At 40.3% G+C, this 121,896-nt stretch overlaps 8 protein-coding genes and 1 pseudogene across 9 annotated transcripts in view; 3 read left to right on the top strand and 6 right to left on the bottom strand.

Annotated features, from left to right (window-relative positions):
* The first annotated feature begins 824 nt into the window (after positions 1-824).
* Positions 825-6,074, top strand: LOC115360437 (high choriolytic enzyme 2-like; annotated as a pseudogene).
* Positions 6,075-12,166: 6,092 nt separating this feature from the next.
* LOC115360647 (high choriolytic enzyme 1-like) lies at positions 12,167-17,711 on the bottom strand. Its single transcript, XM_030053687.1, has 7 exons — positions 17,643-17,711; positions 17,430-17,469; positions 16,836-16,988; positions 16,274-16,391; positions 14,807-14,985; positions 13,768-13,849; positions 12,167-12,296 (listed from the first exon to the last, which is right to left on the bottom strand). The coding sequence occupies exons 1-7, from the start codon at positions 17,709-17,711 to the stop codon at positions 12,167-12,169; spliced, it is 771 nt and encodes a 256-aa protein (XP_029909547.1).
* Positions 17,712-24,838: 7,127 nt separating this feature from the next.
* Positions 24,839-27,285, bottom strand: LOC115360584 (high choriolytic enzyme 1-like). The gene is made up of 7 exons (XM_030053563.1): positions 27,217-27,285; positions 26,604-26,649; positions 26,283-26,435; positions 25,930-26,047; positions 25,627-25,805; positions 25,339-25,420; positions 24,839-24,965 (listed from the first exon to the last, which is right to left on the bottom strand). The coding sequence occupies exons 1-7, from the start codon at positions 27,283-27,285 to the stop codon at positions 24,839-24,841; spliced, it is 774 nt and encodes a 257-aa protein (XP_029909423.1).
* Positions 27,286-29,542: 2,257 nt separating this feature from the next.
* LOC115360583 (high choriolytic enzyme 1-like) lies at positions 29,543-33,378 on the bottom strand. The gene is made up of 7 exons (XM_030053561.1): positions 33,313-33,378; positions 32,460-32,505; positions 31,977-32,129; positions 31,166-31,283; positions 30,528-30,706; positions 30,273-30,354; positions 29,543-29,669 (listed from the first exon to the last, which is right to left on the bottom strand). The coding sequence occupies exons 1-7, from the start codon at positions 33,376-33,378 to the stop codon at positions 29,543-29,545; spliced, it is 771 nt and encodes a 256-aa protein (XP_029909421.1).
* A 3,603-nt stretch (positions 33,379-36,981) lies between these two features.
* Positions 36,982-61,662, top strand: nup160 (nucleoporin 160). Its single transcript, XM_030053560.1, has 34 exons — positions 36,982-37,119; positions 38,071-38,179; positions 39,810-40,020; positions 40,649-40,874; positions 41,496-41,686; positions 41,906-42,142; positions 42,747-42,844; positions 43,153-43,237; positions 43,676-43,744; positions 44,511-44,594; positions 44,986-45,156; positions 45,402-45,501; positions 46,659-46,824; positions 48,255-48,388; positions 48,780-48,940; positions 49,934-50,070; positions 50,548-50,618; positions 50,877-51,039; positions 51,389-51,458; positions 51,762-51,860; positions 52,315-52,434; positions 53,363-53,458; positions 53,812-53,906; positions 54,167-54,263; positions 55,234-55,339; positions 55,689-55,849; positions 56,310-56,370; positions 57,057-57,167; positions 58,103-58,226; positions 58,610-58,711; positions 59,320-59,461; positions 59,554-59,679; positions 59,791-59,886; positions 61,157-61,662. Exons 1-34 carry the CDS (start codon positions 37,029-37,031, stop codon positions 61,238-61,240), a joined length of 4,194 nt encoding a protein of 1,397 aa, XP_029909420.1. The 5' UTR covers positions 36,982-37,028; the 3' UTR covers positions 61,241-61,662.
* Positions 61,663-63,528: 1,866 nt separating this feature from the next.
* On the bottom strand, positions 63,529-71,259 carry LOC115360593 (fibroblast growth factor receptor substrate 2). The gene is made up of 7 exons (XM_030053584.1): positions 70,809-71,259; positions 69,948-70,036; positions 69,744-69,835; positions 68,983-69,169; positions 67,253-67,396; positions 66,526-66,689; positions 63,529-65,183 (listed from the first exon to the last, which is right to left on the bottom strand). Exons 3-7 carry the CDS (start codon positions 69,807-69,809, stop codon positions 64,056-64,058), a joined length of 1,689 nt encoding a protein of 562 aa, XP_029909444.1. The 5' UTR covers positions 69,810-69,835; positions 69,948-70,036; positions 70,809-71,259; the 3' UTR covers positions 63,529-64,055.
* A 331-nt stretch (positions 71,260-71,590) lies between these two features.
* On the bottom strand, positions 71,591-103,132 carry ptprbl (protein tyrosine phosphatase receptor type B, like). 2 transcript variants are annotated; one of them, XM_030053582.1, is made up of 32 exons: positions 102,943-103,132; positions 99,850-100,126; positions 96,661-96,972; positions 94,829-95,092; positions 93,124-93,387; positions 91,981-92,250; positions 91,009-91,275; positions 90,580-90,846; positions 88,857-89,120; positions 87,899-88,162; positions 87,455-87,718; positions 87,084-87,347; positions 85,919-86,188; positions 85,508-85,771; positions 84,439-84,705; positions 83,490-83,780; positions 82,412-82,690; positions 82,172-82,321; positions 81,473-81,749; positions 80,601-80,707; positions 79,694-79,799; positions 78,755-78,835; positions 77,767-77,784; positions 77,573-77,654; positions 76,904-76,994; positions 76,654-76,730; positions 75,882-76,016; positions 75,641-75,763; positions 74,837-75,000; positions 73,830-73,965; positions 72,602-72,722; positions 71,591-72,453 (listed from the first exon to the last, which is right to left on the bottom strand). In XM_030053582.1, the coding sequence occupies exons 1-32, from the start codon at positions 103,078-103,080 to the stop codon at positions 72,431-72,433; spliced, it is 6,177 nt and encodes a 2,058-aa protein (XP_029909442.1). In that variant the 5' UTR covers positions 103,081-103,132; the 3' UTR covers positions 71,591-72,430. The 2 variants fall into 2 exon arrangements, with proteins under 2 accessions (XP_029909442.1, XP_029909443.1); XM_030053583.1 differs by lacking the exon at positions 102,943-103,132 and adding an exon at positions 100,228-100,713.
* Positions 103,080-108,809, bottom strand: LOC115360434 (mucin-2-like). Its single transcript, XM_030053353.1, has 4 exons — positions 108,728-108,809; positions 106,146-106,547; positions 103,225-104,675; positions 103,080-103,100 (listed from the first exon to the last, which is right to left on the bottom strand). The coding sequence occupies exons 1-4, from the start codon at positions 108,798-108,800 to the stop codon at positions 103,080-103,082; spliced, it is 1,947 nt and encodes a 648-aa protein (XP_029909213.1). The 5' UTR covers positions 108,801-108,809.
* Positions 108,810-118,432: 9,623 nt separating this feature from the next.
* june (JunE proto-oncogene, AP-1 transcription factor subunit) overlaps positions 118,433-121,896 on the top strand; it is a 5,504-nt gene continuing 2,040 nt past the window's right edge. Inside the window, exons 1-2 of the mRNA XM_030053751.1 lie at positions 118,433-118,573; positions 120,106-121,896. The exon at positions 120,106-121,896 is cut by the window's right edge and continues 2,040 nt beyond it. Coding sequence (XP_029909611.1) covers positions 120,296-121,321 — 1,026 coding nt within the window. The 5' untranslated portion in view covers positions 118,433-118,573; positions 120,106-120,295 and the 3' untranslated portion in view covers positions 121,322-121,896. The remainder of the gene's footprint in view (positions 118,574-120,105) is intronic.

Genomic DNA, 121,896 nt, shown 5'->3' with positions numbered 1-121,896 from the left:
CTTCACAAAATAGAAAAAAAATACAAAGATGAAACAAACATCACACAAAACAAAACAAGGACAGACAAATTCAAGATTGTACAAGCAACAGCAACCATAAGAAATCCAATGCATAAAACTTTAAATAATATAAAATACACTGTCAGCAACTTTCAAGGACCTTTGCATCATGAAACATTCAACATTTCAGTTTGTATAAGAAAATCCTTAAATTTCAGTGTTGGGTTCAATAATTTCACAACAGCAGAAAAAATACTCCACCCTCACTTTGATCTGCAATTTATATTCTGTGGAATATTTTCTTGATTGAGCGAGTGTGACTGATCTCTCAGATATGAGACTGTCAGCAAAGTGACATGTCGACTTAGAATACATTCACCTTTATCTTGCGCTGTATTCTTTAGTTTAATCATTGTAACATTTGTGCTGACTTCTTATCTTACCTAACCTCACCTTACCTTTGGTTTCTTTACCTAGTATTGAGTTAACATGGCCAACATGGACACTTTTAAACCCCCAGGAAATGATTTGGCCACCTTTCAGTCACCAGCCAGCCAATCTGAACTCACCTGAGCCAGAGCAAGGGCTCAGGTGAGTTCAAGAGCAAATAGCATATGAAAACAATTCCCCTACATTTCCAGTGAAACACTTAAGTGAAAGTAGTTCAAACAGATAATCAAGATCAATAGGTTACTAATGTCAAACACACCCTGTTTATATGCTAGGTACAAGGTAAATAGTATCTGTATTTGTTGGATTAGAGCAATGATAACCTGCATACTGTTTACAGAAGGTGGACCTTATAGCAAGTGTTGCTATAGAAGATGATGGCCTGTGCCCTAGCAGAACATCACATTTCCTACCCTCTTACCTTAAGTGAAGAAGCTAAGGTAAGCAATTAAAACTGCCTGGGGCAATCAGGTTAGGGGTTGATTGATAGGGGATTTTTTTTAGTAGCTGCCAGGACCTAATGCTCTGTGCTGAGGTTAAGGATTCTTAAATTTGACCAATTTTATCCCTCTGAAAGAGCATTTAGACCCAAGTTCAGGACCTTGACCAAAGGTAACTTGAGCATAGGTTAAGAGAAGGGATAGCACATATTGTCCCAGCCAGTCTGGGGATTTGAAGTAGCAGTTGTGGTACTAGTAGATGTGGCAATCGTGCATCATTTTGATAACAATCCTGCATCCGACCTTCTTAAATATCATTGATGCAAAACATTTTTATCAGATGCCATGAGGCCAACTTCTCCTGTGGCTGCTCAGTAATGCAGCAGAAATGGCGTCTTCTCCCTTTCACAGGTTGTTAAGAAACCAAATGCAGAAAATGATGACAAGGATGATGGAGATGAGAGAGAAATGACTGTATCAGAGCTGCTGGATAGAGCCAACAGCCATGTTGGTCAGACCAGTGAGTGACCACACCAGCTGTGGCTCAAATAGCATGCAAATAATTCTTGTGTTTGTGTTTGTTTCAGTGCACCTTTAGTACCAGATAGGCGAGCTTGAAAGCATCAGAAACCAGTTTCTGGAGCTTGATTTGCCTTATAGATCAAACCGTGCCAACCTGGCACCCAAGCAGAACAAACCACTGAACCATTTTAGAACACTATTTGGGCCGTGATTGGACCATACACTATATAATTACTTTTTAATGTAATCTGCACTTATGTATTTTAGCTGATGCTGTTATTCGGAGTGACTTACAATGAGTGTGAAGGTAGAGAGTACAATGTCTTGCTCAAGGACACTTTGTCAGGCCAATTGGCTGTTGATAAACACCGTTTGGTGGTCAAGTTCTTCAAACTCATAACTTCTTAGCCACAGTGTCTAAGTGTAACATGATTTTTGATAGGCCTCATTCTCACTTCAGTGCCCTCTCCTCATGCTCTCTGCAGAGTGTAGCTGAGATGGCCCTCTGGTGGAAGGTGACATCGCTGTGCCTTGCCTGCCCACTCTGAGAAATGCCGACCCTTGTGTCCTGCGTGGCTGCATGTGGCCTAAGGCTAGAGACAGCAAGGTCTGCATTCCCTATACAATTGCTAACCAATACTGTAAGCGTCATGATATCTTCTTGTCCGGCTGCCTGTATGTTATAAGCATATGTAAGCTTATACTGGCAAAAATCACCGTCATTTTTTAAAATCCGATTAAAAACAAATTTCTACCCCCTGTGTTCATAATTTGCATTCACCCCTTGTATTCCTGCCACATTGCTGTTTAATCCTCTGGGTAATCTCATTTTCTATTCATGCATAGCATTTTTATTGATTACTTTATGTTGTAAAATTTTGTATATATAAATTATTAGGAAATGAATAATAAATAACAGAATGTTCAGCAAATCATACAAAAACACACACTCTATCATATTAATAAATATTAAACCCAAAATCAATATTGCCATCCCATTGAGATTCAACATGCTTATGTGGGTGCAAAGGTCTTCTTGATACTTTCTGTTTTACAAATAACAGCAACATACAGAGAACTGAACTAACTTTAGATATACAGTTTGAGAGAGGATGTTGATTATTATTAAGGATTACCTTTGCTTTATATTGACTTCCATGTCTAAGGACGGAATTTAGATCTGGTTCAAGATAGATTTTATTGGCCTTAATCTATTTTAATACTGATTGTAAAAAACTTTTGTCAGACATTTTTTATTTTAAATAAACAATGTGATGTAGTAGTAGTAGCAGGAGTAGAAGCAGCAACAGCAACAGCAGGAGTTGCAACAGTGGCAGAAGCTGCCAGGGGCGGCGTATATGGGGGAAAAGTTAGGACAATTCCAAGGGCTCTTGCCTGACAGGGGCCCCGAAAATATGTAAAAACTAATCTAAAATTATAAAACTATCATCGAGTAAATATATATATATTTTTTTTCATGGGGCCCAAAATTCCTGGCGGTGCCCCTGGCAGCTGCTTCTACTCCAGCATAAGTAGCAGCAATAGTAGTGGTAGAAGTACCAGATTTTCTTGCAATGCTTGTTTGTCCTTAAAAGTAATGTTGAATATAATTTTAACTAAATGAAAAGGTTAAGGCCTCTGCTGATGAAGCTCATTGTTTTTTTTGGTGACTTTTAAAATGTCATTTAAACTGTCTCGGTCCTTGCTCTCTGCTGTTTACCTCCAGCCCGCCAGGAGCTGAATATCACCAACAGAGCCTTCAACTCCTTCGCCTACTACACCTGCATTCGCTTTGTCCCCCACACCAGCCAGAGGGGATACCTCTACATCCAGTCTCTTCAAGGGTATTTAACTAATCAACAATCAATCACAAAACAATATCCTGCAATTAGTGTGCAAACAAAGTAAAACATATGGGAACCAAACAAAGCATAAGCTCCTGAGGCTAAAGTGGTGTGGCATACAAAGACGTGTGCAGACATTATGAGCAGTGCAAGTTTCTGCAACCGACACTAGGTAATAATAAAAAGGACAAGCTACAAAGATACAGTGATGTGGCTCTAGTGAGATCCTAGCGTGGGCAAACAGAGCCAGGTTATAATTACAGGGTGAAAAACAGGAATGGTGGTGCAGTGTGCTGTCAGTTCTATATGGATAAGGCTTTAACTTGAACAGTGTGGAGCCAATATTTGCCTCAAGAACAGACATATCAGCGTACCGTAAACACTTGAGTGTATGAAATAGTGCTGATGAAGAAATTATACATGCACATATTATATATCTATATTATATACCAAAAATGTTCACAAACACATCATATACCAAAAATGTTCACAAACACATCATATACCAAAAATGTTCTGTCTTTTCATCTAAATCTGATGGTTGAGGCAGCTGAAGCAATCTGATGTCTGCTTCTGACACAACCCTCAGAAGCCAGACATGGCACAGAATGTATCACTAATACCAATGTTAATTCCACTACTCCTGCTTTTACAACTACAACTAATATTATGCTGGTACTACTACTGCTGCTACTGTTAGTATTACTAGTATTACTAATGCTATTAGTCCTACTACTACCAATTCTACAACTACTACTAATGCTTCTACTACTATTACTATCACATTCACTGCTAATGCTACTCCATCTACTAATGCTACCACTACTACCACTACTTCTACTACTAGTGCTACTGCTAACAACTTCCACTATCTTTACATTTTAGGCATTTGCACAAACTCTTCAGTAGGATACATGGCTGTTAATGGGTCCACTCAAGCTGCTGTGGGATTTGATAGCCTTTTGGTTACAGCATTGTTCTTCAAATCCCTAGGCCTCCCTGCCGCCTACAAAGGCTACAGTAATTGACTGTATTGTGTTATCCAATATCAGATGCTACTCCTACGTGGGTCGCCAGGGTAATAGCCAGACGGTGTTTCTGAGCCGTCAGGGCTGCATCTACTGTGGAACCATCCAACACGAGCTGCTCCACGCCCTTGGCTTCAACCATGAACAGTGTCACTCTGACAGGGATCAGCACATCCGGGTCCAGCTGCAGAATGTCTCTGGTAGGCTGCAACGAGAAGGACGAGAGCAGACACACTGAAAAACATCAACACTCTGCAGACAAAAACATCCAGCAGGCAGAGATAAGGATATACTCACATGCAAAGACTCAAAGAGAAAGAGAAAAAGACATACATGAATAGGACTGAGTGATATGGGCCAAAATTATTATCATGGATTATTCAGGAGAAATTATTTCAACATTATCTGCAAACACATGTCACTAATCAAAATTGCGGTCCATTGCACTGAACTGCATGATAACTTTAAGTACAATCAAATTGTAATTTAAAAAGGATTATTCCCTAATCTGTTTCATTCATGATTCTTCCTCAGTCCTTAATATACACGTACAACAAAATCCACATCTACTGCTTGACTTTCTCAGCTCTGATCAATCAAATCTACCAGTGCTAAGAGAAGGTTTGATCAGTGTGTTTCCTTTGTGTCCTTTAGGTCGGGAACACAACTTTAGGAAGATCAACACTCTGAACCAGGGGACTCCCTATGACTACAGCTCTGTCATGCACCACGGCAGGTCAGTGCACCTGAGACAGCCACGTGATCATCTCCATACTTCATTTAACACATTTGAGCTGATAGTCTCATCTAGAGAGTCTTGACATGGAATGCTTAGGTAGAATCCAGATATTAAATCTAATCAGTATTACTGTCTCTCTAAAATTGGCATAGAAGTGCCAAGGAAATGAGAACCAAGACCAAAACAGCCCTGTTCATGCTTTGTTTTAAGATCAGTCTCAGGTGATGCAATCACAAGTACACAACTGTAAATTCAGGTGTGAACAGGGCTCAATGTGCCATGGAGATGCACTGTGATCTGATCATTCAAACCACCTTCAGGTGTTAAGAGATGCGTTAGGCCACACCGTTTTTTGTTTTTTTTTTTAATGTGAATGCTAATGCATCCTGATGTATCCGGACAGCATAAGAAGACCACCTAGCCTCTTTTAGTGGAAGGAAAGAGCATTTGATCTTGTCTGATGACCTGAAATTCAAATCCGAGTGTTTGTTATGGTGGTGAGAGGGTGGCCTCTTTGTCAGGTATGCCAGAAAAACAGGTCACTTTGTGAAGAGATGGGGCACAGGATGGGTGGGGAATATTGGGACAAAAGTGACAGCATGTAATTCTGTGTGTAGACTCAATTAAAAAAAAATCTTGTCAGAGCTCACTGAAGATGCTCTTGAGATGCATAATGATGCCAGGTGTGAACAAAGCCTCAGATGTTTTTTTTGTCTCCTTTAAGGATTAGCACTGTTCTCCATCTGATAAGGGCTGATCCAGGTTTTTAGAAAGCAACGCAAAAGTATTTAATAATCAAATTACTTTATAGAGAATAATTAGTGAAGTAATGTGATTACAATTTGTAAAACAGTAATGAGTAACTTTACTTGATTTTGACCTTTTTGGAGTAACTTGAGTAACCCAACACTGGTTGTGAGCATGGTTTTGTCTTTGCTCTTTCCAGGCTGGCTTTCCCCAAGGACAACTACCAGCCCACCTGCCAAGTGGCACTGCCAAGCAGATGAGTCAGAGCGACATCAACCGCATCAACCTGCTGTACCAGTGCTAAACATGCCAGCCAGTCAGGTCAGTGTTAGTATGACTGAAGTGAAGCTGTTCTGAGTAATATTCAGATTCAGATTCAGAATACATCACCAATACATCATTTGCCAATAGTGCCAATAGTGCTGTTAGGCAAATAGAGGAAATGCAGGTCCATGACAGTTGACTTAAAATATTAAACTGTGCTTACAAATTGTTTTACTTGTGAAAAAAAGGAAATGTTGGACAAGAAGACAGTGAAGGATCTTCTTGTTTGGTCTAAGGTGGTGGAAATTGCTTTTCCAGCTTTTTCACTGCATTTTCAATTCAAGAATACATAAACTTCTGTATTATAAAATGTTTTCTCATTATTATCTAATTATCTCATAATCACCTGTGTGGTACACTATACATGTACACCATTATGTGGCTGGCCAGCCAGCCAGCACAGTGATGTATAGGCCCCTGCTTCACAGTGGGGCAAAAATATAATGCCCTTTGAGAACAAAGTCCAAAGATTTAAGTCAGAATTTTGAGAATCAAGACCTATGTTTTTAGAATAAATTCAAAGTAACAAAGGCATTTGAGAACTGAATGTTTGAGGCAAAGGGGTACTTTATTCTCAAACTGTTATATGTTCATTCTCAATTTTGACTTTATTCTCAAAACATTTCTGCTCTGGTGGGACACAGAGGCCTATGTCTCACTGTGTTGGTCTGTCCAGAATTAGCTGCAGATTCACCATGAAACTTGGTAGATGATGTACACTTGCCAGCTTTGCTGACACCATGACCTTTCCTCTAGCACCACCAGTAGGCTCAGTGGAGTCCTGCACTGGAAACAACACTCTTGTTTTTTTGTTGTTTGTTTATTTGTTCCTAGTTTTCTTTTGCTGACACTGTCATCCAGAGCAGTTTACAGTGGGGTTTAAATACCACAACACTTGTGTCACAAGCACCACTTGAAGTAACTTTTTTACTCATTCAGATTTATGGATTGCCCAATTACATTTTATTATTTATTTACTTATTTATTTAAGTTTTTTTTTTTTTTTTTTTTTTTTGACATTTCTGCTTTACTTGATAGTGGCAGTATCAGTAGAATCAAATGGGTTTTGCCAAAATAAATAAATAAATAAAAATAAAGAACTAATGCCCTTTGTGGAATAAAACTATCACAAACAGGAAATGGATTGTGAGATGAAAAAACAGACCATTATATATATATATATATATATATATATAAAATATATTTTATCATGAAATTTTATTGAAGCCATCAATCACTGATCAAAATGCATTTCAGAGCAGCACCTTGATGTGGAGGCACAGTGATATCTGGATTGTTTTGTTCCTTCATCTGAAAAACAAAATTCAAATTACTAACAGTGTTCTAATTATTGTTATTCCTATCATTATCAGTCCTAGTATTATTATTAGTCCTTTTATCATCTAACTCCTGCTCTCTCTCTTTTTCTCTCTCAACCCAGCTGGTGGACGCAGATGGCCGCCCACACAGATCCGGGTTCTACTCGAGGTTTTTTGCCCATTAAAACATTTTTTTTTTTCCCTCGGCTACTGTTGCACTGATGAGCAGGATTTTCGTTAATGGGAAAGAAAAAGCGCCCTGAAATCAATTATGATTTGCCATTATACAAATAAAATTATCCTGAATTGAACTGAGTGTGCAAATGCATGTATGCATGTGAGTGGATGTATGCGTGTGCTTACCAGTCTGATTTAGCATCCGGGTGGCTTTCCCGAACTCAACGCTGGGGTCGGGAACAGCCACCATGGTGGGCTGGTTGGTCTTGGAGAAAGCAAACCTGCATTCAAATAGGTTTGTAAGTGGCAGCTCAGTAGATTGGGAACCTAAGGTGCATGTTGTATATTTGTAATGTTGTGGGTTTGACTCTGACTCATAAAATCCTGTTGTGTAACATCCATGGGAGGATGTTGTTTGTCTAAAGCTGTACAGGGCAAGATTTTTCAGAAAGTGGGGCTGCAGTAAATAAAAGCATCCCAGCCCCTCTTCTTGAGATGGCATAGATTCACCCAAATTAAATTAGCAAAAAACAGCATTTTGATGGTGGCTTGTTTCTTTAATTGGCATATTCCTAGTTTGGATGTGATGTTATGCAAGGAGGGGCAATTCATTTTTTTCAAAAAATGTTCACGTTTGAAAACAATCATCTGATTAAAAAATCTGGGATGGTGTTGTTGCTTGGAATTTTTATCTTGTCTACTGTTTTGCCCTGAGGTAAAATGTGCAACTGCCTAAAAACAAAAAAGGGGAATTTTGTTATAAATATTAAAGAAAATCAAAATTAAAGAAAATAAAAACAGTCTTCAGTGATTATACTCAGAAAAGACAGAGCTGTAGTCATGGGAGGTTCAGAGTGTTGATATTGTCAAAGGCCTGAGATGAAAGACGGACGTTAAATTGGTTTTGAAGCTATTAATTGGCAAATGTTGTTTCCTCATTAATATGCAAATGTATGTATATCATGCCTATTGTGTATTGTAATTTTATTGAGTTAGTACATTAGATACAATTTGCCTCGGCACAGACAAACAGAACGACCTCATGATGATGACATGATTCCATGGACCATGGTGGTAAATGTTTGATAGTCCCAAAATGAAATCAATAATCACACTTAGATCACCAAAGTGATAATACAACAGTGGATGACAGATAAGAATTTTTTCACTAATAATGTATTATTTTGGATTCATGCTTCAGTTAGGTATTGCTATACTGGAGTTTAAGCCTGGATGCTGAAATGATGTACAATAAATAGCGGACATGGAAAGTTGAGGATGTATTTATAGTTTCTGTTTTTAGGATGTGGACGTAGTCTCTTTCCTCGGTGCGAGGCACAAAGCGGATGCAGGAAACACTATGGAAGGACTGCAAGCTTTGTTTGATTATGGCCCGCTCCCTAGAGCCTGGGAATGCAAAGGCCACTTATTAACACACTCACTGTGAAATAATCCAGGGGAGGATGGTATGATTTACTCATGATTACACAACTGGTCAAAGACCTGCAACCATGCTGATAATCCCCACAGAGCAGTGCTCCTCACGCTTCAGCCATCATAACACATCATAGCACAACACAGGAGCATCAGCATCCAGATTCAAGGGGTTTGTTCAATCATTTCCTAGTCAGTCAGTCATTTGAACTCAACTATTCTATTAGATGGATTTACCCTTACTATCGCCTTAACTTCTCCCACATTTCAGCTGGCATCCTGTATGCAGATGAGAGTTGTCTGTTGTCTTTCACTAACAAGTTTTCCCCCGCATAGTAAAACTAAACAGGGTTCTATGTGGGGCTGATAAATATAAAATAACTCACTGTAGTGGTTTGCAGTGATGTATGTGACGACCCCTCCCTCTCTCACTCTATCCACACCGTCTGAGGGGACGCCACGGCGCGGCTGCGCTCTCCGTTTTCTCTTTTGTTTTACACATTCACTCACACACATGCATCCATACACGCCTACATCACTGATTACTGACACTGATCTTTTGTCTTTACTTTTGAATGTAGTAATAAATATGTTTGTTCGTGCGAACCTCGTCTTCCCTCCCGTTCCTGGTTGCAGTCCCCGAGCCGGGCTGTAACATGTAGGGCACGTTAGCCAGGCCGTCACTGGCTTGTTCCCACTTGCAGTCGTGGGCGGTGCAGGGGTCAGCGTTCCTCTCAGCCTCAGGGTCACAGGCTACATCATCCTCCACACAGAGCCCAGCAGGAGCACCAGCTGCTTTAAAGCAGGACAAGACAAACACAAGTCAGTGCCAGGTCAGTTTTAGATTTCTGGAAAAGTGCTTGCCACAGAATAATACACATGGATACAGAAAAAAACATAATAAAACACATCATAAAATGCATGAGCCTAATAAGTGTGCTATTTATTTATATCATGTTTACCATTGTATGAGATTTAATGCAATGACTATAACGCATCTCACCAAGATGCCTGTTGACTTCCTCAATCTTGTCAGAGATGGAAAAAAATAAAGAAAGAAATTAAAGAAATAAACTACACAAGTACAAATAGGTCATTTTCTAATTCTCTAATATCTAAAAAAATGTTTGTTTGTTTTTTTGAGACCATGAGGCAACTTAATATTTTGTGTATTCAGTGTGTTTATACTGTTTTTTTTTTGTTTTTTTTTGCACATTTGAACCATATTTGAACCATATTTTGGGTGACAGTGATGTTGGCCATGTGCTATATCAATGAACTTTGGATTGGTGTTGATTTTAATACACTCCAATACTCACCTCCTTCTCTTCAGCCCCAATGGAAACTACAATCAGAGCCAGAGGGCAGTCCACTTCAAACCAGCCGTGTCAACGTAACATCCAAACTCCAAACACAACGAATCAAAAAAAAAAAAAAAAAAAAAAAAAAAAATCATGAATGACCTCAAGTCTTAAATGACATACAGAATACCAGACTTAAATGATAAATGATCCTAACACCACTAATCTCACGTAGAAAGTGAGGTCAGTTTTTTGTGCGGCTTTATAAAAGGTAATCTAGACTGGATAAGGCACAGTGTTTGAATACTGGATGGGAAAAAAATGATGGAAGATATATATATATTTTTTTAAAAAGGCTGCTGGAACTGATAAGGTTGTTTCACCTTGATGCCACATTGCTAATTCCCATAACACAGTTTCCGAGGCTGAAATAGCTCACACCTCCACAGAAAGCAAAAGTCCACCATGAACTGTCTGCACACTCCAGTTATACTGCCACTTAGTGTATTGAATCATAAAAAAAAAACACTCAGTGTTGTTGCTAATGTATTTTGTAAACAAAAGTCATTAATAACCCATAATCCACTTTACTTTCATACCAGCAATCATAAAACAAAATGTATTTCATCCATTGAGATGATATTTTATTTAATGTCAAATTCCTACACACTGTCTGTTTTTAAGCTTTGCATGTAAGAAACTGTGATGTGTCTGGATTTAGGGGTTGACATCAGAGGGCAGATCTCAAATACTTTTGTTTCACTCTCCTAAATCTGAGAACTGCTTCAATAACCTTAAAAAGTCAAACTTATTTCCAAACCTTCCTGTGAACATAGTCGGTTAAAACACTGTTGGCTGTGGCATTCATTATTATTTTTCATGTATTCATGACTTAATAATTACAGGCAAATGTTACAGATGGTTTTAGGTTGACCGAACATAAAAGCGCCTGTTTCTCTGATTGGTATGAGATAAAGTTTGATTCATTATAAGTTTGTTGTTAGTTAATATTGATACTTGTAGCGATACTTTTAATTAAATTGTTCCACTGAACTGTAATTAATTTCCTAAAATGACTAAATCACCCTGTCAAACTAATCAAATTGTTCTTTTGAGTTATTAATTGGGTCCTCAAATTAAATGTGTTGTTCAATGGAATTACAAAGTCATGCCCTCTGCTCCCATGTCTAAGCTGCTCCCACTGGCACTCTGAATTTGCTTTTGTGCCCCTCAGTTTCTGTGAGGCCCTCTGAGAAAACTCTGTTAAATTCACTCACACCAGAGCAGCCAAGTTGACAAAATCTACAAATATGAGCCTGCTTCTGCAAAACAAAAGCTTACTGCATACATAAGAAGAAATCTATTTGCAACAAACTGTTCAACCATGTGACAGGTGACATGAAAAAACACACGACCACTGGGACACATTTTGCGTTTAGTTTTTATTACGACCACTCCAAATATCAGTCGTTGTCCAGCCTAATTGCCGTAGAAGTCCCGTGTCTCAGGAAGTCTCTGGAAAGTCTCCTCCATCTGTTTGAAATAAGAATTAATGAATAACAAAATATCGTAAATATGTAGTTATTGCCAAAATAGCAGGTATATTCTTCATTAACAATGTTACAACCCTCCGATGTGGTATAAAGACTAAACTGGTAGATAAAAGCTTGGTTTCCACAGTCACAGCTTACATTAAAATAATAACATTAACAACAAGGTGAGGAAGGATAAACAGAAAATAGATACATTTATTTTATTATTTAGCCATTCTGTAAGCTGTATAAATGTCATAGTCTTCGCACTGTGCCTGTGTGTGTGTGTTACGTACCGAGCGGTCTGGTTTATCTGCACTTGTAGAGCCTGTTGAGCCTGGTGATGTCGTTCTGGCTCATCTGGGTGGCTTTGCCGAACTCAGTGTTGGGGTTGGGGACGGCCACCATGGTGGGCTGGTTGTTCTTGGAGAAGGCATACCTGGAATTAAAAAGTAAAGAAAGGGAGATAATAAGCTAAAAGGTAGAATTCAGTTAACTACTAATGGACAACTGGAAAGATTCTCCAGCTCTTATGAATGCCCTATGCAATATTTGACATTAAAATAATTATCTGTGGTCCTGTGCATTTATGCGTAAATCTTCTAGTTTGCCCAAATTAGGCACTGTTTCAAGGTATTCAGCTCATCTTTGACTTTGGCCAATTAAAGGAGAGGACAGTGACGATACACTTCCTGTCTTCAGACAAAAAGTCATGTATTGTGAGTTTAAATGTATGGGCTGAGATGTTTTGGAGCGATGTTATACCTTCAAAAATAAGTAGCCCATACATCATGTGTTGTTCACCATACAGTGGATTTTACGATTCTAACAGTAAAAATGCCATTGACCACCTTGGTATATGTAAATCCCTGCACACCTTTATTTTTAATTTAGCTGCCATTTTCATTGTAAAAATGTACTTTGGAATGGAATCTGTTCTTCTACAGCCCAAACACACTCAACACTATGCATGCTCTGATATGTGAAGCGTGTTTCTTACCAAAGCTGAGTAAATATGCATCAGTGATTTTGATGGGGGAGAGAAATCATAATAGCAACAGTCATTTTTTGTAGTGCACTACAAAAACTCAAAATCTTACCAAGATTATTTGTCTTATTTCAAGTCAAAAATGTCTTATTTCTAGTCAAAATATCTCATTACACTTAAAATAAGACATGATCACCTCAGAAGTAACTTGTTTTTAGACAATTGTCTCTTGTTTCAAGTGAAAATTTGCTTGAAACAAGTGAAAATTTGCTTGTTTCATTGGCAAAATTTGTTTCTTGTTTCTAGCTAATTTTCACTTGTTTCAAGTGACTTTTCACTTTTTCCACTGGCAAATTTTGCCAATGAAACAAGTAAATTTTCACTTGTTTCAAGCAAATTTTCACTTGAAACAAGTGAAAATAATCTAAAAACAATTTACTTCTGAGGTGATCATGTCTTATTTTAAGTGTAATGAGATATTTTGACTAGAAATAAGACATTTTTGACTTGAAATAAGACAAATAATCTTGGTAAGATTTTGCGTTTTTGCAGTGTGGACACTCTTCTCGTGATAAAGGAGGTCAAAAGTCAGAGCCAAAATGTCCTGAATAGACTGAACAAATAATGACCTTAAAATAATCATGGAATATGGATAAATGCTATGTGAAAAAACAGAAGCAAACTCATGCACAGGGGGAAGATAGCGGTAGGGTTTTCTCCAATTATTAAAATAGATGTTCACAAATACATGGTTAGGTGCCCTGCTGTTTGTTTATAACAGAAGAGATGCTTTGTAAAGATATTTGTGAATCACTTTTGTATAAGAGTGCCAGCTTAATGCACAAACCTATATAACCAAATGGATAAATAAAGGTTATAATAAAAGTCTGAGGAGGAGCAGTGTTACAGCAGCGTTACCAACCTGTCGTAGTGCATGACAGAGTTGTAGTCATATGGGGTTCCCTGGTTCAGAGTGTTGACCTTGTTAAAGGCGTACTCAAAACCTGGAAATAAAACAGGCAAACAAAGATCAGTTTTACAAAAGAGTGCCTCTCTCTCCACATAACATTGTATGCCACATCACCTTTGTGCATGTGACATGCTTGTACGTCTTCACGCTGCTTGACAACCATGTGATTAGTGTTTTTGCTGTACCTTGGCCCAGTTTGCTCACCAGTACAGTAAGTAATAGCCAAACACACCACAGGCCATGTTTAATGTTGTTAGAAAGGAGGTTATTGCCCCAGTGATTATGGTGGCTGTGTCTAGCACACATCAAATTCATTAAGGACGCATCATTTCCACTTTAACCTCTTCAACTCCAATGGGGATTCCGATGTCCTCATGGTGAACATGTTGCTTTTCCAAGGCTGTAGCGGGTTCAGTTTTAAAGTTAGAGTGAAGACACTGGTATCTTGTGAAAATAGACGAGATCGGGAATCCACTGATACCATGCATGTCATGGAAGCTAGTCAACAAGGGGGAAAATATCTGGTTCCAGATTTGTGCAAAATTTTGGTGAGAGTACGCTAATCCCATGCAGTTTGGGTCAAAAACCATGCAGTTTTTTGCATGCAGCACAAAATGTGTTATTTTCACCCATTCTTAAATGGTGTATTTGTACATACTGGGGTCTAAACAGTCTTGCAGTTGCATTAACTGGGTTTGATTGGAAAGCTGAGACTCTTGTGGATTCACTGAGCCAAATTCGATTCTTGTGTGATGATTTTAGCCCTCATAGTAGCCATTTCGTTGTAGTGAGACCATTTTTTCAAAGTTGATGTCACTGTATAAAATGACCTGTAGTGACCTCTGGGATAATCACAGCTTCATGAAACCCTACAACCACAAACCAGAGAGTGCAGGCAGCAAACAATGATAGGACACAATGTCCACAAATGGATCAAATGAGGAGTATTACACATAATGCAACTGACAATGACAGTATTTGTGTGACCCACCTGGAGTGACGTTCTCCAGCAGGATGCGGATGTGCTGGTCCCTGTCAGAGCGGGACTGTTCGTGGTGGAAGCCCAGAGCGTGCAGCAGCTCGTGCTGGACAGCGTTGTGGTAGAGGCAGCCATTGCGATTCAGCGACAGAGTCTGGCCATTGAGGTGGCGACCCACGAAGGAATAGCACCTAAGATTCAGTTTGGAAGAAGATTCAAAATAACTGGTTTTCAAAGTGGGGTCCAGATACCCACAGGGGTTCTTGAGGGACTTTCAGAGGCTCCTCAGCAAAATGAGAAATAGTTGAATTTCACTGTGATTTAATTCACTGGAAAATGATGAAAAAGTATGACTATTAAAATATTGTGTTTTAATCTGGATCACATATGACTTCTAAATAATTTAATACTGAACACAAACCAAAATATTGTCTCATATCCTGAGGCAAAATCACTTCAAACATGGGTCCATGGCTCCTCTTCAACACCCCCTGTCCCATCGGTGGGCTTGTCACTGCTGTGCGGCAAGCTTTGTTCAAACCCACAGAGCTTAATTTTAAATTCTAGTTTAGATCCCAAGGTTTCCAGAGATACCAAATAAGTCCTACTGAATTACAGGGAAATGTATAAAGGAGACATGACATCTAGATATTTTCTATTTGATGTAATGCCATCACTCTGAAACACAAAACTGGTCTGTGCGGCTCTGGGAGCTAAAAGCTGAACTGGAGTCGGATGGGGATTCCCAAGTTCAAACTGCGGCGAATTCAACTCAGGTGCAAGTGATCAGCCATGTGGGGGCGCTACATCGTGCTCAAACTCCTCAGTGCTTGGACCCCCTAATTAATCTGTACTTTTGAGTTGTTTTTATTTTTTTATCTCTGTATTTTCCAGTATTTTGTTGCTGTTTATTTGCTCTACCATGTAATGTGCATTGTATAGTATTGTAGTCTTCTGTGTTCTTATGTAATGTAATGTACTATATAAATAAATTTTGATTGATTGATACAGATGTTATAAATAACACCTCCAAAAGTGCAGATGATCACCTGTTCTATAGGCTAATGGACAAACGCAGCAGCCACACACAGAGGAGCACTGGGCTGGCAGTGGCTGGTGATTTCTCACTCTGGCTGAATCAAATGATAATCTCACAGCTGTCCAGTCCTGCGTCTGCAAGGTGTGAGCACTGCCCTCTCTGTGTTCTCTCATCCTCCTGTTATGTCTGCTTTGGGTCTGCTGCACCATTAGCGGCTTTTCTATGACAGTGACAATTTCTGTCAGTTGAAACTGATCTTGGTGTATCATAATGTGTCAATTTCTTATGTGGTGCTAATCGAGAAAACAAACATTTGTTTTCTGACTTTGAAGCTACTTAAGGGGAAATTTAAGGGAGAGTCAACATTCAAGGGGATAATGAAAGTCAAAAAAGTTAAAAAATGAAATAAATATATGACAAAAACAACTCGTAGGACCAACCCTTCCAGGGACTGGATGTGAATGTAGTCTCTTTGATTGGTGTGAGGCACAAAGCGGATGCAGGAAACACTGTGGAAGGACTGCAAGCCTCGTTCGATGATGGCCCGCTCGCTAGAGGCTGAAAATGTTAAAGGCAAGAGAAGACACAGATTTAAGATCAAATTCATGAGTATACATACCTGTGCCCAAATGCAAAACAACACATATGGCCTCAAATGACCATAATCCCCACAGAGGCTGACTCATATTGCAAATTTTGAGAAAATATATTCATGCATAACACATCCTGGCAAGCCATTTCAGAATATCAGAATCAATATTTCAGTACTTTTATCTACAACATCATGCATGCAGCGTAGCAAAGGCTCATCATTCAAAATGTCAGTCTTAGACACTATGCCCTGGGATAAGAGATCCTTAAATGATTTTAAAGTCAAACTTTAGCCAACAGCTTATGCACAAAGGTTTGACAGTGTATTTCATCAGAACATGTCATATAGAAATAAAGTACTCTGTATAAGTGCTGACATCATTATTTTCATTAGAATTATTCTTAACTCACTGTAGTGGTTTGCAATGATGAAGGGCACGTAGACCAGGCCGTCACTGGCTTGTTCCCACTTGCAGTCACGGGCGGTGCAGGGGTCAGCGTTCCTCTCAGCCTCAGAGTCATAAGCTATATCATCCTCCACATAGAGCCCAGCAGGAGAACTAGCTGCTTTAAAGCATGTATGACAAATTAATCACATGGAAGGGCACACATCCTGTAGTTATGATTGTTTTTTTTTGTTTTTTTTTGGCTACAGCAAGAGGTTACTATCTGAATATTTATCTTTATCTATCTTTAATACCAAGAAATCCTGTAATACATCATCAGTGAACTGGACTCAGCATGTTTACCGATCAATCTGTGATACTCAAAGCAGGATACCACATGGGCATGAAACACAAAAAATCTGATGTCGGTGTGTCCAGTGTTTTTGGACGGTATGATGGATTTCATAATAATGTTCTTCTCATGGGCAGACAAATTTGCTGTCAGGGAACTTGTCTTAAATAAAAGAATAAAAGAAATAATAAATGAAAAAAGAAAAAAGAAAAGAAAGAGAAATATCTTTGCAGTTAAGGTGAATCTGTGGTATGTAAGTTGTCTCACCAATGTTGCTGTTAGCTTTCCCAATCCTTTCAGACACAGACTTGATGAGAGACACAGAAAAACATGGAGAAATATACAATAAATAGATATTACAAATAATATCAAGAGGTTGTATTAAAAAGGGAGTGTTCACTGAAGTACACAATCATGTGAACTTCACTGAGATGGAAAGATCACAATATACAGCAGGAGAGAACAGGCACTAAAACTCACCTCCTCTTTTGCCCAGGTGGAAACTACAATCAGGGACAAAAGACCCAGAGTCCACTTGAAAACAGCCATGCCAACCAAGAACCTGTTCAACAAGACATCCAAGCTCAGACAAGTGATAAACAGTTCATGAATGAATTCAAAAGTTATTTGGATACCAGCCCTGAAAATGCTAAGTGATACATACAACACCTGTCTTCTGAGAAAGTTACAAAGTGCGGTCTCTACTGGAGTGGGGTCTACTTTTGGACACTAATAAATAAATAAATAAATAAATAAATAAATAAAAAGAGAGTGTTTGATAAGAATGTTTCACCTTGATGCCACCTTGCATATTCTCATGACCAGTTAAAATTGGGGCAGAGAGGGGGGATGACATGAAGGAAAAGACCCAGACCAAATCAGACCTTAGCCACTGAGACAAGCACTAGCTTTATCAGTATGTGGTATAAGCTGTATCAGGATTTTTTTTTTTTTTTTTTACAAAAATGACCATCTGAATTTATGTACTCTGATTATAGTGAATGGTAAACTTAAAGTCTGACTAGAATATTTTGGTGAGCACTTGTGCTCTTCAGGGACACTAGTAAGTACTTTGCATATGCTGTTGCAGCCAGCAAGTGTATAGCAAGTTAATTCAATAAGATCATTACGCAGTGAGCTGAAATTTGAAAAATGAACACTGCAAAATGTAAAATAAGACAGCTTGAATCATACTGATCTCTGAGGGGAAATTCGGTCATTGCAGTGGCAAACGTCAGTCAACGTATTCTCATGAAACGGTTCGTATGATATCGTACGAAAAATAATGCACAAATTTCCGTGCATATTCCTACGAATTTCCAGCAGCACGAGCGATCAGCGCGCCTGCGCGAGCCCCGAAGCGAGAGCCTTAAGAAAAATGGCGGACATTCCTTTTATTCTCAGTGGAAAATGCAATATTTTAAGAGAGCTTATGCATTCAAATGCGTTTTGATAACATTTCTAGCGGGAAATGTGCATTTTATTTCCAAAATCTTCGTTCAGTTAGTGTATATAATGTTTACTTTGTTAGTTATTACGAAGATTCTTTCAGGTTTCTATCGTTGCTATGGCTGTTGCTATGGACGCTGCTACCACTGTCGCTGATGTAGCTTCCGCTCGGAAGTCCCTTCCTCACTGACTGTCACCGTGGAAATCTGGGGAGGGAGGCGTGGGGTTAACCTGCTCTCACAGAAATCCGTGAAATGAGCATGACCTCCTAATAACGCATTGCGTGCTCCTCGCATGTAACCTGTTTTAATCGATTTCTATGGTTTTAATTCCGTGTGATCACCACACAAACGGTGTTCACTGGAAGTCGGCGAGATTCCGTGACGTCACGCTGTGGGTGGTGGTTCATAGATCCCGGAAGTGCAAATTTAATCGATATTCCGGAAAAAGGTCTGATTATTAGCCATAACGTTGTAACCATCCAAGGCAGACTTACCACGAGCTATGAGGATGTGTAACGATGGCATGTGCTTCAGCCGAGTCCACAAGTCCCGTATAATATCAACTTTATTTTAAGAAAACACGTTTTATTTGCGATGTCATATCACGGAGAAGCACTACATTACCCATAATCCTAGTGTTTATCAGCGACGTGTCTGATTTTACTTTCATCAATAAAGTCAATAAAGTGTAATAAAGTGCATGAAAGTTGATAATATGCTGATATGTTACGCCATTGAACACAACCCTTTCAGTCAGCGAAACAGAGCGGGTGGAAAAACCACGGAAACACGTCAAATATATTCGTGATATAAACATAGGCTACATGTTAAGGTTATAGTTTTGGTGTTGAAAAACTACCGTATGTATGGTTTTTAAACCTAAATTCACAATGTTTATCCTAACCCGGAAGAGGCGTACCAGAACTACAATCTGCGCGGAGTTGCAACACACAGAGGTGTCCTGCGCCATAGATTTTGTAGTTCTAATATGTTATGTCTATTATGTGATGTTGTGATCACTAATTTTTCAATCTTTATTAAAGTTTTTGGGTGTGGGAAGAACGCCTGTTTGGTCAGATTTTATTTATTTTTTTCTTAAGATAGTGAAATCATGTTTTTTCCATGTTTTGACACTAGTCAGTGGCGCCCCCTATTGGTTTGCCATCGGGCATGATAGTAGAGGTCAAGAGCTTTCCAAAAATGTTGACCCCATGTCTGTGCCATTTTTTGTTGCTGCACTGTAAGCCTTTAAAAGTGTCTCAGGTGCAAGGTTCAAAGGGCATTCCTGAGGAGCAGGAACTGCCCACTGGTCTCACACTGAGATATGTTACTCCATAGGTCAAGACCTTTCAAACGATGTCTTCATGTCTTCACCACCGTTTGTGTGGTGATCACACGGAATTAAAACCATAGAAATCGATTAAAACAGGTTACATGCGAGGAGCACGCAATGCGTTATTAGGAGGTCATGCTCATTTCACGGATTTCTGTGAGAGCAGGTTAACCCCACGCCTCCCTCCCCAGATTTCCACGGTGACAGTCAGTGAGGAAGGGACTTCCGAGCGGAAGCTACATCAGCGACAGTGGTAGCAGCGTCCATAGCAACAGCCATAGCAACGATAGAAACCTGAAAGAATCTTCGTAATAACTAACAAAGTAAACATTATATACACTAACTGAACGAAGATTTTGGAAATAAAATGCACATTTCCCGCTAGAAATGTTATCAAAACGCATTTGAATGCATAAGCTCTCTTAAAATATTGCATTTTCCACTGAGAATAAAAGGAATGTCCGCCATTTTTCTTAAGGCTCTCGCTTCGGGGCTCGCGCAGGCGCGCTGATCGCTCGTGCTGCTGGAAATTCGTAGGAATATGCACGGAAATTTGTGCATTATTTTTCGTAGGAATTCCTACGAACGTTTCATGAGAACAGCCTGCGTCAGTGATGTACAAAGCTTAAAAAGAACTACATCTTTTACTGTAACATCTGTGGAATTATTTCGATAGGCTGTGTACTGGTTATAAATTAATCTGCCATAACAACACTCTGTATGTCTGTGATATCTTTTTGTGAATTCTTACCTCCAGTATCCTTTTTGTTATTCCTAACTTTGTTTGATGGTTTCTTTTTTGTTGCCCTTCTCTTTTGTTCTTCAGAGATATATGTGGAGTCAAGGTCCAGGTATGCACTTGGCCAGTAAGGTTGATTCAAAATCTGAATTTAAATTTAAATTGAACCAACATGTTCTCACACCCAATGTGTCAACAGCCTGACGAATGGTCAGGGTCTCTACAAAGAGTTAGTTGACGCCCCAAATGCTTCCCGTGGTGTCTATTTTAGACATTGTGGGAGTTCTATGTAAGTCTGTCGGGTTACCCAACTTGTTGAAAACTGACGAGAAACGGGTGCCTAATGAGTCGGCATGACACTAAGGGACGCTGACCATTCGTCAGGCTGTTGATGCATTGGGAGTGAGAATGTGTTGCAACAACAAAAGTGATGATAGCTATATGACAATAGTTACTATTACCTCATATTACCATTATATTCAATGATGCACAACTACTAATCTGATTATTTCCTTTTGGTATTAATTCATTTTATGCTTCATGTTGTTTGTTGCTATTTGGTGCTCCATAAATAGTTTCTTATTCTTAATCTTATTCTTATTATCATTCTATATTTTATGTCACTAATAAATATCTGGTGACTTTGCACTGTAAACCACTCTGAATAAGAACATCTGCTAAATGCCTAAACTGAAATTGTGAAATGATCAGTTTTTATGTCATGGCATGACAGGCAGACCTGTGACCGCAGTCCTCACTGTCTCATGTCCTGCTGGATCAGGGTTAAATCCCACCAGAGCTTTCTTTCTCATGACCCTTGTGTTGTGGCCTTAAATTCCCTCTGATGTCACATTCATACTCAACTTTAGGCATCACTTGGAGTATAACTGACAAAGCATTTCATTTACTGAATGAGACACATTTTGGAAGGAGACTGAATTTTTAAATGCAAGTTTATTATGCTGATTACAACATAAATGAGAAAATTGGTTCTTTCAGCATCATCTTGGTAACCTGTGTGGAAAAGAGAATGTTAAAGGCTTATAGCACCCATTTCATAAATCTGGATTTTTGTGTGATAAAATTTTATATTGATTGTATTAACCTAACTTTTATTCAAAACCTTTTTCACCAGTACAGATTGAGGGATATTATATTGGAAAGTTACATAGAATAGTAAAGAGAACCTAGTAAGTAGGGAGGAAATCTTTTTTTTCTCTCCATTCTATACAATTAAATCCCCCCAAATCAATGCAAAACAATGTACAATACCAGTCAAAAGTTTGGACACACCTTCTGATTCAATGTTTTTTCTTTATTTTTACTATTTTCTACACTGTACATACATACTGAAGACATTAAATATATGAAGCAAGATATATGGAATTATGTAGCAAAGAAAAAATTGTTCATTAACTCTAAATATATTTTATATGTTAGATTCCTCAAAGTAGCCACCCTTTGCTTTGTTGACAGCGCTGCAAACCCTTGGCCTTCTCTCAATGAGCTTCATGATGTAGTCACCTGAAATGGTTTTCACTTCACAGGTGTGCCTTGTCAGGGTTCATTTGTGGAATTTCTTGCTTTCTTAATGGGGTTGGGACCATCAGTTGTGTTGTGCAGAAGTCAGGTTGGTACACAGCTGACAGCCCTGTTTGACAACTGTTAGAATTCATATTATAGCTAGAACCAATCAGTTAAGTAAAGAGAAACAACAGTCCATCATTACTTTAAGAACTGAAGGTCAGTCAGTCCGGAAAATTGCAAAAACTTTAAATATGTCCCCAAGTGCAATCGAAAAAAACATCAAGCGCTACGACAAAACTCGCTCACATGAGGACCGACCCAGGAAAGGAAGACCAAGAGTCACCTCTGCTTCTGAGGACAAGTTCATCCGAGTCACCAGCCTCAGAAATCTCAAGTTAAAAGCAGCTCAGATCACAGACCAGATAAATGCCACACAGAGTTCTAGCAGCAGACCCATCTCTAGAACAACTGTTAAGAGGAGACTGCGCCAATCAGGCCTTTATGGTCAAATAGCTGCTAAGAAACCACTACAAAGGAAAAGCAACAAGCAGAAGAGATTTGTTTAGACCAAGAAACACAAGGAATGGACATTAGACCAGTGGAAATCTGTGCTTTGGTCTGATGAGTCCAAATTTGAGATCTTTGGTTCCAACCGCCGTGTCTTTGTGAGACACAGAAAAGGTGAACGGATGGATTCCACATGCCTGGTTCCCACTGTGAAGCATGGAGGAGGAGGTGTGATGGTGTGGGGGTGTTTTGCTGGTGACACTGTTGGGGATTTATTCAAAATTGAAGGCACACTGAACCAGCATGTCTACCACAGCATCCTGCAGCGACATGCCATCCCATCCGGTTTGCGTTTAGTTGGACCATCATTTATTTTTCAACAGGACAATGAGCCCAAACACACCTCCAGGCTGTGTAAGGGCTATTTGACCAAGAAGGAGAGTGATGGAGTGCTGTGCCAGATGACCTGGCCTCCACAGTCACCTGACCTAAACCTAATCGAGATGGTTTGGGATGAGATGGACCGCAGAGTGAAGGCAAAAGGACCAACAAGTGCTAAACACCTCTCGGAACTCCTTCAAGACTGTTGGAAAACCATTTCAGGTGACTACCTCTTGAAGCTCATCGAGAGAATGCCAAGAGTGTGCAAAGCAGTAATCAAAGCAAAGGGTGGCTATTTTGAAGAATCTAAAATATAAAACATGTTTTGAGTTATTTCACACTTTTTTGTTTACTACATAATTCCATATGTGTTCATTCATAGTTTTGATGCCTTCAGTGAAAATCTACAATGTAAATAGTCATGAAAATAAAGAAAAAACATTAAATGAGAAGGTGTGTCCAAACTTTTGACTGGTAGTGTAGTATGTCATAAAATTTAATAATCAAACAGAAATCACTTTCCCATTTCTTTACTAACATGTGATGAAAATGAATATGAAAAATGTTTCTCTGGTTGTCAAGATCTGCTGTGATAGTTGCATTTACCCACAGTTGCTTAACACTGATACGGCCTGTTGAAACGGGTGCCTAATGACTCGGCATGTGATGCTAAGGGACCCTGACTATTCGTCAGGCTGTTGATGCATTGGGAGTGAGAATGTGTTGCAACAACAAAAGTGATAATAGCTATATGACAATAGTTACTATTACCTCATATTACCATTATATTCAATGATACACAACTACTAATCTGATTATTTCCTTTTGGTATTGATTCATTTTATGCTTCATGTTGTTTGTTGCTATATATTGGTGCTACATAAATAGTTTCTTATTCTTAATCTTATTCTTATTATCATTCTATATTTTAAGTCACTAATAAATATCTGGTGACTTTGCACTGTAAACCACTCTGAATAAGAACATCTGCTAAATGCCTAAACTGAAATTGTGAAATGATCAATTTTTATGTCATGGCATGACAGCCAGACCTGTGACCGCAGTCCTCACTGTCTCATGTCCTGCTGGATCAGGGTTAAATCCCACCAGAGCTTTCTTTCTCATGACCCTTGTGTTGTGGCCTTAAATTCCCTCTGATGTCACATTCATACTCAACTTTAGGCATCACTTGGAGTATAACTGACAAAGCATTTCATTTACTGAATGAGACACATTTTGGAAGAAAACTGAATTTTTAAATGCGAGTTTATTAATGCTGATTACAACATAAGTGAGAAAATTGGTGATTCTTCTCTTTTGAAATTGGTTCTTTCAGCATCATCTTGGTAACCTGTGTGGAAAAGAGAATGTTAAAGGCTTATAGCACCCATTTCATAAATCTGGGTTTTTGTGTGATCATATTTTATATTGATTGTATTAACTTAACTTTTATTCAAAACCTTTTTCACCAGTACAGATTGAGGGATATTATATTGGAAAGTTACATGAGAATAGTAAAGATAACTTAGTAAGTAGGGAGGAAATCTTTTTTTTCTCCCCATACTATACAATTAAATGCCCTCAAATCAATGCAAAACTATGTAGTATGTCATGAAATTTAATAATCAAACAGAAATCACTTTCCCATTTCTTTACTGACATGTGACCAAAATGAATATGAAAAATGTTGCTCTGGTTGACAAGATCTGCTGTGATAGTTGCATTTACCCACAGTTGCTTAACACTGATACAGCCTGTTGAGCCTGACGATGTCATTGCGGCTCATCTCAGTGGCCGTACCAAACTCAACGTTGGGGTTGGGGATGGCCTCGATGGTGGGCTGACCGTTGCTGGAGAAGGCATACCTGAAACCACAAAAAACAATTGGAGGTGTTTGTTGCTAAAAAGAGGCAGGTAACAGCTATAAAGACTGAATGATTGCCAGATGGCTTTTGCACACACACACAAAAAAACCCACTAAAACTAAAACAAAACCAATTAAAAAACTAGCACCAGGTTGTGAAGAGCAAATGTATATTCACTGAGGAACTTAATCTGGATAGAAAAGTATGTGGGAGAGAAAGGGCATCCTTGTCTTTTACATAATTCATAATAAGATGTATTTCCAACCTTTACATTCAATCAAATTTCCAGGCACTTAAAACACTTGTTGTCAAACATTTCTTTTCTCAGGCTGTCCACCACAGATGTAGCAGCCATCTTTGTTTTTACACCAACCTTGAGTAATGCATAACAGAGCCGTAGTCATAGGAGGTGCCCTGGTTCAGAGTAGAAATTTTGTCAAAGTTGTGCTCCTTTCCTAAAGGCAGAAGAAGAGGGTAAGTTAGGTTGCAGATCTAGGAACTGAAGTTTATTGCATTGTTGCATCAACTGTAAGTTACTCCAGTTGATAGCACCAGCCAAATTCTTAAAGTGCAAGTATAAATGCTGTATTTGTACACTTGTAATGGTTATTGAAGTATTACAGATGTAGTAATTAGAAAGGTTAGTTGTATACAGACGAACCAGGGGAGATGTTTCCTCTCAAGATGCGAACGTATTGATCACGGTCAGAACGTTTGTGCTCATGATGGAAGCCCAGGGCGTGGAGTAATTCATGCTGGACAGTGTCGTGGTAAACACAGCCTGAACGCTGCAGAGACAGATTCTGTCCATTGCCACGGCGACCAATGTAGGAGTAGCACCTGCAAGAATCCAATATGATACAAAAGAACTAAGAAGCTTATAAAAATCGTAAAAGTATCTTACAAGAAAATCAACTAACTAAAACAAAAAAAAGATGAAAGACTGAATGAAATATAGCTTTACCCATTGAGGGACTGGATGTTCAGATAGTCTCTCTGGTTGGAGCGTTTGACAAAGCGGATGCAGGAGACACTGTGGAAGGAGAACAGACCACGCTCGATGATGGACACCTCACGAGCGGCTGGGAAAATAGTAGATAAATAATAGAGGAACCATAAGAAAATCAGAAACACTTTAATTGCCAGGTGCCATACATGTACAAGCATTTGTCTTGGTGACATTTGCTTTACAGCCCATACTGTGACACACAAATACAGATATGGATACATTAAGCGTTTGAATAGGATTTTAATGCATAATTAAGAGCAATACAAAAACATTGCAGTTAAAGTGAAAACATGCTATTTACTGCTTACAGAACTGGCTGGAAATGACGAAGGGCACATGGACCTTGCCATCAGCAGACTTTGGCCACATGCAGCTATAACTGGTGCAGGGGTCCGCATTTCTCTCAGCATCCGAATCATAGGCAACATCATCCTCTATGTAGGGCTCATCAGCAGTGCGAACTGTATCAAAGGTGATGATTAACATGAGAATGTTCCTCTCTCACTGGGTTTATGCATGCTCCAATAAGATCGGCTAAGTTTTTTTTGCAGTTGTGTTATGGAGAAAGAGGCAGGGAACAGTGGAGAAAACTACAAACTACATTTTCTTATAACTCTAAAATGCCTTACCAATATCTCTGTTGACCCTGTGAATCCGCTCAGAGGCAGGCAGAGCCTTGACAGCCTACAGGAAGGAATGATTGAACACCATGATTATGCTTTAATTTGTAATGTATGTGCAGTATAATGTGGCAAATTGTGCGCAATCTGAGTTATGGCTTCTCAGCAGTTAGCCCCAACAAAACACTAATCTCTGTTTAAGTCTGAAGAAAGCATTGGACACCATACCTAAAGATTTGATTTACCTAAAGAATTGATTTTTATGTAAGAGAATATTGGCAAAATATACTTACTTCATATCATCACATTCTCTATTTTAGTTATGGTGTATAACATAATTATTATATAAATTAAATGACAATATTCTAATGTATATATTTTTTTAGCTTCACTAACAATTTACACCAGTGCTTCTTTAAATATGTTTATGATGATATGGTGCATTTTAAGTTCAGGTCAGTATGAAACACTGTACAAGGCAATAGGAAACATTGTAAACTTACAGAATTGGGAGGTCATCAGTCATCATACATAGAAAAAGGAAGGAGTAAAAACCAGTTAACAGTGTTTTCTCTCTGAAACAATGTACATGTGATGCATCAACAATCAGACCAAGCCTCACCTCCTGCTCAGCCCAAGCAGAGACCACCAGCAGGGCCACAAGACCCAGACAGCACTTCAGCACAGCCATGACAACCTGCAGCAAGACACCAACAACAAATCTTAACACCAGAGGAGCATGACAGCGGCTAAAAGAACAAGGTTTGGACCTGAAGATTACCAGACCAGCTGGGGAGATCTGGGTGCAGGGATGTGTATAAGTAACACTCTCCACTTCCACAACAAATATTGCCCAAGTGCCCTTGAGCAAGAAGCTGAACCTTCAGCTACATCAGTCAAGCTGCCGAATGCCCAACAATAAAAGTCTGTTTGTACTCAGCAGTTCCCAGGTATGTGTATATTTTTAACCTTTGCTTTCCCGACACTTTCTCCCTATATTTTTCTGTAAATACAAATATGCTCTTAATAAACCTGTTGATTAAATAAAGCAGCCGTTAAACAGAGCAAAGATCAGAATACATACCTCTATCCCTCAGGGGAAAGAAACATCGCAGGTGGTGCACAACATAGCATTATAAAGCATCATCTGGGCCGGATAACTAGCCTTTTAAGGATATTTAGGAGTGTGAAATGGAATTGTAAAAAAAAAAAAAAAAAAAAAAAAAGGAACTGATTAGAGCATTTCACCACGTTGCATATTCCCATGTACCGAGTCAATAAAAATGGAATGAAAGCATTTCTAATCTTGTGTGAATGTGTGATATTGGACCAGATGCTTGGCTTCAAATCTTCTCTGTCAACAGTGAGCTGCCTAGACAAGATCCAACTTAAACAGGGGATTTCTCTTGCATAATTCAATTTTATTTAATTAAATCACACACACAATCGCACTGTGTAATAGTAGTGCATAGCGATTTTCTGTTTCCTAGTTGTGTACTATTCACCCACATGGACCTGGTCCTGAACACACCTTTTCTGTCTGGTTTACTGAAGGATACAAGGTGAGGGCGGTTATTTATTCTGTGTGCATCATTTATGTGGAATCGGCCACAGATATTTTGAAAAGTTTGACGGAAAACAAGACAACTTCATCGGTTCACAATGAAATCAAATAAGAGGCTGACAAGATATTAACCATATCTGCTTGCTCCTGTGATCTAACCCTAATGATGTACCTAATGAAGTACAAATCATCAGTGAGAAGTGAAAAACAGACTGGCATGGAACAATCTGAACCTGAACGGGTTTTGTTCGCTGATTCTGGTCAGAATATTAAGTTTTCATTGTATCTACATGAAGAGTGAATGAATGAAGATTTTTCTCCAGGGATCACTAAAATATTACTTCAAATGGTTATTCTCATATTAGAAACAAACACATTTTCTCCATCAATAATCCCAAACTTTTCTTTCCTCAAACAAGCCAAATTTCTATGTAGCCGGTCACCTTAAACTTCATAAGGGATTATTGCATCAAATCCTGTGCTTCGGTAATCTTAAAAGTGTACTGCTGTTTGACAACAAAATAAATAATGTGGTTTTGTAACTATTACTGTTTCCACATGACAGATTACATTCAAATTCATACAGCTCAACACTCACATCCAAGTGTTCCTCTTGCTATCATAGAATATTCAAAATCTAAAGCAGTTTCAGTAACAACTGGAGATGTAGAGAAAAATATGTATGTGAACAAACAACAAGCAAGGCATAGAGGACCGTATGAGTGTAGGTTTATTGGTGGTAGTCACAATACAGTGTTAAACCTCATTAAAGAAAGAAAAACAGCCTCTGAATTTAAAGCAGTCAGGGGATCTTCTTCCTGAAGCGGAGCTGTACTGCCACTTTGATCACCTGTTGGAAAACCAAATTCAGACATGAAAGGCACATCCTACATATCAGGGTGTCGAGAGAAAATCTGTCAATGCTGCATTTTTGGTAGTTATCAGGTTTTCAGTGAGATCAAAAATGCACGAACAAGCATGAACTCCTGCTTAGCCCCCAACTTTGTATTTTTAGCTCCTGAATAGCTGACACGTTAGAGATCAAAAGGCTTTCACCAAACACGTCATTTAGTCACTCAGTGTTGCAAATCCTAAACCAGGTTGTGAGCTGATCTGCCTTATCCTGCCTTCTTTCAACATATTTATACTTGTTCCCAGGAAAAAAAATCCTAAAACAAGTGAAACAAATAAGGTTATTTTATTCTGCTGGCAGATTTTTTTTTTTTACTTGTTTTAAGGAAAGCAAGATCTTACAATCAAATGTGAGACCAAATGACTTAATAACCTTAATACTGGCAGTGTTTGTACCTCACACTGTAAGATATATTCATTTTTCTGCAGAAGTTCACTTGAAATTCCAATGCTGTGCCATTCCCCTTACTGTTCAGCACTTGTAGAGCCTGTTGAGCCTGGTGATGTCGTTCTGGCTCATCTGGGTGGCTTTGCCGATCTCAACGTTCTGGTTGGGGATGGGCACCATGGTGGGCTGGTTGTTCTTGGAGAAGGCATACCTGGAATACAAATACACTTATGTTGGCTTTCAGGCTTGCAGGTTCCTAGCTTCTTATTTGGGCAGCAGTGGCAATAAGCAGGGTATTGCGCTTCAAAATGTCGTTACTAGAAATTCAAAACACATCTGAAATAGCCAATTGCTGACATACTTATTTACTTTTGTTGACCTGTCAACAAAAGTAGCTCTAACAGGTGCCAAAAGTAGGGCCAAATCGATATCAGGTCAGAACTGAATATTAGATATTGGCCAGTAATACTGGTCACCACTTGCTCACAATAACTACCTGAAAATAGTCTGTAAAACCTGAAATTTTATTTTGCTTGCAATTTTTATTTATTGGTTATGTCTTTTGTAAATTGATTGTTCCCTGAAAAGCATTGGTGTGGTGGGTCACCTTGCCTTAAAGAGCTGCAAACCCAAAGTCTGGGTTTAAGTTAAGGACAGTTTTAGTCACCCATAATGGTCTAAATGCTGTTTCAGAGGCTTTTCTCTCATCCAAGAATTACATTTTGGAGAAAATAAAGAATCCTTGCATCCTTGATGATAAAATCAGTCACTGTTTCTCTGAATAAAGAGATGTTAATATGAGGGGGTCCCCAACCTGTGGTACTGCATGACAGAGTTGTAGTCGTAGGGGGTTCCCTGGTTCAGAGTGTTGATCTTGTTGAAGTTGTGTTCCATGCCTGCAGGATAACCCAGGGGAAAAATATGATTAACTTTTTGTGTTTGTGTTTGTGTTTGTGTTTGTGTTTGTGTGTGTGTGTGTGTGTGTGTGTGTGTGTGTGTGTGTGTGTGTGTGTGTGTGTGTGTGTGTGTGTGTGTGTGCGAGTGGGTGTGTGAAGAGCCAGATGCTGACCAGACTGGACGTTCTGCAGCAGGACTCTGATGTGGTTGTCCCTGTCGGAGCGGGTCTGCTCGTGGTTGAAGCCGAGGGCGTGCAGCAGCTCGTGCTGGACCGTGTTGTGGTAGATGCAGCCCTGGCGGCTCAGAGACACCGTCTGGGAGTAACCACGGCGGCCCACGTAGGAGTAGCACCTGCAGCCAGACAGCAAGTTAAGGATCATAGCGAGGAAGAGAACTGACAAGCTGAAGAGATGCAAGATACATTGAGTCCATTTGGAAAAATGGAATCACCACCTGAAGTTCACAGTTAGTTATCTCTATAATAGCATTAACATTGACAACAGCAACATTTCTTGTGTTAATTTCTGGAAATCAGGCTCTTAAAAAAAAAAAAAAAAAAAAAAAATAGTGAACTCTCTGCTTTACAATTTTACAATGAAACTGTGGAAATGGTTTCGAGCTTATAATAAGTTCCACTCCAAGGCAATTTTTAATCAAGATAGGTCAGAGGCTGTAAAAATGAGGATTTTATCTTTGATAGGTCATGTCTTACTACAAAACATAAGTTTGACTCAGTGATAGTCAACCTATCTACACACACACACACACACACACACACACACACACACACACACACACACAGCTTGTTACCCGTTGAGGGACTGGATGTTCAGGTAGTCTCTCTGGTTGCTGCGTCTGACGAAGCGGATGCAGGAGAAGCTGGAGAAGGACTGCAGACCACGCTCGATGATGGACAGCTCACGAGAGGCTGAGAGGACACACGTCGATTAGACAGGAGGTACATGAAGGCTACGTGTATTGGAAGAGATTTATAATCCTGTTGAGAAAACCTGGGTGAAACAGGTTACATGAAATAAAATGAGAAAATAAGGAAATCTGATGGTAGGAGGAAAAAGTAATAAGCCACTACATATTATCATTATTCAGTTCTTTTACAAATACTACTAATACTACTAATGATAATAATGAAGACGACAATATGTGGTAATATTTAAACTAAACAAAGGAATAAAGCAGGTAACACATACAGTAAATGGAGAAACAAATTCAGAGGCATTTTTTTAAAAAAAACTATGTTTGTGTGCTTTTACCTGAACAACAAAAAATAATTGCACTGAAATTAAAAAAAAAAAACCTGAAATGAAAAATTTCATGTCAAACCCATGCTTTTCTAATTTTGCTGGTTTTAGCAAAAGAAACAGAAAATGTTCAGTGAGAGAAGTGATGTATAATGTTTCAATCAAAAATACGATCCCATCTTGTAAAAAAGGTTCCATTCTGTAGACAAGGGCTTGAGCTAAGTGAAAAACAGGATGATGTTACCCAGCATTTCACTTCCAAGCTTGCAATCACTGTGTGTGATTAGGATGGTGATTATCTGTTTTATAGAAGATGTAAATATTAATATCAAAAAGGTTCAAGTGATTAAAGCTGTACTCACAGAAGTGGTTGGCAATGACATAGGGCACGTAGACCCTGCCGTCGCTGGACTTGCCCCACATGCAGCCGCGGGAGGTGCAGGGATCAGCGTTCCTCTCGTTTTCATTGTCATAAGCAATGTCATCCAGCACATAGGGCTCATCCTCTGTATGCACTGTTGGATTGAGGACGGGCCATTAAAATACATGCAGCCTGCACTAACGTCTTTCTCTTTCTGTGATTTTCTCCATAAGATAATACCTAACACTGTCATTGGACAAATGAAAGATAACAAAACCTTACAGGTGTCCAGGCATTAGGAGTTAGACTGCTTAATTTCGCACTGATGCTCACGTGTTTTAGATCAATTTCTGTGAGATTTTCATAGATGATGAACACACTTGCAGCAAATTAAAAACCATGTAAACTTACAGTATCAGCGAGACAGAAAATGGTGTTATTGTGTTTTTTTTCCCCAACAGAAGCAATATGCATTATGTCTTACCAACATCCTTGTTGGCCTTCCACAGGAGCTCAGAGACAGGCAGATCCTGAGGAAACTGAATTGAGGAAATGACATTGTTTATTTATAAAGACCCCGCTAGAATGTTAAATGTACTTATGTATAATGTACCGTATAGTTTACTGCCCATAAAGAGTCATATATTTAGTCCACTGGCAAATGTGCTGCACTTTCCCCTTGCATTGTGCTGTATGGGAGGTCCTGTTGCCCTTGTAATATGTGTGTCAGCATGTGCTGTGAAACTCTGTTCGCCGTCAATTTATCTCTGCACCAATATCAACGAGATATTCTGTACATGGCTATTATAGTGATTATAGTGATATATTGACTATTATAGTGATTCTGGTGCGGATGTGTAACTTTTACTTGTCTAGCATGATTATTCAACCAACAAGCAGCGTCTGATTGTGTGTTTAAGCAGTTGAAATGTGTTTATACTCACAGAATTTTCCAGGTGTCACAGCAAAAATGGGAGAAACAAATAGAGAAGAGGCGTGTTACCAGTGTCCAATGTGTTACTAAATATTGCAAATCAAATAATCTAAATATAGACCATCTGGTATCAATCGCACAATTCAACAACCTAATCTCAGAGCTTGTTGATCTTGATTTTTTTTTTTTTTTAACAAATTAATTGTAAGGAGTGTTTTATCCTTATAATGTATCTTTGTTTCTTTATTTTTATTATTTTATTATTATTATTCTGTGTTTTAAATGGCCTAATACTGTTGTATTGTGTTTTATCTGCACTAAACAGTGTTGCAAATGAGGAGTTTCAAATTTAAACTACATAACTGTTCGCATTATTTTCATGTTAAGTCTTAAAAATCCTCACCTCCTCGGCCCAGGCAGAGACCACAAAGAGGGCCAGAAGACCCAGAATGCACTTCAAGGCAGCCATGTTAATAACCTGCAAGTGTACAGTGTCACTGCCTGGACCTCAATGCAGCCTCCATTTATAGTCCAAACTGTTCTGCTCCTGAAAAGCACCTTCCTTGTGCCCACTGATAAGATGTGCATTGCCTTGAAAACATGCTGTCAATTCCCACCTGAGCCCTGAAAAAAATCTGCTTTTAGTAGCAGTATTTTTTTTTTCATTCCTGGAAAATGTTTAAGTTAACCTGTGTGAATGTATACTGTTGGAACAGCTGCTGGTTGCATATGGATACATGGGACTGGTTTCAATGGTTTTTATTTTGTTATTGTTGCTTGCAACCCATAAAATAGTAATAAATGCCTGTGCTCCAGTGCCTTCTTTTGGGTCCGATGTAGTTACTTGACATGACCCAGAGTGCCAATTCTGCCTTGGTTGAATTTTGCTATTAAATTAAGTGAACCAATAATAAAAATGATAAGATGTAGACATTTTAAGGCCAGTTATCACAGATTTTGAAATGCATGTTGTTTTGACTGAGAAGACCTTGTAACGGAGCTATAAATTCTGTGTTTGTGATAAAGTTAAATCAGAGGTCTGAGAAAAGACATGTGCATGTGATTGGTTGTCTGAGGCAGGTGTTACAGCTCTCAGGTCAGAAATCCACCAGTTCTGTAGAAAAACTGAGTAGGACTAGGAGTTCTTACTTTGGCACAAAAATGTTGGTACAAACATACATCAATGCCACGCCTGACCCAAGGTCAACCTTGAGCAAAGATGTAGGGGAGCGCGGGGTAGAAACTAACGCGGGGTAAGTTGTAACACGGACTTTTAAGGTAGGTGCACAAGGTCAACCGGCAAGTGCTTCTGGTTAGTTTGTCACATGATCGTAAGAGAGCCCAGCGCGAATTTTGGGGGGAATTGGCTGCATTTTTGAGGAGATACATGTAAAAGTGTGTTTTACCACCAAGTAAGTGAATTTCTTTACCTTTCTAATTTTTTGACTACTGAACTGTGTGTGTGCGTTACCGAATCCAATCTTACATCAACGTATTAAGCATCATGTTGCCTAAAACATAGCACTGATTCAAAACATTTAGCTAACTCATAGTGAGTGCTAGTCAGGTTTGAGACCAGTGACTACACAGTGGGGTTGGTTGTAACGCAGTGTTACAACTAAGCCACAATAAAAACAACTGCATATTTATCACTAACATAAGAGTAATGTTAGCTACATAGTGTAGCTGTGCGTGTGTGTGTGTGTGTATATATGTGTGTGTGTGCGTGCATGCGTGTGTGCACGCGTGCATGCACAAGGTGGAGCATGTGTGTGTGGATATAGCATGTGATCCCCTGTCATCATGGGACTTCTACTGTATTCTTTCTAGTAGCTAGTGTATATTGAAACAGATACTCCAACTAGTGTATTAACAGATTTTTTTCTTCTGTGAGGCTTACAAGCCAGAGTTATGATTTATGTGGTGTCAGAATAACCCCATGTTTGATGGGTTGATTGTCTTTATTCATTCATTCATTCATTCATCCACAGAATGTTATTACCCCTGCAGTCCGCACAACACTGCACATCTGCATGGGTTTTTACTATTATTATAGGCCTATTTTTTTTATTTCCTATGGTAGGCGTATAGTATTCTCGTAATATCCTAAATGGGACTCATAGAGTACTTGTGGTACTGTAGGCCTGCGTTTATATTATTGGCCACAAGACTTTTATGGCAATATTGCTATAGTGTCCCTATAATATTCCTATAATATTAAAGTATTAAACTGTGTTAAACCAAACCTTTCTATAAGTGTTACAACTAAGACTCCCTTCGCATTTCTCTTCTTCCACTTAGGGTGAAATTCCACGGAAATGGTAGGTTCTAGAAACAAAGTTAAAGTGTTCATTTGTAGCAGAGATGTGTATGTTGCTTGTATTAAAAATGAGTTCTCTAACTCCTACATATCCGACATTTTTTTGCCTTTGGACTGAAATGTTAGGTTCTACCCCTCGCTCCCCTATCAACAAAACATAAAAAGCAGTCATGTTATTTTGTTCATAGGGTGCAGGCACACCTACAGTTTCTCTTTGTTGTGATTGTTGCTGGCTTGTTGCAGTTTTGCATGTGGTTAGTTTAGGCTCACACTGATTAGTTATATCAAGCGATCCAGGGCTTGTAACAAAGCGCACATGGACTCATAAGTAGCTTCAGGACACTTGAAAAAATAGCTGATTATGAACAATGCTCCTCACTGCAGTTTGTCTCCCTCTTCAGTTTGTTATTAACCCCTCAAATCTGTCTCCTTACACTCAAAACTGTGTAGAATGGAGTAACGATGGAACATTGAAAAATACTTTTATAAATACAGCATGCAGGTTTTGGGGTAATTGTCAGGAGTGTTTTTTAATATATAAACCTGTGCAACACTCAAACAGAAAATTACCATGAGTGTAGTGCAGTGCATATTGCTCCATTCACACATTCTGGTCTCGCTGTAGGCAAAGATGTGTAATTAATATATGTAATTGCCATGACAAACTGAAATTGAGTTACAGCCCCTCTGGCCACCACCACAAGTCGAGGAAGGAAGTATAGGAGGCACTTTAAGTCGTTACTAGAATTGAAAAGTCAAATTTAGTAATAGTAGATAATGAAGTGAATATTAGGCTTTGGATACAGTGCAGCTGGTTGGCTTCAGAACATTTAGTTTACGCTGTTTGTGTTAATTTATGGTCATGCTTGTCCCTTTTGAGCTTTACGAACACCTGTCATTGTAGTTACACCAGCAGATTTACTGTGTGTGATGCTGACATGCAAACTTCACCAGTGTTTCAGCTGGCATGTGGATGAACAGATGAGAAAATGATTGATACAGCTTTAAATTTTTGGGTGAACTCATCTTTTAAGCACATTGCTCAATATCCTAAAGACAGAGAGGTGGACATGTGCACTATCTCTTCACACATATTAAAAACTCTAATATAGTCTATGCTCTTATGCTTTTTTTTTTTTAATGGATTTTGCCTGCACAGCCTGATGAACATCAAAATGAAAAAAGAAAAGAAAAAAGGAAACCAGAAAAGGAAAAAAGAAAAAAGAATTGCACCGACTATGAAAGGCCATCAGATAGCGCCTTATAAAACCTCTAACAATATGTAGAGAAGACAGAAAAATATATAAAGAAACTAAAGACAACCCTCCAGACGGGGTTTTGCAGACAGTGTGGGTGTGTGTGTGAATGTGTATCTGTTCACATGCTGCTCTCTGCGGTGCTGAATAAGCACATTGCCAGGATCAACATGAACATATAGAATAGCCCAGCACCACTGGGTCATCATAAAAAGGACTGCACCAACAACCTCAGCCTCTTGTGTATCATTTCATTTCAATACCTTTTACATAAACATTATGCCAGACAAAGCACAGGGTTTGAATTGCTGTAATATTTGAACATTATAACAATCAGATATTAACTTATATATACTGTAAAATTATATATATGTATATTGTGTGTGTGCGTGTGTGTGTGTGTGTGTGTGTGTGTGTGTGTGTGTGTGTGTGTGTGTGTGTGTGTGTGTGCGCATGCGCCTGTCAAAAAGCGTCCTACACCTTTAAGCGTTTGAAAGGCCAGCACGCGGCCGCTCTGCTATCCCACAGTTCCATGAGGTGAAGATGGCGGCGGTGTTGGAGCGGAGCTACATAGAAATATGTGGTTTTGAGAGGGAAACTCTACAGAGATACCGAGAAATAACAGTAAACCTCGGTAATACTTTACGCATACCACCAAAGCTCTAGATACCATATTACCGGCTTTGTAGAAGTGTGTCTAGTGACAAGTAATGAGTTGGCAACACATGTTAGCGTATCTAGCATAGCTAACACGCTAGCTAGCTAATAGCGGTACAGCGGGGCCTCATCAGGTGTTTTGTGGCTGTGTTGTTAGTCCGAAACGATATTTCTGGCCACGAAAAGCAAATTCGTCACCTCAGCCTTTAAATTCACCATTGTTAGTTCCTGTATGGCTAATACTAATAGCTAATGTTTGACATGGCTTTAAAATAATAAAAAGTTCTTAGCATGTTTGACGAGACCTGGTTTCAGATGACAGCTAGCGGGTAGCCGCTTCTTACTTACCTGTCAAACAGAAAAGCACACTACGTTATCTGGCTTGCAAAACATGTACTATTAGTTACATTGTGACAACGTTTACCCACCTCCCATGGCTCACATACTGCCTTGTAAATTTGTTACGAAGCATCATGCAAAACTCAGACATTTGTTTTTGCTTATCGACAACTGTGCTTTCAGTTCAGATTTACAAGCTAAGTAAAAGGCTCACACATCCCTCCACCAAGCGTCAATGAGCTCAGTAAAAATGATAAATTTCAGTGTTCGTTAAAATGCGACGTAGAGGTCGTTAGCGAGCAGTGTGAACTACTTGCAAAAGCTGATGTTACTGAAATAATGCACCGCTTGGTGGATCGTTTGTATGCACAATCTACCAGAGAGCTCATATCTGTTTGCTGAAGGTCACGAGCCATATTCTGCTTGGTGTGTATGTTTGCCAGAGAGAAGAAACATTACATTGCAACATTTTTTAATCCCTTTTGGTGTGCATTTCATACCAGAGAGAACATAATGCATCAGGAATGTAGGCCCCCCATACCCAGTTATGTGATTACACTGATAAATAAGAGTTGATTCTGATCCACAGGTCTTAGTGCACTTCCTGGTGGGGTAAAATTCCCTGACAGCGCTGGAGGTTTCCACTATGCGGAGAGTGGGAAATTGTTGTCCATCACCAGCAACAGATTCATACACTGGTGAGTGGCAGCGGCATTCTTCTGATATTCACTGCTGTGCTACAGCAAATGCACAAGTAGCCCTGCTTTCTGCCTCTGTTGTTGTCTCTTTTAAGTCACTATGAAGCACATTTTGAGGGCATCTTGCCGCCTTAATGTGATGTATTTCCTGTTGAAACGGGACATCGGGTCAGCACATGAAGTGGGCAGGGAGCATTCCAATATTCAGACCCTTTGAGATATTAGTTTGGGAAAGAAAGGTAGAGTTATTTGATGGAATTGGTGGGATTGCTAGAAATATGTGATGATTTTATTGGTTGGATAATTTCACGTTTGTCTCCTGGTATTCAGTAAGGTTATCACTTAAGATTATCTCCTCTGGAAGTAAGTAATGTGATTTTGGTATAATCATTATTATCAGTGTTGTTAAGTTGTATTAGTAGCAGTATTAGGCAGTAGTAAGTTGTAGGGATGCACGATAATGGATTTTGTGCTAATATCCAATATGGTGATATTTTCCAACTTTTTTGGCTGATACCAGTATTGATATATACACACATCTTTTCCACTTAATTGCAGAGAACATCAAGTCTCTCCTGCAGTGGGATTAACAGGCCATATTTATTAACGTTTTCTTTCAAACAGAAGTATAAAATTCATCCTATGGAAACAGGCTTTGATGATGCTCTGCCTGAGAAAATCGGGACAACAGCCATAACCAGGGCAGATTTGATTTATTTCATATATCAGCAGAAGTCTTCATTTCAGGCCGATACCAATGTTTCATTTCTAAAGCCATGCCAAGCCATGCGATGTCATGCCAATATTATCATACATGTCTAATAAATTGTATGTTACAATAGTTAGAATGACGTAAGAAGGGGAAGAATTTTTTTTTTTTCACATCAATGTGACATTAATTAAGAGGGTTTCCTTGCCTAGTGGCAAACATGCACACTCTTCGGAGCATAATCAAAGGCCTTTTTCAAATTATTAGCTTCCACTCTTCATTCACATTTAATGTACCAATTAAAAAAACATCTGTAAACCTTTAGAAAAAGTTTGCATTGTTTTCTGCCTCATTCCATGGAGTTTTTTAGTGCAGGAAGACAGGAATAACTGTTGAAACATTATAGAAGTTTAGATACTTGGTAGACAGTTCAATTTAGTGTATTGTCACCCTCAGTACATTTTCACCACCAGAAATATGTACCTGCATGCTCTGACAGGAGTCCCAGAACTCTCACAAACTTTTAGGTTTTGGTTTTAGGTCTGCCCTCAGAAAAGTTGACTGTTTATGTCACAGCTATCAGGAAAACACCGCATTCTAGAGGAAAATTTGTTGTTTATTATTGAAAAATGAAAATGGCTAAAAAAACCATTATCATTATTCGAGTATGGTATCAATAAACTTTATCCAAAGTGTTAATTATACTTTGGCCAGCAGAACAAATGACTGCTACTGGTACTAATCCGCCCATCAGTTCACCAGTCTGTCAAAGCATCCTGCATTGTATTATCATTCAGTCCATTTGTTATTCAAATGTTGAATGACTTCTGGTCTTTGTCAAACCAGCATAGCCTGAGGATGTGAATGAGGTGTAAGTAAATTAGACTGCACCAAATTTTCCAATCTTTATGCTGTGTCCAGGTCCACATCAGGGGACACGGTGCAGCTTTTGGAGCAGTCTCTGGATACCAACCTGCTCAACAACGCCGTCAAACTCAAGTTCACCCACTGTACCGTGCTGCCTGGGGGAGTGAGCATTCAGGAGACCCTCAACAATGTCATCGTCCTCATTGCCACCAACCAGAGTGTGCACCGCATTGTGCTGCTGCACCCCACACGCATGTACCGCAGTGTGAGTGACCCTGTTACTGGACTGATACACTCATGGAAAGCTATTTTATTACAGGACTCTTACACGGATGTGGACAGTTTGGAAATTGAAGTGTAGAGATTTACCAGAGAAAGAAAAATACTAGATGCTCACTGCTTAACTCCTTAAAATAGAATTGTAAAAGAGACTACATAAAATAGTGAATGAAAAAAATGTTCCAGGTACTGAAAACAAGTAAAAAGCGATGTCTCTCTAGTTCATTGCAAATAGTAGAGATTATACACCTTTTTATGTTGGGGATTAGATGCATTTTGATTGGTTACTTAGCTTATTTATGGAACAGATGTGTCATTATGATTATACCCTGATATTGACCAGGTGCGGTCAAAGCATCTTGGCTTTTTAGTTAGTTGTTAATGAAGGCGACGTCGCTTTTTACATGTTTGGAGTGCCTGGAACTTGCACTTTATGCAAATATGGTGTTAAAGATTCAATTAAAGTTCACTGTTAACTCTGAATTGGGTCTTAAGCAGCAGAGGATTTTAATAGGATATTAATAATTATGGAACAAGTAATTAGGATAATTTGCATAATATAATTGCAACCAAGCAGCTTCCAGCCTTTATCTATCTGTCCTTCCATCTCATAGGAGCTGGTGACGGAGTTCCAGATGCAGTCCATCTTTGCTGACATGGGAAAGCTCAGCCTGCAGGATCCTACCCACAGTGCCATCATCCCCATGACAACAGTGGGGCAGACAGCTGGCCCAAGTGCTGCCACAGCCTGGCTCAGCCACCGGGGAGAAGCCCACTACGCCCTGGCCTTACCTGCTGGTGGCATCATGGTCGTCACCTTTCCACCGCACAACACACAGGGTGAGATGTGGGGCTGCATCAGAAAACAATACACAACACATTGATGCCTGTTTTTGGTCTTAATACTCATTTTCAGTGAGCAACATATTCGTTTGTTGAGTGAATTCAAATGTTCTTCCAGTTTATGGGTATTTTTATTCCGGAAATCGGTTGATTTTGGCCTGATGGCATGTTGGGTCTTTTCTGTAAGATCTTTTGACCTTTCACCTTTTATTTGTCCAGTGAAGATTGACTGAGAATGAATGACCCAAGTGCCCTTGTATTGCTCTTGGGTCATGGTTGTATGGCAGTATTATTGCTTCATTGTTAGCTGTTATGTTTTCTGTTTGTGCTTTTATGAACAAACCATGCTAGACGGCTTTTTACCACATGGTAAAAGATTGGTAGGATACTAACTAGTGGTCTATATGTGTAAGACTTCATGTAGTGGCACTGTCGGTCCAGCATGATCTGACTGGTGTTGAGTCATTACGGATTCTGGAGGTTATGTTGAGTTTTCTGGAGGTGTTAGGAACCAGATATTTGAGGATGTGAGGTTCCTTTCTAGAAATGTGGAATTAACTTTCATATCCAATACAGTTTTCATTAAAAGTGTAAAAAGAATGTGTGTTCTCACCGCAGGGAGTGTGACGGCGGTGGAGCTAAAGAGGAGCTCAATGATGCAGCGGCTGGCTGGCTGGATGCCTTCTGCCATCCGGGGGGAGCAGAGTCCTGGGGACCTGGCCCTCAGCCTGGCAGTCAGAGAGCTGGAGGATGACTCCTTCATCTTTGCCATCTGCCAGGATCACAAACTACGCATGTGGTCCTTCAGGGTCAGTCACTGACTTAGACAATAAAGAACAATGCCCATCTAATTTTGAGTTACAACATAGTTCATTTTCACTTTTTGTTTTTGTTTTTTAAATTTATAAACATTTCAATGCCAAGCCAATCTTGAATTTAAGCACTGTCTCAAGTAACAATTCTGACATAAATAAAAATGATAGATATGACCGTAACATACACCTCTGCCCCCCCCCCCCCCCCCACAGGACCAGACCTGTCTGCTGGAGGCTGACATGTTGGAGTACATGCCCGCCTGTAAAGGCGTGAAGCGGGTGGCAGGTCAGGGCCATCGGCTGCGCCTGGCCTTTTCCTCCACCACAGGCCTGTGTCTGGCCGTCTACATGGCCGTCCCGCAGAGAGGACAATTCACTGTCCTGCAACTGGTCGCCACTGACAGCAATCGCTACAGCCTTGACCACATCTCCTCGCTCTTCTCTACACAGGTGAGCAAATTTGTTTAACAGCCACAGCAGCTGGTAAATCCCTGGCTGTTTAATTTTCCTAAACTAACTAGCATGGTTGAACATACAAAGGAAAGATTGACACCGACAAATAGTAAGACTTCATCATCAGGGCGTCCAAAGAATAATATGTCATTCTATTGGCCACACTGTTTGACAGGTGATTTCATTGTCGTTCAACCATTTCATATGGAAGTTTACATTAAGGAACACTGTGACAGCTGAGTCAAGACTGAAAGGGCAACTACTTCCACTTCTGCTCCTCTGAGTTTTCGTCTCCAAGATAAAACTTTCAGCCAATACCTAACCACTTTTGCGCTGATGTTAAGATCCAATTGATGTGAATCACACACATGTCAAGCCAACAAATAAACCAAAGCCATGAACAGCCTGAGCCTTGGAGCATCCTGAGATTCTTGGTGAAAGGTCCTGTAGCCATTGCAAATTTGAAATCAATAGAAATGGTGCTTTTGCTATTTGAGCTCTTGTCTGTGAAAATTATATTTGGCTTTGTAGTGCCAGCCAACAGTCCATAATGGGAAAAGATCAAATGATTGCCCATCTGTCTGTCTGTCTTTCTGAACAGGAGACACTGGTGGATTTTGCCCTGACCTCTACTGACATCTGGGGCCTCTGGGTGGATGACTCCAACAGTACCATCATCAAATACATCAACTTTGAACAGTAAGTAGGATCTCCCCAGCGGAAATATGTAATAAAATATTAACAGCAACACACTAATTGTGTATTAACAGCAGCGAGCTTTTGCACATTAGACATTAGAGCTTTTGCTTCTCTCATCCCTTTGGTATCCTTTGATATAATGTTGTCAAAGACCATCTGGGATGGTGAACATATTGTGTGTGTGTGTGTGTGTGTGTGTGTGTGTGTGTGTGTGTGTGTGTGTGTGTGTGTGTGTGTGTGTGTGTGTGTGTGTGTGTGTGTGTGTGTGTGTGTGTGTGTGTGTGTGTGTGTGTGTGTGTGTTTCTCAGCAACACAGCAGGCCAGTGGAACCAGGTGTTTGTTCAGCCGCCACCAGAGGAGGAGGTCCACATAGGAGTGGACCAGGACCCCAGGGTAAGACCAGCCAGGTACCATCAGCCCACCGCTGACCTCCAGGGCTGCTGCTCTGTAGATGATCCTCACCTCTGTTTTCTTTAGGGGAGCAGCACAAAAAGATGGATTTCTGTTTTGGCGGTCAATGGAGTATCCATCAAATTTCTAATGTCGAACTAATTTCATTATATCTGTTGGAAAATGATGTATGTTCATTAAGGCTGCACAAGTAATTGTATAAATGCACATGATGTGTAAAGTGTCGATGATTAGTAATCAGTAATAGCATATTAGCAGTACTGTCACCGAAATAAGATGCCAAAAGTGCAATAAGACATGTTTTATTATTGAGATTATTGAGGTAATATATGTGTGATAAATAATCATGATGAGAATATCAAATCAAATGATGAAAAGTCATATTAATAATTCTGTTGGACATGTGGTGTATATTAACAGGAGACCTACCTGGAAGTACTCTTCTCCCCTCTGCGCTTCACTGCTTCAGCCATAGTTAAAGCTCTACAGGTGAGGGAGCTCCTGATGTCCTCTATGGATTTTTTTTTTGTTTTTCATATGTGATAGAAATGGTTAAAAGACAGCAACAGGCAAGCAAATTCTAGTATGGATAGAGAAAACTAAATTAATAACTAAATATAATATGTAATACAACAATTGTGTTTTGTTAATAGGTCTTTTTTTCCTCCATGGCCCATGTTTTATATTTGTTACATTTTTAATTTACATTTCTTAACATTCAGTATATTTAAATCTGCTGTTACTTGTCCCTGATGTGTCATTATGTGTCATTTTGGTGAATTAGGAATGAAAGTGACCACTGCACTCAGAAGTCACTCTTAATAATAGTGCCAGCCAAATACTTACAATGTAATGATATGTGATCCTGCACAAGATACTGAGTCTCTACCTGCTCAGTCAGCCACTGTAGGTTGCTCCAGAAACTGCTAAAATGAAAACATCAGATTTAGGCCACATTACATTAACCTCTAATATAAGATTTAATCTGTACTAAAGATATCCCCCCCAAATAAAAATAACTTGGTTCATTCTCGTCATGTGGTTTTGACATGTGGGGAATGGGCTAAAGACTGTCATGTGACGGATGCCTAAAGCTTAAAACTACCTTGCGCACCGCACCGTAAAAATGCTATGCAGCAATAATAGCATATTAAGGTTATTAAGATTTCCCTTTTAACCCCAACTGTTTGGACCAAGGCTTTGTGTGTTTGTTTGCTGGTGCATATTAAAGTTGTGTGTGTTTTGTGTCCTTCAGATCTACAGGAGAGGATCAGAGAGGATTGTTGACTTACCCTGGGAGACTCTGAAAAAAGAGGTGACAGTGGCTGTGGAGAATGAGGTACCTAAACACCCCCATGGCCAACACAATACAGTACATGACATTTTGGCTGATGTCATGGATAGACAATATTTTGCAGCAATACATAACATCTTTGTCATGCCAGAAAAAAATTAGAAGTCTTAAGTTTATCCCCCAAAATTGAATTCCTATCAGGACATATAAACAATGTTTGGATCATGCAATACTAAAGAACTCCACTGAAACCCATATTGTTGAAATTGTTTTGGGTTGGTAAACTGCTCTTTACGCCAGTGGACATTGCAACTACTCGGTAACAGGGATATATTAAATTTAAGATTGTCCCATCTCCCTTGCTCATTCTCAGTAGGAAGCAAAACTGTTACTAACCCTCCTCTTCTATCTCGCTCTGCCTCCCTCACTCCTCCAGCTGCAGAGCAGTGTGACAGAGTTTGAGTTTTCTCAGGAGGAATATCGGCAGCTGCAGGTCGAGTTTTGGTCCAAGTTCTACGCCTGCTGCCTGCAGTACCAGGAGGCCCAGGCAATGCCTCTGGGTCTGACCATCAGCCCACACACTGCCATGGTGTGCCTGTTCAAGAGGGTAAGGAGGCACAAATGTTTAACGTAGTGTTCATATCATTAAAGCAAGAGAAGATGTATGATGCACAAGGCATACATATCAGAATTATTTATCAGAAAATGTTGATAGTGTTGGGCATGAGGACGAGAACAACGAGAGCTGTGCGCAAGAAGTTCTGTTGGTGTTAACAACCATTTTGGTGTTAACCACAAAGGTCACAGAATACCTTATTACACTTTAATTGAAATCAACTGGCTTTTCTCCAGGGTTTTGTGTCCTTCCTCCTCCCCTGCTTTGCGGTGGACCACCTGTACCTCTCCTATGATGAGTACCTCTTTTCAGAGGAGGAGACACCTATAGCTGAAGGTAACAAGACGTTTTGTAACCTATTAACCACTTGCCAACAGCAAGACATTTGCAAGTTAGGTGCTGTCCAGTGGCTAAGACAGACATTGAGCACTGTATGTTAAGACTGTAATCATTCTTAAATTTCAAATGCAAGAAAAAAAAGTTCAAACTTCTGCTTTGAATATTCTTCTGTTTATTCCACTTAGGCTAAATGTACACTGGGGAAAAGGCAAATATAACTTGTATTTGCATTTGAGTGTTAATTAATGAATGCCTAAGTGGTTAGATTTGGGGTAATTATTAACAAATTCAACCATTTCCTGAAGCAAAATCCAAGCCTTTCAGGTGGAGAATGTCTTGGAGTTATAAAGGAGCTAGAAAGCTGACTTTTGAACAAGCCCAAAGCAGAAAGCCGAAAGCAAACTTGTGTAAACCCTGGGCTTTGCTGTTTGCAGACAGTAGCCTAAGCACTGCCTGGTGCCACACCTGTATTTGACGTGAATATTGTTGGTCTGCTTATCGCCCATCTGTTCACTACAGTATGTAGTCCCACCAGCGAGTTTGACCTTGAATGTTTTATTTAGTTAAATTCCTGAATGTATCATTGATCTTTCAACCCCACATGAGCCAGAGCCTGAGATCCCCACAAAAGGCCTTTATAGTCATTTCATTTGCTTTATTAAAATCAGCGTCTTCATATTTCATTGGAAGACAGGTTTTACCTGACCACCCCAAGGATATCAGGCCAGCGAAATCACTTTACTATTTCTTTACTATAACTGAGCAGTTGTCAAGCAATACTTTAATCAGCTTACTTTGTAAATGGCTCCCCTGTGATATGTTGCACAATTGTTCCACTTTTTTCAGCTAATATTTATACACCTGTATATTTTTGTACATAAATTGTCAATGAATATCAACAAATCAGTGAATATCAAAAGTTTGTACACCTTTTCTAATTTTTGTTGATGCCTGAAATGAAAACTCATTATCTCTTTTATTTGTATGGTAACCAGCAAATTCAAGGCTAGTAATTTATCACACCATTTCAAGACAGTAGAACCTAGACAATGTGAAAAGCTGTGCAGACTTTTGATATCCACTGTATATCTGTATGTACACCTAATTTTTGTATGTACATATTGTTAGTGTTATTTTTATTGTCCCACACCTAGACCCTGAGGTGGGCCGGGACATTCTTCAGCTGGTTCAGTGTTTGCGGCTGGTGAGTGACGCTGTGTCGGGCGAAATGGCCTATGAGATGGAGAAAGCCCTGGAACATTTACAGTCACCTGAGAGAGCTGCGGAGCTGGTCCTGGAAAACATGCTGGCCAATGACAAGTCAGTACACACCAACTGACACACACACTGACCAGTAGGGTCAATGACCATGTTTACATGCACACCATATTCCTGTATTATTCGGAATATCCTCAATATTCCGGTTGCGCACGAGTCATGTAAACACGCACCGAACCCGGTTAAGGATATATTCTCCGGTTGGAGAATATTCCGAATCAGACCCCTGGCATATGCTTGTTTTAACCAGAATATTGTGCCATGTAAACACCTTAATCAGAAAATGCCCCATACCGGAATATTCAGTAACGTCTGCACATGCTCGATTCGCAAGGAATCCTGGGGCGTCTTTGTTGTTATGGTTACTGCAAGCGAGGAGAACGACATGGCGAACAGCAGCAAGAGCCAGCATTTTTGGAGTGAGGAGGAGACTGCAGTCTGCCTTCAGCTAATGAGAGACTTAAATATCATGGAGTATATCGATGGGAGAAAACACAGAAAAAAAAAAAATAATAAATTGTTCTTCTTCCTCTTCTCTATTTCCGGCAGACCAGACGCCTATAGGCGTATTGCTGCCCCCCGCAGGTTGAGTGTTGCATTAAATAAGAGCGTGGAATACACCGAAACACAGGAATATGCCAAGTAATATGTAAACGGAATATTCCAGTTGCTGCAGCGCATATAAACACTTTATTAGGAATATTACCTTAACCAGAATATTGACCCGAATCGGAATATGGTGTGCATGTAAATGTACTCAATGTTGTAGGTTGATTTGGGTTGAGTTGGTTTTATGTTGTGTGTTGTTGAGTGAGAATCAGTTGTCTTTATAAAATGAGATAAGGTGTGCTGGGTTCTTATACCCTGAAAAGTGTGAGAAATCATTTTATCATTTGCAAAGCCCATAAACCTGAAAAGAAGTTGTAAAAGGCTTACGTTTGCTAAAAGTATGGAAATTTGAAATGGAAAATGTGGTAGAAACGAAACTTAGATTTATTGGAAGGATGCTTCCAGTAGAGGCATATTGATGCTCGCTTGAACCTATGAACTACAAACTCAAAGTGATGATCATAACTGCAGTGGGAAAACAAACCCCAGTCTAAAATAAAATAGGTACTTTTGTATCCGTGTTATCTTTGAATATTTGTAGTACCAAATAACAGCAGGTAATGTCATAAAGGAACAATTTTACAAATACAAAAAAAAAAAAAACTAAATGGTGCCACGATGTCCTGTAAGGTGTCATTGTGTTTCTGCACCCATATGACCAGGACAAATTCTAAGTCCCTAAATTTACATTCATTGTTCTCGGTGATTACAATTATTTTGATTCTGATCACTCTTTATGTCAAGTCTAAAAGTTAGTTAAAACTACAAAACCTAGTCTGATTGAAACAAGGACAAGAGCTATCCACATGAGATGGATTAAAAAATATATATATCATTTTTTTAATCCTTCCTCATCCATGCAGCGACAACATGATTGAGGACATCCAGAACAAACTGCAGGACATCCGTAACCCCACTGCAGCTATGATTGTCCTGCTGAGGGAAATGGACCTGGAGACCGACTCAGAGACCGGGGGGGACGGGCCCATTGCACCAGGTAGGGACGTCCTCTTATCCTCATTATCCTACAATATATTGCGTATTGCAGGATCACCTGTATCATGATACCGTTGTTATAAAATATTGTGATGGTATTGTGTCACCACTTACCCAGTGATTCCCACACCTAGTCGGTAAGAACAATCATCAGATATATCAGATATTTGACAGACTTGTTTCTTCATATGGCCTTCTGGCTGAGTGTTCCAGAAAATCTGATAGGCCAAAACTAATTTTAAAACCTTTATCAGCTGATACTGATGACATGCTGATATTTTTGGGCATCCCTAACAGAGTGCTTAAATTACAGTATTAAACTCTCCATTTAAATGTGTGTTCCAGTTTGTAATGGTTTGGTTTATATTTTATTCCTGATCTTTGTCCTGCAGGGCAGAGCCTGAATGTGCGGATCAGCCTGTCCCAGCTGTATGGCAGCAGCACGGCGGTGACGGTGGTGTGCCAGGCTGTCTGCCACATGGCCATGACCAGAGCTCTGTTCTGTAGAGACCTGCTTATCCTTCAGAAGCTATACCTCCGCCTCGGTGACAACGTAATGAATCACAGATGCATACACACAAGCCACATAAGGAATAACTGTAGAGATGCACGATCCACTTTTTTCAGTTCTGATTCCAATACCTGAATTTGGATATCTACTACGAGTGCAGCTTTTTTACGAGGATGAGCCTGTGTGCCACCTGGCCTGCCCACATCACTGGCCATGCATTGCTCCTCTACTTACCTCTCATTGAAAATGAATTAAGGCCAAGTGATTTTGGGCACCCATGTAAAAAGCCTGGTCCAGTGCGAACTCCACCTGTACATATAACTCATAGAATTCTGACAAAAAAGACAAAAAATATGGCTTATGGATATTTTTGTAGAACTGTTAAATTCCTAATTATGTGCTGCAACATTTTTGCTATGGGCTTAAAATTGCATTATCACATTTTTATCATTCATAAAAACATCAGACTGTGGAATCTGGATCAGTATGTTAGTATAGTTAGTACAGTAATGCCAGTCGGATATCCAGTGAATGAATTACGTCAGTATTGGCACCATATATTGGATCAGATCGGTCCCGACTCTACTGGTGTCTAATAGTTTATACTCTTAAAGTCATAAACTGTTTTCATGCAGTTTGTCAACTCATCATATAAACATGTTGATAAGTAATAATACCATAGTGATTTAACTTATGCCAAGGCCCTGAAAAAGTTTACATTTGTAATTTCAGTCACTTGATGGCTATTGAGTCTTTCCTGGGAACAAAACTCTCAGTGTAAAGGAGGTGATGTGCAATATATTTGGAATATGTTGAAGATAAACTGGGTTGTTAGTATGAGCAGGGATAGCCACTATGGCTAAATAGAAAAAGACCAGAGCGATACCTTCAGAGACTCAACAGAAAATAAAAGGATGTAAAAAACATGACAGTGTTGGATAAACTTGTTTGATAGATCTTTGAAGTGCAGTGCAGAGACACCATGGCAATGTCAAAGAAAGATTGTTTGTTTGTGTGTGTGTGTGTTCGTTCCAGGTGTTTCTTGGTGGTGGGGCTCAGCTACTGCAGCTTCAGCAGGATCTGATTCCCCGGAGCTCCCACCTCCTGTCCTCCTACTACCTCCTCAAACACATCAGCCAGAGTCTGGCCTCCACCGTCCCCATGGACATCATGTGAGCAAAGGACACTTTCAAAAACACACACAGGAGCGGTTTTATGCTCTTGGAATGTACATACATGTTGTCAGCATAAAATTAAAGATGAAAGTTACAGGTATAAGTTACACACAAAGCCATCAGCTCACTGGGTCTGGGTGTGGGTTCCTTCAGTGAAGTACAGTTCATTTTCACTGTGAGAATTTTCTACTAAAAGTTGGCACAATAAGAGGATGACAGATGTCTCATACTTCAGTGCTGTTTCCCCAGGGTAGAGTCAAGTGTTAGGTAAAATCATTTTAAAGCAACAGACCTACTCAGGCATGTATCAATGTCTGATGGATCGCATGAAAAAACAAATGTGCTCTTGCTGCCAAGTAGTTACAACAAATATGCCAGTATGTTATGCCAGTTTTTGAATGTAATATGCCATAACTGCATTCACACACACATAAAAACACTTTTAGAATTAATTGACCTGTGTACTCCCTCCAGAGATGCCAACCTGCAGCACCTTTCAGTTTTGGAGCTCTCTGACTCCCCGGCCCTTGCTACCAACAGATCAGGTCAGTAAGATTACCCAGGTGTGTTTTTGCAGAGTGGGTGTTTACTGTCCTCAAAAGACAATCTAATCTGTAAAGATGTTAGTATTTGCATCAAAGGAATAAGATTATAGGCTCTATGTTAAAATAAGTACTCTACTTTGTTTTGATTTTATGATATGCATCAATTTGTTGGAGTAAGTGTCACATTCCTCAAACGCTTAATCAAGTTTTGTAACCAACAACACCTCACATTGTTGTAAGTGCTGTTGTTCCTCTCAGTTCTCAGTCCCCAAACGGTGGTGGAGCTGTTCTACCAGACTGTAGCCAGGAAGGCCATCATCTCCCAGATCTACAGCCAGCAGCAGAGCCCCTCACCAGGCAACGCCCTGCTGCACTGGCCCCACATGGCCTCTAATGTGGTCAACCTGCTCGCACAGCTCCTGTATCCTCCACTCACTTCAGGCTAATACAAGCCACAGACTGCCCCTTTCTCCCAACGCTTAAAAGATTGCAAGAAAAAAAGATTTTAAAGAAAAAGAATAAAAACAAATAGTAGTAATGTGATTTAGAAGAAAAAAAGGGTTCCTAAAATCATCTTAAAATAGTTGATGATGTGACTCAGTTTGTTAGAATTGGCATATGGAATCATATGACCAGTTTGTACCTTACCACTCAGTCGCCTAGTACTCAGATCACATAATTTACTCTAAATGCAAAAATTATACCTGGCCACTTCCTTTTAGTGACATCCTCTGTGGTTTCCTTTATGTTCCTTAACGCATGCCTCTCAGTTGGCCCAGTAACCCTGGTTTCCAGTTTCCTGAGTGTCTGATGGCCAACTGCCAGTACACACAGTTGCAGGTGGGCTTCCCTTTAAAAGTGACCAAAAGTGAGGTCTGGATTGATGTTGCTCTCTGCCTCAGTAGATAAATGCAAGGCCATCAAGGCTGTTTCTTGTTAAACAGCAGCTGTATGAGAGATCCACTCTTTAATCCCAACACCATGTGACACACTGTTCTGCCAGCCAAAAACACCACTGGAACTACAGCTCATAAGAATCAGTCTGTGTGGCTAGAGGTCCGAAAGCACAGTTTGTCAAATTTAACAATAATAACTCCCATGAGCATCATAAGCATATGTAACTGGTCCTTTCTCTCTGTGTAGGAGTATGTGAGGCTGATCGGCCCCTGGTGTCAGGTGAACGTCGGCTCCTGTCGCTTCATGCTGGGCCAGTGTTACCTGGCTAATGGAGAGGGTCAGAAGGTACATGAAACTTGCCACCAACAGTTATTGTTACATCAGTTTTTGTACAAAATGTCTATGAAAGCACCTTGTGATGAAAAGAGTTGGCCTCACAAGGCAAGAGGAAAACACACATAGATAACTTCAGAAATAATATGAATTTAAAAAAAAAAAATAGAAATCAGAAGTAATTACACTCAATAAAGTCTGAAAGTGACATTTTGGTCTTCATAATTAGACATTATTTGGCCTCATCGGTGGTCAGCAGTAGTGGAGGTAAAATAGATGCTGTATTGCTGCTTTTAACAAAAGCACTTAAATATTCCATATCAAACAATTACTTTTACTGTTTCAGTAGGACTCAGGCCTGTCACCTTGATAGTAGCTATGCTCTACAGATTGAGTTGCTCAAAACCACAGAACTGAAATGTATCAGCTTTTTAAAGAGGTTTTTGCATTTTTCTGTCCCCTCCAGGCTCTTCAGTGTTTCCAGGAAGCAGCAACAGAGGTGGAAAAGGAGGAGTTTCTGATGAGACTGACAGGAGCTGAGGAGGAAGAGGCTGCCTCTACCCCGCGGTTACAGTACTACAACAAGGCAGAGAAATTATTAACTATGAAAAATCAAATATTGACATAAAGATCATAGGTGTACTCTACAAAATTGCTGGGGGATGATTGATGTGATAACCCTTTAGACCCAACTGGCAAAAAATGAGGAATATTTACATACTTAATCCATGTTTCTGTTATTTGAGTCTAAAGGGTCCTCACCTCAGTCGACACTTAGCAGGTTTGCACAGTGCATCTTAAGTAATAGGAACACCAATATGCTGGAAATCTTCCACCTTATCCACATTTGAAGAATGGATAGAGGTATTAAATACAGTGGCCAATTATGAGTGGATTATTTATAGAGTGGCTGGGAGGGACGAGGTTTATTTAATGAAGTATGGGGCCCATTCTTTGCTCAGTTGTTGGTTACAAAAGACTGATGCTACTTACCTGAGCATGATTTGCATTTGGACCAGGTCTGTGATGTTTGTGCTATATAGATTTCCTGGGGTGTTTTTTTTCCTTTTTTCTTTTGTTGTGTATTTGTGTTGGTTGTCTGACTAAATTTGAAATTTGTGGTTGGACTTTTTTCTCTAAGTAACTTTAAAAAAAAAAAAAAAAAAAAAGGAAAAAACTGGACAGACCATGAAAGAAGATATTTAATACTTATGTGAGTCATATAATTGTGATAATGTAACTGTAAATTTCAGTGTCTGACTAAAAACATTAATAACAGAACACCAACATGTTAGGTTTATTTTTAACCCACACTCATCCACTTGAGGAGGAGCAGCGCTAGATCTTGGTCAGATAATATTTGAAAATAATACTTGTTTGTTGTACCCTAATTGGAGACTTAAAACTCAGGTTGTGTTGTGTAACTTGTCAGTCACTGAAAATTATTATTTTTTAAAAACTGGTTTTCACATGCTTTCTTTGCATACTGCTTTGTTTGGTGTGTGTGTGTTCAGGTGCTGCGTTTACTGGAGGATGTTGGTCTACCAGAGCTGGTCATCCAACTGGCCACTTTGGCCATAACAGAGGCCATCAACGACGTCCGGAGTCAGGTAAGCAGTCGGGTATATTTGATTTTCATCAGCTGGACTCTGCGGAGGGTGAACTGATGAAAACATAATTTTCCCTGCCACAGTCTTTGTCTGTTGACAACAGAGTTAAGGCTCATTTTTGCTCCTTTTATGTACGTAAATAAATACGTCTGTCTCCAGCGATGTAACCATCACTGCCACGTACCTTAATGCGCCTTTCTGTTGGCATGGATATTAGCAATAAATCCACTAGAGGCCAACTCAGCGTCAAAAGTTTCTGACAACAACAAACAATGGCGACGGAGGAGGAGGTCGTAATAACAGGGAAGTACTACATTAAAATGATTAATCAACAAACCACTGTTTCTCTACAGGCTGCTCTGTGGACACGAATATTCAAACATCACCTGGACCTGGGCCACAACAGCCAGGCTTATGAGGCTCTCACTCAGATCCCGGACTCCAGCAGGTAGACACACATACACACAAAGAGACAGGAAGAAAGAGGACAAAATCATACTAATATTTATCTGTAAAATTAAACTCAAGCATGAGGTTTGGCCATGGAGTCATTCCAAATATAGCTCAGTATGATTATGGCACGCTGTTTTGCATATCAGAATTTTTAAAACTTTGGTAAATATTACACACTTCCCAGTGCTATTGATGGCGTCTAAATATGTATGAAAAGGTACTGTATTAAACGGCTCTGTCCCGCTCCCGTTGCAGGCAACTGGACTGTCTTCGTCAGCTGGTGGTCGTGCTGTGTGAACGCTCCCAGCTCCAGGACCTGGTGCAGTTCTCCTATGTCAATTTGCATGACGAGGTAAACCTCTACTTAGCCCTGATCTGGCCCTTCTGGCTGGAGAAAAATGCGGTGTGGTGTATCATTTCAAGTCTTTATAACAGTAAATATGTTTGTCAGTAGTCTTGTATCCTGTCAGTCTGTCCTTTAGCAGGGCACAGAACCCCTACCTAAAATCACTGATTAATATATAATGCCAGATTACGTTATCTGCAACAGATTTTTGTTTCCTTTGCCAGCCCCTGAGAGTTTTTGCATTACTTTTTGACAACTTACCACATTATCCAGCAGTTATTATCAGGTGCTATGCACTCTTATCCAGACTGACTCAGAGTGAGTACAGCCGAAGAATAATCTTCAAATCCTGCATAACCAACATGAGCAGTAATAAAGAGGTCACCATGGCCCAACAATTCTCATCTGATCATGTCAGAGAAAAGTGCTAAGAAAAAAAGAATAGGAGCTCCAGTGTGTTAGAAATAATTGTTTTCCAGCCTTCCTCTCTGAAACTCAGCAGTTTTAGATATCAGGTAACATGCATTCACTATTTATTATTATTATCCTTCCCTCCATGAAGGAAATTTAGTTGTCACAATGTTTAATGTGTCTCAAACTTCGCACTTCAAACAGCAAAACACTATAATAAAAGGCAGTGGGAAAAATTACAAGAATGTTGTTTTTTTTCCCCCAGTCACAGAATCTATTGATTATGACTGCAGCTAATATCAAAAATATTGCAAAACACCCATCACAAGTTACCAGAGCCAAAGTTAAGTCTTAAAATTTATTACTTAGTTTGACCTGCAGCCAAGCCATCAATTTCAGTGATTTAAAAAAAATAAAATAAAAAAGTAATTCACAAGACCAAACACTGGTCTGGTCTGGTTACAGTTATTGAAATTATAATCAGTTGATATTCTGTTGATCACCATTTCAGCACTATTGTTGACAGAGTAATTTATAAATTGGGCTGTTTTCTGGTCATTAACAGGTTGTCAGTATCATCGAGTCTCGGGCCAGAGCCGTGGACCTGCTGGCTCACAATTATTATGAGCTGTTGTACGCCTTCCACATCAACAGACACAACTACAGGAAAGGTAATCTTACTCAAGCTCAGATGTCAGGACTGTCACACTCACCTGATGAAATAAATGGTCCTATTAAAACAGTGTAAGATTAAAAGTTTACATGGTAAGACACAGAATTTGCAAGAACATTTTTAGTTCATGAAAACGCTTGTGATTTAGTTGTTGAAAGTCATGGTAAAGTCTTGGAATTTCACATGGGACCGCAGCAGTAAACCTTATTCTTTTCACTTAATGTCATTTTGTTTTTAATCATTCTAAAATCAACTCACTGAGTGTGTGTGTGTGTGTGTGTGTGTGTGTGTGTGTGTGTGTGTGTGTGTGTGTGTGTGTGTGTGTGTGCGGGCACACGTGTGTGCAGCGGGAACGGTGATGTTTGAGTATGGGATGCGTTTGGGTCGCGAGGTGCGGACTCGCCTCGGCCTCCAGAAGCAGGTCAACTGCTACTTGGCCGCCCTCAACTGTCTCCGCCTCATCAGACCAGAATACGCCTGGATTGTCCAGCCCACATCTGGAGCCATGGTACACACACACAGACACACAAACACTTGAATGTACTCACTGACACTGAAACATGCACAATCATACTATTACCTACTATGACTGGCCCTTTTAAAATTATTACTACTAATATATACTAATACTTATTAAATAATTACTATTAAGTGACTAATAACAGCCAAATTAGTGAGTTGAACTTAATAAAAGAGAACTACAGTAGTAACTAGTTACTAATAAAATTGTATTCAATCATCATTACTTAGAGGACTAAAGAATAATGAGAGAAAAGTGGGTAATTTTTAGTACTTGTGCATTTTGAGGATTACATGTTAAAACAGCCTCCCATAATTACCTGCACGTAAAGAAAATGCATGTGCACACATTCTCTTACACACACACACGCGCACACACACACACACACACACACACACAATTAATGTGGACATTGAAAGCAAATTGACTGTATTTGTCCGTCCCGCAGTACGAGCGACCAGGCGCATCACCAAAGAGGAACTATGACGGGGAGTTTGCTGCTGATCCAGGTTGGTCAACATTTTTCAGCTAATCTTCATCATTAGCCTAACTGGTAACAGTTATCTGACTTGAAATATTACAAATACACAAGCTCCTGAACTAGACTGAGACTGATGCACATGTACAAATATTTTGTTTTGTTAAAATGGTGCTTTGACATAAGAGATGGCAAGTGGTAGCACAAAGCCAGAGCCATAAGGGACCATAATATCATTTCACTAAACAAAATGAATTCTGGCTCAGTAATTCTTCATGAGAAACATTTTACACCAGAAGAGTTTCTGTCAAGATTAACTTTTTACCTTATTATGTAATATGTTGTTTGAAAGCTCTGAATGCCAAGATAAAAGTTTGCTGGGTACTGACATCCCAACATCTGGCATCTCATTCAGGCTGATGTGTTACATCCTCACCACAAGCCAGCACTTATCATCACACTGAGCCCAGCTCTAACAAGCTGCTCATTCCATAGCTCCTAAAAATATAATATAAACAACACTATGTGCCTCCCACTTCATGCCTGCTTGTGCCATGGAGTGCCTCGATGTTGCAGGTTTTCATTTAAAGCTGGCATTACACCACTTAGTTGCTCCTCTGTTAGTACACCACTTCTCCAAGCAGCTTCAAAGTGCTGGATGTTAGAAGGGACCCAGAGGGCACACTCAGTGTTTGTGTTGGGTGTTTCCTCCTGCAGTGAAACGTCAGGTCGACATCCTGGAACTCAAGGACCTGGAGAAGGAGTACATCCTGGCCCGCAGCCGCCTCACCTTGGCCCAACATCACCAGCCCTCTGCTGCCATCGCAGGTACCATCGCCACCTCCGCCTCTGTTTGCTTCGTCAAGATTAGAAGTCAGTACAGGCTCTGCAGCTTTATCACACTTTTGGTTCATTTTCAAAGGCATCACAAAGTGCTGAAAGTTGACAATGAAAGATTTTATCCAGGTAAACGTTCTGGAATTTGAAAATGATGTTTTCCAGGACTTGAAAATTTTTGGTCATAAACATTTTTTAATGTTTAACATAACACAAAGTAATTTCTTGGTTACGCAGTCCCAGATCATGTGAGTAATGATCCAAAATACAAGACCTTGGACACTAATTGGCTTATTAACAAATACTATAAGATAGATAATAATAATAATTGCATATAATTGCATATGTAGTGATGAGAAGCCAAACAAACTAAAGTATAATTAGTTTAAAAAGTTGGCTTATTTTGCATGCAACAAGGAATCAGTCAATGAATAAATATTTGGTGCACACTCTAAGCAAACTTCTCCAGATGGCTGATCTGTTTTTTTTTTTTTTTTGTTGCCATGATTTATAAGTAAAAATAAAGCAGTGCATCATTGCTCATTTGGGTCAACCATATTTTTATTATTTTTGAAAGCCTAATGATTATATAAATGAGCTCATGATTATATAAATCTAGTCAAATCAAAATCCCTCACAACATGAGATCTAACAGACAGACAAACAAATTGAAAATATTATTCATATCTTTTTATTTATTCATTTGCCACAGTAACATAGTCCCTAGTAAATCTAAAGTACAAATACAGCACAAAAAGGCCGCCTTATACCTTTACTTCAGAAACTGTTATTATGAACCCTGAACTTCCCAGAGCACTTTTGAAAAGCACAGTGTGCACCTAGCAAACACACACACACACACACACACACCTTTTACCACTTTTAACCAACAGTTTACATCACAGTTTGTGTCTGCAACCTTTTAGGCAGTGCCTCTGCTGTGGAGATGGTGGCCCTCTTGGTCCAAACAGGACTGTTTGACTGTGCCCTCTCACTCTGCCAAACCTTCAAGCTCCCTCTGATGTCGGTCTTTGAGGGTCTGGCCTTCAAGTAAGTAACACATCACCTCCATGCCCTTCTGCATGTTTTTATTCTCTCTGCAAGCCTAATGATTACATAAATGAGCTCATGATTGTATAAATCTAGTCTAATCAATATCCCTCACAACATGAGAGATTGAGATTGTGGATTTGAAAGAAACAAAATAAGATGCCCTCAAAAATGCTTCATTTTTATTAAGTAAAATAAAGCCTACAGGTTGATCAGTATACCAATCAGTGCTGTCTATGCACAGCTCCACAAGTGGTTTCTTTGAGATCAAGTTTGTCATTGAGTTTATCTGATGTGCAGCTTTCATCACTGAAGTCTGGTTGAATACACACCTGCAGAGAGGTCAACAGGCCATGTGAGCTGATGTTTCTGGTTTGTTGCAGATGCATCAAGCTTCAATACAGCGGAGAGGAGGTGCAGAACGAAGCCTGGAACTGGCTGGCCGCCAACCAGCTGTCAACAGTCGTCAACACCAAAGAATCGAGGTTGGCTTTTCAGATTACTGCTTTAAGAACCAGTCAGAGATGTCACTATTATTTAGTTTGTCGATTTATTTTTGTCTGTATCAAGGGTTTCTGTGATTACAGGGATTTTAAAACATATTTCAGAAGGTTGTAATCATTGGAAAGAAAAGTTTGATACTCTTAATATATTAATTATTTCAAGCTATTCAAGCAGTAGTTTATGTAATTATTCTTTTTAATAGTAGTAGCAACATTATTTAGTGTAGTGGTACTAATTGAATTTTGAATTGCATGATTATGACAGTTAATACTAGATAGCCAAATGAATTTAATCTATCTCTGGCTTCAGGTCACTCTGTCATGTATCAGTGCAGTAATTATACTCCTATTCATTTCAAATAGGTGACAGTATTTGCGATCATTCCTGATGAAATTCAGATGAGTTCAAATACAAATGGTAGAACTCACAAAAACTAAGTGATTAAAAATAAAGTTGATGATGAAAGAAGTGATAAAAGAGCTCTGAATTGACAAATTTGTTCACACCCTTGATATTCCGAGCTCTACTGCTGCTTTAACTCTGTGAATCTTTTTTTTTTTTTTTTTTTTTTTTTTTGTCTCCTGTCCAGTGCCACAGATGAAGCATGGCGGCTGCTGGCCTCCTACCTGGAAAAATATCCCTCTCCCAATGCCCAACACTACCGCTGTGTCATCAACAAGCTGCTGTCCCACGGTGTCCCCCTGCCTGATTGGCTGGTGAATGCCTACAAGGTGAGAGATCAGCCAGTGAGGATTTGGGAAGGGATGTGGTAGACAAGTTTTTCTGCAGAGTTGTGAAGTGATGTGGCATTGTGTTTGTGCAGGCAGTGGACGCAGCGTCTCTGCTGCGGCTCTACCTGAACTACGACCTGCTGGAGGCAGCAGCTGAGCTGGTGCTGGAGTACGTGGACGCTCTGCTGGGGAAGGGACACCAGTACTTTGGGATAGAGGTACACCTCCCTGACTCAGAGGATCTCATAGCATGTCGTGGCCATAATATAGTACATACAAGTGCATAATCAAACGTACTTGTAACCTGTGCTGTTTGTTGTGTTTGGCAGAGGCCCCTGTCAGCCACAACACCGTCAGTTTGGCTGCCGTACACAGCCATCGACCAGCTTCTGCAGGCGCTGAACGAAACACAGACCAGTGCTGCTGTAAGTCAACACTTGGTCCACCAGCTCCTGACTTCTGTCCCAGTCAGCTATTTAATAGCGGTTATTAAAACATGATGGTACCATGTTTGAGGAGCAGCGAACACATGGAACTAATGAAGTAAAACACTAAGATGTTCCTGTTTTTGTTGTTTAACCACAAATTGATCTAGTCCCTGATACACTGGCAGTTTAACATATGCACTCGTGGAGGTAGTGCCTGCTGTTTTCATCCTGTATCTCAAAATATCTAGGAAAAAAAAAAACAGGTTTTAGTTTTTCAGATCCCTTTTTAAAAGTGAAACTCAGATCAGCTCTCAGCTTTTCTTATCATAAAAAGCAGAGATGACCAGGGATCTATCACAATCCCATCGTTATCTGAGGGCCTACAAATCTTGAAATGATTCCTCCAGTGTTTCCTGAAGTTAGCCTCGTTTTTTAGACTTGCCTCTCCTCGAGATTTCTGTCAATGTTTAGTTATCACATATTTAGTCAAAATGAGATTTGTATTGTCAAACTTACCATTTTATCCCATTCATGTGGGTCATTTATTGTGTCAAATCTAAACTTGAGTTGTTTGGTAACGTAAATCCTGGAGAAGTTAAAGGCTCTTGTGAGCCTTTATTCTATCATGTACCAGGTTTATATGCACTCAGCAATCTCAGAGACAGGCAGTTGATGTGCACATCCATATTACATTTCTAAATAACTCTTTGTATATGAAAAGATAAATTATTGTGAAGGTTACTACGCCACCACTGAAGACAAAAACCATTAGGGAATTAAATTACATGTATACATACTTCAGGATCTTTAATATACTATATTCATAATATACATACTATTCATAATATACTAGCTGTTCATATTCATGTCCTCTTAATTAGGATGTGAGTTTAGGTTGTATCTAACAAGATATAATGAAATTCACTCACTGAAACAAAATTTTGGAGATTCCATAGCATAAGGGGATATTTGTGTGTTGCCTTTAGGTCTTGGATTAGTCTTGAAATGCTTTATGTAAGCAGATTCAAGAAGCTTGTGAAGTTATTTCTAGAGGTCCTAAATCTTGTAGTTTCTCAGACGGTTGTTCTTACTGTCACTTATACTGTTAATTCTGATAGAAAATGAAATTTATATGCAAAACGGTTAAATTTAATTCTCATTAAACAACACTTGGAACTGAACCCCTGACCCTTGCAGTTAACACCTTGTTACACCTGTGGAGCTACTTAAGTCCATAGCTGTTCTAATGACACGTCTCCTCCTCCAGACCTACAACAAAGTGCGAGACAAACTGGACGACTACCACAAGCTGGTGCAGCAGACGACAAGGCGAAGGCTCCTGGCCCAGTAGATCCACAACTTCCCAAGTCACTTCACACTGCCTGTAGCTGCCAAGACCTCAGTGACCCTCCAGATACCACCAACAGGAACTATAAATATTTTTATACCATTACAATTAAAAAAGAAATTTGTATTAAAATCAGTTTTTTTTTGTTTTTTTTTTTCTTTTCTTGTTTTGGTCATTGTTTCATTCAAGAAGACTTGGATGTAAACTCCATGGGAACCATGGTGTGGTCGTACCTGTATTTGGCCCGAAAATATATTGTGTATGTGTGTGTGTGTCATTAGAACTTGAACTGTGTTCCCCACGATGTATGAATGTGTATTTTTTATAGAAGCAAATTGTAATAAGCTTTTCTTTTTTGTACTCTGCCTGTGATGTTTGCCTTCAGATTTGTTGTAAATTGTCATTAAATATAAGTTTTACTTGCATATCCATTTCATTTCGTTCTTGAGTGAAGTGCCCCAGCTGTTCTCTCTATCTCTATAGATATATCTATCTATATCTATATATACACACACACACACACACACATACATATATAAATATACACACACACACATATATATATATACATCTGTATACTAGCATATTAGACAGCTCTAAATAAAATGCAGTCCAGTCTAACAGCAGCACTGACTGCATGAGCTCAACTAGAAATGGGCAATACATTTTCAAAAGGGGAAGAATTTGAACATGACATTTCAACTTGTTAATACTGGTATCAGCAGCAATGTTTCATTCATTGCTGGATTTCAAAACTAACCTCGAAAAAGGAAATAAATCCAGTTGATAGTCTAGTTACCTGCCAAAAGTGACTAATAAAACATTAACTTACCTGGACGAAGGCTTACATCAGCAACTGTGGATAATGTCCCACAATGTCATATCCATGTTGCAAAAATAAACATTACCTGAAGCCACACAAAACCCAAATACCCTGTCTGTAAAACTCATCATCATACTCAGGTTATACACTACACACAAAAGAATCATTTCTTATTGTGCTATCAATCATTCTCCTTGAGTATGTGTAACTTTTTCAAACTGGATAGCTTGTTTTGGAACCAAACTTGCAGATTTTTAAGGGAAGAATCATTCAACCACCATTTGTTTCTCAGAGACCATGAGGTGCTGAACTGCAGCCCTGTGAAGGGTGGGATACAGTGTAGTCCTAATGCCATCTGAAATACAGGCGACCTGAAATTCAATATTAAATAGTTAGCATTCACACTTACCACACAGCTGTGTGCACAAGGACTATTTACCATTTTCCTCATGCTGACAATACAATACACAAAATGCTGCTTAAAGGACATACTTACCCATGCTGAAGTTAGAGGGAGGTACTATAAAATAAAATGCGAGTTGTGAGAAAGGTGAGACTCAGTGGTATGTATTTACAGTATATTACTTATTTTGCAAAGCAAACCAAGATTGTGTTGGAGCCACCTATTGTAGTCAGCTCATTTCAAGTGAACTCTAGTTTGATCTAGTTGCGCAAGTTTTCTCAGGGGAAACCAAGTGGACAAGAATTTAACGCCCCTGTCCTCTAACAGATAGGTCACAGGTTTCATCCCCAAAGCAGCAAATGTGCCCCTCAGCAACCACGAGCCTTACCAGCAGACTTTTAGTGTGGAGGGTGTGGAAGGCAAATTAGGCTGACCTTGTGCAGTCTGACCTCCCCTGTGGAGTCCACAACAGCACCTTTGGAGCTGGTGGGGTTCACTGTGAGGCTCAAGAGCACATCAGCAGGGTGGGAGCTTACGATCACAGAGGCTTGAACCCAGACTGCTCAATTAGAGGAAGGCCCTGGATAAGGCTCTGCTGCCTTATCCAGGGATCAGAGCCAAAAGAGATTATTATTGAAATATTTCCTTGATCGTGTGCTATTACATTCCTTTGAGTTGACATTCTGCCTTAAGTTAACACCCTGACTAGTGTGACCACGGCTCAGTCACTGGTCCTAACAGATTAAGCTGTCCTGTTATTTTCCACATAACACTGCTGAGTGTATGGGTTCACTGTGTATCGGCATTCTGCACATACATAATGAGCAACACATATTCAAAAACAAACTTTGGAAAAAAAAAAAAAAAAAAAAAACACAACACAACAACTCCTTCCCTGACTCATGCTTCTCTAAAAACCCTCCCATGACTTTGGCCCAAATCCACAAAACCAAGGCAACCAGCATCATCACACCAGCAGGAGCAGCAAAATGCTCCTCAAAGAGCAGACTTCCCAATCTGGTGAGATAATCTATAAGACAAGACAAAGGCATCTCATCCACTAAGTACAAATAAAAACAGAACAGACATTTATTGTGCCAGAATCTACTGTACATAGTCAGAAACATAATGTAGTGTACCATGTAATCCTTGGATACTGAAATTACAGCAGCATGTAGTGAATCATATAAAAAAAGGCTAAATGGAATGCTTTGTTCAGTAATACTGATTTGTACCATATAAGGAGAGGGAATGGGTGAGGAGGAGGAGGAATGCAGTCCAGTCTTATTAACATAATAAACAACCCAAATGCACTGTAGAATGAGTGAAGGAAGAGAGGTATTATATTACCATAGGAATAAATTGGTATATGGCAAGTACCTAGGTTTAATTTTTTTGGTCTACCTGAATTCATTTACAGGTAACCACACAAAGTCAGTTAACTCATTTTTAAGACTTTTACTTGCGGAGTCTCTTATTTGCATCTCCGATGTCTCTCCATTATGTGAATATAAAGATGGCACCATTCGTGCCTCTGTGTATCGTATTTAGAAAAAACAAAACAAAAAGGTTAATAGGAAAAAGGTGCGTGGTCAGACAGTGCTTTTGGTGGGCAGCTCGGTGCTGTTGTGCCGCGTTTTGCGCGACGTGCCGTCATCACGCGGCCGGGCCTTCTGCAGGTTGGACATGGCGGCGGTACGCTCGATGTCGATGAGGGCGTAGAGCTCGGTGCGGCGCGTGGGGGTGCTGGGCGGCAGCGGGGAGGTGGGGGTACGGGGCGTGTGGGGGTTGCTGCCGTCCGAGGCACCCTTGTTGCCCGCCCCGGCGCTGTTGTCCATCTCCACCTCGATGTAGTTGAGCGTCTTGGGCGGCTCGGGGTGGCCCGGTAGTGGCGGCCGGCGGAAGTCAAAGTTGAAGACGGTGGGTCCATCAGTGCGGCGGCGGGCCGTATCAGGCCGGTGGGCGCTGAGTGGTGCCGTCACGTTCTCGGTGTTCACGTAGTTGTGGGAGGGCTCCAGGGCTGCTGACAGCGGGTGGGCGGACAGCGGGTGGGAGTAGGAGTGGTGCAGCAGGCCGTGGTGGTGGTGGTGATGGTGGTTGTAGCCGTTGAGCGAGGGCGTCTTTAGGCTGCTGCTGCTGCTGCGACCGTTCTCCTCGTCCTCGGAGCTCGGCTTCCTCGCCTCCCAGACGGGCGGCAACACCGGCAGGTTCTCGTAGTCCAATAAGGCGGTGCGCCGCTGGGCTGAGTTGTTGACATTCTGAACGTCGGGGGTCAGGGGGGGTGGGCGGTGGCGGCGAGGGGCTGTGGCTGGGTTTGAGGAGGTGGAGGAGGAGCCGTTGGAGTGTGTGGGGGTCGGCTCTGCCTCGGTGGGGGCCTCCTTGGCACTTTGCTGAGTGTCCGTTTGGCCATTAGTCTCTCTGGGCTCCTCGGCGTCCCTGGACTCCCTCGCCTCCTGCTGCCGCTTCTCTTTCTCCTTGGCCATCAGCTGCCTCTGAACAGGGGTGGGTCCCAGAACGAAGCGCACCCCCTGGGGCTCCAGCAGCACCTGTGGCTCCGGCTGGGCTGGCGGGGCCGGGGGCTCAGTGCGGACCCTTGGGGGAGGTGGAGGGGTCGGAGGACACTGTGACTGCGGAGAGCCAGGACTCTCCAGAGGGGTTGTGACTGTCAGCGGGCTGGGCTGGTCCTCCAGCAGCCCCGTGGTATTGACGTAGGTGTGAACCTGCTCACACACACACACACACACACACACAAACAAAGTGACACGAGTAAAATACTGTTCTCCTAACATCCCGTTCTTTGTCATTTGCTCTACTGCATATACACCTTTATATTTTCTGTTAATTGCATATCACAATTTAATACTGTGGTATGAACACTTTTTATTGCTATTATTTAAATCTACATTTACTCCGTTTTTATTTGTGTTCCATTTGTTCTATCCTAAAATGCTGCTGCAATGTCCAAATGTCAACTCTCAAATTTAAGTAAGTAGGCAGGTACTCGAATTTCCTTATTTTCATTTCATTTCATCACAGAACTTTTTTCAGATGTCACAAGTTCTCAAAATTTGAAAGATATAATTTTCCATATTGGTCCAGACAGTGAGAAACCTGAAAAATCACAGCCATTGGCTTAGCATGATTTTAACAGTGATGGACAATAAAAACTGTCTCTATACCAAAAACAGTGAAAAGAACAGTTCACAGAAATACTGATGTAAAGGTTATTTATTAAAGTTATAGTTGAGTAAGTGAAATTAGATAACATTTCTACTAAACTGATATTTCTGCTCAATTATATTAAGGCTAAATAAAAACAAAATGATGAGCGGCTATCTTATCTGGGGACTCTTTACATAGTTGCCCAAAATAGCTTAAAGAGATCCCAATAAGTTACAGAAAATATATAATAATTGTATCAAGGTGGGAAGTTAACTTACTGCCTCATTTAAATTTGGATTTTAAGTCCACCAGTCAGTGACCAGTTAAGCATGATTTAAATATTCTTATCTAATAAAAAAATACACTCAATGACCACTATATCAGGTCCGCCTGTCCAGTCTAATGCAGTTCAGTGCAGCAGCTCTGCCATAAATTTTACCTTTTAATAAAGTTTATAATGTTCAGTTTTTGCTGACACTGTGGAGAATGTATACATTTAATTCTAATGTTTATTACTGAGGTTATAGTTTGCAGAGGTCTTGTATTGGACTGCATTATATTGAGGTGTTTCTAGTTTTTGTCTTCCCCATTTATATAATGAGAGGGGCAGCATATTAGAAACAGCTCTAAATAAAATGCAGTCCAGTCTAACAGCAGCACTAACTATGAGCTCAATGCCAAACACAGAATTGAATGAACACCTCTATTACTGTGACAAAGAGACAACCTGAGCATTACTGGCATCATAAAAGTACACTTCATGGCAGACCAGTTGTATTGGATTGTATTAGATTGTGCAGGTGGACCTAATAAAATGGCCACTGAGTGTAAGTACTAATGGCAGTAGAAGTAGTAGAGAAAGTAGTAGAAGTGGTAGCAGTAATCAAAATGGTATCTTACCGCCTCGTCAGCCACTAGTAGGGGGTGTGTAGACTCTTCTCCCACTGAGGGCAGACGGGTGCTCGCCACAGACGGGTGGCGGGTGGAAGGGTGTGATGGGACCTCGCCCACAGAGGGAATTCTGGTCACACCGTTTGGCACCGTGGGCACAGAGTAACCCAGAGCTACCGACACACATAAGAGGGAAAAGTATTTCATTAGACTGTCATGCAGAGGTCACTTCAGTGATATACAAAAAGACATGATGCAGGTTTCTGCTTGGATATAGAACCTGATGTTTCTGTTGGATCTCTACTGTAATGAACTAGCTTACTCACTTTACTCTGAGAATGTGGCTTTTGACTTTCTGTCCATTACAGGCAATTGTAAGTAATAAAATAACTTGTGCTTGCATTGCTAGTCAATATTATGCTGGTTCCATATCCTAAGACTTCAAAACAGATATGAAAATTGATTATGTCCACATAGAGCTTATTTTGTGACCAAGATAGGCTTCTGGACATCCTGAAACTTCTACAACTGAGATGTGTGGAGTCCTGCATAGGAGTGTGTGATCTGAGATTGGATCTGTGTTACAAATCCCAGTGGAAAAATCAGGGGTACCACCGTAGCAAAAAAAAAAAAGTTAGAGAAACACACACAGCCAAGAGACAGCAACCAGTCAAAATAATTCACCATTATACATATTAAAAAAAAAAGTGAAGGGTTTTTATAAGTGTGTGCGTACCTGCAGGAGTGTGTGGTGTGTGTGCAGCTTGGTGGTTGGGTTCCAGCACGGCCTCCTCCACCACGCTGATGCTGTGGCTGTGCATGACCTCCTGCAGCATGTTGAAGATCTCTTCTGCCCGGGCACACTTGAAGGCAAAGATCCCTGCACATACACATAAAAAATAAAGCACAGCTAATATCAACACAGTGCATTCAGCCATTCACAACAACCTCCTGTTCACTGGCATTTGTCTCCCTCAGTGTTAATTTTGTCGACAACAAAAACATCTGTCAAAAGACATATCTTAAATGGTACAAATTTGAGTAACAGACACTGTGAAATTCAAATAACAATGATCTTGTTTTTTGGCAGTAAAACTTATTCTGAGACTAAAATGAGACTAGCATAAAATATATTAGGAGATGGGTCGGTGTCAAAATGATCATCATTGCTAATCCCATCTCTGCACCTCAACTCCCACACAAATACTTGGTGCCCCTCCCTTGTCAACATTCTCAATTATTTGAAACTTTTGAGATTGATTCTTGCCAGAAAAAATGTTACAAGTGAATGAAAAAATGTGGCTGAGTGGTGCTTAAAAGAATGTTTAAAAAAAAAAAAAAAAAGCACTGACAAAAATTCAGATTTCCCTGACTTAAACTAAAAATGAGATTGAAGTCAATTCCAACAACTAAAATATTTCTGTCATGTTGCTAAGATTGAGAAGCTGCCAAAATTAACACTGGTCTTCCTTTAGCTACCCATCAGAGGATAGGTTGTTAACACTGAGGTGGAAAAATAAGAGCACATAAGGAGGGAAACAATACCATCAAAAATGGCTAAAGAACATGTAAACCAAGGGTATGGCAACACACCAAGGACAAACCACACATGGTCCTGTCACTGACACTGATATCACACTGCAAGGAAGCACTGCACACAGGGAGAAACACAGCACTAAGACGGGTATTATTGCCTGTCCAACAATACCACAGACACCAGAATTTACAGGTATCACTACTGTACAGCTGATCACGGGATTGGGTGGTCATGGTATGAATGAGATGGGAAAACACGGCGTGCCTGAGACTTACCGCACCCGCGAACCTACAGAACCCCTCCCAAACCCCCAGCTCTCTTCACCTCATCCTTATGAAAGCATGGGATCCAAAAATAATGGCACAAAAGGCGTGTCATGGCAGTAGCAGCAACATGTGATTCATGATAGATTGGCAACACAATCCGAAGATGATTCTGCTGCCCGACTCAGAGGAAAGGTTCATGTTTGGTTTTATCAGTGTGCAAAAAGAAAATTCAGTTTCCAATCATGTTCATGTGTAATGTTAATGCTCTGGTATTGCACTATGTCGGTACATCTTTGTCAATAAGCCATTATGTGCAATAGTATGAAGAGAAAGATAATTGAGCACGGACAATCAAAAATGCAGACAATTCCGTGTGAAGTGTGATACACAAATGGAAAATATGATCCCTATATATGCTTTACAAGGTGCATGTAGAATATTTACTGCTTAGAGTTCTAAATGTTGATTTGATTATGGCATCATATACCATGTAAATAGGTAAGGTGACAATGCAGAGATGCAAACAGTCTTTTATTGTTTGTGTTTTGACTGTGTCTTGCTGATGTGACTACTCACTTTCCCTCGATGATGAATAAAACACTGACAAGTGTATCTAGAGGACAGTGGAGCTGAAAACTATGAGGAGCTTTATTGAACATTTACCCTGGCCTGTTTGGCAGCGGCGGCCGCTCTCAAAGGAGAAGAGGTTGGAGTCATAGCCATAGCGCCGCAGGCACAAGTAGGGCCACCTGACATCGTCACGGCGATGGGTGTGGAGGACCAGCTCGGCCTCAGTCAGCTCCATCACGCCAGAGCCCAGCTCGTTCCCATCGTCGTCCACGTTGATCACCTGGACACCAACACCAAACACAGTCAGAGGCATAAAAATGTATGAAATAAAAAGAAACACTCCATTTTCTTTGGGATATAAGCCCCTGAATCACTATGGAAATAGAATAAATTATAGGCAGTGTTTATTTATGAATGAAGCATGTCCAGCATGTTAATAACAAACAAAAGCCAAATGCTGACTGTGTTTACTCAACTAGGGATGTTTGCAGGTAACCATCCATCCTTTCAAAGGAAAATACTGTTAAATCAAACATTTAAAGTATATAAGATCTTTTATTGGTAGCCACTGCAGCCAGTGGACTACAAATTTCCTGAAATGCGTTGGCCAACCGATCACAGGCGTCTAGGCGTCAGGAATGTAACTGGGCCAAAGTGAGAATCTCAAACAACAAAAGTTCGTGCTTGGGATATAGATCTCTGAAACCACTTTTGGAAATTGAGCAAGCATAATCAGCAGAGTTTGTGACTGAAGCCTCCCAACCACAATCATTAGTGAATAATCCAGGGTGTGGGTTGACAGACTCCAACTGACTATGAGGTCGGTGTTGAGACAGGCCAAGGCAAGAACTCACCTTGAATTTGCTTTGATGATTATCTGGAATTGACTCTTTCTCTGGACAGCTTAAGCAGCTACCCATGGCTTCTTCAGAGCACCATCTGATGTCTGACACGCAAGAAAAAAGCATTTCAGTTAGACCAAAGATTGATAACCACTGCACATAAAGCCATATCAGCCATCAGAACGTGCTGACATTATCCTGTCAGGGTTTGCTCACCTAGATCCTGCCACCAGTGCCCCTGGTTCCATTCTCAGTGCCTGAGTGACACTCATGCTTTTTCTGCTTTGCCAACATGAACAGCAATTCTGCATAGAGGGGGCAACATCGGTCATTTCATACAGCTGTGAAATTTACACCCATGACAATAATTGACATCTTTTTCTGTCTCAGAAAAACAAGCTATTTCTCCAAAGCATATAACAGCAAAAATCGAATAGTCATAAACTGTCTTGGGAGGCAGATTTAAGGGTCTAATTAATCTGCCAGTGAATCACGCAACATTACTTTTTATTTTTTACAAATGCTTTGCATTGTCCGCTTATCAGGTTTCACTGAATGTGGGTAGGATACAAATGGACCTTCCACACAACCAGTATTGTTAATTAATTTATCAATACCATGTTCCGTTACACTACTATGGTTTGTACATACAGCTTGCTGCGATGTGTATTTTCAATAAGCCACCTATGGGTGTTTACCATCCAAGTGGCTCGGAAGGGAATAAAAACATAAACTAATTGTCCCGAACAACTATTAGGTAACTAGCGTTGCCTCAGTCAGCTTGGTAACTTAATTGGGGAAGTTCGTAAGACTAACACTTCCACCAGCTACTGCAGGAGTAACTTTGTAATTAGAGAGATAGCAAGCTCCATTCGCTCAATATGTAATGTAATGGCAGCTAGTTAGCACCAAGCTAAACTGACTGTCTGCTGGTTGAATAAGCTAACACTACATTTCAGCTAACTAATTAGCTCGCAAGCTAGCGTTAGCGTTCCTGAGAACACACCAACGCATTTAGCTCGCTAGCCACAGCCCATTCTTGTGTATAAATTCACAAATTGACAAAGACATACTTACGGGGAGTGAAAACATCCAAACTTTTCGGACATCCAGATAACGTTACTGAACCAACAACTCCGGGTTATCACCAAACGACGCTAGCTAGTAAACCAACAAGTTAGCTAGCGTTAGCCTGCTGCTACACTAGCAGATCCACCATCTTTCCTCTGCGTTGCTAGAGCGCCAAAAAAACAATCACAACTTCTTTCAAAGGTGGCTAACGCTCACGTTTGCGAAAACGAAACAATGAAAAACAGCTTAAATCCATCAATAATCCTTCATGGTTCACTGTAGGCTAAAAAAGTCCGCCGATATCCACTTTTTTCTCCCTGAAAACGAAGTTTGCTTTGGTCGCACCGTCTTTTATCCTGCTAGCCTGCTGGGCTAAATCACTGCAACTTGGCTAAACTTCCGAGAGTTAGAGGCAGGAATCTCCAATGTGGTGAAGCCTCGGCCCAGTGCGCATGCGTGGCTGTGTGGTTTGGGATAGCCAGGGCCTCTCCCAGGAGGGACATAATGAATGAGTAATAGAAAATAATGGCATGTCAGTCATGCAATCTAAAAAAACATAATTACTTGTTTTATTGAAACACCCACAGTAAATGCGTCACGATATGTCATACAGATAGGATAATTTATAAAGGGCCAAGAACTAACTGTTAAAGTGTGCAAGGGCTTCTCTGTCATTGGTTGTTTGTGCAATGATTCCCATCTAGCATTCCTTGACAGTGAGTGCTACAGTCATGTTTGAGCAGGTATGCATCGTTGATGGATGAATACTCACAGATTTAGCATACTGATACATTTTCTATGGCGTTTAATTGCTTACACACGGTCTGATCTCCTGTGTACAATTTCATCTTACACAAAGAAGCACAGTTAATAGTTGTAAAAACAAAATAAAATACATAGGGCACACAATATCATATCTTACACAGAATTTTGATTAAATAAACCACTGGATAATACAATAACCATGGCTATACAACACTGACACCAATGCCTTTTCTCTCTCTCCCAAATACACTCCAGAATCTCTTTACATATAGCTGCAAATAATTTGCCCAGGAATCAGTCAATGCAACATATGCCTCAATTCTGAGAACAGTTGTGGATTTTGCTGCACAGTTTTCTTTACTGCAAGAATCTAAAGACAGAGGCAGCACATTTAGCCTGCTTCACTTTTAGTCACTATGAATCATCTTGTGAAAGTGGCTCCTAGTGATACAGAAAATGTTAACTGAGTGGACTTGAACATGCTGAAGCAGTTCTCCAGTATCATATTCAGAAGGGCAGATGATACATGATTTTTGGTCAGTGGCAGTTTTTTTTCTGCCATTTGTCACAGCCATAATGTGCAAATATTATAGCTTATCAAACACAATGACAAAACATAATTTAAATTGCAGCCATTATAGAAATATAGAGCAACATATATACAAACAAACATGCAGATATGATGTACGTATATACAATTCTGTTGTAATTAAATAGTCATATAATTTTCTCTATTTGATAATATCTGGTAATGAAAATATAGACAAAATTAGTAGAAAAATAAAATTGCCATGTATCCCAGTATCAGTATTTTAAACATATAAAAGTACATAATTGCTTTCCCTCAGTAGTCAATACAATCTTTAACGTCTTGTGTACACCATATCTGTGGGCCAAAAACAAACAAACAAAAAAGGTAAATTATTTTTGATAATAAATTTGTTCATTTCAATGCTATCCAACATTTGAAATGTAGCTCTGATTTGTGACGGCCTACACGTGGCCTTGGAAGCCTGTTGATGAAAGACACATACCTCTGTGGGCTTCAGGGTTCACATTTTCATAGATGGGGTAATGGAGATTTTCCTGCTCGTTTCGCAGCTTCCTGGCTCGCAGCACATCACGCACACACTGGTGGAGGTAAGCATACTGGCACTGTGGGGGGCAAAGGCCAAACAGGGATGAGAACAGTGCCACACCAAATCCAAGAACTGTCACACTGGCACCCAGTGCTGCACCAGTCACAAACTCATGCCATTCAGTGAAGTTAACGCTGTTTGACAGACATTGCAGTGTAAAGTTACTCTCAAATTTACTTTTCAAAACAGCTATGGCACACTTTCAACAATGCCTTACTTGTTAAAACACAATACAAAAACAAGTTTAAAAAATCCAATTAAGTGGATACCCAGTTGTGTTTAGCACGTTATTTGGTAGTTCAAGTGTACCCTAACCATAATTATAATATTTGCAACATTATTTGAATGAAGCATCCACTTGCTACTGTTTTCACTGTTGGCGAGGTACAGAACAAGTACATAAAATCTTGTAGATAATGACGTAAATATTTTTCTATTTTTGCAACTTGACAAATTGGTCTCCAGAAGCTCCAATTGTTTTAAAAGCTACCATGAAGCCGTGCAAGCAAATTTCTTGTATGTTATATGGACATACAAACTTCAGCCGTGTTTGGACTGGTATCAGGTGAGTACTTACCTAATGTCTGAATACATGTTTTATGAATCTTTTATTGATAAAATGAAGTTTAACCTCCCTTTTCAGACAAAAAAATCTTTTATTATAAATCAGTAAGTGTCATTTCCACTGAGGAGCAGAATATTCCCCTCACACTATCAATGCCCCCACCCACCACCATGAACATTATACTTTTTAAAAACGTTTTGCACCAGAAGAACAAAGAATATAAACTTAGAATAAGAGCTCTATAAACAGTACACATTGTTTCTGTAATTCTATACACATAGAAATGACATACATTAGTAATATCTGCTAAAATCAACAAACAGCAACATATTTAAGTCTATAATATTTCAGCTGGTTGTCTACCCTGAGTCAGCTGAGGCTTTGTATAAACACAGGAAATTAGAGAATGAACATTTTCTGGGGAGGACCCCCACCCCCCCAGGAAATGCCCCCCTTCCCCCTTCCATTATTCTGAAACAATTTTTAAAAATGTCTTGGTCAAAGTCAAGAGACTACCATACTTCCTTCCCATTCACTCTCCTTATAATGACACCCTACCTCAGTCTGCACCATGTGGGATCGGTGAAGGCGCAGGTCAAAGACGGCACCGTAGATGTCCACGGTGTCCTTGTTGTCCAGCTGCTGCAGCACCCGGTCAAGGACGATGAAGGTCCCTGTACGCCCCACACCAGCACTGGGAGGAAGGGAGGGAGGACACCAGGTGCAAGTTAAGATTCACTTTATTCATCAACTACAAATATACATTTTGCTTCATTGTTATATTTAAATCTTATCTGGACACATTTTCAGTGTTAAATTTTAATCCAGTTTCCAGTTTGGCTCATGTTGTACTGGTAGCTGTATCAGCATGGAATGCATGGCTATGACTGAAAAGTATACAATCATAACAGAAATGCTGAGTCAGATTATAATATGACATGGTAAAAAATATTCTGTTCACTCTAATCACTCTGAAGCCATATTACCAAGTTGTAGTTGCTCTCTTAATCCAATCTTTTCAGATAAGATGAAACTTTTTCTTATTGTTACTGATTAACTTTACTGATGAAATTAGATTGTTGCAGCAGTGAAAGTAATAAGAATCACTAGGGAAAAGGAAATAGAAAATTTGAATGTAAAGCAAATGTAAAAAGAATTGATTAACACAATATAAAAATAAAAAAAATAAAGCAATAAAAGTGATGTAGAATCTAAACAGTGTGAGGTTATGTTAACATATGCTGACAAATATGACAAGACATTGAAAGGGATATTTCACGTTGGTCTAACATGCATAGCCTCGGAGCCACATACAGAGCCTCACCCCCATGTAAATGTAGCAAAACTGTAGCGGGTACATTTGCACCATCAACGCTCTGCTTGTTGCTGTACATTTTTGCGGCATCACATAAAACCCCCCATTAGGCCAATCACTGTATTTTGTAAAGGCTGGAACAGTGCAAAGTGGTGTCTGAGATATCGCCTGAGATATCCCATCCCACCGCAAGCCCATGTTGGTTAGAGTTAGAGGGTTATGATGGACTGAATGAGTCCTTGGTGTCTACCTGCAGTGGGCCACGGTGGGCCCAGATCCAGGGGTCCTGTTGATGTAGTCCCGAACTGTCCGGACAAACTGGATGAGGGACTGTGTGGTCTCTGGTACGCCATGGTCTGGCCAAACCGTGTAGTGAAACTGTCGCACCAGCCTGGAATAGTTCAGCTGCTCCTCCTAATAAACACAGAATCACACGGTCCAGATGGATCACTGCTTATGATGCTTGAGGCTGCTGATGTGGGATGAGATGCAGCTGACAGGGTGGGCTAGTAATAATAAAAAATCGACCAACAACCAGAAGTTCAATGGCTGGGGCCCTGTATTTGGTCTTAAAATCTCATATTTCTTGAGAAAAGTGAAGACAACTACCTTAGGTAACTCAGGTAGGTAAGTAATGTTAGTTGTTTCCACTACAAATCACTCTTTTTATCAAGAATTTTCTTAAATCAAATGTAGATTCCTTATAGTTCTGATCAACCTTACTCTGTGTTGTTTCAAGATGCTGACATTTGCTTCTATAAAATTATTGAACCAAATGGAAACAACTGGAATTATCTCTCAGAAATGATTCATTTTTGCCATGCAGCTAAATTTTTAAAGTGTATGATAATTAGTTAGGAAATATTGAGGTATATAACAAAGTGTGAGAAAAGTAAGATGAAATCGTCTGTGTGCTCTGACTAACCAGGAGATTTATGAAAGTTCATTGGGTTGAGGATTTCTCCAATTAAGAGATGCATGAGGAAGAGGTTTGTTCATTACTCCTCACCACGAGCTTCATAATAAAATAAAATTTGGTAGTTCCCAAACATACACTGCAGATCTTGAACTCCCGGATTGTCCACTCAGGCAAGACAGACTCCGACAGCATCTGGACGATCAGGTCACCGTAGTACAGAGGATCGTGGTCAAAAGGCCAGTAGTGGTCACACTTGACCTAGCCATGGACAGAGGAAAGTTTCATTCTAAAGTGATAAAGATGCCAGCCAACTGAGCAATATCAAAAGGATCCTAAAAAACATGGCTGTATTCACATATGAGCATCTTCTCCTCACCCTGCCTTTCTCCACACACTGGGTGACCATGACTATGTTGTGGACGTTCTGCTCCAGCACCATCTTCCAGAAGTCGTCTTTAGTTCCCGGAAGAGGACCCTGAGTGGCGATGTACTCTCGGCGGAAGTTGTTACCCTGAAATGCATATTCCCATCAAAACTCATTCCGGTTTTCACAAAGATCACTCTCTCTGACTTAGAGTGACTCAGTGACTTAGAAGAAGTGCTGGGAATGGAGAGGCTCAAATATCTGTATCTCCAACATGACTAACAGCCATTGCTTCAGCCATTGAAGCATCATCTCCTGCACAATATAATATATGTATTAACCATTCATCTGCTCTTGATATATGCTTATGTTTTGATTTGTGCTGCAAGTTAATAATTAAGAACCAATTCAAAACATTTTTTAAAGATATTTCTAAGATATTCCTGAAGCAACTGGGGTGTTTTTACTTTCCCACTCATTCCATTAATACTAATATTGAGTTAATTTTTTGTGTTGTTGAGTGTTGATTGATTGATTTACCAGCGACTGAGTAACGCTAGAGGTTGTTGTCCTCAACAACCTCCTTGTTGTAATGCTAGAGATTGATTTACCGGTGACTGAGTAATGCTAGAGGTTGTTGTCCTCAAATCCCACCTTCACCTTTCTCATAGGGCCACAGTGGAAAGTCCTGACTTGGGTTTTTTTTATTCTAGCAGCACTGTCCATCTTCTTAAACATAAAACTGCTACGCATATTCAATCAGTCAAGTGATCAGCGAGCTTACAGGAATGTAGCTGGCGTTGATGTAGTCAGAGCAGGGATCGTCATCCACATAGGACAGCTTCACCCGCGTTGAGTCATCTGAGCAAGAGATAAATTCAAGAGGTTGAGTAAGACGCTTGCCACATAAATACTGGATGCGCTGCTCAGTAATGTGAAGGCTGCCAAACTAGAAGGGGTGTGGCCTCGCAAACCAGTGTAATCTCTCTTAATCACTCCATATTTATGCCTCTAAATGGCTGCCTCCCACTCACAGGGAAGGATGTTGTTGTATCGGTTCTTGCCGCGGTTCTCAGGCAGGAGAGCCGTGTCTAGAGGCTGGTTACGACCAACGTCTTTCAGGTCCTGACAGGAAAACAACAGATCAGGGTTAAATCGTGCATAAAAGGTCGTATTATGGCGGAGTGAGCGGTTAAAAGGGAATAACCACCCTCAGATACTCTCACTGTTACATATCATCAGTCTGTGTTGTTCAGTGCAGTCCAGGATTTTGCGCTGTAATTTACTTTTTTGGCGTACCCCACTTTCCCTAAACCTGCCTTGTATACTTCTTCTGTAGTTAGTAATTTCCTGCATCTCCAAGAATAACTTTTGACAACCATTTTTCAAGGTACACACTTTCTGGTACTCCAATGTAAGACAAAGAAAAAGAAAACACCTTCACACTGGAGCAATGAAAAAAATTAAATAAGAATCATGATGAAGAACCATTGGAAAATTGTGAGCCATGCAATTAAATAGCAGTGGCCAACTGTTAATGTTGTACTCCATACAGTCCTTTCTACGTTAAGTGACATGTTTTTTTTTGTTGTTGTTGTTTTTTTTTGTACCTTGGGTGCAATACGTGGGATATGTGGTATACATATAATTATACTGATATGAACTAAAGTGGACTGAACTGCAGTCACAAACTCAGAACTAACCTCAAACTCTGCTGATAGAAGATAGTTGGAGTCGGCCTGCAGTTTGTTGTAGTGAGACTCAAAGTGTGTGATCTTGATGGGGCTGGAGGATACAAGCAAAAATAATTAGTACAAAATACATCCAAAAACGCAAAAGACACATCAGCCATTTAGCAGAAGAGATATTTGGATTTCAGCAGGAAAAGCGATGTTACCTTGAAATGCGACGGTTGCTGAAACAGAAGGGACAGGGACTAGTCAGGACAGATGTTCTATACATACAATAAACCACATCGCCTTAAAGATTTATTGCAGTAGAAGAACCTGTTACATCAGTGGCTCCCGACCTTTTTGTTGCAAAGGCTCACAACGAACGACGGCACACCTGAGCATTAATTGCATTGAATTGTGTCATAAAAAAATATGGTACGATCAAACATGAGAGCCAGGAAACATAATGAGTCACAAACCGCTGTAGCCCAGAGGAAAAAAGGTGTGACCTTGAGCTTATCAAACTGAAGCTGAATGACATTTATGTAATGCTTTTGCATGGCCTTAGTTTTCTTACATTCAGGATAGCTGATTCAGATTAGGCCTTCAAAATCATTCTTTTAAATCACCTCTTTAAATTCACTTTGATAGGCAGGTTTGTTATGTAACTGTTTCTACTTTGTTAAGTAAGTCCCATTGCTTGTCTCTCCCTTCTACCCATTGCATAATTTTATTTTCTGTTGTTTTAAAAGCAGCTATTGTCATCATTATTATTCTTATAAGTAATAGTAGTAGTAGTTGTTGTAGTAGTAGTGGTAGTAGTAGCAGTGATGATGGTAGTACTAGCATTTGTCGCAGTATAAGCTAAATAACAGTAGAAATAGCAGAAGTCACAGTGGAATAAATAGCAGCATTAATAATATCAGTGAAAATGTTAGTACTGGCACTTGTATTGAAATTAGTATTGGTGTTAATATTAGCATTAGTATTACTATTAGTATCAGTATTATTATTGGTATTAGTATTAGAATTGGTATTGGTATTAATATAAGGATTAGGATTAGTACAAGTAATAGTGCTTGTATTAGCATAACTGGTTTCTAAGTGCATGTTAACTTGCTGGCCATTATAACCTGACACTCGTCCAGCATCAGTATCACTGTTATGGTTAGTAAATATGAATATGTCCAACAGGCTGAGTGTTGCTCTCACCCTCTGACCCCCATGTGCACTGCTGGGGTCGGTCTCTCTCTCCTCATGCTCATTCTGACTGCTGGTCTCTCCTCAGCATTCCTGCAAATACACAACAGGGTTTTTACCTTTAATATATCCAGGGATGATGGAGCGGGTATGCTTTGGCAACACCTTGCTTCACTGTCATACTTCACTGTCTTATATCTGAGCTGAAGGTTCCATGTCTTGCTTAATGGCAACCCAATGGGAGCAAGGCTCTATAGTAAAAACTATATCTGTAGTCATCTGTTGTCTCCACAAAATATGGGGTGTGTTTTCAGCAGCAACAGACGATACTGAATGTCTATAGAGATATTAAAGGAATATTGTATAAATACGGCAGGCAGCAATGGGTCTTTATGATCCTCTTGCTCTTCTACAAGAAGACAGACTAACATATTCAACTAAACAACCCCTCTGCACCTGCACTGCGCAGGTGCACTCTGCAGGTGCAAGTGCCTAGATCCTAAAAATTAACGATTAACCAGTTAACTATAATTTTCATGTTTTGTACATTACTTATACTCACCCTGCCTTTCTCCACATTTACAGAATAAGACCCCTAAAGATACATTCAGATTTTAACATTCCCAGTTTCATGAATTTGTATGAAACTGTGTGAAAACCTATTTGCAGTAATGCCACACTCAATTCATCATGCTATTTGCCTTTATGATTTATTGTACCAATTTATTGTACCCTGCAACATTTACACCTACAATAACTGATGTTAACCACATGTTCAGTTGAAGTGGCTTTGATCCAGACACTGACCTGCTCGCTCAGTGCAAGTTGTTTAACATTTGAACATCAGATAAATGCTTCAAATGTAAACATGGGAACTATGTGTGTGTGTGTGTGTGTGTGTGTGTGTGTGTGTGTGTGTGTGTGTGTGTGTGTGTGTGGAAAGATACTTACACTTTGCGAGCTTTCTGTCTACAGATGATCAGGGCTGCGATTCCCACCATCATGGCAATGAGGAACAAGCCAGCACTGATGCCTTCCACCACACCAGTCATAGGCTCTGCAGGCACAAAAGCAATACTTACATGATTAGTGCTAATCACACTAATCCCGATACTACTATAGTTAAAATTATTACTGCTGCTACTACCACTATTACTAATTCTACTATAATAACTACTACTACTGTTAATGTGACTCCTACTGCTGCAACTGATACTGCTGCTACTACTACTAATAATAATAACATTCATTATTCATTCAGTATTCATTCGATATTTACTAACAATAAAAAGTCCAGACATACATTTACATCAGGCAATATAAAGGCCTGACTGTAAAATTGTGGTCTAAAAATAAATTGTAAATAAATTGTCTTTTCTCCTCATTCACAAGAATATACCTCATCCCACTTGAGTATCTGAAATTATTCAGTCCCTTTTCCCTTTCCTTTTACTCTCCATCTCCTAGCAGAGGCTCTGTCATTTACTGTCAAATCCCCCATCCAAGCAAGTGATGTCACATGCTTCCATCACTATTTCCCACTTCCAAGTGCATTAGTCAACATTGCAGATGGGCGCAAACATTTGAACAAGCGTGCATTCTTCTCAAAATTAAGCAAGAGCATAGCTGATGGCTTGGATTTGAACCCAGGCCGCTGCGGAAAGGACTCAGCCGTGACACTCCCCCAGTAATCCCCATGCAAACCTACATTATTTTTTCTCATTTTTATCGCTTGGTTTTGTTTTTGGTAATCTGTGCTTCTGTTATTAATAAAGTGCTTTGTGACCAATCTGTTGAAAGCATTTTGTAAATAAATATGACTTGACGAGAGAGTTCATGTTTTATGAAGTGTCCTCACCTGCCTCGGTGACCACAGGGAGCGACAGGTATGTGTCAGTGTACAGAGGGGAGTTGATGCCATTTGCGTCCTCATCAAAAAGCTGGGTGAAAGCTCGAATGCTGAGCCTGGAAGACAGGGCACAGACCTCAGTTGAGTGTGAGCACTATATATAAGCCTATATATTGTGTGTTGAACAAATTCAGACTGATGAAATATGACAAACAACAAACAATAAATAAGCATTAAACAAATAAAATAAACAAAGTTAAAAATTAACAATTAAAAAAATCTTAATGTTCCCCATGCTGATGGAGACATGGCATCCTTATTGACAAAAGGATGTGTATTGAACACAAATGAATGGAAAATGCTCTTCCATAAACTATAAATACTGAACAAAAGAACAGGACATGGAACTGAACCTAACTTCAGCCTTACATTACAACCCTATTTCTGGCTCCGTACTGCCAATTAAGCAGTGGCAAGTTGTGATACAGAATGCAGTTTCTCTGCATATTTTCCTGTGGGAGAGCTCCTCTAGGGAAAAAAAAAACACATACACATACACATACACACACTTGATGCATGTCGTAACCATACTGGCTGATTGATTAAATTCTTCTTTTTTTCTATTGGTTGATAAAGATTGGTAAAACTGATAATTGGCCAGGTTCTACATGAGTTAGCCACAATTTTAAAAAGTGACATCAACTCAGACACAGTTAATGCTGTCATGACTGTAGCACTCTATTAAAAACAATTAGCTATCCTTGAAGCTGTGCAGGTTTGCCACATTGTGTCTTAGTCCTAATACATGAAGAGAAAAGAAAAGGAACAAAAGAACAGAAAAAAGAAAAGAAATGAAATGTATCACACACTATTTTCAGTACCTGTATGCAGTTTTGGGTTTGAGTGGTCCGTCACAGAACGAGCCACTTGGGTCCAGGTCTGGGTCTTTGTCCTGGGCTTGTTGGTGGTCACAGCTGCCTCCCAGGCTGTCCATGCCAGTTCCCAGACTGATCTCAAAGCTCTGGGAGCCACTGTCCGGGCCCTCGGTACAGTGGCTGGGGAAGTAGCTGGTCTGGTAGGACCTGATGGAGCTGTTGGATTTATAGTCCACATAGGAGGGGAGAGGGTGCTGCTGCTCCGGCTGGAGGGTCTCAGAGTCTTCAAGTGTCAAAAGAAAGGACAAATGAGGTCTGATCACAGGATGTGAGCTGTTCTGATTTATTATTTGTATATATGACTAGATGTGGATCCACAATGTGGACGAGAAAAAAAATAGACTCCAGTAGTAGTGAAGTAGTAGTAGCAAAACACACAAAAAAAGCCAAATTTCCAGGACTTTGTGGCTTTTTAGATTTTTTCAGATTTCAGACTTTACCAGGTTGCCCAAAAAACAGAAACCCTGGGAAAAGCTCAGTACACTGAGCTTTTCCACAGAGTGAATGGATCTGTATATATCTGAATGTTTGTATTTTTCTTGTGCATGCATGTACGTGTGCATGCATGTACTGTATTTGTGCATTTGAACCTAAAGCACAAGAACCACAGTGTTTTTGGCGCACAAATTAGCTGGACGGTCCTACCTTCTGACTCTGTCACTACCACGGTGAAAAACTTGACTGCTCCATTGACGTCACTGAACCAGCTGCAGTTGAACCGGAAGTAAATGGAGGACTTGGAGACCACAGCGGCCCTGTTGTTGACCCGGGTGCTGAGGGGAGGCAGCGGTGGGCCTGGGGGGGACAAACACCACCCTCATTACAAATTTTATGGAAAGCACAGAGTGTCATACAGGGCAGCACACGCTCAGCCTTGTCACTCACGGTCAATCATGGTAACCACGCTGTCCTGCGCTGCCTCGCTGGTCATGCTGTCGGAGATGACCTTGACATGGACGGTGTAGCGCTTGTGGGGCTCCAGCTGGGTGATGAGATAGGCGGTGGAGTCGCGGCCAGTGCGTCGGGAGTAGACCAGGGTCCCGGAATCCTGGTGGAGGCACTCAATGGTGTAGGAGTCGTAGTCGGCCTCTGGGGAGCCCCAGGAGCAGGAGATGGACGTGGAGCTTTGTGGGCGACAGTGGAGGCTGTGGACTCGCTCTGGTTCTAGAGGAGGAAGGACATATTAATATCATAAATATACAGTTTTTAAAGAAGGAAGGCCAACCTTTGACCACTATCCACTCTGTCTGAATGACTTTAGGGAAAAGACAGTGCAGTGCAGTGGCCACTAATACCAATGATCATGTTCCATACAATTAGAGAGAGTTGATTTTGTTCTTGTTTAGCACCAGATTAGTTCTACCAGACCAGGTTCCCTTGATCTCTTACATTTTACACACACACAATTGAGATTTGCATGTGAGATATGGAGGTAAATACTTTTGCACTTTTAGACTCACAATGCAACTGTTAGGGCTACTTTGAGCTGTAAAAAGACAGTTTGGTTAAAGGAACAGCTCATCTAAAATACAAAAAAAGATACATTCCCACTTACCCTTGATGCAATCTATCCATGCAGAAACTTTGATTTGGTGAGGTTTCTAATCTGCCACAATTTGCTCCCCTGCCTGCATTCACCAAAGTCTATCTATCTGCCCTGGTTGGTGTTCTTCAGCAGGAAATAGTTCCCCTGTCTCCCACAAAGGGAGACAGGAGAGATCACAGCAGATTGGAAATCTAACCAAATCACACAGAGATGATCTGGATGGATAGATCGCATTAGTGTTAAATGGGGAAGTAACTGTTTTGCATTCTGGATGAACTGCTCCTTTAAATTCAGTAGTTTAATAGAAGACTGAGATGGAATTAACTTGCAAAGTATTTGTTTTTCCTCTCAAACGCGATGGAGCTTGGACTAAATGAGTGCGTGAGAAGATAATGACTGACTTTTGCTGCCACCTACTGGTGCGAATGCTCTTGTGGATGGGCAGGCTGTAGGTGGGCGTGGCCCGGGCGTCTGTGGCTCCGCTGACGGAGCGAAGGCTGAAGTTGTAAAGTCGTCCCGGATACATCCCCCTCAGGATGCGGCTGCCAGAGGTGCGGGTGTGGTAGGGGTTGATGACGGACAGCCGGTCCCGAGGGACCCACTGCAGGTCGAAGTCATCATAGTCCGAGTCAACAGGGCCGCTCCAGGTGATCTCCAGAGAAGTGTTGGTCACCCCGCCAAACAGGAAGGAGGTTGGAGGTCTGGGGGCTGTAATCGTAAAAGTAAACATCACTGAAACTGATGTTTCTTATTGGTTAGTCATCTGACAGACAGCTGTTTTTATGAGCCACATGGGGTTTTCATTGTTTCCCTTGTACAAATTTTTGATTGCATCTCTTTATGATTTTTTCAGGCTTGTATTTGTATTGTTTATTGTGATCATAGTGTGTTAATTTTCAGAAGGTAACACAAATACAGTATGATGTAGCATTCAAGTATGTATTATTGTCAAGGTTATTCAATATAATCAATGTATTTATTTGTAGCTTTGTATCAATTTTTCCTCCTTATATATGTTATTATGTTTTGTTTGTTATTGTGTATTATGTTGTTGGTTGTTTAAGATATAATTTTTAAAAAAGGAAAGAAAACAGAAAAAAGAAAACGATTCGAAAAAAGAAAACGAATAATTGAACAAAATCCATTTTGTAACAGCAATTAATATGTAAAACAAGTTGTGAAATTCATTTTGCCATATCCATGTTAAGTCAACAACTAAAATTCCATTACATTCCTTGAGAGAATTTATAAAATTCCCTGCCTTTCCCCATTTGGGATACACCTCTCAAACTTCCATACTATTCCAGATATTTCAGGACCTGGGGGAACTGTGCAAATACTGCCTGTTACTGAGTGTCCATCTCACCGGTCCTGCCAAGTGTGCTGACTCTGTTGGTGAGTTCTCCACTGCGGCTTAGCACCATGGCCTGGTAGAGCCGTCCGGACACCAGGCTGTGAAAGACAAATTCGGTGACCTCTGACCCTAGCTTCTCCTCTGCCTGTTGCGATCCGTCAGGGTTGTAGAGGGAGAGCACGTAGCCGCTCAGCTCGCCGCTGGCCCGGTCCCAGCTCACCTTCAGAGCATTGGAGAGGTTTCCACTCTGGGCCTTCAGGGACGTCACGGCTGCTGGCACTGCAGGGGACACAGAGCTGGGTCAAACAGTGTCTGTAGAGTTTCCTTCCAACACGAGATGTGAAAATAAAATCCAATAGAATAGAATAGAAACTCCTACAATAATTGCTGTCATGAAACCAAGTGTCATGGATGAATATTGTTGCATTTTATAAGCAACAAATTGAAGCCAGTAATTTTTTCTCAGAGTGGATTTATGTTACATTGTGGAATTAGACCCCTCATTTCTAAAATAATTTTTGCCACTTGTTTTAACTTATTTGCATGATTGCAAATAAGTTAGACAGCACAAGCAATCTTGCCTTGATGCTGTTTAGAAAACCATGTCTAGAAAACCAGCTGGCTTGCATAATGTTCTTCAATTTCAGTGAAAAGTCTTAGGTATCTGCAAAATGTGCTGCAAGGAATCTCAAGGATTCAGAAAGCCAAATTCAAGTTCTTCCAAGACCTTTCAAATGATACCTGATAGTATTGAATTTAAGACGGCTACAGCTGACAAAATCATATGATTTTCAACTGAACATAGCTAATGAAAATTTAGAAGCTATAAATGAGCAAAAATAAGAAAAGAAAGAGGGCGGCAGGAAAATTTTTTTTCGGGGTATAAACTTCAATTCGCAAAACCAATACGAAGCATCTTGTACTCTAAACAGTGTTTTGTATTAATCTAATAGGAGGCATGCAGCACAAAGGCGTGTCACTGCATGGTGAAAAAAACGAGAGCTCTAATCATCCGTATTGGAGATATTTAGCATTATTTAAGGCTTTCAGTAAAGACAGGATAAGCCGCCCCTCCGCTCACCAGTCCTGGCCCACACTGCCGAGTCATTGGTCTGCTCTCCACTACGTGTTACTAAAATCAGCTTGTACGCAGCTCCAGGTCGGAGGCCCTGGAAGGAGCACTGCTGGGTGCTGGGCTGGCCTTGGCGCCGCTCCTGCAGCGTATCATCACCCTTGTAGAGGAAAATGTCGTAAGCCTCGAACTCCCCCTCTGGTGGCGACCAGTGGAAGGACAGGCTGGTGGTGCTGTTGACTTTGATTGACAAGTCTGTGACTGCTGCAGGGCCTGAGAGGAAGAGGAAGAGGAGTGTTAAGAGGTCAGCATGCACTAAATCTGTATTGTACCATACAAAAAATACAGTCTCTCTGGCCACAGGGCCAATATGCTGCACTGAATAGTTTTGTATAGGAATCAAGAGGCAGATAGACTCACGTGTCCGAGCCCCAGCAGTGACCCCCAGGCTGTGGACCCCTCCGCTGGTGGTCTGGACAAGGACGCGGTACTTCTTGCCTGGGGTGAGGCCGTTGAAGCGGTGCTCAGTGTGTCCGGAGGGCTGGGAGGAATTCATCACCAGGTTGCCTCTCTCATCCAGCAGCTGCAGGCTGTAGCCATCAGCTACACCCAGCGCCTCCTGCCAGCTGACCTGCAGGCTGCAAGTTGTGTGGCCATTGTCAACCTGAAGGCCCATCACTGCCGAGGGGACTAGACAACAGACAGAAGGCGGGATAATGCAACAGTTTAAGTCCAGAATTCCCACTCTATTCATAAAAATGGCCATTTATGGGACATACTGAGTATAAAAGAACAAAAACTGAATTAACATGGAAAGTAACAAACATTGTTATCTTTCATACTTATAGTGATGTAAACTGTCCAGTCTCCTAGGTAAGATTTGGCACAAACCTCGCAGACAGTCTTATGTGCCCCAGTGACCTCATGCTCAGGCTTTCTCCATACCAAATGAAAAGCTTGGGAGAAGTTCCCCAATTATAGTGAGGAAAAAGGAACTAAATATGAAGCTAATTCTTCCATGTCCTGGGTATAAATGTAAATATATGTATGTAGTATATGAGAGTAAATATAAAGTGAGTATGTAGCTGTCAGAAGGTGGTTCAGCAGCAGGTTTATTTTTTTCTTATATCAGAAATGTCAAATATCATGTAGAGGAGTTTGACAATTTTTGACAAAAGGAAACTAAAGAATCAATAAATAAAATTAGCCCACCCACCCAGGGCCCACTCGCTATCCTCTAACTGCTCTCTAAGCCATTTGAATTTGAACACCCAAGTGCAATTTTTGAATCATTTGTTCAAGTTTCTTATTGCCTCAGAGAGGCCCATATTTCACTGACCTCTTCTTTTTGCCTTCAAACTTTCCCTTGGGGAACATATTCCACAGGGTGAGTACAAGCAGTGCTCGGAACCCCAAAATTATCTTATTTTCTTAAGCAAAATAGCTTACTCTGAAGAGAGCAAAACAGTCCCTAACTACAGTGACTGTGTGTAAACGTGGACATAAATGACCTGCTCCAATAAAAAAAGGCCTTTTCTTCAGGTAAAGTGATAAGCTCCTCTCTGTCAGAGCTGTGTGTGCTGACCTGTGCGTCCGTACGCTGTGTTGTTGTTGACCAGTTCTCCGCTGATGGACTGGATGGTGATGGTGTAGAGCTGTCCAGGCTGCAGGGAGCCAAAGCTCAGCTCATTCTGGTGCTTGGGCACAGGCCTGACGTCCAGCTGTCGGCTCTGCCTGTACAGAAACACAGAGTAGCTGTCCATGTCACCCTGGCCCGGCGTCCAGTTCACCTTCAGACTGCTGCTCTCACCGTTGTTGCTCACGTGAATGTTCTTCACTTTGCTCGGCACTGGGGGATGTAAAGAAAAAGAATTTCAGTTTTCAGGTGCCGTGTGTGGCTTTATGTATGCAGCATTGCTTCACAGCTGGTAACAGTATATTTGGGTCTGGTCTGACCTGTGCGTCCCTCTATGAACTGAGCTCGCTGGTTGGGGCCACTAAAGGTGGAGACCAGGATCTTATAAAGCCGTCCTGGGGTGAGGGAGGACAGGACGCACTCCCCCACACCACTGCCAAGTGTGTTTGGCGGGAACACCTTCATATCGTTGAACAGCAGCTGCACTTCGTAGTGGTCCACATCTCCCGGAGCAGCCAACCACGTCACCCGAAGGTCCTCTGTGCCCCGTCCCGCCAGAGCTAAGGACCGGACTGCTGCAGGGACTGCAGGACAGACGTGAGAGGTTATGTGCTCACCCCTGTTGAAGCTGGTCACATCATAGATACATCATCTTCCAGTAGCAAGTTAACAGTTTTTTTTCTCATATTCAACACTTTCATTTCACATTGGTTACACTTTATTTTACAGCAGTGGCAGTGTCAGGGGGGTCAGAGGTCACTCACGGGTCCTGCCATCGGTGGAGATGCTGGTTTCGTAGTTGCCGCTCCAGGTGCTGACAACCACAGTGTAGAGCCTGCCGGGCACCAGGCCATTGAACACACACTCGTTCTGTGTCTTGGCCACCGTCTTGTTCTGGTGGAAGATGTTGTTGTGTTTGATGACCACCTGGTAGAAGTCAAAGTCACCAGCAGCATGGCGCCAGTACACCCTCAGGTAGTCGTCCCGAGCCGCGTGGGTCGCCGTGGGGTTTTGGACTTGAGACGGCTCTGAAAGACAAGAGAGTGAGGATTTACAGTATATTTATGGAGTTTCTTTGACACAAAGCACAATGAAATGGAATTTTGGGAGCATCTTGCTTCCTTAATTTGAGGCGTTTCCAGTTGCTGAGGCAGGACTTAACCCTATAAAGCCATTTGTATCATAGATGATACATGTTATCAAATAACACATTCTGTTTCAGTTTAATCAGTACGTAACCAAAATACTGTTGTATACCTTTGGACACTTCCCCTGTTCACCCTGGACCATACCATTGGCACTTCAAGTACATATCATATATGATACAACAGAAAAATCCTATATATTAACATATTTTTTGAAAAATCTTTTTTTTTTTTTTTTTTTTTTTTTTTGTGCATTTTGTTATAGGACTAAATAAAGGGTTCAATTTCAAAAAATTGGAATTTTCTGCCAATTCTTTCATAGTTCAGGCTTTATAGGGTTAACACAGAGACGTGTAAAACAGTGGGAGATCAGCTATGGACAGGAAGGCGGTGTAATTTAATAGGAGAGATATAATAAAAAATGTGATGCTTTCATTGGGCATTTATTGTTCAATAGGTGAATGCCCAGGCTTGTCCATTTTTCATTTCATTGTGACTTTACATTTGGACATCCAGGCTGCTCTTCTGTTCTATGAAATTATGCCATTAAACATGTAGGACCGAAGCTTGTACTCACGTGTACGCTCCTGGACGATGGTGTGGTTTTCATAGGTGCCACTGCGGGAGGTGATGGAGATGTTGTAGAGGCGTCCAGACACCAGCGAGCTGAAAACACACTCCGGGCTGGACTTGGAGACAACCAGAGTGTGCACTGTCTTCTCCCGGTCCCTCAGGGTGACCAGGTAGCTGTCAACGTCACCAGGCGCTGGACGCCACGACACGCTGAGGAAGTCCATCCGACCGTTGTTACTGACTGTTACTTCACGAACTGCAGCTGGGACTAGGTGGCAGAGAGGAGGAGAGAGGGAGAAAAAGACAGGGAAATTATAGAAGCATGAGTAATATACTGCCTCATAAATGTAACGCTATAAATAAATTAACACTTGTGTGCTCTTTGGATTCAAGTTTAAAACAGTGAATTGCAACATTTTCTATGGCCTCAGATTGCAAAACAAAAGTTCAGTGCAGCTAACGTGCAACCTTGTTTTAGGCCTCTCCAAATTATGGTCTGCTTTAAGAAATGCAAAAGATGAAATGCAAAAAATACTTGCTTACTGAAGTCAGGGGTAAAAGAACTCCATAAGAAGCCAAGGTGTTCCGCTTTTGTGTGCAAAACATTTCATTTTTTATTTCTTTTGCCCACTTTCCCTAAGCCGTTGTTCCAGTGATTTCCTATTTTTTCCCAGAGTGACTTCTGACAACTGGCAGAAACCAGGCATGGATTGTATGTGTAGGTGGAGAGAATGATAATGGTAGCATAGGGAGAATTTTCCAAAATAAGAAAAAGTGAGATTTACTCCTCAACCAAAGCACAGCATGCCTTGTGACTGCATTATATTCTGGTCTCTTGACGTCACTGTTGGTGGAGAAACTGGTATCTCTGCTTCTTCTACAGTGGATTTCTCTCTAATGTGATTGTTAAAGAGAGAAGCTGGGCCCAGAAATGCAATGTACATCACCAATAAAAGTAATAATAAAAGTATTTGAGTGTGGATTTTTCTTTGTTTTTGCTTGTTGGTAAAGGAAATTTGTAAATGTTTTTTTTCTTGTTTGTAAGTATTTTGCCCCTGTCTCTTTTGAAGCTATTATTATTGATATTAACATCTTTTGATAGCTATATCATTATTACTTCATGACCCATCTACCACAGAGGGGTTCGTAGTTTTTCCTAAGAGTCAGTTCTCTTTTACATACCATCCTGCATTGCATTATATTTACATGTTTGATTATGTAGAAATCCTCGGTGACTTAGAAAATACGTGTGAAATATTTTCCAGCAGCAGTAAAGTATTCTTGTTGGAATTCAACAATGCACAGTGGAACCTCATCCTCTTCCCTTTGCCTGACGGGAAGTCTTTGATAGGCAGACCTTGAATTTTTTTTTTTTTTTTTTTTTTTTTTTTTTTTGTGAGGTCGACACTTCCTGAAAATTCCAGGCAAATTCCTGTTGCATCAGATAGGAGAGAGTTTTCAATAATATCCTCTTGTTGGTTTGGTGTACAAAGAGCTGTTTAGGCTCCATCAGTCACCATGTTGACAGTGACCACAGGGGTCAGGGAGAAGTTTAGGATACTCTTGTACCTATTGTCTATTGTGCTACAGAGAGGATTTTTTAATTGAACTGTGCCTTAGTGATACTGTTCCACTTCAAAATAGGAATGAAATCATCTATCATAATGTTTTTACAAAATCCCACTAAGGGGAAACGTTGCACGTAGATGGCCACACGTTGGTCATACCGGTGCGTCCCTCTTCCACGTTCTGCCTGGAGGCCTGGCCAGCTCTGACAGTGGTCACCACCACCTTGTAGAGGGCGCCGGGCCTGAGTGCCAAGAAGCTCAGGCTGGTGGTGTCGGCTGCCACACTCTCGTTTTTGATGACACTGCTGTCGTGAACCAGCAGGACGCGGTAGGAGTCTAGATCCCCGTGGGCACGTTCCCACTGAGTCTGGAGGCTGTCGATGCTGCCGCCATTGGAAACCTGCAGCTCGGTCACCTGAGCTGGAGCTGAGAGGAGACACACGAGACAGAGAGAGAACTAAAGATTGGCTGTGATGGGGAGGAGTTAATAGATATCACTGCTCATGCTAACTAAACCACTCTTCTGGTCTTTTGTACTTTTTCTGTCTCAACAAAGAAAAAGTAAAGTAAAAGCCAAAAACCACTCACTGGTCCATCCAGTCACAGAGGCTAAGCTGGTCAGGTTCCCACTGTTGGTCATCACGGTGACGGTGTACAGGCGCCCCGGGGTGAGGATGTTGAAGGTGCACTCTCTGGCCTCCCAGGGGAGGCTCCTCTGAGCTATAACCTTGACAGGGTCAACCTGTTTGAGGAGCAAGGTGAAACCCTCCCACTCGCCTGCTGGTCGATTCCACATGACGCTCAGGGTGGTTTCATCGCTGTGGCGGACGACAAGCTGCTGGACAGGTCGAGGGGCTGTGGTGGGTAGAAAGAGCCATAAGGTTGATGGTGACATAGGAGCTGAACAGAACAGAGTGGAACAGGATTTGTTAATCTTTGACATTTGTTGTATCTTCCTTGGAAGACCAGATCATTGGGGTTTTACCACAGGAAGGAGTACCTGAAAGCTTATATTTCATACTTTTTTTTGGTCATACCTAACAGAATCCTACACCTCCCATATCATCCAAATGTGTCTTTTTTAACTCAGAGGTGCGAAATGAAAGTTATGAAAATTCAACGTTGCTTACTACTGCTATTCCTTTAGCTCATCCCCCTCGGCTTTACAAGCAAGTCACAATCTGAGTATCTATGTCGAAATCAGATAACCAATAGTCATTGAGCAAAAATATGTATAATTTTGCCCTTTCACCGCTCACTTTTTCCCAAGATCTGCTGCAAGGCCGCCTTGTGGGTTCGTCTGCACTTAACCAATATCAAAGTGTGGCAGGCCCCTGCAGTTCTCATCAAATCTATACTGCCACAGTACGTGCTGCCCACAACACAAAATAGTTTTGCATACATGAGTCATGATGCATATCAATTCTGAAAAAATACTTATGATGACCATGATATTGATTTCAACCTTATTGCTCGACCCCAGTATGACGGTATCATGGGAAAAGACTGTACAAAAAGTTAAAAAATGCTTCTCTAAATCTTGGACTACATGTGACTCACCCAGTCGTCCCTGGCAGTGCGCCGTGTTACCCAGAGGGCCGCTGTGTACCGTGACCTCTGCCCCGTAGAGCCGGCCAGGTACCAGGCTGAGGCCGGAGAAGGTGTGCTGTCTGGCCAGCTTACTGATGGTCTGGTTCACCAGCACCGCCGAACCATTCCACAACAGAACGCTGTAGTTCTCCCAGTCACCTCTGGGGGGCGACCAGGTCATCTTTAGTGTTCTGCCGCCACTTAAGGCTGACATGGAGAGCCTAGACACCGTGTCAGGGACTGGAGAATGATGAGACAGAATAGTTGGAAAGAGAGAGAGGAAGAGGATTAATGTTGGATTACCTGTTTAAAGCACTTAAATTACAGGTTACCCCTAGAAAGGTAGCTATTTCTACAGGAGCCCTCATACAGTGCAACTCAAGTGCGCTCTAATTATATTTGATAAAAATCTAATAATGGAAGATGTGTAATGAAGACTGCAGTCACACTAGAAATTGGCAGAACAAAATTCCTTTAAAATGGACCTGCAATTCTATATTTAATCTTTTTTTAAAATATGTTTTATGTGGCTAAAATTTAACTTTTGAAAATGTTTCCTAAAAAAACGAATAACAAAATTTAAGAAAGCTGACCAAATTTGGCGTTTGGTGTAAAACCAATAATACTCAATAAAAAAACTATCCTTCAAAATTATCCTGACTAGAGACATCACATCATGTTTCCAAACTGTAAAATATTACAAGTTGAAACAGATTTGCCCAATAATTAACACATTATTTTTGAGTTTTAAGGGGTCATTGTAACACACAAAGCAAAGTTATCAGTCTAGTGTTCAATCCCACTCTACTATTACACATGCTGTAAATATTATATACTACTTCTAGCTTTAACTATAACTATTATTATTACTACTAATACAGGTGCTGTCACCACTGCTTATTCTACTGCTGCTGTCACTACCACTACAACAGCTACCACTGTTATTAATGACTGTATTAAGAATCACTATTCACTGAGCACTTTCCTCACAGCAGTTCACAAAGTCATAATGTGCAACACAATAAAAAATAATAAGACAAACATAAAAACAACCCAGCAGAGTAAAGCTGTCTGAAGACATATACGTCCTATGGATTGACAGTAAATGTTTACCTGTCCTCGTGCTTGTCTTGGCCTCTGCGATTTGGCCTCCAGTCATGGTCCTGATGGACAGCTGGTAGCTACGCCCAGGGGTCAGGCCCTGGAAGAGGACCTGGGTGGCGTTGGAGGCCAGCCGGCGCTCCTGGGTGGGAGATCCCAGGGCCGACAGGGTCACCAGGTAGCCGCCCACGCCGCCTTTGGGTGGCAGCCAGGTTGCCCTCAGTGTATCCAAGCTGCCGTTGTTGTCCAGCCTCAGATTTGACACTGCCGCTGGGACTAACAGGGAGGGATTAAAAAAAAAAAAAATCCTTTACTTTAGCTTAGTTTATTTCTTTACATCAGGCAACTGAAACAATAAGGTTAAGTTTTATCCCAAAGTACTTTGCTAATTAAGTAACTCAGTTCAGTAAAGAAAGTTAAATATGTATTGTAAAAATAATTTGAAACATTCCAAATGATGCCAGCCTTGGTTGTAAGCTTCTGCTTGCTTAATTAAAGGTCTACTGTCTGTTTTTACAGAACAGATGGAGCTGTGGAACTATCATGTTTCCAACATGACATTTCTAACCTTTGAAAAACATGACACCTGCTCTTGACAGTCCAAAATTAAAGCAAAACAGGTTCACCTATTGTATGTTAGGTGATTTATGGCATTGGTTGACAAAATAACAACTTTTAACAAATTAAAATTGTCCGTATTTGAAGGACATCAAAACACTCACTGCAGCAAAATTGAAGCAAATTACGATACTATTTAATGGATAATTAGTTCTTGGCTGACCAAATGATATTTAGAGACTGCATCCTCTGTACTTTGTAGGTTCACATTTTCTTTTTGTCAGAACAGAAATTGCTTTGGAACAGAACATTTAAGCTGTTGTCAGATTTCAGTCTGTCTCAGGTATGAAGACTTTTATTGTATTGAAACAGTTCAGGGGTGGGACGGGTGCAGCTCTAGATGAGGCAGCCAGCTGCAGACAGAGGAAGGGCGGGGAGGAGAAAGGCCTAAAATATCCTGGAAACAATGGCAAATAGTGTGACACTGGCACTGCATGTGAACAGAAAGGACAGTGCAGCGCTGGAAAGTAAAACAAAAAGTTAAAAAGAGAGTCAGTTGTTGAGGAACCATCAAATGCAGACCTGCTCGCTTGTATCCATTCAACTGGGAGAATAACAGATCACATCTGCCAGTCAGCTGAAGCTGGACTAAAATTACAATGTTGACTATCACAAACTCCAAAGAGCAATAGGTTTTTGTTTCTTCATTTAGGAAAAGAAACTTCATAAGACCTCTTTAACACAAGACTGTCTTGTGCAGTGTAGAATAACATGCCGTCAACAGAAGTTGCATGAATGGGAAATTATTCAATAATTTTCTTCTAGTTGAGCAACTCCTTAGCATATGTAGTCTGTTTTCTTCCCTAACATAGAGAAAGAAATTACATAGAAAAAGCTTTCTCAAACTGTAGTACATGTCAAATATATTCAGGCTATATATAGCGAATCTGACTGTCAAGTCCAAAATTTACAGGATCCAGTCTATTAAAGTTTTATCATGATGCCAAACCAAGGACTTTTAAGGTTACTTTCGATGCTGTAAAAAAACGCCAAAACTTGTTTGCTGTGTCATCTAGTAATGGTGCCGCTAAAACAAAGTCGCTACCACAGAGAAGGCAGAGGTAACGCCCTTCACAAACAGAGTAAAGCAGATCTCCACCTGTAACAGCTTGTTTGGACACCGAGCTCTGCAGGCCAACGGCTTCTGTCACCACAGTGACGGTGTAACGCGTCCCAGGCTGCAGCTCGTCCAGCGTGGTGGAGGTCAAGGTACTGTTTAGGGTGATGTTCCTCACCAGCGCCCCCTCCTGGTCCCTCAGCAGAACCCTAAACAGTTCTCTCCTGCCTGCACCGGCCTGCCACGACACATTGAGGCTGCTCGGAGAGAAGGGCGCCACCTGGAGGCTGCTCACGGAGGAAGGAGCTGGTGGAGGCAAAGGAGAGCAATTCAAGACGGGTTTCGGATTAAAGCAATACACCAAGCAATGAGAACATAAATACATTAATATCACCTACATCACTACATCACCTACACAATCACCTACAATTAGCACACACTTGGTGCTAGTTCTCAACAAATCAAAATTAATTTGGTGGATGCTCATTTGCCAGTTATTATTACTGTTTTCCTTGTATATATTTTCTTTCTCTTCTTCATCACATACTTAACTATGTTGTACTGTAGCCTATATTTAGTGCATTAAGAAATGCCTCAAGTACCTTTCATTTTCCACAATCTTTTCATTTTCCTTTTTTTTTGTTTAGTTTTTTTTTTCAAAATTGTGTCCTATTTTTCAGTTTACGATGTTTGTTGCTATCTGTTTCTCATCTGTAACAGTTCCAAAATTAGCACACATTCCAAATTAGCACACATCTCAGCATCATAAAATAACACAAGGCACACCACTCCAGGTCTTGTGTTTAAATGCAAAGTATCTCAGTGTACTATTTTGTGCCTTAAAACACTCCTCAGGAAGTGTTTTGGGATATTCAGAAGCCTAAAATAAACAAAGCCAGTGATTTTTTTTTCTGACCAGCTTCCTTTTATCAGTGCATAAACAACCTATAGGGCAATTATATTCCACAAAAGCGAGGTCAGAAGGCTCAGGATATATATGAATACACGCGTAAACACTAAACGTTCCCACGTAGACACCTGTACTTAAAACAATGCAGGCTACTGTACTTGATTCCGGACATGTATCACATTGCATCCTGTGTCCATGCATATGAACATGATTTCCAGGCAGTAGCATACATTCAGTGAAGTGTTAGACATGCCAGGATTTTCATAATATCTTTATGAAGGGCTAAGGTGGTATTACCCTAGTGTGTGCGGACCAAGCACACTCGAAACATCTAATAATAATCTCAACAGGTCAATCAAGATGAAAGCTATGATTCCTTACTGATGGATCCCAAACCAGGTCATAGTGTGTTTAGCATATTTGTGGAGACGGTGACCATAGAAACATCAAAACCTTACATCTTCTGAGTGGTTTGTCGAACTCTAGAGTGCTCGCTCCTTGATTTCAGCTTGTTGAGCCGGGTGAGAACCAGTAACCACTCTGAAAATGTGAGTCTTGTTTGAGGAAAGCTGAGGTTCATTTCGCTAGGACTAAGGAAGTCAACTTGAACAACTACAGGAAATTAGCTGAAAACACAGTGTATAGGTAGAGGGAGAAAAGGATGTTGACATCTGAAACTCAGCAGTTCCTCATGCTTGGAATATTTAACATAACAAAATGAAGTCTAGTGTGATGCTCTTCTATGGCTCCTTCTTTATGTGTCTTAATTGGTTTGAACACCAGAGCAAAGAACACAGACATATCCTTTGTATTTAGCTAAAACTACAAAGACTAAAATTGGATTTGTGATCAGATTTGATGGAGGGAAGAGGTATTTTTACTCTTTCAGATGATTAAGACATGGATTGTTAATGGTCTCCTAGAGTTTTGTACATTGACTTTATTTCAGAAAGCAGACCCTCACCTGTAGCAGCAGTGACCTGGACCGGCGGAGCACTCTTGTTCCCAGCTTTTGCCACCAAACTAAGAGTGTACAGGGTACCAGCGATGAGGGCACTAAAGCCTGACTGGGTGGCGGCGGTGCCCATGATTCGTGTACTGTGACTGGATCCAGTGCTACTGTCCTCCAGTGTGAGATCATACCAGTCCACATGGCCAGGGGAAGGTGGCCAAGAGGCCCGCAGGCCTGAGGTACCACTCTGGACCTGAGATTCGCTCTTGTACTGGGCCTGAGCCTGATCCATCTGGATGTCCAGCCAAGCCGGGCTAATGGGGTCTAAGAGAGAAAATATGTTGTTTAGTCAAGACAAAAAATGAGAGCTGAACCAATGGATCCCTTTCAACCTCTGTGTGAACGTAGAGTCTAGTTCCAGTTGTTTATTTGTCCTGGCTCGACATGGGGGAATTGTTAGATGTCGAGCAAGAAATGCTAGGTCACCAATTGCCTTACCAGGAAAGGAAATACAAACAAACACACGGCACCTCGCCTTCCAACCTGTTTACATCTGTTTTGTATCGTCTCACAGTTCACTGTGATGATGTAGATGTGTGCCTTGATGATGTCAGTCGCTTTTTTCTCTCATCATTACATTTGTTACCGTTTTCCCCAAAGCCAGCTGAATCACTAACGCTACATAAAACTGGATCTAGTGCCATGCAGATCCTGTTTTCCCATATTTGGGTTCTAGTTCTTGTTTCTTGTCGCACAGTGGAAAAGGGCACATTATGGATTATTTGTGAAGCTGTAAGTCATCTTAAGATATTTGCATAGAAAATAGTCTTCATGTTGATACAAGCAGCAGCCTTTTTTTTAAAATAGTGAACACTGGGTAAATTTGTCCCCAAAACAAATCAATATTACTTTGGAAACAATGCCTTCATATGAATTAGTGTTTGAACTTACGACTGTTTCTGACACTGGCTCACTGGGTCTGAGAAAGGGAATTGTTTGGGTTTTTCACTTCATCTAGGCTAATGAAGAACATTTCAAAGCATTAAAACATTTAGCAGTGTGATTGGTTTTGAAGAACCTCCTTCCATCGTCTACACCTTTGCTTGATTGCATAAAGGTCAATTAAACTTTTTTTTTTTTTATGATGTTACACAACAGCAGCGTAAGTGCATGGAAGGTCTCTGTGTATATCCTGCCTTTGTGCTCCAGCTGAAGGCCAGCAGCAGCGGTGATGTAGGAGGTTGATAAGATTGTTTTGGTAGCTTAAAGAATGTGGCATTTTTTGCTGGGAGACCTGCATGTGTCTCGAGCAAGTGCGGACTTGGACAGGAAACCGCCAAAAAAAAAAAAAAAAAGAAAGAAAAAAGAAAATGCAGCAGAGCACAGAGGGACAGGGCCGACCCCCTTCGCATACATGCAGCTCAATCCTCAACTACAGCCCTCTCTTAATAATGGCTTCCTTTCCCAAAGGAGTGTTCGTTGCTTCCTAAGGAATCCTGTGGCAGGTCAGCGAAACCCCAAGGACAATGTTCAAAACTAATGCCACAAATTCTGAACCCATGAAAAAAACACTAGAAGATAGATTAGTTTCATAATACCATGCCAAAAATATAACATCTGGATGATATAATTAATTGCATTTTTGAAATATTGAGCAAGAGCATAGTTCTTCCTCAAAAAATACATTTAAACTCAACAAATGGAGTTAGGCTTGCAACTCATTATGTGGCAAAAGTATTTGCAATAAATGCTGTGATTTCAGTGAATTGGCTACAAAGATTTTTTTTTTATTTTTATCATCACTAACTGTTTTAACATCACCCCTAAAATGTAAAAAAAAAAAAAAAAAAAAAAAAAAAAAAAAAGTGGTGTTTCAATGCAGATTTCTCAGTCTAATCTATGTACACTACAAAAACAAACATGAAGGCCTCCTGTATCCGTTGGTTCAGAGAAACAATACGAGGCGGGAAGTGGCTCAGGGGAGACGGGGAGATGTGTCTGGAAACAAACACTTAAGATTAGATGCACCCTATTGTTACTGAGCTCTTACTCCGCAAGCTCAGATGATCTTAGCAGCACTGAGTGTCCCAGCCAGGGCACTCTGACAGACTAGCAGCCAAAAAAGGTTTTCTGGCAACACTTTCTTGGCAGCACACCGAGGTTGTGGCCTTGACAATGTACAAAGGATGTACAGAGAAGCATTTAATGAAAAGGAGGAGGCAGGATGGGACATTAACTTTTTGCCCCCTGGTCAGAGTGGGTGGTAAATCACAAAAATCATTGGCCACTTCTGTTTTACCATCTAGGATTTTTTGCGTTTGGGCTGACTATCTTTGTGACACATAAACCTTTAAAGCATTTTAAACAAGACAACCTGTGCCAAGTGAATATATATTATAAATTACACTGTTATTGTATTGGTTTATGTACGGCCGCTATCCAGTGGGACACAAACTACATTGTTAATATTATTTAAAAATTTCAAGAAGTAATACAGGCTTGAGAAATGCCAAATCTGTCCATAACGCTTCAGTTGAACATGTTATTTGATCATATTTTGGCCTAGGTAAAAAAAAAAAAAAAGGGGGGGAAAATATATTAATGAATTTCATCTCTGTGAAAGCCAACAATAAACCAATACTACTGATCAGCAGTGGATTACTTACAAATACGCATCTTTAGCTGGCCAACAATTAATATTTTCAGAAATGAATAAGCATTCCATTTCATTTGAAGGTCTAGTATTTCCATCCTTGCCCTTTTAAAGTTTTTCAGGAGACAAAAGTATTTGTAAGAAAAACTTCTTGTCATTAAACAGTGACCTGGTAAATTTTCAGTGACCTGGGGACCCACTTTCCCCCTGGGGATAGTTTGTTTACAATAACATCACACATTTTTTAACATACAATTTTTTTTAACATGCTTTAATTTAATATTTATCTTTCAAAAACTAACTACATACTGCACCTTAAAATACCTTTCGCTGTGCATGAGTAAAATGTGCACAGGGTGTATATAGAGTACAGAGTATAAAAGTTTATCTATCTATCTATCTATCTATCTATCTATCTATCTATCTATCTATATGTTTATACACACACACACAGAGATAGATAGATAGATAGATAGATAGATAGATAGATAGTCTTAGCCCGGATTAAATTTCATCAGGGCACACTAGTTCACCCGGCTGGGTCTTACCTGTGCGCACTGATATGTTGGCCCTCTCTCCATCCCTCTTGGAGATCACTGCTAAATGGTGCAAAGTCCCGGGGTCCAGATCGCTGATCTTGCAGACATACACGTTACTGAACTCTCCATATGGATCACAGCTGGTGACATCGGCCTGACTGGTTTGATTGAAAACTGTAAAGTTGCAGACTTGGCCCGTTGTGCTTAGTTTTACAACAACAGTATCCGAGTTGGCGTTGATTTCTGTAAAGTTGACGGCGCACTTGACAGCCTCTGTAGTCTGGATCTGAAAGGCATGAGGAGGAAAACAGGTAAGCGAGAACAACCGAAAGACTCAAAGAAAGAGGAAAAAAACTATCAAAATGTCCTACAGTACCTATAACTCACCCTGTGAAAGCTCCACAATAAACCAAGTATCAAATAACTTGTTGCGCATTTGGGCATTGCGGTCGTTGGTTTAAATCCGTCCGTTCATTTAACAACAAAGACACAGATGATATTCCAAGATTAGCTGTCATAACTAGTATCTAAAATTAGGGAAATGTGTCAGCCCTTCACAAATTAGCCACATGAGACGCGCACCACAGCTTGGCACGTCGTGCGTAAAGTGAGCTGCCAACGCGTCCACGCTGCCCAGACACATCTACATCCTTTCTTCCACAACCTGAAGCATCACCGGCGTCAAGTTTAGATGACGAGGTCTAGTTAAAAAGGCATTTCACTGCACAACATCAGCTGTGCTGACAGAGTAAGTCTTGTCGGGAAATATCAAACATCCACCCTCACATCTGAGTTTTTTTTTTTTTTTTTTTTTTTTTTTTTTTTTACGGTAAATCTCCTCAGAAATAGCCTCCTTCAGTTGTCAGCATATATCAAATCTGTACACACACTTTTCTCTAAGGGCTCCATCTATCTTAAACTTTCACTAAACTCTGAAACAGAAGCAGGCAGCCTCTCTCCCGCCGACACCCCACCCTTCTTTCCTTCCTGCCTGCCCTGAACTTTCTCTGCGGACCTCCAGCATCAAACTAACTACAATCAATTAGGCAGCATCAACTATTGTTATGTTTGAATAAGAGTTATGAATTTCCCAGCAGGAAACAGCCTTAGATCCAGTGCCAAAAACAATGCTCAAAAATAGCACAGATACGTTAACATTAGGTGCAATCATACATTTTAATAGTTCACATATGATGCTTATGATTAGTCCAGTCCATGTTTGTGAACATGAACAACTCTCCTAAAGCCAGAAGAAGCCAGAGAGCTCAAAACTTTAAAGCCGCCAACAGATTTTCCAAAGCACATTTGAGCATTTGACATCAAAGTACATTTACATTTTAAGCATTTTTCTGATGTTCATGTCAGGAGTGACTTAGGGTTTCAGTGAATAAATAAATAAATTGGTGAAATGGTGTCTTACTCACACTTTGACAGGGCATAGCTGCCGACAAAGAACACTGGTTGTGGGATGGTTTCTATTAAACCTCTACAGCCTGGCCACCTTATAATCAACCCTGATCTGGGATCATTTATCATCACACTCACACAGTGTCCTCTATGAAGCCTCATATGTCCAATTTCCCACTGGGTAATTGTTAATATTTCATTTTTTGATCACTTTATTATTTATTATCATCATTGTCATATCATGGTTTCTGTGTTAAAATTGATATGATAAGCTGGTGTCACGGGATTGCTGTGTTGCTGTGGAAAGGGGTAAAACTGTAAACCTTGGGGAACTTACTATCAACCTCTATCATTTTATGCAAAATGCATGCAAAGTCTTTGTAAACTTGTTTTTAAAACTGCTTAATCTTCAAACAGTAACTGCACTGACATGCACACAGTAACGTAGTGCTTACTGTTACTCTGGTAGTGAGAGTAATTGCACGTTTGAGTACCCCCTGTTTACCAGTTGTTTTTACTACCTGTTTATCAGTTGTTTTATTAAAATATTATTATTCTGTGATTAATATTCTTATTAGCACTTGATACTGTAAAAAAAAAACACAGTATCATTTAACTTTTTTTAAGTAAGGCCCTTCTCCTTACATGTGTCATGGATAAAAGGTCCCATTTTCACACTCTAACACTAAAGAAATTCAATAAATGACTGAATAGATTAAGTGCCCTTTCTCCTTTAGGCTACAACTGACAATAATAGCCTATTTTTGCTCCTGCTTTGTTTTTTCTGTTGTTGCTATGTTACAAGTCATCCAGTGCTGAGACTGAAAGGGTTTCAATACTGGCTGGTAAAAACAACAACAAAAAGACTTATTGCCAAGTATAGGTCACTTGAAAATGTATTCTATTTGTCAAACTCAGGGTTACGTGTTACAAAGTAACGCATTACTGTAATCATATTACATTCGTCTGTAACACAGTAATGCAACACTCTACTGTTCCTAAATTCAGTAATCACATTACAGTTACAAGTCAAACAATTGTGGCATTACTTGCGCTACATAAGTTCTTCAATCATCTGCATAATTGGTGGATAGAAAAAAAAACAGTCTAACACATCTTCATGCATGCCTGTGCAACATTCTCCTGACTTCTGACCTCTTGCACTTTGGCTAGAGTTTGTGCAGGAGATAGGCTAAAATGGCTGATCACTGGCTTTGCTGTCAGCTTTGTGGTGTTACTTTATTAAAGAGCATAAAAGAAATATCTTTTGTATGTCCTTCATATTAGGATAGGGGTTTGTGCCAATACGTAGGCATATGTAAGGTTTAACATTAAATTGTCAACTGGCAATTGACAATGCGTCTCAGGTGATGTTGTGGAGTAACACATAAGTATTGTAATGAGTAGTGTGATGAATTACTCTCCACAGGAAGAGACAGAATAAAGTAATGCATTATTTGTTTAAAAAGTAACAAGTAATTGTAATGCATTGCTTTTTTTTGAGTGACATCCCCACCACTGGTCAAACTTCTTTTAACTTACCAATTCCCTAAACAAGCCTGGCAAACCAGTGTTTAAAATCCTACTGGTTGCCAACAGAAGTCCATTCAATGTTTTTATAAAAGGAGCTCAGCATTGTAACAGTTACACCTGGTTTCTCTCAAAGATCAAATCATAAATGCCATTGTTACTTACTGGTGCAGCAGTTGTTAACGTTGTTGTCGCAGCCAGAAGTGCAGTTGTTGTCGGAACATCAGTTGTGGGAGGAGCCGTGGTTGTGGTTGTGGTTGTTGTTGTTATTGTTGGGATTGTTGTGGTAGCTGCAAGAGTCATTACACTGGCTGTGGTGGTGGCTATGGTTGTTATGGGTGTGGTTGTTGTGGGGGTAGTTGTTGTAGGCATGGTTGTTATGGGTGTGGTTGTTGTGGGGGTAGTTGTTGTGGGCATGGTTGTTATGGGTGTGGTGGTTGTGGGGGCAGTTGTTGTAGGCATGGTTGTTATGGGTGTGGTGGTTGTGGAGGTAGTTGTTGTAGGCATGGTTGTTATGGGTGTGGTGGTTGTGGAGGTAGTTGTGGGTGTAGTTGTTGTGGACATGGTTGTTATGAGTGTGGTTGTTGTTGGGGTAGTTGTTGTGGGCATGGTTGTTATGGGTGTTGTTGTTGTTGGGGTAGTTGTTGTGGGCATAGTTGTTATGGGTGTGGTTGTTGAGGGTGTAGTTGTTTGTGTAGTTGTTGTGGTCATGGTTGTTACGAGTGTACTTGTGAGCATGGGAGATTTTGGTGCGGTTGTTGTGGGTATTCTTACTGGAGTGGTAGCAGGTGTGTTTTTGGTGGTACTGGGTGTGGTTATGATAATGGGGGAAGATGTAAGGGTGATGGTGGGTTTGGTTTTGGTGACAATGTGTGTATTTGTTGGGTTGTCAGTGGATGTGGTTGATGGGGTGGTGTCAGGTGTGGGTATTGAAGTGGTGGGTATGACTGGGGGAGCTGTAGAGGTGGCTCTTGGCGTAGCTGTGATCGGGGCTGCTGCAGAAATCGCTGGCACGTTGGGAGTTGCGATGCTTGAGAGTGTCGAGGATGAGGGTAGGTTCAAGCCAGTCGTAAGTATAGTTTTGGAAGCTGTAGATGGGGTTTGAGGCATCGATGTCAGGCCTGTAATGATGGTTGATTTAGGTGATAATTCTCCCGTCAAAGGCGCATGAGAAGTTGTTGAAGGATCTGTCATTGTGGATAGGATTGCAGTGGATGTGGGTATCTTATCGCTATTGTTGTTATTATAGGTAGTTGAAAGTATGGTGGCTGCATTTGACTTCATGTCAGAAATATCAGATAAACCAACAGTAGCAGTGACTCCAGCACCAGAAGACACAGATGTAACCTCAGAGGTAGCTGCTGAATCTGTCTTGCCACTTGTGTTTGGCACTGAGGAAATTGTAGAGGAAACCAAAGTGACAGCTGCGGCTGCAGTTGACATGGGCTTATCTCCAAGAGAGGAAGTGGAAACTCCTTGGTGTGCTAGGTCTTTGGCTTTGGTCCCAAGCTCTGGGGCATTTCTGGTTGAAGCAATCGCTGATACATCCATGGATCGGTCAGTCATGAACATAGGTGGGCTTGACGACACAATATGGCTGCTGTTCAAAACTGACAGCTCTGTGACAGACGTTGAGATACCAGGAATGGTGTCTGTCGTTACTGACCTCCTAGTTCGAGCTTTGGTTATCTCATTTACATATGTTGCAGCCATGTTAGGTATTGTGCTGAGGGCTTTTGAAGTTGCAACTTGTCGGGTGGTCCTGTGGATTTTTACTGTATTTGATGAGTGTTCATTAATAACAGTAATGGCAGGAGTTTTCATGGTGTGGATGGTGCTGGTGAATTCCTTTGCTTCATGTGTCGAAGAATACAGTGTGGTGGAGATGGAGGTTGTGCCTGGAAAACAAAGACAAAAGTGCTTTTGAAAATTTGAAAAAAAAAAAGACCACACAGAGATTATTGTACATTCTATGCCCACATGTATATCCAGTTCCTTGACATATCATTACGTGTCCTGTTGTTGTTGCACTGAAATTTTCTTTGTTGTTTAAATTTTAATCAAGGTGCAGTTAGCTACTTTTCTCTATTCATTACTTTACTGTATTTTTATATATGCCCCAGGAATATTAGCAGTCCCAAATGCCAATTTAAAGGGATCATAATGAAATAGTGGATAGAAAAAAAAAAAATAAAAATAGAGTCCATACAAAAAAAAGGGTTATAACAATTCTTGCAGAGATTTAAGATTTAGGTTATTTAAGAGAGGCCAAATTCAAGATGCAATACTTTACTCAAGTGATAGCAATTTGCCGAACAACTGAGACAAAATAAGACAAGGAATATCATGTATGTCCTAAAGAAGCTTGTTGAAATGTAATACTTTGTGGAAAATGAATGAAAGAAATATTTATGATTGCTCTGTTTGCTCTTAAAGAAGAAGGATGAGCAGTCCATTTTGAAAAAGTAAGAGGCTTCACTTCCTTCCAAGCCCTGCACATTTTGTCTTTGACTGGCATCGAAGAAAAGCACAGAGCAGGTAGAACTGAGACATGAAACTGAGACACGGACAGAAGCATGAAATAAACTGAAAAAGGTGTAGGTACATTCAAAACGTACTCTATGTGTTTTGGATCAAATGGTTAGTCAAGTGGAGGCTTTTAGGTTTGAGATTTCCCCATTTTACATGTAAGGTGAGCTATGGCCAGCAACTGCAGGACACTGCCTTTTTTAGCAGAACATCATGTCCTGAGTCCTTGGAGTGAAATGGTGATCATGTCAATATAAGAATTTCCTGCCACCATGTGTTTCACTGGACAGAAATATCACTGCCTTCTGGCATGTTGTCGGGGTACATCACGGCCGAGATGCTCTCTCAGACCTCTTTGTGACTGAGTCCGAAAGGAAGAACACTGCTGACGTTTTTCCTGACTGACTGAGTGGGCTAATAGTGCGCTGACAACAATGCTAGGGAAGTCGGTATCAGGAGTGTCATCCTCTGCCTCTTGAGCCAAAGGATGACTGATTGAGGGAGAGGCTCGGCGAGACAACCTGAGTCACATAGACAGATCAATCACAGTGTTTGGCAAATTCCTCATCAAGATCATTTATACTGCATTTTTACATCTGGCCTACCACTGTTTACCTACTTTACAAGCAATAAATTGTAAGGAAGTCAAGGGCCATAAGATCACAGTGCTCTAACAATATTCCTGTGACTCTGGAATGATCATATAAATATTTTCAATCATATAACTTGAAACATTATGCACTTCAGCTTTTGAGGTATTCATATGCTAGGAAGGGTTTGCTTAATCCACACCATGAAGCCAGCATCAACCCTCAATGATTGTTCCTGCTTCCACTCACCTGTACCTGGACATAAAGACGTCATCATTTCTTTCCCTCCTGAATCAACATCATATTTGGTCCAATTTGAATACTGCGGGTCTCCTCGGATTACAAGCCGTAAGCCCTGTTTCTTCAGGTACATTGGTGTCTTTGCCAATCCGAACGCTCCCTTCATGCCATAGCAATTCCACGCTGGTGCGTCTGTGCAGCTGCTGAGCTTAACAAGACGGGCGTGGCGTGGCAGGTTGGGATTTGGATCAGCCCAGAGACACTGGGAGGACTGAGCATGTGTCAGTCTCCCAGCGCCTGTCCACTCCCAGTGCTGTGCAGGGTCTGTGGCATCACACTGGCCCAAGATAACCGTCTGTCTGCGGGTCACCAGACACAACCTCTTCGGGGTCTGCATGACGAGAAAACCCGCTGAAAAGACATAAGTCCACATCACCAAAGGAGTCTCACTTTACTCTATGCTGTGGTATGAAAATAAATCCAGTTTTTGAGACTACTGATCAGATCACCTGTTCAAAATGTCTTTTCTGGGGCCCAGTGTTCCCTCAGTGTAACTTTTTCTTACTCCAGTTTCAAACATCATTTTATTTGTTATGTACTGCACAGATCATGCATTTTTGTTAAACCAGAGGGCATGGACATCATGTAAGTTTAAAATGAAATATCAGCATAAGTCAACATACAGTAGCTGATGTAGCCAGGTTTATATTTGGAACTGTGACAAGTGAACAACCAATGCATTCATCCACTGTGCATAGTGATTTTTAGTTTTGCACTGTCTCACTCACCACTTTCACTTTCAATGGAAAAGTACAATAAAATAGAAAATATCAAAAAACTATTTTTCTATTCCGGTCCATGTAAATTTTACCAGTCCCTAGTAAAGAAACTGCCAGATGTAGCCACATAACAGTTACAGTTATTTATCTTTTAGCTTTAGAGCTTGCAATTTATATATATATATATATATATATATATATATATATATATATATATATATATATATATATATATATATATAAATATATATATATATATATATATATATATTTTTTTTTTTTTTTTTTTTTTTTCTCACTTTTGAAATAATGTCAGCTGCCAGCTATTGGTTAGCATGATGTATGCCAACGGTTTACCATAGAGCCAACAGTCCACAATGAAAAAATGTATGATTTTAGCTTCCCAACACATTTTTTGTTCAATGTCTGTGGTGCCATTGCTTTTTTGATGTTTGATACTGATGAAGAAGTGAGGCAAGAAAAAATGGGGTGGGATACAAACCAGGATGTCACAATTACTTGCTATGTACCTTAGATAAATGAACCATCAAGACAATCCTGTCCTCATCACTTGACAGGTATGTTAGTTAGTCTCCCAGAAATGTAGTTATTCTTTGAAGCAATGAGCCATGAGGATCCAGTTTAGGCATAAAGAGATTTTAAAACAACTAGCTGGTGTTTTTCAGCACAAATGAAGAGGAGTAAAATCCTCTTGTTGCTCTAAAATCACCATAAATAAAAGTCAGTGGTGTCTTATGCCTTTCATAATGCAGTCATTAGTTGTAGACCTAAGTTACCAACCTATCAGCTCTAAAGAAATTCAGTCCAACTTTAGATTTGGCTTCTATATTCATTTGTGGTAATGAAAGTGAGTTCCCACACAATGACTGACATCCATGCTATCAACATATAGTAGCTGGCAACTAGTCCAGAATAAGACTCTCAGTGAATCATAGCAGGAGAAGCTGGTCCAACCCCACTGAGGAACTACAGCAATCCTATAATCATCTCTACAATGATTCTATTCACATTTCAGAGCAAAAATATGTACACAAGGTTCTATGGAAATGTAATAGTGATAGCATAGAAGCTGAAAATTGTTATTAATGATAAAAAGGGAAGAGTTTTTTCAGTTTGATTCACTCACTTTCACTGGAGGCAGCTGTGTGAGAACTTTCTGATTTTCATGCTTTCAACTTTCATTTCGTCAAACATGTGACTTAGGATAAAACTGTGGTGCCTATGATTACTGTGTCACAAATTTCAAAGCAGCTGACTTTTACAAATATTTGGAAAAAGTGCCATTTTAACAAAAAAATAAATAATGTGCTTTTATTTTAAATTTACATTTTTTTTAAGCCAACTTCATATGAAGCTGTGATTTGATTATAGGTCACTGTCACTGTCTGTGTCACATTGTCCCAGGCATTTTAATGAAACACATTAATTTAAGACCTCATATAAAAAAAGAGTTACCCCATCAGTTGTTATAGAAACTAGTTGGGTTTAATTTTATAACTTAGCACGTACATTTCAAGCAGAATCTAACAGTCTTACATAAATAATAATAAAATGAGTATAGAAGTAAGAAGTTCTAATCTTTTCAAAGTTTTGACAGCCAACAGGCCCTGTTACTTCAAACTGCATTTAATCCACACCAAGTGTTGTTTGAGTGACCCTTCTTTGTACGCAGATAAGGATGAACTCTCCAGTTTCCGTATTTGGCTATCGTCTCTCTGTATGAACCTGTACCTTCTCCAAATGCCCAAATCATTTTCCAAAACACTCTCACAGAGTCACAGCGATACTTACATGCAGAGCTGAATCGCAGAAGCACAAATATAACAAAAAACAAAGTATCCATTTTACTCTGGGACAGTTTCATGCGTCTACCAGGTTCAGATGAGCAGAATAGAAGTGTTGAAGGGAAGTGTGCCGTTCTGGGGAGGAAAAAGTCAGCGAGCAGCGCTTCCTTCTATTCAATTGTTTTGGAGGTTTCATAGTAAAGGACCCTCAGTGCTGCTCACCGACGTGGAAATGCTCTTCTGTCAGAAATGCCAAAGCACATCCCAGATGTCCAGTTGTTCTAACAACTCTGAGGAAGAAAACATTCAAAAAGACACGCAAACAGTAGAGATGCTGCATGTAGTGATGAAAGAGCAGTTATTACACTCACTTCCCAATACACACAACAACACACTGACAAGAAAATGAGCTCCTGCTTTGTTTTATTATCATTTTACAACAAGCATATACAGCATTTATCACACTGTAGTTAGTGTACTGCCACAGATTATACATGTCAACTTTTTCTGTGACTCATTTTGTAATTATGTCCACAGCACATTTGAACAATGAGAATCTATTTTTACAAACAATTGAGTCTTGGAGGTGTTTTGTATTGACAGAACGCTAACACAATAAAGTAATACCCATGCAACTGAAGTGTCATACCAAAATGCTATATATTGTGGCAAAAATGCTACCTGAAATTCATCATTCTAAAGGCAAAATTCTGCACAAGTAACCTCTTGACTCCTTTAATAGTAATAATTGCAATGTGTTTTACTTTGATTCCAACAGTTTGTAACAGCTGCCCATTCCTTTAAAATGCTGGTTATGTCATTTTGAGGGCAAAGTTTTCACAGATTTCACAGAAATCATTTTTAATCATTGTGAATCATTGTCAAATATCTCCTGACAGCCATTTATTACCTCTTATTATGTGCAGTAGAATTTTATTTTTCCAAGTGTCATGCACCAAAAGATGTCCAGCCCAGCTCACAAGACACTACAAAACATAACAGACAACAACAAGAACATGAGTACAAAAGAACAAACAGCTTCATTCATGTTAAACAAAGTCCAAACCAGAAATGAGCACAGGCCTGCTCCTCAGACATCACAGCTCCAGAACATGACTTGGGCACATCTGAGCCACAGACTGTGCATTTAACAGTTTTAAACATAAACACATTACATTTTAAACATATCACACTGTTGATAGTCATTTAACACAAACTGAGCTGGATGAAACATTTTGCCTGTGAACTGGTACTGAAGTCTGCATTCATCACTCATAGAAAACAAATCAGGGCATTCTGTGGACATTTTTAAGAAAAGCCTATAGCTGAAAATATGGTATACTGGACAGTAATCCAAAAGGTGCATTTCATTTTCAACTTCTAAAGGTCACATATATACTTTCTATCCTCCTCTGGAAGAGAATGGGGTTAAGGGTGACATAGTGCCCTGGCTGGTAAATATTTTTAATCTGACTGCGCGTTCTTAATTTTGGTTTACACAGTATTTCTTATGACCAATTCTGTTTATAATTTTCAAAGAGTATTGTTTCAATTTGACAGAGGACAAAACATAATTTATTTCTATATACACCTAAGACCTGCCCTGGCAAATATTTTTGCAAACCCCCTTGCCCAAGCGTAATTATTAGAGAAATCCCAATGGAAAATTTGTTTTGTAAGTCTTATATCAGGCATGTTGATGTGTGTATTCCAGAGTCGCACCATGTCACTTCACACGGCTTCCATCCCGTGTCACCACATACTACAAGTTTTGGCTGTAGTTTATGTACACCCAGAAAACAGTGCATGGCTCTGCTCTGAACTGTGTCACATTTCGTTTGCTCACAGTAACCCCAAACCCCAGCACCGTAATGTAAGACAGGACAAACACCAGATTTATAGGTTTTACAACCAAGATCCCTACATAAATGAACCTTATTGAGGACAGCTCCTAGTGCCCTGCCTGCAGAGTCTGACAAAGCTTTCATTTGTTCTTCAAAAGTAAGATGATCATCTAGATTAAGTATTTATAGTGAGCAGTGTATGACAACATTGTTGAAATATAAACTGAGACTGTAACTCTCCCCTCTTCTTGAAATGCATAACCTGAGTTTTATCTTGGTTTATGTGCAAACACACTTCATACTCAAACCTTGGTTTTATGGGTCTATAGCATGCTTTTGGGGCACAGCTGCTTCCTTGAAATTATGTATTTCCTGTTACAACAGGATGTTGGGGTGGGAAATAATGTGGGGTGGGATCATTCAAAAGAGTAAAGCAACAGGATATCAGTTAGAGAGAGAAGCAGCTCTACTTGAAGGGATGGGTGGAGGACTGGGACGGTGAAAAAAATTGTGTGGGTTTTGCTGGTTGAAATTTTTTATTTCCACTCACTAGGACAGCATGAGGTCACTATTTAAGATACCCTGTTTTCCAGGAAATTGAGGTTCTGGGAACTCATATCATAATGGTATAAAAATATGCACTGAAGCAGCACTTTTGCCCGTGTCATCACATCTCGAAGCCCTCCAGCCAGCGATGTTCTTGTATTTGTATTCCTTTACATAAAGCTATGTTAAGTTAAATTTGTCCATTTCTTTGACTATTAAAAAATGACACCTGCAAGAGCAAAAACACAAACATAGGCAAAAACACACAGTGGTCCTTTACAGGTTGGAAAATGCACCCTCTCATCTACATGTAACAAATAAGAAGAAGAAGAAGAAGAAGAAGAAGAAACAACTTTAAAATATATATAGCTCTAGAGAGGAAATTCTGGGGGAAAAAACAAAAAAGTAAAAAAATAAAACCACTTGAAAAAATATACAAAAATAAATAAAGTATGTTATATATAATCTTTGAAATTTTTTTTTAAACTTAAACCTATGGAAATGGACATGACAAAATTAATTGTATGCAGTGTTTAGGGGGCTGAAATAGCAGGGATGTCCATGGGTATACTTGTCCAGCTATCCCTGCAGTCCTCCAGCGGTGTCTAGACTAGGCACGTCCCGACAGATTTAATTCAGCCCCCAGGCACGGGCACCTGTGTGTGTGTGTGTGTGTGTGTGTGTGTGTGTGTGGTGGTGGTGGGGGGGGGGGTGGTCAATGTCCTGGACAGAGAAGGTCCTCACATCACTGCAAAACTGCAACACATACACAATATCAAAACAGTAAAAAAAAAAAAAATCTTTATTTTTTCCTCTCTTGCTCTCTCTCTCTCTCTCTCTCTCTCTCTCTTTGTAGACCATATTAAGACATACACAGAAAAATCAATGAAATGCTGATATCATGTTTTTGGCTTTTGGTCATGGTAATCATGTAGTGCACATCGGATGTCGTGACAGCCCTCGTTCTCCCCGCATGCAGTAACCACAGCAACAAAGACGTCCCAGGATCCATTGTGAATCGAGCATGCGCAGACGTAACTGAATATTCCGATACGGGGCATTTTCCATTAAGGTGTTATAAGGCGTTAAGGCGTTATTAAGGTGTTTACATGGCACAATATTCTGGTTAGAACAGGCGCATGCCAGGGGTCTGATTCGGAATTTTCACCAACCGTAATATGACCTTAATCGGGTTTGGTGCGTGTTTACATGACACGTGCACAACTGGAATATTGCGGATATTCCGAATAATACAGGAATATGGTGTACATGTAAACATACTCACTAATGCCCAAAGCCAAACCTTGAAGCCTGCCCTCTAGTGGTGAAAAGTAGGCTGCCTGGTCTGTGGTGGCAGGTGATGTCATCACCTGTTAATTATGGTATTTCCTTAACATTTTAGTTGTTCATGTTTATTTTAAGTAAGTCTATTTTGAGTATTTTGATCTCCGCCACCAAAGGTAGTTATGTTTTTGTTTCTATTTGTTTGTTTGTCTGCGCAGTGGCACGATAACTCAAATACTAACAGTGGAATTTGGACAAAACTTCACGAAGGGACTGGTAACGAGTGAAGGATGAACTGATTAAATTTTGTGTGTCTGGGTCAAAGGTCAAAGTCAAGAATGCCCGAAGGTCAAAACTGGGCGGTAACTCTGACGATGCATCATAGAGAGATGTGTAGCCTGTATTGTATTATATTGAAGTGGCAGATTGTGCAACATGCTGTCTCTGATTGCTTTTGTTTATATAGTGTCAACGTTGTTTTCCCTTTTTTTATTTTCTTTTTTTACATGGGTTTGTGTTTTGACCAGTTCAGTTTGTCCTTTTGCCTGTTAGCAGGATGTCTCTAAAAGCTATGAACGGATTTGTGTCAAACTTTGTAGGAAGGAGGAAGTAGGAAGGAAGTAACGATTTGTTTCTCTCACTGATTGTCCACAGGGGGAGGCAGCGGCGGGCCAGCTTGAGGGTTGAGGTACACAGTTGCAGGTACGAGCTCTACTGGACCCTCTCTAGTTAACTTGGATTTTTTTTTTAAACAATTAAAAGTCTGTGTGGCGAAACTGTAGTTCAAAATAGAAACACTACACTGGATATCTGCACTCCCCTGTAATTTTATAAACCCAAGCTGAGAACCACAGTCATAAATTCCATCTTAAAAAGTGGTAAACTTGATGTTTACCATCCACAACATGACTCTCATTAACATGCTCTGAAAAACAACACAAAGAACAGGTTTCTGATAAAAATGAGACAGGGATGCCGGATCAGAACAGACATTTTTTGCAGCGGGGAGTTTCCTGCGCTGGACAAGAGCATCTGACCCCAAGTTGCTTCAGCCGAGTGTCCGAGCGCTCGCTGAGACATGAGGTCAAGAGGTCGTGGCAGACCACGATTGGCTGCCGTGATCTGGCCTGACCCGCCTCCTTGCTCCGTCAACACGCATCACAGTTATTTTTCCCAAAATAACAACAAATACCTGGTGCTCTCGGCTACACATAGTGAGATTAAATAAATAAATTAATTAAAATAATACAAAAATATTTGTATAAATGAAATAAAATAAAATGAAATAAATTAAATTAAATTTTAAAAATAGCAAAGTCTAGGAAAAAATGAAGCAACGATATATAAAATAAATATTAAGGTGCTATTCTTCTTGCTTTGAAGCACAGACTCTCATCTAAAAGAATATGTGAAAAAATATTTTAAATATAATGAGAATTAAAAATATATAAATAACAAAAATTATGTAATAAAAACTAAAATTGGTTTTAAAACATTTTTAAAATGTTAAAAAAAAAGTAGGGGAAAAATTTATTGTATTTTTTGTATTCTGTATTTAAATGTATTTTCTTTTTTGTTTGTCTGGCTGTGAATAAGTGTAAAAATTATATTAAGAAAACTTAAATGCTATATAAAAAAATGCCATAAAATAAAGTTTATTATGATTGGCACGCTGAAAAATAAGAGTGCTTAACCAAAATACTTTCTCCCATGTATATTTTTTGGAGTGTGTGTGTGTATGTGTGTGTGTGTGTGTGTGTGTGTTTGTGTCCTCAGAGCAGCGTGTGGCAATGTGTTCAGACAGCTGCCGTTTCCTCGCGGCTACACTGTTCAACGCCCACAGCTACACACATATACACACAGATAAACACACACACACACACACACACACACCCTCACACACATACACCCATATACAAGTAAGTTGACAGTGGCTGGCAGTATAATAAGGCTCTCCACTTAATAAATTATATATGCAAATGTATTTACTCTTGAGTCTAATGCGGGCAATCTTGCACAGTGGTTCTCAAGTGAGGGTTTGCAGTCCAACAGTGGACCGCAGATAAGAAGAACAAATAAAAACAACAACAACATCAACAACAATAATGATAATAATAAACATTTTTGCAGTGCTTTAAATTTGAACCACAAAATTGCAAGGACTTTTTTTTTGGTACTTAAAAAAAAAAAGCACTAAAATGAAGACAGTGTAAAAGAGGTAATTTTTAAACTTTATAAAATATATTAATATGATATTGCAATCATGTTATACATATGGTATTAAGAAGTATTTAAAATGTAAAAAATGTAAAATATAAAATATGTGTAATAAATACATTACTATGAAACTATGTAACCATATAAAATTAAAAAAAAAAAAAATTCACAACTTGCCATGAAAAAAAATGCCATTTCGACAGTGTTTGAATGTGTGCTTTGACAAGCTGCTGTGATAACATCAACATTCACGTTGGTTACAGGATGAAACCTGGCAATTTTTGGCGACCCCATGACCTTCCCTCTAGCGGCACCCGCAGGCCGAGCGAGGCATCTGAGTTCAAGGTAACGTGCTTGTTTAAATATTTTTTTACATTTATTTTTTTTTGCACAAGAGTTTGTGCTTTCCAACAAGTTTGTACTTTTTTTGTTTTTGTTTTTTTCTGTCAATTTTCTGTCAATTTTCTTTCCGCTCATGTCTTAGCTAGTTACTATTTTGAAATATTTCTATCTGAAATAAATGGAGTTTAATTTAGTTTTCAGGGGGTTAACTGTGTATGAAAGCATTATGTACCACTATACTCTTCGTGTTGCTAATTCCAGTTGAATGGCTCTTAAGTTAGCCTTCGTGTGGACCGTGACTTAATGACTAAATGATGAAGGTGGAGCCTGAGGCTACACCAGTTGAGAACCACTGCTGTTCTAAGGGCGTGAATATGTTCTACATCAAAGGGTTAAAGGAATCACCCTCTAAAACACTCCGACTTTTATCCTGCTCTGCGCTACAGAGCCGTGACTCACTTTACTTCGACTGAAAAAAAAAAAAAACAACAGCCGAAGATGAAAGCGGTATTAGTGACGCTTAATTCATCTTGACAGTTGACAAATGTTAAATCCCTGCATTGGAGGGAGGGGGGCTAAGCGCTCTCTCTCTGTCTCTGCCTAAGTAGGTTAAATACAACTTGTGTGATCAGTGTGCCGACAGAATTAATCCAGACTTTCCCTGTTGAGGAAACAGACAAGGAGGAAGCAAGAAAGAAAGTAAAGGAGCAGCACTGATATGACACCGAAATGTTCAGTGGCCACCAGCAAAGCTTGAATCGGGCCTGATATCATGAACCAAAGCCCACTGAAGCCCAAAGAGATGCTGTCCCAGCCCGACCCAAACTCACCAACCGGAATAAAACACTCAACCTGACCCAACTTCCAAACTCTGTCCCCACCTGACCTTCAGTAGAGCCGCCAACCAGAGCAAAACTTTGAACCTGACATGACCAGCTGGGAAAATTCTGTCCAAAACGCCAACCAGAACAAAATGCTGGACCTCACTGAAGCCTGCCCCGCACCCTGCCAACCAAAACACAACGCGCTGAACCCAACCTCAACCAAAGCCTGAGGAAATTCTGTCCAAACATGACCCGAACCCGCCGTCTGGAGCGAAACATTCCCGAGTCCAGCCTGAGCAAATTCTGTCCCAGCCTGGTGTGATCCCACCAAGCGGAATGTTGAACCCAGCCTAGAGTTTGCAGATACATACGTCACACAAGTCAGCTATATCTAGATACCTGGATACCTGACTCACCTGACAGTCAGATATTCTATAAAAGTATACACTCACCCTTTTTTGAGTCACGTAGCAAAGATCTGCTCCCAGTAATTGACTTCCAGGTCTATTTGCAGGCCTATACTTTCTTTTTTACTGGTTCTTTTCATAGACCTGAAGCAGCAGCATTTTGGAGGTGACAATTCGATCTGAATGTGAAGACTGATCTGTTGTGTGAGTAAGTGAATGTATGAATGTGTGCATATGTCCTTGTTTTTGTAGAACTTGAAAAAGAATTGAAAAGACCTTGAAAAAGGCGCCATCGTTAGGTATAAAATGTCCAGTGCTTTGTTTCAGTCATTTGGTCTTCTAAGTGTTGCTTGGTATCTCATTTTAGGCTAAAACCTTTCATTTTTCCCTGAACCAAAACATGGATGGATGCAGGAACCAGAAGCGGAGGAAAAAACAGGAAAAAAAAGCAAAACGCCCTCCAGCTGCTTCTGCTGCATAAAATTACAGAGGAAAATTTATGCTGATGCCTCTTTCCGTTCGCGTTGTTACCGAGGAACCGGAGCATGACCTGATTAGATGCGACCGGTGACTTCATGTGTGTGTGTGTGTGTATATGTGTGTGTCTGCGCGTTCATGGAGCCAGAAAATAATTGCATACGGAAACCACGGCTCCACTGAAAATAACATCTCACATCTACTTTTATTATCTTTGACCTGAAAGGGTCACAGCGAAATTCACAGCGCCTTTTTTTTTTGTAGTTCTTTGATGGGACTGACCCACTTTTACATTTCTGCAATAAAATCTCCATCTTAGCCAGTCATCCAGTCTCGTATTCAGTGATAAAAATCATTTTTCTTAAATCTGAAGCACCACATATGGAGAGACACAATAATAGAAGTAGCCTATATTCTATAGAAAGAATTACACACCTAATTATGAATCAAAGTTCAATTCAATTCAATTTTAAGCTTAATTAATTAGTTTTGCGTATATTCTTCATCTGTGAGTGGGCTGAAGAGGTGAATGTTGAACGTTAACTACTTTGTCATTTTATTCTTACAGTCTTCACATCATTCCACAAAGGTTTATCAAATGGGGCTGAGCAGTAGTTGAAATATAGATGGCAAAGTTTGCTGCCCTGTTGGTGGTGCTGCCATGGGCCACTCAGGTTTATATTAAAAACGCCAGGCCTGAGTCAAAATCTACCATTCCCCAAAGCTGCACCCTATAACAGGCCAGCAGAGGCTCAGAAATTGTGCATGACGGATGGATGGATGGAGCCCAATCCGTCGTCTCTTCCCTGATTATGGGGGGGATTAAGAAATGTTTTTAAAATAAATCAGAATCAGAATCACATAGGTTGTCTCTGGAAAGTGTTTATAGGTTGCATCAAAGCAGAATGAGGCAGATCAGCCCACTAGGATCAAGAGTATGATTGACTGATTCGAGAAAAATGCGGAAACAAGTTGATTAGCTTTAGAAACCAATGGGACTATCTGATCCTGCTGGCAGAGGTTTTCACCCGGTTCAAGAAAAACAGACTCCACGAGAGACGAAATGACTTGTTAAGAGATGGAGATTTTTTTTTTTGTTTTGCAGACTCTCTGATCCAACAGGAGAATAAACTTTAATTCTCAGTTGCAGCAGTGAGGAGCTTGAAGGGTCATAGGTCACGGCAGCGTGAAAAGAGCCGGAGCCATGGGCGCAAATTAGGTGTGACATGTGGAGGGGGGGCAAAGCCGGGTCCTTCACAGATACAAATATACTACAGTACACACACACACACACACACACACACATACGCACCTCTGTTAATAGAGAGACAAGTCTGCCACTATCAGTAAATTTGAATGTTCAGTTGTCTTTTTGGATGACTACATCCCTTTTCTGCAGTAAAACAAAACAGGTTTTTTTTTTTTTTTCAGTTGAGTCTAAATGGCTGTAACCGTCAAATGATGCTTTGCAATTTTGCATAGTGTCCCTTTGATTCTTTATGACTTTAAAAATTGCGGTTGTCTTTTACAACAAAGGAAATACTAATACTAATACCACTACCACTAAGAATAATATTTGAAACAACATATAAAATGCCTTTTTTTAAAAAAAATGTTGAAGAACAAGAGAGAGGGAGAGAATGACAGGGCGAGAGAGAAAGGTCGAGGGACCAAGACGAAGAGTGAGAGAGAGAGGGGGAGGAGAAACAGAGAGAGAGAGAGAGGGAGAGAGAGAGAGAGAGAGAGAGAGAGAGAGAGAGAGACGTGTGTGATTCATTGTGACTCAGAGGCGGTTGAGTCAGTGTCTCTCTACCCCTCTCTCACTCTCTCTCTCTTTCTCTCTCTCTCCTCTCCTTTCTGTTTTGTTTCATTTCCCGGTCGGATGCCCACTCTCAAGCCTCAGCCGCATGCCGTGAGTATTAAAAACATTTGCCATTACGTCACGTTTGTGTTCATTAACATTCTATTATCTCAGCAGCGGTAATAGAGAAGCGTTAAAATAAAAAACAAAAAGATTAAAGCTGGATGATGTCTTACAGGAGCAGCCATCTGCACCCGTAGGGAAATAATATTCATAATTCATACTTTCCTCCAAACAGGCTGCCGTAGCTGTATCACACAGGCTTAGTGAGTTTAGTTGGTTAAAGTTTGTAATCAAGTCAGTGCTAAAGCTAATGCTGTCTGTATTCATGATATGACATATGAGATACATGTGTCATTGAATATATATATATATATATAGAGAGAGAGAGAGAGAGAGAGAGAGAGAGATAGATAGATACACACACACACACACACACACACACACAAACACATATATATATATGTATATACATGTATTATTACAATACTATGACAGCAGGCTTTGTTAAGTCAGTACGTGTTTTTTGTTTCAATTTAAAGGCAGCCAACATAAAACATATGGAAAAATAATATATGAATAAAAATATGAATATAAACAAAAGAACACATATATTGTAATAAAAATAATGCTATTAATACTAGTAGTATTACTACTTATAACAATAGCGGCAGCAGTAGCAATAGGACAAATTTTATTGATTAGAATCTTATCTAAAAATTGTGAGTATCAGCACATGGGGGGCAGATTTGTCAGAAGTGGCCCTGGCATTGGCCCTTGCATACTTTTACAATTCATGATAGAGGTAGTACAGGTGGCTGCGGCAGTATTAGCACTAAGAGTAATAGTACTAGTAGTTGTATTGTATAGTAGTAATATTGTATATACTGAGTCACATGGCTCAGGGATGAAGACGATTTAAGATTTTTTGTAACGATTCAAACTGATTCACAATTTTCTAGTCAGTGATTAAATTCAACAACAATTTTTTGTTTTTTGATGATTAATTATTTGGCATTTCAGTTTAATAGCAACATTTCTTTTTGGAATGATTATGGACTATGCACAACTTTTTAGCGAGTGAATAATTTTTCCGAATAATTTGATTTGATTCACGATTATTCGGCGATTCAATTTGATGACTCGATATGGCGATTTGAACTAAAACTTCAGAACATTTGACTTGTAATTCATTAATTAGTGGTGCAATTTAAGAGTTGCTTATTCTTTTTTTTTGTGTTGAAGGATATTATACAGGATTCACTTGGGAAGAAGTTTTAATTTTTGGAATTATTCAATATGATTGATCAGTGATTGGATTTAAGGACAGTTTTCCCCTCTTGATTTGATTAAATTACAAAATTATCAATCAGTGATTCAGTTTAAGAACCATTTTTCTGTTTTGGAACAATTTGATTTATTTACATGTCCTTCGAACTGATTCACTTAGGACAACAGACAGTACAGTGTAAAGCCACATTACTGGATTTGCTACAGGTTTATAATTAGATTATATATAATATACATTTATGTTTACTGATAATAATCTAATAATAGTCATTCTCTCTTTTTGTCCTTTGCAGTGAGATCCTCTCAACAGCAGACATTTTCTTTCTTCCCTTTAAAAAACTTTTGCTGTCTCCTCTGTTTGTCCTACATCCGTCCGTACATCCATCTGACGTTAGTGGAACCTTTCATTCCTCCCGCTCACCAAGGTCTAATCCGATCAGGAAGATTCCGTGATACTCACTTCTTCATTGGTGACGGGCTGAGATGGAAACTCCTTTCTACCACGACGATGCACCTCCTGTTGCCAGCTTCGGACAGCTTGGCGACTATGACCGTTACCCAGGCAATAAGATGATAATGAGTAAGAAAGGCACAGCTGTGGCGGCAGGCGGGCATCATTTCATTGGTGGTGGAAGCGGAAGTGCCTCGGCGCTAAAACTTAGTGGGAACCCTGACAACCTGGGGCTCACTGGCACTAATGCATCCCTTGTGGTGCCCTCATCATCCTCGGCAGCAGATGTAAACCTCCTTAAACTAGCATCGCCTGACCTGGAGCACCTGATTGTCCAGTCCAACCAGGGCTTGGTTACCACTACCAACTCTGCCAACCCCTTTCTCTACCGGAACCAGGCCACTAATGAGCAAGAGGGATTTGCTGATGGGTTTGTGAAGGCATTGGCAGACCTTCACAAGCAGAATCAGCTAGTCGGTGGAGGCAGTCCCATGTCTCCATCATCATCCTCCACCTCCCTCCAGGCACCTTACCAGCGGAACCTGATGTCTGGGGCGGAAATGCCAGTCTACGCCAACCTCAGCAGCTACAACCCAGGCCAGATGGCATATCCTGGAGGCCACATGGCGTATGGAGGGTCCGGTCACAGTGGAGCTCCACAACCCCACAGCCGAGGCCCAGATGCACCTCAGACCGTCCCTGAGGTACACCCACCACCTCCTCATCCACCAGGCGATCCTGCCAACGGCCAGCTGCCCTCCCTCTCCCCCATCGACCCGGAGACTCAGGAGAGAATCAAGGCCGAGCGCAAGAAGCTGCGCAACCGGATCGCCGCATCCAAGTGCCGGAAGCGCAAGCTGGAGCGCATCTCACGACTAGAGGAGAAGGTGAAGGCACTGAAGACGCAGAACTCGGCACTTGCTGCTACTGCTTCCACACTGAGGGAGCAGGTCACCCGGCTCAAGAGGAAGGTCACGAGCCATGTCGCCGGTGGCTGTCAGATTGCTGTAGGCTCAGCAAAACCTGGCAGCACCAGCGGCGAGAACTCCGTCTGCTGAGATGGTACGAAAATCCAAAGGTCAACGGTATGAAAACAATCTGGAAGTTTTTTTAACTTTACGTTTACTTTTTAGGCACCTAGCTCGTGTTCTCATCTTGAAACGAGCAAGGAAGATTGTGGTTGGGCTCAGCATCTGGCTCAAGGACACTTCAACAAGGACAGATGGCTATTAAAGGGATTGTAGCCTGTCTCAGGATGGCTTCTGTCACCACTAGGGTGCACCCTGCCCTGCCGCTGTCAATCATCCACCCTTGAGTGGAGGGGGCAGAGTTAATAGGATGGGAAGAAGGAAGAGATGGATTCAAAATCAGATGATAGGTGAAGAAGACAGAGATGGATTTTTCTTTTTTTGGAATGATTTACGATTCTGTCGTCGGTGATTCAATTTAAGAGAGATATTTCTTTTTTGGTATGATTCAGATTCTAAGTAACAATTCAGTTGTTGGTGAATTGATTTAAGAACAAGTTTTCTTTTGTGGAACGATTCAATTTATGCTTCAATACCCATCGATCCAATTGAAGAGTGATTTTTCTTTTTTGGAATAATTCAAATCATGATTCACTCATTGAAAA

This window comes from Myripristis murdjan, chromosome 6 (assembly GCF_902150065.1).
Source record: "Myripristis murdjan chromosome 6, fMyrMur1.1, whole genome shotgun sequence".
In the NCBI taxonomy this organism is placed as follows: Eukaryota; Metazoa; Chordata; class Actinopteri; order Holocentriformes; family Holocentridae; genus Myripristis; species Myripristis murdjan.
The sequence above is the reverse complement of the archived record's forward strand: the minus strand, read 5'-3'. Positions and strand labels throughout refer to the sequence as shown.

Bases quoted from the DNA above. Each gene is read 5' to 3' on its own strand.
- LOC115360434 (XM_030053353.1), bottom strand. From the start codon at position 108,800: ATGAAACTGTCCCAGAGTAAAATGGATACTTTGTTTTTTGTTATATTT. The intron at 106,548-108,727 runs GTAAGTATCGCT...ATGTCTTTTCAG, and splicing joins TCTGCGATTCAGCTCTGCAT to CGGGTTTTCTCGTCATGCAG. The intron at 103,101-103,224 runs GCCCCCACAACC...TAACAACCATAG, and splicing joins CAACCATGCCTACAACAACT to CCACCACCACAGCCAGTGTA.
- LOC115360647 (XM_030053687.1), bottom strand. From the start codon at position 17,711: ATGGCTGTTTTCAAGTGGACTCTGGGTCTTTTGTCCCTGATTGTAGTT. The intron at 16,989-17,429 runs GTGAGACAACTT...GCTTTAAAGCAG, and splicing joins GAAAGCTAACAGCAACATTG to CTAGTTCTCCTGCTGGGCTC. The intron at 14,986-16,273 runs GTTGGTCCTACG...ACTGAATCTTAG, and splicing joins CACATCCAGTCCCTGGAAGG to GTGCTATTCCTTCGTGGGTC.
- LOC115360584 (XM_030053563.1), bottom strand. From the start codon at position 27,285: ATGGCTGTGCTGAAGTGCTGTCTGGGTCTTGTGGCCCTGCTGGTGGTC. The intron at 26,048-26,282 runs GTAAGCAGTAAA...CTATTTTCCCAG, and splicing joins CGTCATTTCCAGCCAGTTCT to CCGCTCGTGAGGTGTCCATC. The intron at 25,806-25,929 runs GTAAAGCTATAT...GGATTCTTGCAG, and splicing joins AACATCCAGTCCCTCAATGG to GTGCTACTCCTACATTGGTC.
- nup160 (XM_030053560.1), top strand. From the start codon at position 37,029: ATGGCGGCGGTGTTGGAGCGGAGCTACATAGAAATATGTGGTTTTGAG. The intron at 43,238-43,675 runs GTAAGACCAGCC...GTATATTAACAG, and splicing joins GAGTGGACCAGGACCCCAGG to GAGACCTACCTGGAAGTACT. The intron at 44,595-44,985 runs GTACCTAAACAC...TCACTCCTCCAG, and splicing joins CAGTGGCTGTGGAGAATGAG to CTGCAGAGCAGTGTGACAGA.
- LOC115360593 (XM_030053584.1), bottom strand. From the start codon at position 69,809: ATGGGTAGCTGCTTAAGCTGTCCAGAGAAAGAGTCAATTCCAGATAAT. The intron at 67,397-68,982 runs GTAAATGTTCAA...GTGTATGTGCAG, and splicing joins CCGCTGCCAAACAGGCCAGG to GGATCTTTGCCTTCAAGTGT. The intron at 65,184-66,525 runs GTAAGATACCAT...GTGTGTGAGCAG, and splicing joins TACTAGTGGCTGACGAGGCG to GTTCACACCTACGTCAATAC.
- ptprbl (XM_030053582.1), bottom strand. From the start codon at position 103,080: ATGACTCTTGCAGCTACCACAACAATCCCAACAATAACAACAACAACC. The intron at 87,719-87,898 runs GTGAGTGACCTC...TCTGTCCTGCAG, and splicing joins CTCCACCGATGGCAGGACCC to TCCCTGCAGCAGTCCGGTCC. The intron at 73,966-74,836 runs GTAGACACCAAG...CCTTCCTCCCAG, and splicing joins CCCACCGTGGCCCACTGCAG to TGCTGGTGTGGGGCGTACAG.
- LOC115360583 (XM_030053561.1), bottom strand. From the start codon at position 33,378: ATGGCTGCCTTGAAGTGCATTCTGGGTCTTCTGGCCCTCTTTGTGGTC. The intron at 32,506-33,312 runs GTGAGGATTTTT...CAGTTTCCTCAG, and splicing joins TCTCTGCCTGGGCCGAGGAG to GATCTGCCTGTCTCTGAGCT. The intron at 32,130-32,459 runs GTAAGACATAAT...TCAATCCAACAG, and splicing joins GAAGGCCAACAAGGATGTTG to TGCATACAGAGGATGAGCCC.